Below are 144,179 nucleotides of genomic sequence, written 5' to 3' on the forward strand. Positions count from 1 at the left end.
TTCTCTATCCATTCAACTGTTGATGGACATTTAGGTTGTTTCCATATCTTGGCTTCTGTAAACAATGCTGTTATGAAAATCAATGTACTAAATATTTATTCAAGTCCCTGTTTCAATTTTATGGGGTATACACCTAGGCGTGGAATTGCTGGATCATATGGCAAATCTATGTTTAACTTTTTGAGGAACCACTTGCTGTTTTCACAGTGGCGGCGCTATCTACATTCCTACCAGTAATGCACAAAGGTTTCAATTTTTCCGTATCCATGCCAACACTTGTTATTTTCACTTCTGTTTTTATTTTTTTAAATTTTTTATAAACATATATTTTTATCCGCAGGGGTACAGGTCTGTGAATCGCCAGGTTTACACACTTCACAGCACTCACCATAGCACATACCCTCCCCAATGTCCATAACCCCACCCCCCTTCTCCCAACGCCTCTACCCCCAGCAACCCTTAGTTTGTTTTGTGAGATTAAGAGTCACTTATGGTTTGTCTCCCTCCCAATCCCATCTTGTTTCATTTATTGATGGCCATTCATATAAAAGTGAAGTGTCCTCATTGTGGTTTTGATTTGTATGACTCTAATGATTAGTGATGTTGAACATCTTTTGGGCCATTTGTATATCTTTTTTGGAGAAATGTCCATACAAGTCCTTTGCTCATTTTAAAATTTGTCATTGAATTGGACATGTTCTTTATATATTCTGGATACTATTCTTTTACCAGATATATGACTTGCAAATATTTTTGCCCATTCTGAGGGTTGCCTCTTCACTCTTGATAGTGTCTTTTCATACCTGAAAGTTTCAAATTTGATGAAGTCCAGTTTATGTTTTTTCCTTTGTTGCTTGTCTTCTGGGTGTCACATCCAAGAAATCATTGCCAAATCCAATGTCAGGAAGTTCTCCCTAAGTTTTCTTCTCAGAGTTTATAGTTTTAATTCTTGTGCTTAGGTCTTTGATTCATCTTGAGCTAATTTTTGTATATGCTGTAAGGTACGGGTCTAACTTCATTCTTTTGCATGTAGATATCCAGTCTTCCCAGCACCATTTACTAAAAAGAGGCACTCAACTATTGTTTGCTGAAACCCTTGATTTAATGAGGGAAGATATGGTATAAAAATTCATAGGATTGACAGGAAAGGACTCTCAGTTCATCTTCAGGTCTATCCTTTTGTCTTCTCATATATTTTTGGCTCCTTTTTATTAATGGGGAAAATTAAGCCAGGAATGTTTAACTGATCCCAGGTATTACAGCTGAATAGCATCTGGGTTTTAAAGTTGCTGTTGAGACGGTGGTGTTGCATTGTTCACTTTCACAGTTTTGCATTGCCTTGTTTCACTTTTCACAGGTTACATGGGGGAGGAGATGCTCCTCAAGAAGGGAAAGACTATTTGCAAAACCGTTTCCAATAAGAAAAAACAAATAATTCAGTCAGGAAATGGGCAGAAGACATGAACAGATACTTCCCCAAAGAAGACACACAAATACATGAAAAAATGTTCCACGTCACTTGCCATTAGGGAAATACAAATCAAAACCACAAACAGATACCACCTCACACCAGTTAAAATGGCTAGGATTAAATAGACAAGAAACAACAGATGTTGATGTGGATGTAGAGAAAGGGGAGCCCTCTTACACTGTTGGTGGGAATGCAAGTTGGTACAGTCACTCTGGAAAACAGCATGGAGTTTCCTGAAGAAGTTAAAAATAGAGCTACCCTGTGACCCAGCTACCCTTTGACCCAGTATACCACTACTGGGTATACATCAAAGATACAGAAGTAGTGAGAAGAAGGGGCACCTACACCCCTATGTTCATAGCAGCAATGTCCACAATAGCCAAACTGTGGAAGGAACTGAGATGTCCTTCAACAGGTGAATGGATAAAGAAGATGTGGTTCATATATACAATAGAATACTACTCAGTCATCAGAAAGGATAAATATCCAACATTTGCATCGACATGGTTGGAACTGGAGGGGATTATGCTGAGTGAAATAAGCCAGTCAGAGGAAGACAATTATCATATGGTTTCAGTCATATGTAGAATACAAGAAAAAGGGCAGAGGACAATAGGGGAAGGGAGGGAAAACTGAATGGGAAGAACTCAGAGCGGGAGATAAACCATGAGCAACCCTTGACTCCAGGAAACAAATTAAGGGTTGCAGAAAAGGAGTGTGGAAGGATGGGGTAACACAGTGATGGGCATTAAGGAGGGCATGTGATGTGATGAGCCCTGGCTGTTACACTCAACTGATGAATCATTGGACATTATATCAAAAACTAATGATGTACTATATTTTGGCTAACAGAATTTAAAGAAAAAAAAAAAGAGAGAAACTGTTTTCAGCATGAGTATTACTTTCACAGTACACAGGACAGAAGGCAGATCTCCTCTGTTTATGACTTGTGGGGCTGCACAGACGGAACCATTCCAGGCACTGTCTTAGTTCTGATGTGACTCCATTTCACCAGGCTCTCCAGGTATTTATGTGCCTTTCCCTGTTAGAATCATCATCTACTGTAGGTGAGGGACCGGGTAAAAAGACACTCCTGTACAGTTCAGATTTCCTCTTTATCAGGAACATTAGCAGGGATACTGTGGAGTTAACCAGACTGTTGTTGAATTTCCTAGGAGAGCTCAGGCAACGGAGATGGGCTGTGTAGAAACCCTCTAGGCCAGGAGCACAGTCGTCCCTAGTTCCCTAAATTATAGACTGAGTAGAATCCTCAGGGTTGGTATGAGGGTCCCAGAAGGTGCAGGTGTGAGCTAGTTCTGGAAGCCATGATGGGATGGTGGATAGGTTGGATGAAAGAACAAAGAACAAGAACAATTAAAATAACAGAATCAGTACATCTAAAATGAGCTAATGGCTGTGTTTCCTGCAAAAGGGCCATTTCAGTGTGCGATGAACAAGCGTGCCAACTCCCCTCCACATTGACAGCTCCAGGGAGTATCACTCCGGAAACACCATGGCCAATGTTTACTTAGAAAATATCTCGTTATTTTAATTTGTATTTCTTTCATTATTCATGAGGTTCAGAATGGTCTCATTTGTTTGAATCATTGGTATTTCTTTTGTAAATTTTTTATGTGCTTTCTCAATTGATTTGTAAGAGTAATTTGCATATTGGGGAAATCAGTCCTTTGTCTGTCATCAGCCTGTCGAATATTTTCCCAAGCTTGTCTTTTGGGTATGTTTATGGTGCTTTTAGCTTCCAAAAATGTTAAAATTTGATGTAGTTAGATTTATCCATTTTTTTTCTTTCCCTTTGTAGCTTTGAGGTTTCCTGTTGTGATTAGAAAGGCCTCTTTAAGATAATCACATTACTCACTCCTGTTTTCCCCTGGATTTGTAAAAATTTCATTTTTTTTTTCATGACTCGATTCTTGGAATCATCTGGAATTTCTTTGGCTTACATCACAGCCCAAGTTTACACGTCTCTGGGAGATCCTAGGGCAACGCCGCCATCTCCCATCTCTCACACCAACGTGAGCTTCCAGAAAGCAGCCACTGTACAATGCCAGCGCCTGTTACAGCGCCTCCACCTGGTGAGTGTTTTAGGAAACACTCCTTTCCGTAGTGCATGAGTGGAATTCTGGAAGGTAAAGAGTTGGCGCTGAATCTAGGAAGAGGAAAATCGTCATCTCCGGATTTTATACTTCCAAGGAAGTAAAAACGGAGCGGTTCACAGCCAGAAGATTAGAACCTAGTTGGTGAGGGAGCTAGAAACCGAGTTAGACCAGGAACCTGCATGCTTACTTTGGAGAAAACTCAGTGGGAAGCTCTTCCTTTGTCTAGTGTTGAGGAGATGGGCTAGGGTCAGTGTCAGGAGCTTTGGCTTCGAGAGTTTAAGGAGCTATTCTGGAGAGAGTGGATTGTGTTTGCAGGAGGTGAGCTCCTTTTCCCCTAGGGGTGCTCAAGCAGACACTTGCGGGATTTTGGGGGACTGTCATAGAAGATTCAAACACCAAGAGCTAAACAATTGAGTGCTGTGGACTGAAGACAGTTGGGGTGGGGACCTGTCATGTCAAAGGAGCAACCCCTTGTCAGCTCTAACCAAGTATTGCCATGTGTTGCAACAAGAGGTTTTTTTTTTTTTTCCAAGAAATTTGCAATCGAATAGTTGAAATGAGAAGCTCCTTGATTTTTAAAATCCTGTATGTAACAAACAAACTTATCTGTTGGCTGGATTTCTCTTGCACCCCACCAGTTTGCAACTCCTGTCTTGGAGGAAAGGGGGATTAGACAGATAGTAACAAAGCTCCTGCACTAGAAGACCTTTCAAAACTTTTCTAACCTTGGCTGACTTCCTGAGCTATAAAAATGTGAAGGATTATTAATAATGCCGCTATATCACTAGAACATGACTCAGCATCTGAGAAGAGCAGATAGGCTGGAGGAAGTATTAGGATTTGATGGAAAGAAGAGGGTCTCTGGAATTAGTCTGTTATGTACGACATCTCATCATTTCATGGCAATAAATATTAATTGCTGTTAATAAGAGAGGGTGAAGAAGTTACATAAGCAAGTCTGAAGGGGACTGAAAGAGCCAGAAATATTGGAAGTGGCAAGGCAGTGGAGAGAGAAAGAAAGGCAGAGACAGAGATGGAGAGACACACAGAGAGAGAGACAGGATGGAGAATGGAAAGCAGCTTGGGACGGAAACTCCTGTCTGCAGAAAGGGAAAGTAGGAGCTGAAGTCTCCATGCTCAGCCCAGTGGCCTGAACATCCTGCAGGCTGCATCAGTCACTAATAAGGTAGTGTTTGGCTTTGCAATATAAATCAATGCTATAGATTTTTTGGTTCTGTGATGAAGCTGAGAGAGTCTAAAAGGAACAGGAATGGTTACTACCTCCCCATCCAACATGATCACAATGCACCTTCTTATCCATTGTTGCGATATTGGCTGAAGGCATGGCTAAGGAGAGATGACACCGGTGCCTGAAAGGACTTCTCACTGGAGCTCCTGACCTTTCTTTCTGGAACCTGTGAAAAAGGAATTCTGGCAAGGAAGTCAGACCCTCCACCCAACCTTCATCTAGTGTGAAGTCTGACTCCATCTTGGTGTGGTGCTCGTCTCTGTCAGGACCCCTCTCATGCCCGCTCAGCCCTGATGACTGCAGCCACATGGGCCATGAGATTCTTAATGTAAACACTGGCCAGGGAGTTCAGGGCCTAGGAGCAGTCCTTAATCAGGGAGTGACAGGACTACTTGTAGGTGACCTCATCCCTGGGGTAGACCAACTGTGAGGTGTGCTCTGCGGATGTGGCCTGCTCTGGCTTCTTCCCCTTCCCTATCTCTCTTCCTCATGTCTCTACCTGCACTTCCTCAAATCACCTCCCACAGAAATCACTGGCTTGAGAACTCTCTATCTCAGGGTCTGATCTGGGGGAAGCACAATCTACCACAGGCAACAAGGAACTTGGTGTCTAGGTGAATCCAGTGGCATTATAATTCCTGTGTTAGTGGTTGAATTTTGTTTCTTGCCAAATTCCTATGCTGAAGTCCAAACCCCAAGGATCTCAGGGTGTGACTTTATTTGAAGACATGGCCCTTACAGAAGAAATCAAGTTAAAATGTTTGTTATATGCAACTTATGAATTGTTGAACACTACATCAAAAACTAATGGTATACTATATGTTGGCTAATGGAACATAATAAAACAAAAAACAACAACAAAAAAATGAGGTCATTAGAGGGAGCTCTAACTCAAAGGCTTGTGTCCTTATGGAAAGGGGAAATTTGGACAAAAAGACACATACAAAGGGAAGACTATGGGAAGAGAGAAAGGGAAAAGATGGCCATCCATAAGCCTGGGACAGAGACCTGGGATAACCCTTCCTCACAGCCCACAGAAGGAGCTAACCTGGCTGACCTCTTGATTTTGGATTACTGGCCTCCCTAACTGTAAGGCGATAACCTTTTGTTGATTAAGCTGTTCAGTGTGGGGTACTCGGTTACAGCTGTCTTAGCAATCTGCTACCTTTTGACTCCCGTCGAGACTTCCTATTGGCCCAAGCATTATTCGGAGTATTTTCCATACATCACCCATAGAATCTCCACCACAGCCCTTTGAGGTAAATACTGATGTTATTTCCCATTTACAGATGAAATGGTGGTGGCACAGGGAAGTTAAGAAAGTGACCCAAAGTCATGCAGATACCCAGGAGCCAAGCTAGAATTGAGCAGTGGCAGTCTGTCTTAAGATGCACACTTTTATTTGTTATGAGGCTCATGTCCCACTGCCCTGGATTCTTCTGTCAGCTGAGCGGTTATGTGCCTGCTTTAAATTACTTAGATGATGGTGATTTTCAGGTCTTGTATTAGTGAGGTTCTCCAAAGAAACACAAACAATAGAATCTCTATTTATCATCTATTTATCTATTCTATCTGTCTGTCTATTATCTGTCTGTCATCTAGCTAGATATCATCTATCTATCATCTATCTATCTATCTATGACCTATTTACCTCTCATCTCTATCTGTCTACCTATCCTCTATCTGATTCTTTTTTAAAGGGGATTGGGGAGGAGTGAGTGTAAAATCGCAAAGCAGGCCAGCAGACTGGAGACCCAGGGGAGAACTGATGATGTAGTCCTCAGTCTGAAGGCAGTGTGGAGGCAGAGCTCCTTCTCTTTGGGGAAACCTATTTTTTTTTCTCTTATGGCCGTCAACTGATTGGACGAAGCCCTCCCACATTATGGAGCCTCCTCTGCTTTACTCAGTCTACTGATTTAAGTGGTAATAACATCTAAAAAACACCTTCCCAGTGATATTTTGATTAAGCAGCTGGTGCCATAGCTTAGCCAGCTGACAGTTAAAATTGACCATCTCAGCTTCCTTGAAGATTGGTGTGACACAGCAGTGACTCCTAAGTCAGTGCTCACTCTCAGGGTCATGAAAGTGCAGAGTCAGTGCCTGAACCTGAGAATGAGTGCCTCTTTAAACTCTGGGTACCTCACTGGCTTCACCTTGCTCCTGGCCGGGCTGTATACTTAGGAGCCAAGATGGTGTCTCCGAGCTGGATCTTTTTGCAATAGGTTGGTCAGGGAGTCAGACAGACCCAGGTTTGAATCTTGCCTTCTTCATTCCCATCAGATCTCAGACAAGTGGCACAATCATTCTGAGCCCGTTTCCTCAGCTGTGGAATGGGAGCAGTAACATCCCTTGCTTTCCAGGGGTGTAATGAGGTAACGTGGTATCGACTCAGACATTAAGAGGAAGAAGAGTATGATTTGTTATGGCAAGCTCTTTTTATTATAACAGAGAAGTTAATTTTTAAGCGTTTGTTGTGAGTTGAGGATATGAAAGGGACAAGTTTTACCTTTACTTTTGCATTATTTCATGCCTAGTCTTGAGGGGCAAAACCAGAAACTCTCCCCTATTTGGCCTTTCCCCTTTCTGGCTATCTGTCAGCTCTAACTAACATTATCTTAGCTACAGGATCAACTTTAATTCCAATACAGACTCCTTAGTTTCTCTTCTCTCTGCCAGAATTTAGGAACAATTTTGCTTATAAACCTCCAGTCATACTGATTTTGTGTAGCTAAGAGACCCAGTATAAACGGAAGGCATAACTACACATAAATGGCTGAGAAATTAAAAATAATTGTAAGCACGTTGAAAAACTATTTTTACAATCCGTACGGTTGGAGGACAGTTGTACTATCTCCAAATATTTGTCCCATTTGCTATGTCGTGGTGCCTGGAATTCTCACAGTACTACTTAATCTTTTGAGTAAAGCTACAAGGACCTTGGCTGACATTCACTTGTTTTTAAGAGAGAATAAAACTCTGAGCCAATGATCTCTTTACAGGCAAGAGTAATTCCTTTACATAGTCCCTAAGGAGAACAGAAAGACTTTATTGAACCAAACAGAGGACAGGAAGGTTTTGGTAAAAGGTGGTGGCGGCAGCTGGGCAACATCAAGAATGACACAGATCTCTAGATGTTTCCAGGAGGGAAGACCAGTGATTGGGGAGGGTGGTGCAGTGGGCCATCGCTGGATACTTTGGGAGGGTCACATTCGGGTCTTCAGACTTGGGAGATGGGGAGATGACAGGAAGCTCCCAAGTCTATCTGCTGGGTCCCAAAGCAACCACACTCTCCATACCCTCTGGGGTCATGTCCAAGCTGGTCTGAGTTTGGGAATGTCATTTCTTTGGCTTTTCTGTTCAGTGAGCCTCCTTTATCAATGTCTCTTCCAATTGTCACTTGCAATAGGGAAGCTCTTCTGGCACATTCTCTCTCAGTCCATTATCCACCTCTGCCACTCCTTTTCTCCCAACTCAGGAAATTCCATTCAGTCTGCCCTGTGCCTGGGCTCCTTGCCCTTCCCTCCCTGACCCACCGCAGTCTGCACTGAAGCTCAGCAGGACCACTCACTTCCTCCTTTCTCTGTTCTCCATGGGTCTCCATTCATTCTACCATCTTGGCCCAGAGTATTTTTTTTTAATTAAATTTTTAATTTTTTTTAGAAACATAAAATGTATTTTTATCCCCAGGGGTATAGGTTCGTGCATCGCCAGGTTTATATACTTCACAGCACTCACCATAGCACATACCTTTCCCCATGTCCATAACCCCATCCCCCTCTCCTGACGGCCCAGAGTATTTTTTTAAAAAGTGCCTGTGTCCTTGGCCGGACTGATCCTGTATTTATTACTTGAATGCAGTTAACTTTGCTTTTTCTTACACTTCTGTAGGAACTTCCCCCAGGCTCTGCACCCTGGTGATCTCCTGGCCTCTTTCCTGAAGATATTATTTGATCAGTAGCTCATAACTCTTGTGATTCAATTGCATAAACATTTATTTATTTTTAAAGATTTATTTATTTATTTATTTATTTGAGGAGACGGCGGTGGAAGGACAGACAGACAGGGAGAGAGAGAACCTCCAGCCGACTTCTCCTCTGAGCACAGAGCCCAATGCAGGGCTGGAGCTCATAACCCTGAGATCATGACCTGAGCAGAAATCAAGAATCAGACACTCAATAGACGCAGCCACCCAAGTGCCTTGGAATAAACACAGCTCTACTAGGTGCGAGATGTTGTGGTGAGTTAGGAGTGAGGGTGGAAGCCTGTCTTTAGACATTTGGTGGTGGTTTCTTCTGGGAGAGGGTTTTGTTCTCAATATATAATGTGTTCTCAGCATATGATACTTGTCTGTAACCCCCAACATTCTTTTTTTTTTTTTTTAAGATTTTTATTTATTTATTTGACGAGATTGCAAGTAGACAGAGAGGCAGGCAGAGAGAGAAGAGGTAACAGGCTCCCTGCTCAGCAGAGAGCCGGATGTGGGGCTCGATCCCAGGACACTGGGATCATGACCTGAGCCAAAGGCAGAGGCTTTAAGCCACTGAGCCACACAGGCCCCCCCCCACTCCCAGCATTCTTCATTTAAAAAAGGTTTCTTGAGCCAAGATTCTGTTAACTTGATAATAGCCATGTGCCTTTATTTCATGAAAACAAACATATGCTTCTACAGATAAAGTTGTGCAATCAAGAACATAATGATGAAGTTTATTCAGGGGGAAATAGTTCTCTAAGAGGTCACTTTATTTAAGTTGCTTAATTTCAAGCCCAGCTAAGGTTGAGTTCTTTCAAATCCTCTGGATTATTAAAATTTTACAGTATTATGATTTCAACTGTAATTGTTGTTTTTTCCATATAGGTTAGGTCTGACTATGGGTATTGAATACAGCAATGAACTGAGTTTTATCCCCAGTTGTATGTAAAAGCCCTAATTCCCAGTGTGGTGGAATTTGGAGTAAGGAAGTAATGAAGATTTACTGAAATCACAAGGATGGGTTCCTAATCCAATAGGATCGGTGTCCTTATCAGAAGAGACACCAGAGAGGGCCCCTGGGTGGCTCAGTCGGTTAAACATTGGGCTCACGTCACGATCCCAGTATCCTGGGATCAAGCCCCTCATGGGGGGTTGCCCCTGCTCAGTGGGGAGTCAGCTTCTCCCTCTCCCTAAGCCCATCTCCCCCACTCATGTTTGCTCTCTCTCTTTCTCATTCAAAAATAAATAAATAAAATCTTTTAAAAAGAAGAGATAACGGAGCGCTTGCGTCTCCACCATATCAGGACACAGCAAGAAGGTGGCCATCTGTAAATCAGGAAGAGAGCCCTCATGAGAATCTGACCACGCTGACACTCTGGTCTTGGGCTTCCAGCCTCCAGAACAGTGAGAAAATAAATCCATATTGTTTTCGTCACCCAGTCTGCGGTATTTCGTTCTGGCAGCCCTAGTGGACTGATCTAGATACAGAGCTTGAGGCAAAGGGAACCTCTGAGTATTCACAAGCGATGGTTAACATTTGGCCTCTGTAAATAGAATGGGAATTCTTTACTGGAAAAACAGAAAGAATGATCTTAAAGTTAAATTTCATTTTGATGCCAGTGGCACTGCGGCATAAAGAGGAATTTCCAGCAAAGCGTGCTCAGGCTCGGCAAAGGGAGGTTCTACAGGAAGTAGACAAGGATGCCTGTTCCTTTAGACTGACTGTTTCAGAACGGTGTTACCTCTACTGCCAAGGAAAAGAATGGTATGGGTATTAGAGAGAGCTGCAAATTAACAGCTTCATCAGGAAGACAGATTTAAGAGAAGCCTTTGATTGGTTTTTAGCCTGATTAGTGCTTTCACTTGTTTTCCTTATAAGGATTGATGTGGTCATTGGAAAAGACTCCCATTTATTCTTTAAAAACCATTAATTATGATCCCCTTCTGTATTCATTACTGGGTAAATAGTCACATTATGGCCTCAAGTCCTGTGCAGAGGGGAGAAGACAGAAGCACTAAGGTAGCGTCTGGAGGTCCCATGGGGTCAGCTGTGACATCGTGTGAGGCCGTCTTACATTCATCCATTAAAGCATTCTTCAGAACTACCTTGTTAGCAATTAGGTCAAGTGTAAAGCTATAACTCACTCTTTTCTTTGATTCAGATTGGTCTTCTTGGTTGGTGGTTTCTTGTGATATCAACAAAAAAAATCCATCTAGTGTCTCTGCTATATTAAAGGTAGGTAAGTCATGGCCATGTATTAAACATGTGTTTTATTTTAAATAATAAATGGAGGGCTGAACAAATGGAATAATGTTGTAACAGAGGATATTTTGGAGGCAAGCAAAATTCTCTGAGATTTCCACTATGTCAGTCCATAAGTCCCTCTCTCTGCCTCTCTCTTTGTATGTCTATCTTTCTGTCTTCTTCTGTTTGTCTTTTCCTGTCTTGCTCTTACTAGCATCTAGTACATATCTACCTAGGTGTATATATAGACAGATACAAAGATATACACACATAGCACATATATAATACTTCTCTAGTACACATATATGTATCTGTATATATAAAGTGCATATACACATATTATGTATATTTGAAAATTTTTGGTTAATGTCCTGGATAACAGAGCCCTCTCTAATGTAGAGTCAATACCTTATTGTTCCAGGAATGGAATAGCCTATGAAACTATCAGCACATGAGAAATAGGGGAAGGCTCTGGATGAGGGAGAACAAGAAGGGTTGAATTCCCTACAGGATGGAGATACGTCCTTCCAATAACCCGAGAGTCAACCTGATGCTTTGAAATATATGGTTTCAGTTGCTCTTAAGGAGAAGACCAACCCCTGAACATGGCCTGTTCATAACCCTGCATGATCTGGGCTTCCCCAGCTCCTCTGTGCTCAAATGGACCTTGCTTCCCCCAGCTGAGCTGAAACCCACCCCTGTCCTTTTGGCCCTAGAGTCCCCACTGCTGGGAATGAGACAGTAAAGCCTCTGATAGCTTTATTATGAGCCTTGGCAGTATCTCCAATGAAGTGTGATGCAGCAAGAACCTGGATTCTTAACACAGCTGCATAATAGGCATGATTTTGAACCACTACCTCCAGACAGGATCGACTTCTCTTTCCTATGAAAACTATCAAAATCACAGCAGACCATGGCAGCCACATTCATATCATAGGACCCAAACCTTATCTGAGTGTACAGTGCACAACCAACCCAACAGTGTTTCTGGCCAATTGACCCATATTCTTTCTTTAGAGGATTTCTAACCAAGAAACACAGGTAATATGGTCAGGGAAATTTTTACAGGGAAATAAAAACTTGCACTGATTTATCACGTGTATTTGAGGGCTGGTGGCCATGTTGAGTCCTCACAAATAGCAGAAGTTGGTTAAAAGAAGGAAATAAGAAGAGTCTGACTGAAGTAGAGATAAATCAGACCATGCAACCCTGAGACAGGAGACATGGTTTTGGTTCCCAGTGGCTTCTGGAGCCCACTTCCCATGAGGTCTGACCACAGTTTGGCTCTCATGTCCATGAAATAGCCTATTTTGTTATTACAATAAGTTTCCCTGGAACAGGAGTGGCCACTTGACTCAAGTGGGACCATTTGGGGACCCTTCTGCAGGAATTTGAAATTGCAGCCATGAAAGCCTGGTTGTTCTAGGAAGCAGTATGTATGATTGGGAGTTGTGGTTGACTGTATGCTGTCATATGGACTGAGTTACAAAGGAAACCATTCTTCAAGGGGAGAGAAATAGGAAGTTGATGTGTAGAGAAGCAGAGATGAGAGATGAAGAACACTGTCCATTTAGTTATTGAAAAAACCATACATGGGTTTTTATCATCATCATCATTATTATCATTCCCATTTTACAGTTGAGTAAACTGAGGTTCCCAAAGGTTAAATAATCAGGCAGGGGGAGAAGGCAGACCACAGAGCAGATGTTGCCTTACTTCCTGTGGTTGCCTCTGGGTGGGGACAGAGTGGGGTGGAAAAGGTGGTTTTTACCTTTCTTTTTATGCCCAACCATATTCATCAATGCTCTTTTTGTTATTGTTTTGTTGTTTTTGTTTTGTTTTTACTACAAGCCTGTGTTCCTACTACAATTTAAAAAGGGTTGTGACTTGTTGAATCACTATGTGTACACCCAAACTAATATGTCATTGTGTGTCAACTGTACCTCGATAAAATTTGAAAGAGTTAAAAAAAATAAAGAAAGACATACTGCCTGAGTTCCTGGTGGCTCTTCAGAAGATGTCCTCCCTATTCAAATTAAAACCACATTGAGATACCACCTTACACCAGTTAGAATGGCCAACATTAACAAGACAGGAAACAACGTGTGTTGGAGAGGATGTGGAGAAAGGGGAACACTCTTACACTGTTGGTGGGAATGCAAGTTGGTGCAGCCACTTTGGAAAACAGTGTGAGATTCTTTAAGAAATTAAAAATAGAGCTTCCCTATGACCCTGCAATTGCACTACTGGGTATTTATCCCAAAGATACAGATGTAGTGAAAAGAAGGGCCATCTGTATTCCAAAGTTCATAGCAGCAATGGCCACAGTCGCCAGACTGTGGAAAGAACCAAGATGTCCTTCAACGGTTGAATGGATAAGGAAGATGTGGTCCATATACACTATGGAGTATTATGCCTCCATCAGAAAGGATGAATACCCAACTTTTGTAGCAACATGGACGGGACTCGAAGAGATTATGCTGAGTGAAATAAGTCAAGCGGAGAGAGTCAATTATCATATAGTTTTGCTTATTTGTGGAACATAAGGAATAACATGAAGACATGGGGAGATGGAGAAGAGAAGGGAGTTGGAGGAAATTGGAGGAGGAGACAGACCATGAGAGACTGTGGACACTAAAAAGCAATCTGAGGGTTTTGGAGGTGAGGGGGGTGGGAGGTTGGGTGAGCCTGGTGGTGGGTATTATGGAGGGCATGTATTGCATGGAGCACTGGGTGTGGTGCATAAACAGTGAATTCTAGAACACTGAAAAGAAATTAAAAAAATAAAAATTAAAACAAAAAACAAAAACCAAACAAACCCAAAAAAGTTGTCCTCCCTAAGTTCAGCTGTATGTGAGCCTGTGTGTTTTGTGAGAATCTCTTCAGTCTTTATAATAAGTCCTTTCTTAAGGATTTGGGGTGCCTGGGTGGCTCAATCAGTTAAACCTCTGCCTTCAGCTCAGGTCATGATCTCAGGGTCCTGGGATTAAACTCTCTTTTGGGTTACCTGCTCAGTGGGGAGTCTGCTTGTCCTTCTCCCTCTGCCCCCTCCTGCTTCCTGCCTATGCTTGTGCACACTCACTCTCTCTCTTTCAAATAAATAAATAAAATCTTTAAAAAATCTTCAATTCATTGGAGTTGGTTTCTGAGACTTGCCTCCAAATTTCTCAACTTGTACAAAAATCAGGAGTATCAGGAGTAACAGGTGCAAAACCAAACTTTGTGGTATCACAGGGGGACTTCCCCCTCCTAGAATGAGAAACTGACATTCACTGACAGTGAACTATCACCTGTTACTGCCTGGGACTCAGACTACAGGCCCCCAGAAGTGGAGATGTCAGGGGTCTTGTTGACCAAATTTCAGGATACTACAGTATTTGTTGTCCTTCATGCCCTTTTAGAGAGCAACAAAAGAAGCAAATTCTTGTCCACATGTCCCCCAGGAAAATATACAGAATCTGTATAACTGATATTCCGGAGTCCAGATCAAAAACTTAACCATAAGATTGGTGATTAGATTGGCTTGGAAGAATTGAAGAATCTTTTTTTTTTTTCAAAGATTTTATTTATTTATTTGACACAAAGAGAGAGATCACAAGTAGGCAGAGGAGCAGGCAGAAAAAGAGGGGAAGCAGGCTCCCTACTGAGCAGAGAGCCCAATGACAGGGCTTGATGCCAGGACCCTGAGACCATGACCAAAGCTGAAGGCAGAGGATTAACTCTCTAAGCCACCCAGGTGCCCCAGAATTGAAGAATCTTTAACAGATCTCACTGTCCCTACCTCTACCTGCAACAAATCTTATTGTACGTGGCAACCAGGAAGCAATTTGTGAAGAGCCTTGTGAACTTTGGGTTCCTACAGGCAACGCTTTGATTTAAATCCTGGAGACCCAAGAAAATGAAGAAGTCCTTCAGGAGAGCTCCTGATGGTTATTCTAACCCCCCTTTGTAACTGTAACACGCTAACATGCCGTCAGTGTGGTCAGCTACCAGTAATGAGAAGTCATCATCAGTAAACATGTCCCAACTTCTTGGAGAAAATAAATTTTTTCGTCATTTAGAAATATTATGTTGTGTTTAAATGGGATTTTCATAATGATACACAGAAAGAGTATCACTATAATAATAGGTTGTAAAACTCAGGCTCTGTAACTTACAACTGTACTCAGCATGTGAGTAGTGAATTCACATTCACAAGATTCTGCAGCAAGGAATAGGCAGGAAGCTTGTCTCAGCAAAACGATGCCACCCTCTGGTAGGTGGAGAGACACCTTCCTGGGTCCCCGTGATACAGGAGTGCTAAAGGGAAGGGTAATTATTTTCCGGCACGGTAAGGAGGGAGGAAAGGTGAAGGAGTCAGAAAAATATTCACAGTGTCAGCTGATAGTATTAAGGAAGTAGTTTAATACCCTTTTTTCCCTAAAAAATATGGAATAAGAAAAATGAAATCATAATTTCTGTAGTGTGAGGGCCCCTCAAATGCCAGGAGAGATTCTAAGGGCCCCTCTATAAGGTTGGAGGGTCTTAGGGACATGACCTTGAGCAACCCTCCATCCTCTTCCCCCACCCTCTGCCAATGTTACTGCTTACCCAGAATGGGGAGAGTCACATGACCTCAGTTCTTCTCAGAGCTCTTCTGAGGATAAAATGAATGGGACTTGGCTCGGAAAGGTCAAAGGTACTTTGCAAATGTAAGAGCTTATCAGGTTTTATGTCTTTGAATTTTTCTCTACTAGAAGGGGTATAGTGGAAAAAAAGTGAAGGAGTGGCCTTGGTCAGCATTTACATTTACAAGAAATATAATAACTAAATTACATGTTATTTTAGAAGGTGATAATTCCTGTAGAGAAAAATAAGGCAAGGCTAGAAGAATAGGGAGTTTGCAATTTTATGTCAAGTTTTAGCTCCAGTGCACTTCCTTAGAAATCATTTCTCTTGGATTTCTCTCCTGATTTGGAAATGATCGATTACATACATGATCTACCTCTCATGGCAGGTTTATATAATTCTTGAAGGCAGGAAATAGTGTGTATTGTAAATATTGATATAAAGAAACCTCACAGACGTTGACTCATAATGCCAGAAGGAGAGGCTGTTAGGAGGAGCCTTCCTACTCAGTGTTGGTTACAGGAAGGACCATCAATCTCAGACCCCTTAACTGAGGAATGGCCTCAGGAAAGGTTGATCAATTACAGATTCCAGCAGGGAGAGATGGACATTGCTTCTCTTATAAGAAATCAACTACCCCTGCTACTCAGCCAAGCAAAGGGTCATCGCCCTGAACTCTTGCCTCTCTCCAATGGACTTCTGTTCAAAACGACCCCTCCCAATGGCCTCCTTCTTCTCAAAATCATGTTTCTCTCTTTTGTTTGTTGGCCTCTCCTGTGCTTTTGTTGTAGCTTGTTCGTCCTGGATAGAAAATCTCTGCTATTCCCAAGTAAGCCCGTTGTTTGCTGGTAAAATACCTGGCAGTTCTATTTTTAAAGTTCACAGTATCTCTATTTGTGTCTCTGTGTGTGTATGTAAGTTTCCATCTCTAGAGCACCTTCCACAATGAAAAATGACTCCCTGACTGACTGTGAGGGTGGTCCCCCACCTGCCCCTCCCTGGTACTCCCTTTATCAAAGGAATGTCTCTCTGACCTTGTTCCTTTCCTTTTTCTTGCCTGGACATTTTGAGACTCATAAAAATGCTTGTGCATCAGATGCTAAGAATAATTGCCACAGTTTCCCAGTCGCTGAGAGCTGGCAAAGGTCATGCCAACCTGCAGACTGTGCCAATTGCTTCTCCGGGCAATGCACCTGCCCTACTTCTTTTTCCCCTAAGGTTTCTCTTGTGTTGAAGATTAAAGGGAGAAACTTGATGAAGTGCCTGACCTCAGGAGGGCAGACTGGTGGTTACAATGGGCCCTGTCTTTCCCTAGGTTCCCATTACCTCCAGGCAAGGTGTGGAGTGAACCTCGTGTTTACAAAATGGCCATCTCCCAGGTCACAGCTAGTGAAAGGGGAAGGGTGTATGATGCACATTATTCTGACAGAGGAAACTGGATTCTGGAAGACAGTTCTAGGTCTGACTCACAGGCAAGTTAGAACTACCACTGAGACTCCCTTAACCATTGTTGGTGATGGCCTAATAGGGCAAATGCTTTCAGCAATGGGGATGAAAGAGAATATGCAAGGAATCACAGTATCAGCAATGACCTCTCCTTGAGGACACAGGTCAGCCATTGATCAGCTACAACAGTGTCACTATCAGAGTGTCGTGGGGGGGGGGAACCTAAAGATGGAGGATGTCTCCCCACATACCTGTGCTTATGTGGGGGATGGGCATAAGAATTTATGGAAAGGGCAAGAGGAAAAAGAGATAATCATGAAATTACAATTGGTCCAGCTTCTTGTCTTCAGCTGGGGTATAAGAAAACAGTTGAGGAGGTGGAAACAGAGAGATGGACAGACTTACCCAGGATCACACAGCTAGTCCAGAGATGATGGTGGGGATGGGGATGGGGATGGGAATGAAGACCCAGGAGTCCCACTGCCCCACACAGAACTGTTTTTCATACCTCAGTCTGAGATTACAATCAGTGGAAGAGCAGGTCAGGAGCAAAGAAAGAACAGAGGTGGAAAAATACTGTTCAGGAGAAGGTGAAGTCGGTTTCGGGTGAGAATGATCAGGTTTAGCTAGTCCACACCCATCCCAGTGTTGCCAAATCAGGTTTTTTTCCACCTGTCATGTGAATTGTGGTTTGGTTCTGCTCAGGTTCTTCTAGCAATAGCAAGCATTCTCTCTGTTGCCCAACACCACATTTTTGCCATGGCCTCTTTTCATTAATTAGCAAAAATACCTGGCATCATTGCTTGTCATGATAATTATAAAATAATTCCTTTTTGTGTACTGTTTCTTCTGGTAGACTCTGAACTCCTTGTGGACCCTTGAATACACCAGTGGGGATCTCACCTCAGGACGTTTGCACTTGCTATCCCCCCCCATATTAGAATGCTTCCTCCAGATAGCGCTGTAACTTGCTCCCTTGATTTCTTTAAACCTTTGCTCAAATATCATCCAATGAGGCCTCCAATCACTCTATTTAAAATTGCAAACAACTTCCCTAATACCCCTCCCCTTTATTTTAGAGAGAGAGCGTGAGCATGTGAGCATGGGGGAGGGGCAGGAGGAGAGGGAGAGAATCTTAAGCAGGCTCCGTGCTCAGCAGCACAGAGCTTGACACAGGGCTCAATCTCATGACCCTGAGATCATGACCTGAGCCAAAATCAAGAGTGGACTGAGCCACCCAGGTAGCCCACTAACATCCTTTTCTGCTGTAATTTTCTGCATTGCCCTTATCCCATCTGACATACTGGTAGGAGTTAATTGGGCACTTAGATAGTCAGGGCTGGGGTCCCCAACAAGAAAGCAAAAAAGCCAGGACAGCTAAGACGAAACAGCACTAGCATCTTGTTTTACAGCTCAGATGAGACCACAGGAGCAACCTGTCTAGCAGTCTCTGCAGAAGTGACTTTTGCAAAACATCCTGAAACACAACAAATTAACCATAAATCATGGGTCACTATCACAAGTTGAGGCAGTTCATCTCTAGATGAACGCTAACCTGTCAGGTGGACAGGTGTATGATCAAAGCCCTGATTGGCACACCTTAGTAGCCAGTCCACAGGGGGCCCATATTCAGGATGCTTAAAATAGTTCCTTGAAAAAGCTTATAAACCTCCTAGATTCGAATGCCAAAACAGCAACCCTCTCACACCCCAACCCCCTTTCTAGGAGCTTTATATTCTTCCTCAATAAACTCTGCTTTGCTGCCCACCACTCTTCATCGGGTCTACCTCTTCATTCTTTGATGCAGTGTGACCAAGAGCCGCAGGAACTAAGGGGACGAAATTCCTATAACGATACGGTTTGTTTTCCTTTTGTATTTTATTTTGTCACCTCACAACTATGTGAGTTCATAAGGGCAGGGTTCTCTGCTGTGTCCTCAGGGGCTAAAACAGCCCTGGCATTTAGTAAGTACCCAGTAAATCTTTGTGGAATCAATGATGGGTAAAAGAATGCCTTCCTCCAGGTGGGACACATTTATCACAGTTCCTAGCACTTAACACAGGCTCTGTCTATGGAATAAAAGAAGACAAACTTTGTTTCTTCCAAGGGTTCCATTTAAAACTACCCTGGTCATTTGCTGTTACCACTTGTGCCTTCATGACTTCATAATTGCTTTTGTGAAGGGACTGTTTCACCAATGTTATCTCCCATGTTCAGGGCCCTCAAATAAGTTTTGCAACATTGTGGAGGTTCTCTCTGAATCCCCAAAGAGACTAAGTTTGCTGGCTGTTAGCTCCTATGGCATCCCCTCAGCTTCCTTTTGGAATACACAAAACACTTAATAATGTCTGTTTTTTCCCAACAGACCATGGGCAGGGTGCGTGTGAACCTTGCTTGCTGATGTTCCCAGCACTTCCAGTGCCCTGCCTGACAAAAAGTAGACAGTAGATGAGTATTTGTTGATTGAGGGGACAAGGCATTGTTAGCAGTGTCAGCAAGAGAGTCAATATGTTTCTTGACCTCAAGAACCCTTGTGAGTAATGCTTTAGGGAAATTGCCTCCCCTCACGTGTCTCACTGCACACATCTTTAGGGAAACCCTTTCATCTGAAGATTCAACATTTACAAAATTATGTATCTCCTGGGGTTCTAGGGTGGAACATGGGAATTCTGCTGTTTATTCAGTGCAGGAAAATTACAAAATACTACCAGACTTCTTATTTAAAGATTGCTTCTCTTAAGCCTTTCAACTTGCAGGAAAGAGGCAGAGAGGGTGGGTCACCAAAAAGCCTCCTTGAGCTAACCAAATAACAATAACAATGACAACAGCAGCAATAATAATAATAATAATAGTTACAAACTTCATTTATATTAATGTATGAGATCTGATTAAATGCTCTGAGTATACAGAGCCTAGGATACTCAAATATTTTTGTTAGTGTTTTATTGATTCCCATGATTTATGATTTTAGGTATTTGGTCTCTTCCTCTCTCTCACTCTCTAGTTTTAAATTCAGTCTCTTTCTTTATTTGGTTTCTTATTACAAAATTAATATATCTTTGTTGTAATAAAATTAAAGAATACAAAAATATATAAATTAAAATGAGTTCCTCTTTCTCCACATCCTCTCCGACACATGTTGTTTACTGTCTTGTTAATTTTCTCCATTCTTTTTTTTTTTTTTTAGATTTTATTTATTTATTTATTTGACAGAGAGAGATCACAAGTAGGCAGAGAGGCAGGCAGAGAGAGAGGAAGGGAAGCAGGCTCCCTGCTGAGCAGAGAGCCCGATGTGGAACTCGATCCCAGGACCCTGAGATCATGACCTGAGCCGAAGGCAGCGGTTTAACCCACTGAGCCACCCAGGCACCCCTAATTTTCTCCATTCTAACTGCTGTAAGGTGGTATCTTAATGTGGTTTTGATTTCAATCTCCCTGATGGCTAGTGCTGATGAACTTTTTTTCATGTGTCTATTTGCCATTTGTATGTCTTTATTGGAGAAGTGTCTGTTCACATCTTCTACCCATTTTTTGACATGATTATCTGTTTTGTGTGTGTTGAATTTGAGAAGTTCTTTATAGATCCTGGATATCAGCCCTTTGTCTGTATTGTCATTTGCGAATATCTTCTCCCATTCCGAGGGTTACCTCTTTGTTTTGTTGACTGTTTTCCTTTGCTGCGCAGAAGCTTTTGATCTTGATGAAGTCCCCAATATTAATTTTTGCTTTTGTTTCCTTTGCTTTTGGAAACATATCTTCTTTTTTTTTTTTTTAAAGATTTTATTTATTTATTTGACAGAGAGAAATCACAAGTAGATGGAGAGGCAGGCAGAGAGAGAGAGAGAGGGAAGCAGGCTCCCTGCTGAGCAGAGAGCCTGATGTGGGGCTCGATCCCAGGACCCTGAGATCATGACCTGAGCCGAAGGCAGTGGCTTAACCCACTGAGCCACCCAGGCGCCCCTGGAAACATATCTTGAAAGAAGTTGCTGTGGCCGATGTCGAAGAGGTTACTGCCTGTGTTCTCCTCTAGGTTTCTGATGGATTCCTGTCTCACGTTGAAGTCTTTTATCCATTTCGATTTTATCTTTGTGTACGGTGTAAGAGAATGGTCAAGTTTCATTCTTCTACACATAGCTGTCCAATTTTCCCAGCACCATTTATTGAAGAGACTGTCTTTTTTCCACTGTATATTTTTTCCTGCTTTGTTGAAGATTATTTGACCATAGAGTTGAGGGTCCATATCTGGGCTCTCTACTCTATTCCACTGTCCTATGTGTCTGTTTTTGTGCTAGTACCATGCTGTCTTGGTGATCACAGCTTTGTAGTAAAGCTTGAAATCAGGCAATGTGGTGCCCCCAGTTTTGTTTTTCTATTTCAACATTTCCTTAGCAATTTGAGGTTTCTTCTGACTCCATACAAATTTTAGGATTGTTTGTTTCAACTCTTTGAAAAATGCCAGTGGAATTTTTGGAATGGCATTGAACACTAGCCCTCAGGGAGATTAAAATTAAAACCACATTGAGATATCACCTTGCACCAGTTAGAATGGCCAAAATTAACAAGACAGGAAACAACATGTCTTGGAGGGAATGTGGAGAAAGGGGAACCCTCTTCCACTGTTGGTGGGAATGCAAGTTGGTGCGGCCTCTTTGGAGAACAGTGTGGAGATTCCTCAAGAAATTAAAAATAGAACTTCCCTATGACCCTACCATTGCACTCCTGGGTATTTACCCCAAAGATACAGATGTCGTGAAAAGAAGGGCCATCTGTACCCCAATGTTTATAGCAGCAATGGCCATGGTCGCCAAACTATGGAAAGAACCCAGATGCCCTTCAACAGACGAATGGATAAGGAAAATGTGGTCCATATACACTATGGAGTATTATGCCTCCATCAGAAAGGATGATTACCCAACTTTTGTAGCAACATGGACAGGACTGGAAGAGATTATGCTGAGTGAAATAAGTCAAGCAGAGAGAGTCAGTTATCATATGGTTTCACTTATTTGTGGAGCATAACAAAAAGCTTGGAAGACATGGGGAGTTAGAGAGGAGAAGGGAGTTGGGGTAAATTGGAAGGGGAGGTGAATCATGAGAGACTATGGACTCTGAAAAACAATCTGAGGGGTTTGAAGTGGCAGGGGGGTGGGAGGTTGGGGTACCAGGTGGTGGTTATTATAGAGGGCACGGATTGCATGGAGCACTGGGTGTGGTGAAAAAATAATGAATACTGTTATGCTGAAAATAAATAAATTAATTAAAAAATAACAACAATAAAAAATATATTACTGTCTTAAAATAATGTCATATATATAATAGAATCTGTATATATTATATGTAATAATATATAATACAATATAATATAATGATTAAAAAAAAAAAGAAAGTATAGATTGCTCCAGGTAGTATAGACATTTTAACAATGTTTATTCTTCCAATCCACGAGCATGCAATGGTCTTCCATCTTTTTGTGTCTTCTTCAATTTCTTTTTTTTTTTAAAGATTTTTATTTATTTATTTGATCGATAGAGAGAGATCACAAGTAGGCAGAAGGCAGGCAGAGAGAGAGGGGGAAGCAGGCTCCCTGCTGAGCAGAGAGCCCGATGTGGGGCTTGATCCCAGGACCCTGAGATCATGACCTGAGCTGAAGGTAGAGGCTTAAACCACTGAGCCACCCAGGCACCCCTTCTTCAATTTCTTTCATGAGTGTTCTGTAGTTCCTTGAGTAGAGTTCCTTTACTTCTTCGGTTAGGTTTATTCCCAGGTATCTTATGGTTCTTGGTGCTATAGTAAATGGAATCAATTCTCTAATTTCCCTTTCTGTATTTCATTGTTATTGTATAAGAAAGCAACTGATTTCTGTACGTTGACCTTATATCCTGTCACATTACTGAATTGCTGTATGAGTTCTAGTAGTTTTGGGGTGGAGTCTTTTGGAGTTTCCATATAAAGTGTCATGTCATCTGCAAAGAGAAAGAGTTTGACTTCTTCATTGCCAGTTTGAATATTTTTTATTTCTCTTTGTTGTCTGATTGCTGTTGCTAGGACTTCTAATACTATGTTGAACAAGAGTGGTGAGAGTGGGCATCCTTGTCGTGTTCCTGATCTCAACGGGAAGGCTGTCAGCTTTTTCTCATTGTGGTGAAAGGGGAACCCTCTTACACTGTTGGTGGGAAATACAAGTTGGTGCAGCCACTTTGGAAAATAGTGTGGAGATTCCTTAAGAAATTAAAAATAGAGGTTCCCTATGACCCTGCAATTGCACTATTGGGTATTTACCCTAAACATACAGATGTAGTGAAAAGAAGGGCCATCTGTACCACCAATGTAGCAGCAATGGCCACAGTCGCCAAACTGTGGAAAGAACCAAGATGCCCTTCAACGGACGAATGGATAAGGAAGATGTGGGCCATATACATTATGGAGTATTATGCCTCCATCAGAAAGGATGATTACCCAACTTTTGTAGCAACATGGATGGGACTGGAAGAGATTATGCTGAGTGAAATAAGTCAAGCAGAGAGAGTCAATTACAATATGGTTTCGCTTATTTGTGGAGCATAACAAATAACATGGAGGACATGGGGAGATGGAGAGAAGGGAGTTGAGGGAAATTGGAAGGGGAGATGAACCATGAGAGACTATGGACTCTGAGAAACAATCTGAGGGTTTTGAAGGGGCGGAGGGTGGGGGGTTGGCTGAACTTGGTGGTGGCTATTATGGAGGGCACATATTGCATGGAGCACTGGGTGTTGTGCACAAACCATGTATTCTAGAACACTGAAAAGAAATTAAAAAAATAAATGAAAATTAAAAAAAGAAAACTGAAATAATGTTATTATCTATGCTAATAACTAGGAAAACATTGATGTAATAATTGATTTTTCTGATGTAAAAATGATTCAAGAGGCAGAAAAAATAAAAAAAAAACAAATAATCTAAAAAAAAAATAAAGTAAAACGAGGAGGTAGCTCCCTTTCCCTCTGCTCTCAATCTCATCCCCCAGAGATAACCATGGTTATTTTTGTATCAATCTTTTGGTACTCATCAAATCCTTACTAACTTATTTTTAAACAAAAACTATATCCTTTTTTATCATTTTCTGCAATTTGTTATCTTTACATTGTGTATATCCTTATAACTCCTTAATTACAGGTATGTTTTCTTCTTATTAAAAGACCATCACGTTTCACTGTGTGGAAATATTCTTCTTTATCCCTTCATTTCCCCAATTCCTTCCAAGAACAAACAGCATTGCAACAAACACACATTTGAGCGAGTAGTTACGTACTTATGCTCAGCAGTATGATAGTTGTTTAGAAAGAGAATGGCTGGTGGATTTGTCCTGTGCCAGTTAGAGAAGGAGACCCTCATTCCCTTGTTTCACCTGGGGCCACAAGAGACATTTTGAATGAAGTGAATGAAGAGGAAGCCATATCCCTGTAAGCTCCGAAGACTGGTGCCAGGCACCATGGGTTTGGAGAGAGGGAGACAGTGACAGCTTACATATCTTGCTGCTTGCCTGCTGGTTCACCAGGTTGCCCTGGGACCCTGCTCCATCAACTCCTGCCAAGTCTTCTCCAGAGCTTCTCCAACACCAGGGAGAGGTGCAATGTTTTATTTCATGACAAAGGATGCCAGCTTCCCTTTTGTCCTTCTCTACCCCAAGTTTATAAAAATATTCTCTCCTATTTTTGTAAAAAGAAAATAAGTAATTTTGATTCTTAAATAATTTTTTTGATGCAATATGCTATTGTCTGGATATTATGTATTGGTTTCTTTATCCATTAATTCGATACTTCATTTTCATATATTCCATATGTTCTTGAGTTTGTTTTTAGGAATTACCACCCACTGCCTCCAGATATATTTTAACCCTATAGTAGTATTTAATTTAATTTCTTTAATTTTGAAGGTTTAGAATGTATTTTGCTATCTGTTATGGTAAGATAGCTCAGTCTTTTTCAGAATTTGTTTGCTTTTGTTATGCATCTAACATTCCAGATAAACTTTAAGATCAACTTGTCAATGCTTTATCAATGTTTCAGTTACCCTTTGTCATAATAACTCATTGGCTAGAGACAATAAGCTTGTCTTATTGCTTGTGAGTCTATGGGTTAGTTAGCTATTGTTTCTGATTTTAGCTGGGGAGCCTCATGTATCTGTGGTCAACTCTGGGTTGGGTCATAGCTTGGCTAGTGGTCCAACATGTTTGGGGTTTGGCTGGCTATAGGTAGGCCTTGGCTGGGACCACTGGGCTAACCTACAAATGATGCCTCATCCTCCAACAGGCTAGCACAAGCCTGTGCACACAGCAGTGGCAGAATCTAAGAGTCAGAGCAGACCTGTGCAGGGTCTGCTAAGGCTAAGCCTCAGCACTTAGAATGCCATCTCTTCAGCTGTGTCCTGCTGAATAAAGTCCTAAAACAGGCAAATATTCAAAGGGTGGGGAAATTGATGCACTTTCTCAAAGGGTGCAGCTTCAATCACACTGCAAAGGGCATGCAAAATAGTGGCCCTTGATTGGGGTCATCAATACAATCCTCATGAACAATCAAACATCATAAGAAGAAAGCTCATTGGATTGGACCTGCATTAAAATAATAGATTTAATTCTATGAGAACTGACATTCTTACATTATTGATAAGTCTTCCATTCTGACAGCATGGCAATCTTTTCTCACTTAATCATGTCTTCTGTTTTCTTTTTTTTCTTTGTTTTTTTTTTTTTTTTTTTTGTACAGATGCACCTACTTATTTGAAAGAGAGAGAGAGAACATGAGCAGGAGGGGCAGAGAAAGAGGAAAAGAGAATCCCATGCAGACTCTGTGCTGAACACAGAGCCCAATGTGGGTTTCATCTCATGACCTGAGTTGAAACCAAGATTTGGACACTCAACTGACCATACCACCCAGGAACCCCTTGCCTTCTGTTTTTATAATTTTATAAAATCCCGTCCTTCTATAGATTTTATAATTTTCTTTATATAGGGTGATACTTATCTTATTAAGTTGGTTTTTAAGTAGTAATCATAGTTTGTGTTATTGGTATGAATTAAATCTCTCATTCATTGTATTGTCTAATCCAATGTGGTTCAATAGAAATATAACATGAATCACAAATACAGTTAAAATTTTCTTGCAGTCACATTAAATATTAATAGATGAAATTAATTTTTCATAGCATATTTTATTTGACACAATGTATCTAAAATACTATCATTTCAACATATAGCTTATAAAAATTATTAGTAAGATATTTTAATTTATTTTTCCATATTAAATCCTTAAAATCCAGAGTTTATGTTAGAATACATACTAATTCTCATTAGCTTACAACCCAGACCTTAATAGTCACATATGGCTGCTGCTACCATAACAAACAGCTTGGCTTTAGTCAATTAGAGCTATTAATTTTTTTAAATTTTTTTCTTGAAGATAGATTCCACACAGAAATCTCTTACTAGATTGTAATGATTTTTCATTTTGTTTTCTGATTTTCTCCATTTAAAAAAAATTTAAAATTTTAAATGGCAATATATAATACATAAATTGTAACTCTTTCCACTTCCATTTGAATTTTTAACACTTTGTTTTATGTAAAAAAAAATCTGTTGCCTTGGTTGTAACTTCTAGAAACATGTTAGATAAACACATGAAGGACACCTGTTTTGCTCCAGACATTGTATCAATGGACATGATTTTAGTATGTCACCATTAAGTATGGTGTCCATTGCTGATTTTTGAAATACAACCTCCCTTAACAACACATAGAAGTCTATTCCTCATGTTCAAACTTGTTCTTTTTTGTTGTCTATATTTTGAAGTAAAGAATATGTGTTACATTTTATGAAATGTTTCTTTTGGGTATATATCACTATGGCCATATGAATTTTTCTTTTAGTATATAGTAAAAATAAATCACATTAACAGACATTCTAATGTTGGATTGTGCTCGCTTCCCTGGAAGAAATCCCAGGGGTTTTTGTTTGTTTGTTTGGTTGGTTTTTTTCACATCAATAGAACTGACTCACTTTGCTAACTTTTTATTCCAAAATTTTGCAATTGAATAAATGAGATTTTTGTTTGCTTTTATTTTGGTGTGTGTGTGTGTGTGTGTGTGTATATATATATATATATATATATATGCTCTCTGAGTCTGGTTTTGGTATCAGTGTTGTTGTATCTATTGTGTATTTGGTGATTAAATATGACAGGAACTATTTATTTTTGCAGGTTCCAAAGAATATCTGCATAAAAATCTATCCTATTCTGATGCCTTTGACGGAAGTGGGGTTTGATTGCTTTTCAACTTTTATGGTGCACTTAGCTTTATATTTCTTCTGTACTAATTTAGTAATTTATCTTTTCCTGAGAAATAAAGGATGATGGTTAGATTTTTAAATGTAAGATGGAGAGGAGAAGGGAGCTGGGGGAAATTGAAGGGGAAGATGATCTATGAGAGATTCTGAAAAACAATCTGAGGATTTTGGGGGTGGGGTGGGAGGTTGGGTTAGCCTAGTGGTGGGTATTATGGAGGGCACATATTACATGGAGCACTGGGTATGATGCATAAACAATGAATTCTGGAACACTGAAAAGAAATTAAAAAATAAATGAAAATTTAAAAAAAATATAGAGAGTATTCTATTATAATTTTTATTATGTAATATTCTAATCATCCAGAAAGACATAGAGAATATTCTGATGAACGTGTGGTTTGCTAGATATTAACATTTTACTATATTTGTCTAACATTAAAAAAAATAAAACTATAATGATATTCTTGAAAATTTTGTAAATCCATCTCTGATCTCATTTTTTATCCCTATTGATACACATGGCTCCAGGTCATACCAGTTTTTTTGTGGATCTGATATATACGACCTATTCTTTCTCATAATTTACAGTGACCTCCACAGGCTGAATTTTCTCATTCCTCAATCCTAATGGTATTCATTTGTTTTGTTGTCTGTCACTTGTACCCAATGGACTGACAATATGTTTCCTATTGTATGGATCATTTCAAAATACTAGCTCCTGGTTTAATTTATCAGGTCCACTAAAAAAATTCGTCTTATATATTGTTACTTTCTACTTTTTCTTCTCTCTTTCTCTTTTTTACTTCCTTCTGGCTTCTTTTGGTTGTGTGTGTTAGCTTTTACTTGCAACACACCAAATTTATTTGTTTCCATATCTTTTAATGAGTGCATTTACAAGTCTAGTTTTTCCCCTTTTTGATTGTCAGTACTGTTCACAGGTTTTAATATATACTAATCAGTGTCAGTTATTTCTGAAAAGCTTGACATTTCAGGCTGAGTTCCATTTTGTCTCCAGAGTAACTGAACAGGCTCTTTCCATATGTTAGCATAGTTGGTATTCTTCTTGGCTAGACCTTTGTTAATTTTTTTGTGCCTTTACATTGTGGCAGAGAATAGTTGGGAATTAAAGTTTAGATCAAAATCATTTACTGTGATCTTTATAGACATTTTCTTTCCTTTGACTTCAGGCATTTAGTATAGTAGGTTAAAATGTGATGATAGTCTATTTCTTGTTCCCTTATAGATCACTTATTTTTGTTTTTTTTTTTCATTTACAGAAACATATATTCATTGTATTCTTAAAACAAATTTTTTAAAATTTATTTTTTATTTATTTTCAGCATAACAGTATTCATTATTTTTGCACCACACCCAGTGCTCCATGCAATCTGTGCCCTCTATAATACCCACCACCTGGTACCCCGACCTCCCACCCCCTGCCCCTTCAAAACCCTCAGATGTTAAAAATAAGTACACACTGCCCCCAACGTGGGGCTTGAACTCATGGCCTTGAGATCAAGAGTGACATGCTCTACCAACTGAGTCAGTGGGGTGCCCCTGTTTGTCCTATTCTTGAGTCTAGAAGTAGGTCTTATCTTCAATATTGGCATCAGGATCTTCGTGAGCTCTTTGGATCTGAAGACATTAGTTTTTTAAGCTCAAGGGAACTGCCTTCAATTATTTTTTAAATTTTATTTTTCTCTTTGTATATTCTCCTTGTGCCTTTATTAAACAGAGAAGGATTTTTGGGGACTTTTAACTTTTTTTTCATGATTCTTGTCTCCTTTGCTGACATTTTGATCTATATCCTGGTAAGTGTAATAGTTATACAAATAATAGTCAATACAGGTGTGTAACAAAAATAACATATTAATTTTTATTTTAACTGAACTCAATCTTTTTTTTCCACTAATTTTTTTTTAAAGATTTTATTTATTTATTTGACAGACAGAGATCACAAGTAGGCAGAGAGGCAGGCAGAGAGAGAGGAGGAAACAGGCTCCCCGCAGAGCAGAGAGTCTGATGCGGGGCTTGATCCTGGGACCCTGGGACCATGACTTGAGCCGAAGGCAGAGGCTTTAATCCACTGAGCCACCCAGGCGCTCCCAGCCACTAATCTTTATTCCACTTTTTCCACTAAAAGAAAGAAAAAAAAGAATCCTTTTCAACCCAAAACAATTTAGTTTTACTTTTTGAAATTTGTTAACCTTCTTTTTAAAATTTGTTACTGTTTACTATTCCTTAAAAATTTTTTTTATCCCTTTTTGCAAAAGTAATCTTGACACTCAATGTGGGGCTTTGAACCCACAACCCCAAGTTCAAGAGCCAGATGCTCTACGGATTGCACCAGCCAGGTGCCCCAAGGGCATGCAGTTTTAAACATGGTCTGTTCAGAATTCCAAATCAGTTCAAAATTCTCTCTCTTCTTTATTCTCCTTTTCTCCAGGGAGTGATATAAATTCTCAGAGGGTTTATGTATCATCCTGGCATTGGGAGTAGGACATTTAGTACAACTAATTCCCTCTGTTCTCCCTATCTTCTGAAGAGGGAGCTAGTCGTTTCTGGTTCCTCTTGCCATATGCTCCTATGGGCTACTGTCCTCGCCATGGCTTCTCTCTTAAAATACACACTCTGTATTATTTTTTGTAGGGCCCTAAGTCTCCTTTGGCTTTCCAACCCTCTCATCAGGTTTTTATACTGAGGTGTCAGTGTTCTGTGAAAGTGTTTTTGGTCCCTCTGTCTAGACAACATCCATCAACCATTGTTGGTATGTTTCTTGGCTGCCATGTTGGATGCAGAGACTCACTAGTGGGCTTGCCACCACCCAAGAAGGTGAAGCACAGGTATCCTCACTTCCAGACTTCTACAAGATGAGATTGGGGCTTACATCACCTACTCACCACCTCTGGGTGCTGGGACACTGACGCTTTCTTAACGATATGTATAATCTATACAATTATAATCTAATCAGGATACCCTCTGATCTTCTCCTCTCCCGCCTGCTGATCACGTCTTCTCTTTCCCTTTTAAGTAAGAAAATGACTATCATCGCGTGAATTTTAACTTCATGATACCAACTCTCTGCTTCCTGTTTTCCAGGAATGCTCTTTAAATGAAAAGATCAATTTAGGGAATATCAAGGAAAATCTCATTTTCCAAAAACATCTCCTTTCCAATTAAAAGCTTTGGTGTCAAGCCTATGTTTAAAAATGCATTAAAAATCTATTTAGAGGGACGCCTGGGTGGCTCCGTTGGTTAAGCAGCTGCCTTCGGCTCAGGTATGATCCCAGTGTCTTGGGATCGAGTCCCACATCGGGCTCCTTGCTCGGCCGGGAGCCTGCTTCTCCCTCTGCCTCTGCTGCCACTCTGTCTGCCTGTACTCGCTTGCATGCGCTCTCTCTCTCTCCCTCTCTCTCTTTTTCTGGCAAATAAATAAATAAAATCTTAAAAAAAAATCTATTTAGAAATTTAATTGTTTCCTTTAGTCCAGGAAGCATCAGGCCTGCCCTTGAAGGGAAAGTTTGTGACAAGTAATGAGGGCTTCCTAAATCGTGGAGGTCACACAAGGATAAGGAGTAGAGGGTATTGGGTAATGCGAACTGATGGCAGTGGTGGAAAGCCAGTGCGTAAAATCTCAACTATTACTCCACTGAAGTTAACATATCCTCTTTGAAATACCAGTTCGATTTTCAATGTGTTTATGATTATTTTGTGGCCATTGTCACCCCTGCTTTATGCCACCATCATGACTCCCAAGATGGCTGGCAGAAGCTGCCAAAGTTTAGCTGCAAATTTGAGAGCTTTTGACAAATGTAGTCCTATCTACATGTATCACCTTCCTCTCTCTTTCTGCAGCCCTCATCAGTTGGTTCCATTTTCTGTGACCTCCCATCGCCTCTGGCACTGACCTGGGGGCAGAGAGCTGCTATATATGATTTCTTCTTGTGTGCTTTCTGCTGCTATATTTGTCTTGCTCTCTACAGTTCTGACCAGATGAGCTTGATCCTATTCATTTACCTTTTCATCAATCAGAATATCTAAACATCTGCAAATAACAATGCCAGCCAAAGCCCTGCTCTACCTTTGCCTCACATATTACTACAGTCGGGTTGATCTTCATGACTTGAGCTCTTACTGATGCTTTTATGCAATGATTTAGGCAAGTTCCTGGAAGGGGAAGAGACTGTGACCAGGTTCTACAGAGTAGTGAGCCTCAGGCTGAACTTTCTGCTTTTATAGCCTGAGGAACAGGGAAGTGAAGGAGGCCCTGAGGACAGTCTTAATAAAGCCAAGTTGTACTAATCATCTTCAGAGCTCTGTGAAATGCTCATCAAAAGCCTCTTCCATTGTATGAACTATCTGGGCTCTCATTATTGTTTGCAGGTGTTTGCAGCAAAGGAAGCTGGGAACCAGGCCTTCAGATGTAGAGAATCTTTCAGGAAGGAGTTTCCCATGAATCCTGCCTCCAGGGGAAGCGATGAAAGACAGGGGCAGAATATCAACAAAGAAATTCCAAATTTTAATGGACAGAAATATGAATAGATATTTAAAATTAAATTATGTGATGACATCAACAGGCATGTTGACATCAGAAGTAACATTAATATTGTGCTAGAGGAGAGCAAAATGGGACAAGGAGATGATGGGTTGGCAATTACATAAAGGATTTGTTAGAGCTATCATCCGAAAAAAGGGGGCCTTATCATCTATGAGAACATTTCCTTGTATGAGTAAGAATGTTACATTTTGCTAAAATGATTTAAAATTTTATTTTGGGGATGGGTGAATGTGAGCACTTGTGATGAGCACCGGGTGTTGTATGGAAGGGTTGAATCCCTATATTGTGTGCTTGAAACTAAAATTACTTTATGTCAACTCTGCAGAATTTAAATAAAAACTTAAAAAAACCCTCGATTTTTAAGTGAGAAGTTACATGGAAAGTTCTCAGGATGGTGCCCAGCACATAGTAGGCACTCAGTGGTGATTTTCATGATTATCACAAGTATTATTAATGGGTTCTATATTTATGAAAGCACAGAAAGTTTTATGGCTGTCATAAAGTAATGAGTTGGTGTGAACTCTACAAGATCATTGAATGAAAGGTGAAATTTGGGAAGTGGTCTGGGAAACAGCCTGCTGATGGTGAAGAGCAAGGTATCCTGCTGAAGAATGGTTTTCTGTTCTCTCAATCCATTCCTTTTTCATTTGATTTTTTCCCCCATAATTTTATGAGGTTGGCACTATAATTTCCACTTTACAGGAACTACAATGAGATTATGTATATTCCCCGAGGTCAAACAGCTAGAAAATAATGGAGTGAGGATTCAAATCCAGGCAGTCTGATACCAGAATCCATACTTTTGACCAAAACTGGTAATGTCTTCGTTCTTGTAAACCCTTGAATGGTTAGAGATTCCTAAGTGAAAGGAAAGGTAAAATAGAAATTATCTGCATTTAGCATTAAAGTGCTTTGGGATATGAAAAAGCTCTAAAGTTCATGAGGATACTCATCCCCTATCAGGTAGCAGATTTGCAGCCCCAGGAGTCATATTTCCTACTTCAGAGTGAGGAAATATGGTGATCTCTGCCTATTAGGATTTCAGAATTACTATGGGCCAGTAACAGCCATATGCCTGACACTCTTCCCTTTTCTAATGGGTGTGTTTACTGTTGTTGTCTTGCCTGGCTCACCAAAGGAGGTTGGGTGTTTGTGGGGCAGGCAGAAAACTTGTTTTTTTTTTTCTTTTAAATTCATAGTTCTCTAGACCAAGGGGAGCTGCATCTGGACCTGGTAGGGATCACAAGACCCAAACTCTAATCCAAATCATGGAGTTTTTTGAAGTTTGTGGAGGAGGTGGGGAATCTACTTGGCATATGATTGATGGGGTAGAATAGGAATGTTTATGGACAATAGAGAAGACTGGATTACTGTTGAGAAAATATTCACTCTATTCCTTTTCCACTGTGAAGAGAATTTATTCCCTTGCTCTAGGATGCTGAGCTTGAACATGTGACTTTCTTTTGGCTGATGAACTTTAACCTTTCGAGGTTCCTCAAAAAGTTAAAAATAGAACTACCCTATGACCCAGCAATTACACTACTAGATATTTACCCAAAGGATAAAAAATACTAATCCGAGGAGACACATGCACCCTTGATGTAAGCAAAAACTTGAAATGTGCTTTGGTAACAGGGCTTTGACCCCTTGCATTTCTGCCATTGTTAGAAGAAGAACATGTCCTGGGTAGCTTGCTGGCCCATGAATGATGAGAAACTCATGAAACAAATCAGGAACTGAGTTCCAGCTTGGCCAAGCTAGGAAAGTCCAGCCTGGATAAGCCAAATCCTGGCTGACCCATAGACTAGTGAGTGTGAGAATAAATGCTTATTGTCATGTGGCTCTGAATTTGTGGGTGTTTGTCACACCACAGTAGCTAAATAAAAATTCCATGGTCAAATACTTTTGAGATTTGTTGCATAATACATGCTTCATTTTAGAGACTTATAAAGTGTATTATCATACTGAGGTCTTAGTATGGTACTAAAGATCTTATCCTTTAGTAAAGACAATTGTTTGGCTTCATATAACCCAGTTTTCCAGACATCTTTGAGCACTGAATCCTTTTTTGGTGTGTTAAAAGTAAAAAAAAAGAAATGTTAGTTAGGGCTTGATGTAATTTTCTTTTCTTTCTTTCTTTATTTGACAGACATAGATCACAGTTAGGCAGAGAAGCAGGCAGAGAGAGAGGGACACAGGCTCCCTGCTAAGCAGAGAGCCCAATGTGGGACTCGATCCCAGGACCATCACCTGAGCTGAAGACAAGAGACTTCACCCTCTGAGCTACCCAGGTGCCCCTAATTTTCTTTTCTTAAAAAGAGAAATTCCCCTGTATTGAAGAAAACCCCTAAAAGAGCATTTTGATTATGAAATTTAAGAATCTCTAATGTATGGTGGAAATGGAAGTATTTATAAATCAAAATCACAGTGAGATACCATCTCACACCCATCAGAATGGCTAAAATTAACAAGTCAGAAAACAACAGATGTTGGTGAGAATGCAGAGAAAAGGCAACCCTCTTACTGTTGGTAGGAATGCAAACTGGTGCAGCCACTCTGGAGGTTCCTCTAAAAGTTAAAATTAGAGCTACCCTAGGGCCCAGAAATTACAATACTAGGTATTTACCCAAAGGATACAAACATAGTGATTCGAGGAGACACATGCACTCCAATGCTTATATGCATTATCAAAAATAGCCAAATTATGGAAAGAGCTCAAATGTCCATCAACTGATGAATGGACAAAGAAGAGATAGTACACACACACACACACACACATACACACACACACACACACACACACACACAGGAATACTACTCAGGCATAAAAAAGAATGAAATCTTGCCTTTTGCAAAATGTGGATGGAGCTAGAGTGTATTATGCTATGTGAAAAAAGTCAGAGAAAGACAGTCATCATAGGATTTCACTTGTATGTAGAATTTAGGAAACAAAACAGATGAACATAGTGGGAAAAGAAAGAGAGGCAAACCACAAAACAGACTCTTAACTGTAGAGAACATACTGAGGGTTACTGGAGGGGATAGGTGGGGATAGGCTAAATGAGTGATGGGTAATACAGAAGGCACTTCTTATCTATTATTTATTTTTAATTTAATTTAATTTAATTTATTTTTCCAATTTATTTATTTTCAGAAAAACATTATTCATTATTTTTTCACCACACCCAGTGCTCCATGCAATCCGTGCCCTCTATAATACCCACCACCTGGTACCTCAACCTCCCACCCCCCCGCCACTTCAAACCCCTCAGACTGTTTTTCAGAGTCCATAGTCTCTCATGGTTCACCTCCCCTTCCAATTTACCCAAATTCCCTACTCCTCTCTAAGCCCCTTGTCCTCCATGCTATTTGTTATGCTCCACAAATAAGTGAAACCATATGATAATTGACTCTCTCTGCTTGACTTATTTCACTCAGCATAATCTCTTCAAGTCCCGTCCATGTTGCTACAAAAGTTGGGTATTCATCCTTTCTGGTGGAGGCATAATACTCCATAGTGTATATGGACCACATCTTCCTTATCCATTCATCCGTTGAAGGGCATCTTGGTTCTTTCCATAGTTTGGCGACTGTGGCCATTGCTGCTATAAACATTGGGGTACAGATGGCCCTTCTTTTCACGACATCTGTGTCTTTGGGGTAAATACCCAGGAGTGCAATTGCAGGGTCATAGGGAAGCTCTATTTTTAATTTCTTGAGGAATCTCCACACTGTTCTCCAAAGAGGCTGCACCAACTTGCATTCCCACCAACAGTGGAAGAGGGTTCCCCTTTCTCCACATCCTCTCCAACACATATTGTTTCCTGTTTTGTTAATTTTGGCCATTCTAACTGGTGTAAGGTGATATCTCAATGTGGTTTTAATTTGAATCTCCCTGAGGGCTAATGATGATGAGCATTTTTTCATGTGTCTGATAGCCATTTGTATGTCTTGATTGGAGAAGTGTCTGTTCATATCTTCTGCCCATTTTTTGATGTGTTTGTCTGTTTCGTGTGGGTTGAGTTTGAGGAGTTCATTACAGATCCTGGATATCAACCTTTTGTCTGTACTGTCATTTGCAAATATCTTCTCCCATTCCGTGGGTTGCCTCTTTGTTTTTTTGACTGTTTCCTTTGCTGTGCAGAAGCTTTTGATTTTGATGAAGTCCCAGAAGTTTATTTTCGCTTTTGTTTCCTTTGCCTTTGGAGACGTATCTTGAAAGAAGTTGCTGTGGCTGATATCAAAGAGATTACTGCCTATGTTCTCCTCTAAGATTCTGATGGATTCCTGTCTCACGTTGAGGTCTTTTATCCATTTTGAGTTTATCTTTGTGTATGGTGTAAGAGAATGGTCGAGTTTCATTCTTCTACATATAGCTGTCCAGTTTTCCCAGCACCATTTATTGAAGAGACTGTCTTTTTTCCACTGTATATTTTTTCCTGTTTTGTCAAAGATTAATTGACCATAGAGTTGAGGGTCCATATCTGGGCTCTCTACTCTGTTCCACTGGTCTATGTGTCTGTTTTTATGCCAGTACCATGCTGTCTTGGTGATCACAGCTTTGTAATAAAGCTTGAAATCAGGTAAGATGATGCCGCCAGCTTTATTTTTGTTTTTCAACATTTCCTTAGCGATTCGGGGTCTCTTCAGATTCCATACAAATTTTAGGATTATTTGCTCCAGCTCTTTGAAGAATGCCGGTGGAATTTTGATCGGAATGGCAGAAGGAAAACTTCCAGACTCTTTCTATGAAGCCAGCATTATCCTGATCCCCAAACCAGGCAAGGACCCTACCAAAAAGGAGAATTTCAGACCAATATCACTGATGAATATGGATGCTAAGATTCTCAACAAGATCCTAGCCAACAGGATCCAACAGCACATTAAAAAGATTATCCACCATGATCAGGTGGGATTCATCCCTGGGCTACAAGGATGGTTCAACATTTGCAAATCAATCAATGTGATACAACAAATTAATATGAGAAGAGAGAAGAACCACATGGTCCTCTCAATTGATGCAGAAAAAGCATTTGACAAAATCCAGCATCCGTTCCTGATTAAAACGCTTCAAAGTATAGGGATAGAGGGAACATTCCTGAACCTCATCAAATCTATCTATGAAAGACCCACAGCAAATATCATCCTCAATGGGAAAAAGCTTGCAGCCTTCCCATTGAGATCAGGAACAAGACAAGGATGCCCACTTTCACCACTCTTGTTCAACACAGTATTAGAAGTCCTAGCAACAGCAATCAGACAACAGAGAGAAATAAAAGGTATCCAAATTGGTAATGAAGAAGTCAAACTCTCTCTCTTCGCAGACGACATGATTCTTTATATGGAAAACCCAAAAGACTCCACCCCCAAACTACTAGAACTCATACAGCAATTCAGCAACCTGGCAGGATACAAAGTCAATGTGCAGAAATCAGTGGCTTTCTTATACACTAACAATGAAAATACAGAAAGGGAAATTAGAGAATCGATTCCATTTACTATAGCACCAAGAACCATAAGATACCGGGGAATAAACCTAACTAAAGAGGTAAAGGATCTGTACTTGAGGAACTACAGAACACTCATGAAAGAAATTGAAGAAGACAGAAATAGATGGAAGATCATTCCATGCCCTTGAATCAGAAGAATAAACATTGTTAAAATATCTATACTGCCTAGAGCAATCTATACTTTTAATTTAATTTTTTTTAGTGGACCAAAATTCATTGTTTAAGTACCACATCCAGTGCTCCGTGCAATATGTGACCTCCATAATACCCACCACCAGGCTTACCCAACCCCCCACCCCCACCCCTCAAAAACTCCCATATTGTTTTTCAGAGTCCACAGTCTCTCATGGTTCATCTCCCCCTTCAATTTCTCCAAACTCACTTCTCCTCTCCATCTCCCAATATCTTCCGTGTGTTTCCTTATGCTCCACAACTAAGTGAAACTGTATAATTGACATTCTCTGCTTGACTTACTTCACTCTTCCAGTCCCATCCATATTGATACAAAAGTTGGGCATTCATCCTTCCTGATGGAGGCATAATACTCCGTTGTATATATGGACCATATCTTCTTTATCCATTCGTCTGTTGAAGGGTATCTTGGCTCTTTCCACAGTTTGGCAACTGTGACCATTGCTGCTATGAAAAGTGGGGCACAGATGGCCCTTCTTTTCACTACGTCTGTATCTTTGGGGTAAATACCCAGGGGTGCAATTGCAGGGTCATAGGGTAGCTCTATTTTTAAATTTGTTGTTTTTCAGAGTGGCTGCACCAACTTGCATTCCCACCAACAGTGTAAGAGGGTTCTCCTTTCTCCACATTCTCTCTAACACTTGTTGTTTATTGTCTTGTTAATTTTGGCCATTCTAACTGGTGTAAGGTGGTATCTCAATGTGGTTTTGATTTGAATCTCCCTGATGGCTAATAATGATGAACATTTTTTTCATGTGTCTGTTAGCCATTTGCATGTCTTCTTTGGAGAAGTGTCTGTTCATATCTTCTGCCCATTTTTTGAGGTGATTATCTGTTTTGTGTGTGTTGAGTTTGAAGACTTCTTCATAGATTTAAAAAAAAATTAAAAAGATCTTATTCATCCCTGGGTTACAAAGATGGTTCAACATTCACAAATCAATCAATGTGATAGAACAAATCAATAAGAGAAGAGAGAAGAACCACATGGTCTTCTCAATTGATGCAGAAAAAGCATTTGACAAAATCCAGCATCTGCTCCTAACTAAAACGCTTCAAAGTATAGGGATAGAGGGAACATTCCTGAACCTCATAAAATTTATCTATGAAAGACCCACAGCAAATATCATCCTCAATGGGAAAAAGCTTGCAGCCTTCCCGTCGAGATCAGGAACATGACAAGGATGCCCACTTTCACCACTCTTGTTCAACATAGTATTAGAAGTCCTAGCAACAGCAATCAGACAACAAAGAGAAATAAAAGGTATCCAAATTGGCAATGAGGAAGTCAAACTCTCTCTCTTTGCAGATGACATGATTCTTTATATGGAAAACCCAAAAGACTCCACCCCCAAACTACTAGAACTCATACAGCAATTCAGTAATGTGGCAGGATACAAAGTCAATGTACAGAAATCAGTTGCTTTCTTAGACACTAACAATGAAAATACAGAAAGGGAAATTAGAGAATCGATTCCATTTACTATAGCACCAAGAACCATAAGATACCTGGGAATAAACCTAACCAAAGAGGTAAAGGATCTGTACTCGAGGAACTGCAGAACACTCATGAAGGAAATTGAAGAAGACAAAAAAAGATGGAAGACCATTCCATGCTCTTGGATTGAAAGAATAAACATTGTTAAAATGTCTATACTACCTAGAGCAATCTATACTTTTAATGCCACTCCGATCAAAATTCCACTGGTATTTATTTATTTAAGATAGAGAGAGCACAAGCGGGGAAAGGGGCAGAGGGAGAGGGAGAAAGAGACTCTCCACTGAGCAGAGAGCGCAATGCAGGGCTTGATCCCATGACCCTGAGATCATGGTCTGAGTTGAAGGCAAACGTTTAACGGACTGAGTCACCCAGGCACCCGCAGAGGGCACTTGTGATGAGCTCTTGGTGTTGTATGTGAGTGATGAATCACTACATTGTACACCCAAAACTAATATTACACTATATATTGACCAACTGGAATTTAAATAAGGACTCAGAGCTATAAAACAAATAAAATAAATGGAAGATATTGCGATATTAAAAATTTGATTATGGTGTATAACAATACATAAAGAATTTTGAGTCTTCTCAAAACCACCTGTTTCAAATATCATAGCTATAAGATGGGGGACAACTACCCAATCCATGCTGGATTTTCTGTGGGCAAAAAAAAAATGTACTGTGTAAAGTCAACTGTGATTTTAAGGTAGTCTGTTAATACAGCATAGCCCAGAGGACTCACCTCTTCACCCAATGAGCCTTGGTGGATAAGTACATGAGTGGAGGGTCATAAAAAAAAAAAATGTCCTCCGGCAGTCAGGGCTTTGGTCTGGGCAGAGCCCCTTAGCAACCAGTATGCACAGGACAGACAAAATTTCTAGTCCACTCACCAATTAACTAATGACCTTGGGATCTTCTTGCCCTTTTTCCTCATTGGTAAAAATGAGGAATTATCTCTCAATCCACAGGCTCTAGTGAGAAGAAATGAAGAGAGGGCTTTGAAATAGTTAAGGAGCCTCTCGGCAAGCATTAAATCTTATTAAGTTGACCTTCCTTCATGGTCTTTTCCTAAGTGGAGGGCAGATAGGAAAGAAATGGAATATGCCCAGATGAATGACAGCGTGTGGACTCTGAGAAACAAACTGAGGAGGGGAGGGGAGAGTGGTAGGGAGTTGGGTGTGCCTGGTAATAGGTATTAAGGAGGGCACGTATTGCATGGAGCACTGGGTGTGGTGCAGAAACAATGAATCTTGGAACACAGAAAAAATAAAATAAAATAAAATAAAAAAGGCACTTGTTGAACCTGTCCCTGGAAGCCCTTGTTCTTGTCCTTCCTTTTCAAGTGTATCCCCCAGTCCCACTGCTGTGCTAAACCATTAGAGATAGAGGCAAAAGAATGATCAACGATACTGATATCTTTGTTTGAAAACTTGATGTTTTGTTCCCCATAGATTTTTTGCATTGATTTTGACTTTTTAATAATATTACATTAATGTATGCCTTGTTTACTGTTTTTGGCAATACCTTAAATTTTGCACCTGAGGCGAGTTCCTCATTCACCTTACTTGAGTCCTGGACCTTCCTAGTATCTTCTGTGCTGCTGCTAAAGTTTGAAGCATTGTCCCAGGCTGTCCTGCCACTATAGGTTTGCTCCCATTGGTTCACCGTCCTGAAGAGTTTTGCCTATCATCCCTGTCCCCTACCTCTGTCCAAGCTGTCACTTCCTCTAGGAAGTCCTCCCTGATCTGTTCTACCTATAAATAATCCTAACCTACACTGAATCCCCATGGCACCTTGTGTACACCACCTTGATTAAGAGTTAGTGCCCGTTACCTGTCAGATGGATAGTTATCTTACCTACCACATTGCACATTCCTGTGGACAGGCATGTTTTCTCTTTTGGAGAGGTTTGTTTCATTTTGTATCTCTCGCTCTTTGTTTAGAATTCTTAGCACAGTATTGGATTAATGAACTGTGTGGTGTCATTTTCTTTTGGCTCTCCTAATTGTCAAAGAGAGCAATTATTTTGTTCCCTCCCACTTTTCTTATTTCCTTTTCTGAACTGAGACATGTTGGCATTCAGTGACTTAACAAAATGCTTATGAATTTGGGGTTTCAAAAATGTTATAGTGTCAAAGAAGCAGATTGCTGGCAAAGGTCATGACAACAAGAACTTGCCAATTTCTCCTCTGGGCACAGTACTAGGCTGTTGTTTTCCCTATAGTTTTACTTGTTTTTGAGAGAGAGTGAGAAGGAGAGACTGACACTTAATTAAACATTCGACCTCTAGGGAGGGCAAATTTAGAAGACACAATGTGTCTTGTTGAGGTCTTCCCCCCTTTGTCTTCCCAGATTTTGCAGATCAAAGACTTCTGTTTATAAAGCATCCTGTTTCCAGGATCTGGCCACTGTGATGGGGTGGCAATGGGTACAATTTCTGACTGTAGAAGTTAAAGCAAAGACATCTCTCTCTCCTCAGGGCACTGTGCAGAACCAGGATTCAGGACTTTTATCCCAATCTCAGTGGGTGTGTCACAGGGCTTTGGGAGCTGGGACTGGAACCAGGTGCCTTGTTAAAAATCCACGTGAGCAGTAATTGCCTTTCCTTAGAGACCACTCTAGTCATCGATTGGAGACTTCAGAGCTTTTATATCAACTATTAGTGTCTCTCCCTAAAGGAGTTTGCATTGGCGCCAGAAGCCCATAAGAACAGACTGCTCTCCAGCCTCTGCTATCCCAGCCTGCAACTGAACAAAAACCAGGGTGAGGTGTGCATTTTAACCAGAGTTTCCAGATGGAGTAACCGGAGAGGTTGAGGGCAGAGAGAGGAGAGGGCTGGACAGACCAGAACTTGCAAGGTGGATGAAGATGATACGGTGCAGGCACTGATGTTCAGGCAACGGTCACATTATTATTCCCTTGTTGAGTCACTGTTTTAGTGTCTGTGAGGGAAGTGTAGGGGCAGAGAGAAGGACACTGCGGCCCTAAGAGATTAAGTCACTTGCTCATCATCATAGCTGAGCAGATATGGGAGGACAAGAACCACCCAGACAGACTCCTGCTGCCCAGAGCAGTAGTCTTTCCCCTATACCCTTACGATGTTCCAAGCCATGGAAGACAAATGACCTTTTAGGAACACAGTGGGAAAAGGTGTGGCCAGTAAAGATGGAGTGGGATTCAGGGGAGAAAAGTGGTTCTCTTGGCTCATGCTCCATTCAGATCCCCGGATCCAATTTCTTTTATTTATAATTTCCCCCACTATATCAGCCCAACTAGCTGCCAAGATCTAATGCTTTAGAGATGATCAAATATCTTCTTTATCCCACTGCCCTGCAACTCTGCCAAAGGACTGTCTGTCCATTAGCACAAAAGTCCCCATCAGCCTTCAGCTAGAAGTGAACTGCAGTTTGGATATCTGGACGCGTCCTTTTGGGCTGTAGGAGTAGACGTGTGATGCACGTGAAATCTGGTAATGAGATACGTAGCACTTTTGTGCGCAGCATTGTTCCTAATGACGGTTCCTTTTACTGGCTGTGCGGTCTGGAGCATGTGACGTCAGCTCCTTCTGTCTGTTTCCTCATCTGTAAGATGAGGATAATCAAAGTTTCTACCTTGTAGAAAGGTTGTGGGGATTAGATGAGTTAATACAGAAATCACTTAGAATACTTTTTTTTTTTTAGAGATGTATTTATTTATTTTAGAGAGAAAAAGAGCAGGGGGAGGGGCCGAGAGAGAGGGAGAGAGAGAGACAGTCCCAGGAGGACTCCCCACTAAGCATAAGCCCAGCCCAGGCTCCATCCCACTGCCTTCAGATCATGATCCGAGCCAAAATCAAGAGTCGGATGCTTAACTGAAGGAGTCACCCAAGTGCCCCCACTTAGAACAGTTTCTGTCTGTGTGCTTCTATTGTTAAGGATAATAGCAGCTCTTACGAAATCTGTTTTTGGTAAACTAAAAGGCTCTAATGAAGATAGCAGCTTCCTATTAAGGAAGCACCTTGTTAGGCTGGGAATGGAAAGGGAAAGCCTAAGCACGTGGCTTATAATGTTTGTGAATGTTGGTTGGTTTTAATGATGTTTTTTGCTTTTAAACATTTTCAGAAAATAAAAATAATCACTTGAAGATTTGTGTAGTGCCTTTCCCTTTGCAAGGTGCTTCACATCTTATTTGATAAGTTTATTTATTCTGTGAAGACATCTTAAACCCTTACAATGTGCTGAGCTCCAAGGGCACGCACACTCACCAGGGAAGACAGACTCGAGAGAGACTTTTTTCGAGAGCAGTACGATCTGACCCTGGGGATGGGAAAGTAGGTATTTTGTCAGAAGGGGTGGCCTGTGGAAAGCACAGAGATGACAGAAAGCATGGGCATTACAGAAGCTGCAAATAATCCAGTGTAGCTGGAGAGACGTGTGAGAGGGTGGGGTGTGGCCACAGGTGTGAAGAGTGAGAAGTAAGCAAGGGGCATGGGGAAGTAGTCAGGGAGTCCTCCCTACAAGAGTCCTCCCCATGGAGGACATTCCCAACATGCCAAGGAGCCCACTGACTATCCTAACCTATACATGATGGGGTACTATGGCTGGATTTTAACAGGGGAGTAAGACATGATCAAATTAAAGTCTTAAAAATATTATCCTGGCCACAGTGAAGAAGAATTGGCAAGAAGTGTGTCTGAAGGTAAGGAGAGCTGTTAGGTACACTGCTGTGGTTTTTGATCCACGCAAGAGATGGTGAGTGTTTGAAACGAGGAAGGAGTTTGAAACGAGGAGAAAAAGGGATAGAGTCCTGAGATGGACATTCCCATGGTAGACAGGACCCCATGTTTCAATCCTTGTTGGAGTGACAGGGGAATATTGGTTAAGAATGGTTATTTGGCTCACAGAGGCTCCCCCAGCTAACTAGCAATAAAAGTAGGACAATAGGCAATTCTATTAAGAATAGAATTTCAGCTTTCTTGACATATATGATGACTCTATTTCTCAGAGCTCCCTTGAAGGTAGGAGCTAAGACCAGTCATCTCTGAGGTCCCACACAGCAGGTGACATATTTCATCCAGAGTACTGATCCAGTAAACGTCCGCTGGAAATACAGGTCCGTCCTATTTATAGCTTCCGACCTGGCTTCTCATCCTAGTGCTGTGAGGCACCTCATGGCAGAGAAGAACATCACCTGGGTGAGCGAATTCCTCCTTATTGCATTCACTGACAGGCCTGCGTGGGCCCTTCCTCTCTTCCTCCTGTTTCTGCTCATCTATCTCCTGACCTTGTTGGGGAACCTGGGCATGATGAGCCTAATCCGTGCAGATGGCCGGCTGCACACCCCAATGTACTTCTTCCTTGGCCACCTCTCGTTCGTGGACGTGTGCTACTCATCGGCCATCGTGCCGCAGATGCTGGCCGTGCTGCTGGAACACGGGGCCACACTGTCCTACTCCCGCTGTGCCACGCAGTTCTTCCTCTTCACCTTCTTTGGCTCCATCGACTGCTACCTGCTGGCCATCATGGCCTATGACCGCTACGTGGCCGTGTGCCGGCCCCTGCTCTATGTCACCGTCATGACTGAGAAGGCCCTCTGGGGCTTAGTGACCGGGGCTTATGGCGCTGGTCTCTCCAGCGCCTTTGTTCGCACGGTCACCGCCTTCACCCTCTCCTTCTGTGGGAACAACGAGATTGACTTTATCTTCTGTGACCTCCCTCCTCTGCTAAAGCTGACCTGTGGGGACAGCTACACCCAGGAGGTAGTCATCATTGTGTTTGCCATCTTCGTCATCCCTGCCTGCATGGTGGTGATCCTGGTGTCCTACCTGTTTATCATCGTGGCCATCGTGAGGATCCCCTCAGCAGGAGGCCGGGCCAAGACGTTCTCCACCTGTGCCTCCCACCTCGTGGTTGTGTCCCTCTTCTTCGGCACCCTCATCTTCATGTACCTCAGAGATAACTCTGGTCACTCTTCACAGGAAGATCGGGTAGTGTCTGTGTTCTACACAACAGTGATCCCCATGTTGAACCCCCTCATCTATAGCCTGAGGAACAAGGAGGTGAAGGAGGCGTTGAGGAAAGTTCTCAAAAGAGCCCAGTTGTCCTGATCATTTACTTCCAACTTGGAGAATCCTGACAATCGTCTCTTCTGAGGACCAGCCTCAGATACTCATAATGATACTCATTATTCAAGGCATGCTCCATGTTTGAAGGATTGTGTCATGGCACAAAGTATAAAAAGGAACCAGAACCTTTAGTTCCAGAGAGAGAAAAGAAGAAAAGGAAGAGGCTACCTGCAGAGATTGGGGGAAGAGCTCTAAGTCCCAGGACAAACGACAGAAGGAGGTGCGGTTAAATCCTATGAAATCCCCATGTATCACACATCACAGGTTTGTGGCTGTAAAACAAGATGACTGTTATTGCAAACTTTTCCAAAGATCGTTACCATATAGAAACATTGAAAATAGTGTATAGTGAACTCCCTAGACCCCAAACTTAGATTCTGCTACTGCTAATATTTTATTATTATTTGTTTTATCGCATATTTATAATCTATTCATTTACCCATCCATCAATTCGCCCTTCAATCTGCCTTATTTTTTGATGCTTTTCAAAGTGAGTTTCTGACATCTCTATTAGTGCTCTTCACTCCTAGACAGTTCAGAATTATGTCATCAATTAGGATTCAAAATTTAGATTACATTTATGTTTAAAGGTTGAGGTAGTAGTTCGAGGGTCCTGTTAATTAAACTGAACCTGCTCAAAGTATTCTTGACTCTTCACGGGGGTGTCTGACGGAGTCACTGAAAAATGCCCAGGATAACATGCCTGTCAATTCCCTATCACCACTGGAAATATACCCTGGTCTTCCTTCTTCCCCACCTGTCCCAGCCCCCACGTGACATGCTGTTTACCAAGAATCCACTCTGTGAACTTATACCATTCCCACTGCCTGTGAGAATTTTGGCAGTGTCTGTATCATTGATGCCGACATTACATTCTTGGAGTTTTTGACCTGAGGGAGGCCAAGCATTGTGCATTCCACACACATTAGGCAGGAAGATTCTCCTGTACTGGGTCCCTGGGTCTATAATAGTCCAGCCTGTGTCTGAAAACTTCCAGAGTCCATTAGTTTTTGATCTTTATTTCTCTGACTTGTAGTTCTTCAATCAAATGTAAGACACTAGAAGGGAACAGGCCACCCACATATGATTTTCTGTTTTTATGTTGATCCTTGTTCCTGGAAATAAGCTCTTTTTCTCCCTGTCCCTTGGATTACCAAAAAACTAGATCCCTGGTATATGAATGATGTAAACCATCATGGGAGAGAAAAGGGAGGTGACAGTATCTTGCAAACGGGGGATGATTCCACATTTAGTCAGCCAAAAATGCTGTGTCATACTTGGAATTCTAGTAGAGCTTTGCCCTGCCATCTGAAAGTAGAGCCTTCTTATGAAAATGTTTTTAAGTCCAAGTGGCATAAAGCAAAGAAGCAATTACCATCATTTATATGGAAATTTCTTTGAGCATTCCCAGATTCCCAAAATAACTTCTCTTAGGCTCTTCTGACACCTTAGGACACAAGTTGCTAATGGATGCACAAAATAAATCGAGATAAAGCACGGATGCTTGTAGACACAGTTCAGAGGTGTGGTGGCTTGATGTTCAACAGCTGAGTGTAGTTTTGGGGAAGGGAGCTAAGTGGGGCCCTTCTTGCTGTTTGGGGTACATGCTGAACGTTATTTTCACCTTTTGTCATTTTTAGTAAAAGTGAAAATCCTCTTTGGATTTCTTTCAGTTAGCCAAAACCGGTCTTAATGTAGGTCTTTCATAAAAGCAAAGTGGGGCTACTTGAAGTTTCGAAAAGCAGAGGAGACGAATAACAGATTTTAAATTGGAAGAAGCAGCTAAATGAAAGGTTGAAGATTCAGGGTGAACATGTACAAAGGATATGCAATTTAAGATCACCTGCAGTAAAATAAAATACATTACAATCTTCAAAGACATTACAATAGAGGAAAAGATGTTTAAAATATAAATATAAATATAAAAAATATATGTTATAATCATCATAAGAAATATATGATCCATTTAATGGTGGCGTGTCTGGTTATGAAAGCCCAGGTTGAAAATCCATAGCTCTACAAGAGGGATGTTATTAGATAGCTCCCATGTCAACCATGTTACAGGTGGTGGCAAAAGTTAAGGAAGGAGTTAGAAAGCTCAGATTGGTTATGTGAAGTTCCCTTCTGAATGAAGAGACATCAGGTCAGCTCTCTTGGAATCTTCTGGAAGGCAGGTAGCATACCATGAAGTGAGAGAAACTGCAAAAAGAATGAGCTGCCAGGTTTAAAGAGATGACTGAATGCTCCTTCTGATGGAATTCTGAGTAGGCAGTGAAAGGAACTTGTTCAAGAAGGGGCCAACTGAACTGTCTGTAGACACTAGTGGCCACAAATCCTGTGTCGTATATGGGATGCCATATATTTTTTACTCTGTAGAGAGAACTCAGGGAAGATTAAGAAAAACGTCCCGAGGTATCCACTTATGTATTGAAGGGCAGACAGGATTAGATTAGGTATTTTTTTTCATTCATTCATTCATTCATTCATCCATTTATTCATTTATTCATTCATTAAAGTAGGCTCTCCTCCCAAGGTGGAGCCCAACGTGGGGCTTGAACTCACGACCCTGAAATCAACACTTGAGCTGAGATTGACAGAGTTAGATGCTTAACCAACTGAGTCACCCAGGTGCACCTGAATTAGGTATTTTTTAAAAAAATATTTTATTTATTTATGTATTTATTTGACGAGAGAGAGAGAGAGATCACAAGTAGGCAGAAAAGCAGGCAGAGGGGGAGGGGGAAGCAGGCTCCCTGCTGAGCAGAGAGCTAGATGCGGGGCTCAATCCCAGGACCCTGAGATCATGACCTGAGCTGAAGGCAGAGGCTTAACCCACTGAGCCACCCAGTGGCATCTGCCAGGAAGATGCCAGGAAGGTTACCTGGTTGTGAATAGGTGTTAATATTTCTATACATCTTCCTATTTCTTGTATTGAAATCACTCAAATAAAGCAAATTACTATTCTTTTTGTTGAGTTTTTTTTCCAATTTATTTATTTTCAGAAAAACAGTATTCATTATTTTTTCACCACACCCAGTGCTCCATGCAAGCCGTGCCCTCTATAATACCCACCACCTGGTACGTCAACCTCCCACCCCCCCACCACTTCAAACCCCTCAGACTGTTTTTCAGAGTCCTTAGTCTCTCATGGTTCACCTCCCCTTCCAATTTACCCAAATTCCCTACTCCTCTCTAACGCCCCTTGTCCTCCATGCTATTTGTTATGCTCCACAAATAAGTGAAACCATATGATAATTGACTCTCTTTGAGTTATTTTAATTTTAAAGGTCCTGTTTTAACAGAAAACTTATACTTGATGATTAATCATTCAAAAATATGCATAGGTCATACTAGACTATTCAGATCAGAAAACGCCTTCTGTGGGAAAGTTCTGTATATGGTGGCGATACCTGAAAATGGAATAAAAGAAGTTTTCCGGAGAGATGACCTTGGCTCTCCAGCTCAGTAAGGGAATAGTGAGTATAACACCCTGCCCACATACTCCTGGTTTCCTGCTGCAGCTCAGCTGGATGCCTCCCTTCACCCTTCTCAAGGGCCTGCTGGAACATTGTTTCCTCCAAGGAGAACTCTACTACTATAAGCCAGGTCCTCCAGGAGCTGTCAAAGAAGGGCTTACTGGTATCATGGCCTCTCTGGTGGCTTCAGGAGACTCTCCCAGCCTTTTCTGCCCCAGACCTGAAAGAGGGGTCCTGGGGACCACACTACTTGTTCCAGGAGGTGGAGAAAGAAAAGCCATAGCTCTTCCAGCAGTAGCTCAAGTTAGCAGATATCACTGTACATTGATTGCAGTAGACATGAGCAATAAGCCATGATTTGCAAGGTGTCAAGAATGAGCCTGATTCCCTCTTAATCCTCTTGCTTTGCTTTCAGTTCCTTTGCTTGAAATTAGCTCATGTGGCTTTCTTTCCTGGGGACCGTAGACAGATAGAAAGAATGCTGGGTGGTGCCTGCCACTCACCAGGTCTGGGTCCTTCCATGTGGGAATTCCCAATTCTGTACTTTGATTTCTCCACCCCCAAAATTGGGGAGAGGCTGGAATATGAGAATTCTAAGAGTCCCTTTGTGGTCTGACATTCTATATATCTGGGCTTTAACTCTTAAAATATAAATTATTTGAGAAGAGGACACACAGGATTCATCACCAGCCACTCTATTCAGAAGGGAGCCCTCTCCGAGCATGGGTTATAATGAGGGAGCCCCCGAGCCTAGCTAATGGAGAAGTATGGGAATGGGCAATCAAGCCAAGGAAGATGGGGTGGCCAGAGATGAACTTCACACACTTTGCATGGTCCTTAAGTGGTCAGGCATAAAGCTGAAGGACATCACAACAATTGTCTTTCCAATGACCTGTTACTGGCAGTTAGGTCTGTCAGCAGGATGTAAACGTGAACTGTTTAAACACCAGTGACACATCTGCTTCTGGCTATGCCACCTCTTGCTTCTCAGAGTTGCTGCTTAGCCACCTCCTCTGTGGGTTCCTTGAAGCACAGGTTCAGCAGGAATTTCTTGGATTCTCCATAACGTAGTGTGGTAAAAATCTGTTCTTTTGTATGTCCACACCAGCATCCCCTCCCACCTGGAAATCTGACCATGAGTTCCCATGAGCACTTCCCTTCCCTGTAGAACCCATCTTTCTGGGCTCCACTGACTGACCTTGAGGTAGGCGCCTGACCAATGTTAAGCCAATCTTAGTACCTTGTCCCTTGGCCATGTGACATCTGAGGTCTTCCTTGGAATTTTTTTTTTCAATTTATTTATTTTTAGAAAAACATTATTCATTATTTTTTCACCACACCCAGTGCTCCATGCAATCCGTGCCCTCTATAATACCCACCACCTGGTACCCCCAACCTCCCACCCCCCCACCACTTCAAACCCCTCAGATTGTTTTTCAGAGTCCATAGTCTCTCGTGGTTCACCTCCCTATCCAATTTACCCCAACTCCCTTCTCCTCTCTAACACCCCTTGTCCTCCATGCTATTTGTTATGCTCCACAAATAAGTGAAACCATATGATAATTGGCTCTCTCTGCTTGACTTATTTCACAAGCATAATCTCTTCCAGTCCCATCCATGTTGCTACAAAAGTTGGGTATTCATCCTTTCTGATGGAGGCATAATACTCCATAGTGTATATGGACCACATCTTCCTTATCCATTCATCCGTTGAAGGGCATCTTGGTTCTTTCCATAGTTTGGTGACCGTGGCCATTGCTGCCATAAACATTGGGGTACAGATGGCCCTTCTTTTCACGACATCTGTATCTTTGGGGTAAATACCCAGGAGTGCAATTGCAGGGTCATAGGGAAGCTCTATTTTTAATTTCTTGAGGAATCTCCACACAGTTCTCCAAAGAGGCTGCACCAACTTGCATTCCCACCAACAGTGTAAGAGGGTTCCCCTTTCTCCACATCCTCTCCAACAAAAGACTCTCCCCAGTCATTTGAATTCTCATGCCCCCTGTAGTTCTAGCATTTTATGGGATCCTCTAAAAATCCATCAGTTCCACAATACATAAAGTGAAGGCAGGGCACCGATGATGAACTGTAACATCAGGAAAAGTGCTGCCAAAGCAAATTTGTGGGCTCTAGGCAGTCCTTAACCTTGAATAATTGGCATGAGATCCACCCAAGTATGGATGGGGTAAGACAGTAGAGATGGATCCCAGGATGAGAGCTGAGGATATGTCCTGCTTACACCCAAACCTGCCCTCTTTCCTAATGCCTCCAGCAGGCTGTGAAGTGTGACTCCTTGGCTACAAGGAACAGATACTCACTTAAAGCAGTTCAAGAAAAGAGTCTTTTAGAAGAAGAAAGGATTACCCCTGGCGATCAACTCAAGTTGAGTTTTCTCCTCATCCAATCATCTGCCCTTAGACAGGTGGGGCCTGAGGGGCAGAGGATGATGCTGATTCCATCCTTTCTCCATGATTGGGAGTAATACTTCTTAGAAGGAGTAACTGCCTGGCCAAGTACCCCAAGAGTTTTCTACCACCATCTGCTCACTCAGCAATGTATGTCCCATGTCTAAGTCCAGTCCCGTCTTCCTAAAAGGTTACAAAGGATCTAGAGATGTAGAAGGAAGAACACTCCAACTATTTCCAAATATGAGGTCACAGACATCCTCATGAGGGTTTGCAATAGGGTATGGGAGTTACGAGTGTGCATTCTGGAGCCAGACTGTTTGGGTTCAAGCACTTGTTCTGTCCCTCACTTCGGCACAATTGGTGATCCACTTCAACTGTCTGTCCTACATGTTCTCATTTCCTTAAAATTGGGATAATAACAGTACCTAACTCATAGGGTTGTTGCATGGATTCAATCAGCTAATACATCTATCTGTGTATCTATCTATCATCAATCATCTACATACCTATTTATCACCATCATCATCATCATCATCATCACTGTTGCCTTCTATCATTTTAGAAGAGCTGATTGGTGTACTGTAAGCAGCTTATGTGGTCTTTGCTATTATCATTCTATTGACTTTCCCTTTCACATTTTGGCTCAACGACCACCAAGCCCTGAATCTCTAAACCAGGAGACAGAAGTCCGTCATATCTTTAGTTCTTAGCAACAGACCTCTAAACTTCCTATTATATAGGCCCCAATGTTCACAAATGTGAGATTTTGGTCTATATTCTTTGAGTATACTGCTTTCTTTCTGGGGACGGTTTCATGACGACCAAACTGTTTTACTAATTATCTGATGGTGGTTTAAAATTCTACCAGAGCTTCCCAAAAGTAAGGTTCTGATGGTCTTAGCATCCTATTTCTTCTGGGGAAAGAGTGAGGCAGAGTCACTATTATTTCTGATGCAGAACTGTAGGAGCTCATCCCTGGACCCTCCTCAGAGCTGAAGGAGGAGTCTTTTCAAAAAGCTCCTGAGGGATGAATCTGGAAGAAGGCTATTGCCCACCCGAACTCCTTCCAATATCTTTCACAGTGGGAACCATTGCTCTTGGGACAGCCGGTCTGCAGAGACTTGAAGGAGCCAGATTTAAAGATGATGAGTCATCAGAAGATGGCTTTTCTTGGAATCATTATGGCTTTGCTGTTTGGCATTGGGTCAACAGCTGAGCTTTTTCAGAGCTGTAATGCCTAGGGCGCATCTACCCCTGGGAACTTGAGTTCTGCAGGATGCTAATCTGCTCTCAGTGAGAAAGAGGTTCTGTGGTCAAATATTTTTGGGAAATGGTGGGTTAGGAACCTTGGCAAGATTTCTTTTTTAAAGATTTATATATTCATTTCAGAGAGAAAAAGAGTGCATGTGCATGCCCAGGGGGAGGGGCCAGGGGAGAAGGACAAGTACAGATCCCAGTGCTGCACCAATCCCATGACCCACAAGATCGTGACTTGAGCCCAAACCAGAAGTCTGACGCTTAACTGAATGAGCCAACCAAGCACCCCTCGTTGGCAAGGCCTCTCAATGATAGGACCTCGTGGATCATTTAATATGCTGCTTTGCAATATGATTTTCCACATGGAAGGTACAGTATGTAATGATTTTCAAACTTGTGAGGACAGTAAGCCTATTTTCCTCCCTGGAACCACCTGGGATGACTGTCAACAAGGTAGATGTCTGTGCCCCATGGCAGAGACTCTGTCTCGGGTTTTCTGGAGGTGAGATGATGGTATTCATGTTTTAAATAAATTCCCTGGGCAATTCTTATGCATCTGGAGAACCAGTTTGGGAACCAGTTCTCTGGAGGAGAGATGGATCACCATAAAGAATTTACTCAGTTTGCCTGGTAGAAGTCTGTTCATCTCTCACGCACACTTGCCTCCCCGACAATTTGTCTCATGACTTCACACTTGCACGATTCTGTTTCTGCCAAAGGGTGAATTTTTGGAGTCACCAATTCCAGTGAATCTTGGCGATGGGGATCAAAAGTCCGTGCTTACAAAACAGTCTACTTTTGGGATCAGATTAGAGCTGGCTAGAGTGTCAGTGGGCAAAACATTTGACAATATTCCCAATTGAGATACAGGAAATCTTCAAAAAAAGCACCATCCTTCTGGAACAAGGCAGGAATGAGGCAAGGCCAGGAACCAACCCCATTGGCTGCTGCTGAGTGAAAGCAGGACGTGAGATGGGGCTTTTGGAGCTGGAAATTAGAGAGAAATGCTCAAAGATATTAGACACCTCGTTAGAAGTCACATAACATAAATTGTCTCTCCCTGGAGACTCCCCTCTGGGACCAATTCAGGCATGATGCTGGGGCAGTGAATATAGGAAGCATCTCCAGCAAGGTTTAGTGCTGGATCCGAAGCTCAGGCTGGTCCCTTAACCCTGCTGTACTGTTTGAGTCTGACAAAGTCCCAGGAACCCCCAGTGTCAGGGATTTATTATTTTGTCAAAGGTGAAAGGAAAGGGAGGGACTCTGTGAAGTGATGACAGACATAGAGGTCTGGAAGCCACCTCATCTCACCAAGGTTGCTGTGATTATGGACTCATGCTGTGTTGTTGATTATTGAAGGGAATAAAGACAAGGTTAATTGAAGTCCAGAGAGGAAAGGTGACTTGCACCTTGCATGAGTGACCTAGAACACAGGACTCCTCTGATTGGCAGGTTGCTGGCAGAGGAAACACTACACAGAAGAGGAAGGCATCAGCAAGAGAGATTCAGGTGAGGACAGTCCGGTGCCCAGCTCATGGCTTCCAGATCTAACGTCTTTTCTTTGTTATTTTCCCTAATGGGTCCACTCTGTACTGACCTGGCTGCTGCTGCATCAGGTCATCAAATGGAACCAAAGTCCTCCTTTACATCCCTGTTCTACAACCCTACAAGGATTCCAAAGCCATTAGCCGAGATTCCTCCAACAGCCTTTAAGACACCAGGCTGAAGAAATATTGCTGCTTTCAAATTTGGATGCTGTCTGTTATTAAACTACTGCTATCTTCCAGGACAGTGAGAAGAACCAAACAATGCTTATTGAGTTTTGTTAGGTGTTGAAAAGAGTGGATGGTTGTTGTTTTGATTCCAGGGTTATTGCTAGCACTTACAAAAAACAACAAATGCAAAGCCCTTAATAAGCCAACTCTAATTAGGATAATAGCTATTTGTTAAACATGCCTGTTTTTAGACTGAATAAAAATATTCCTACAAGCAGAGCTTATTGCTGATTCCTAATGGGCATTTTTTTTTTTTTTTGGTTCATGGTCCTTTGTTCATAGAATATAAATTTTCCTTCCTTAAGAAACATTCATTTTAAATTTTAAATAGCCACCATATATACATGGAGTGTTTTTAGCTTTCCAAAGCACTTTTGCATTTATTTTAATCTATGCATTAACCTTATCTCCTAAGTAGGGCAGATATTATGATCCCCCTCTAGCAGAAGAGGAAATTGAGGTTCAGAGAGGTTAAGTGTCTTGTGTAAGATCAAACAGCTAATTGGGGACAGAGATGCAAATACAAGAGCCGACTTGTAAGTCAGAGAATCACTTGCTGTCCATTTTTTAGAGGCATTCATCACTTTTTATCTTTTTTGTTTGTTTGTTTTTGTTTTCAGGAGGGAGAGAAGTGGGAGAGGGGCAGAGGGATCTAGAGAATCTAGAGCAGACTCCATCCCTGGTGCAGAAAGGATGCGGGGCTCATCTTCCAGCAGCTGAGATCTTAACCTGAGTGGAAGTCAAGAGCTGGATGCCTAAGGGTGGGAGCTACCCCGGTGCCCCACCTTTTGTCTGACCTTACAGCGAGGTCTGCATTTGTCCATTTCCACTTAGACTGCGAAGTTTGTTCAAGTCCAGTGCCTCCCCTCAGACACCCTAGTTGAAGCTTTCTTACTTGAAATGACTTGCGTTTGTCTTCAGGGCCCCTGCACCTGGCTCCCGTCTGTCCTCGCCGAGGCCCGCTGGACGCATGGCCGGGAGGAATGGCACCGTAGTGACCGAGTTCTTCCTCACTGCGTTCAGCGAGCATCCCGAGTGGGGGCTTCCTCTCTTTTTGGTGTTTTTGAGCTTCTATCTACTCACTCTGCTGGGGAACGTGGGAATGGTCCTCCTGATCCGCGTGGATGGCCGCCTGCACACCCCGATGTACTTCTTCCTCGGCCACCTCTCGTTCGTGGACGTGTGCTACTCGTCGGCCATCGTGCCGCAGATGCTGGCCGTGCTGCTGGAACACGGGGCCACACTGTCCTACTCCCGCTGCGCCGCACAGTTCTTCTCCTTCACCTTCTTTGCTTCTATCGACTGCTACCTGCTGGCCATCATGGCCTATGACCGCTACGTGGCCGTGTGCCGGCCCCTGCTCTATGTCACCATCATGACCGAGAAGGCCCTCTGGGGCTTAGTGGCCGGGGCTTACGGCGCTGGTCTCTCCAGCGCCTTTGTTCGCACGGTCACCGCCTTCACCCTCTCCTTCTGTGGGAACAACGAGATTGACTTTATCTTCTGTGACCTCCCTCCTCTGCTAAAGCTGACCTGTGGGGACAGCTACACCCAGGAGGTGGTCATCATTGTGTTTGCCATCTTCGTCATGCCTCTCTGCGTCGTGGTGATCCTGGTGTCCTACCTGTTTATCATCAGGGCTATCCTGCAGATCCGCTCTGCAGGGGGCCGGGCCAAGACCTTCTCCACCTGTGCCTCCCACCTCACGGCTGTGTCCCTCTTCTTCGGCACCCTCATCTTCATGTACCTCAGAGATAACTCTGGCCAGTCCTCGGAGGAAGACCGAGTGGTGTCCGTGCTCTACACGGTGGTGACCCCCATGTTGAATCCCTTCATCTATAGCCTGAGGAACAAGGAGGTAAAGCAGGCATTTAGGAAAGCCCTGTGCAGGACAAAGGCTTCTGGAAAGCCCTAGATGGACTCTTGCCAAATATGTCATTCCTTAGTGTCTCTGCCTTCTCTATCTTCAGATGTCACCCACTTGGGGAGGCTTTCCCAGGTGACCTAACTTAAAATTGTACCCGAACTTACTACCTTCACTTTCTAATTTATTGTTCTGTGTAATACTTGTCACCCTCTGATGTACCATGTGCTGCATATTCGATATTGTCTAAATCTCACAGCTAAGGATGTAGGTTGAGCATCCGCCTTCGGCTGGGGTCATGATCCCCGGTTCTTGGGATCGAGTCCCACATCGGACTCTGCTCAGCAGGAAGCCTACTTCTGCCTGCTTCTCCCTCTGCCTGTCAATTGCCCTACTTGTGTCCCATTTATTTTATAAGCCCTGATGTGCTAGTATTGTGTAATATGACAGCAGGTGTGTGTGTGTGTGTGCACACGTGTAATTGTGTGTGAGCAAATGAGGTGTGCAGGTTAAATAAATGGCAGCTTCTGAGCTTTAGGAATTTTCATTGTAAGGACTTATAGGATACAACTTAGAAAAGAGTTGCGTGGGCTTGTTTAGGAGAAGATATAGGGGGAAAAATTCCCCTGGGAGCCAAGAGATTTGAGTTTACACTTCAGTTTTTGTTCGTGTTTTTGCGCAAATCTCTCCGAAGTTGCAGAATGCGGTAAAGCAACTCCACAGAGTGCATCTTGCGGGCTGTTTTTCAGATGTTAGTGGCCGTGCTCTGACACATGAGCGTCTGTGGCAAGGGGCAGAGGCATTCGTGCTGCAGCAGAGCTCCGGGTCTGGCACCCAAGTGTCCAGGCTCTTACTTCTTAGTTCTATGGCTTCGGATTAGTGAGAGCCTGTCAGTCTGCTTTCTCAACTGTGAAATAAAACTTATTGAGCATTTACTCAGGGCCGGGTTTTATGTGTATCACATTTATTCTCACCACAACTCAGTATGTGAGGCAGTGGGAAGGTGCTGGTGAAGTTCTAGAAACATTAATTAGTGTGATTACGGGGATTATCCCAGGGTTCACAGCCCACTGGGCATCTGTGAGCCCCGTCATTTCAGAGCTGTCTGGAACAGTCTCTCCTGGGCTGAGACTGGGCTTGGGTCCAGACACCTCCAGAAGTGGAGTTCTCTAAAAATTTTTTTTTACTTGCCTCTTAAAGTCACATACACTTAAATACCCACTTAAATTCATACTAGGCACTATGCTTAAAGCTTTACGTGAATGATTTACTTTAGTCCTAACACGTTGAATGGAAAGTCAGTTTGATTGACTTCATAGCAAAAGAAAGATATAAAACCCCAAAAAGGTGATATACCTTGCTCAAATTCAGCAGCAAGAAAGTGGCCGAACAGGGAGTATCTGATCCCAAGTCTCTCTCACTCCAAAGGGTATACCCGCAAATCCTATCCCCCTTGGGTTTCTTCCCTTCTGTCCCTCCCAGGCTCAATTCCCAGACGCAAATCATTGCAGAAGCGTCTGAATTTCTGTTGCTTCCTCCAGTAAGTAGTTCGTCAGCACCGTGCTTCCAAGCAGGGACCAACCTGGCCTGCTTGTCTTCTTTTTTAATCTTCAGTGATTGCCTAAGGATTCAAGATTCCTTTCTAAACATCGATTGTTGTTATTCCTACCATTTAATAACATTATATATATGTACTTAATTATTTTGTTCTATTATCTACATATGTATCTCTCCACCTACCTACCTACCTACCTGTCATCTATTAAGTCTGATCTCTGCTTCTGTGAGTTTGGCTTTTTTCAGATTCCACGTAATAGTGAGATCATACAGTATTTGTCTGTCTTTGTCTGCCTTACTTCCTTTCCAGTACAATGTTGAATAGAAGTAATGAGACTGTACATTCCTGTCCTGTCTTTTTTTTTTTTAAGATCATTTATTTATTTTTGAGAGAGAGTGAGAGAGCAAGAGCGAGCGAGCGAGAGAGAGAGAGCACACTTGAGCAGGGGGAGCAGCAGACGGAGGGAGAATCAGATTCCCTGCTGAGCCGGGAGCCCTGTGGGGACTCAGTCCCAAGATCATGACCTGAGCCAAAGGCAGACTCTTTTTTTTTTAAATTTATTTATTTTCAGAAAAACATTATTCATTATTTTTTCACCACACCCAGTGCTCCATGCAAGCCGTGCCCTCTATAATACCCACCACCTGGTACCCCAACCTCCCACCCCCCCACCACTTCAAACCCCTCAGATTGTTTTTCAGAGTCCATAGTCTCTCGTGGTTCACCTCCCCTTCCAATTTACCCAAATTCCCTACTCCTCTCTAACGCCCCTTGTCCTCCTTGCTATTTGTTATGCTCCACAAATAAGTGAAACCATATGATAATTGACTCTCTCTGCTTGACTTATTTCACAAGCATAATCTCTTCCAGTCCCGTCCATGTTGCTACAAAAGTTGGGTATTCATCCTTTCTGATGGAGGCATAATACTCCATAGTGTATATGGACCACATATGAAGGCAGACTCTTAAGCGACTGAGCCACCCAGGCGCCCTCCTGTTCTTGATCATGGGGGAAACTTGTCAGTCTTTTACCAATCACTATGTAGGTTTTTCATAGATGCCTTTATCAGTTTAAGGGAGTTCCCTTTGATTCCTAGTTTGTTGAGAAGTTTTCTTTTTCTTTCTTTCTTTCTTTTTTTTTTTTTAATCAGGAATGGATTTGGGGTTTTGGATTTTGTCAGAAGAGTTTTCTGTCTCCACTAGGATGATCATATAGTTTTATTTTGTGCTTATTAATAGGGTAGATTACGTTGATTGCTTTTGGAGTGTTAGACAACTCTTGTATTTTTAGGATAAACCGTACCTGGTTACAGTATAGTATTGCTTTTATTATCAGAAAAAAATGTAGAAGATGTTACTGCACAGTCTTGGTTGGTTAAAAGATCACAGATGGTATTGCCTAAAGCCATATGCCAGTTTGAAAAGGAGACTGTACTTCTGAGTCATCTAAATTCCACTATTAAAAGGAGAATAGAGAGTCATGAGCATTGGAAGGAAAATGAGAGCAAAGAAGAAATCTGAGATGTTTTCATTTTCCAGAGAACGTGTTCTGCGGGAGGCAGTTTTCATGTGGATTGGATGCTGAGGATGCAGGACTGGTGGACAGGCTGCTGGGGATGACGGCTGCCCGGGGTGATGAGAGCAGATCACAAAGGATGATTGAAGGGCTGATGGTTTGGCTCCCGTGGTATTTGAAACAGCTGATCCCGCTTTTTTCTTGGAAGAATTTTCGCTTCCTGACACCACTATATTGTGGTTTCCTAGCCCCTGGCTCCTGCTCCTCTGACTTCTGTGCTGGGTCCTCACTTCTAAGTGTTAGAATCACGCAGGGCTTGGTCATAGGTCTCTCTCTCTGTAGTCACCTCTTGGCATTTTCCCCCAGTTCCATAGATCAAATACTGAGAGTATTAAATAAAATTCAGAGTCTTTGTCGTGGTCTGAAAGATTCAGCCAGGTAGGTTGGGTCCCGAGCTAGCACCAGGACTATATGTACATCCCCTGTTCTTCCTAGGCTCCCCCAGCTCGCTGTTCCACGAGGGCACCCTGCTGCTCCCACGGTGGCATCTTTTGCCTGCCCTTCCCTTTTCCTGGACTGTGTTTAGCCAGAGCTTCTCATGGCTCACTCTCTTATTCAGTTCTATGCTCAAATATCCAAGAAAGACCTTCCGTGACTCCTGCGCCTCTCCACCTCAAATAGCTAGTCCATGCCGGGTCACCATAGCCTCTGACATTGCTCCATGTCTTATCACAGGCCTTCTTAAGAAATCAGATTATGGCCATTTTTAATTTATTCATACATTCCTTGTTTGTCTCCTTCTCTGTGAAGGAAAAACCAGGAAAGCAAGGGCGCTGTCCTATTTTCTTTTTGACTCTCACTAGATACTAAAAAAAAAAAAATTTGTTTTGTAAATAAATTAATACATATTTGAAGACAATTTATGCAATAGGTTTTACAAGCCAAGCCTACCCAATGTGTAGATTTTTTTTTCCAGTTTATTTTTCTAGGTGTTTCTCTTGCATTTGTGTTAGATAGCTGGGGTTTCTGTTAATTTATTCTTAAGGCTACAGGTTGGTTCTTCTCAGGCATGGTTAACACAAAGTTCAAGAAGAACATGAAGTTCAGTTGACTGTTTTGCAGAAAATCTTTTTGTATTCTAAAGCTAATGACATTAATTATTGTCTAAATATTGTCTTTGCTTATCCAGTCTTACAAATCACTTAAAATAGTTTTTGTGTTTGTGAGTGCACTGAAGGCATGGACTGGGAATTATCCATCTTTTTATTCCCAGGGCCAGAGTCAGAGCCCAGTAAATAGAAGGTTTACCATAGACATTTGTTGAGATGGCAAATACAAGTATCCTTCAGGGGAATTCAAGCATCCAGGTCCAGATGTACAACTCTCCTCTGTGAAGACTTATCAAGGCTCTCATAAAAGTTTGTGGTTCTCTATTTTCTTAATCGATTGTCTTTTGTGTCTTCAACTTAACCCTAATTCACTTCCTCAAGTAAACTCCCACCTTGTATACAAGTCCATCCGTAACTAAGTCAGCTTCCCCATTTTTCACTGAGAATACAGATGTATCTTAGAATGGATATGGTCTCCTTTGGAACCTAAGAGCTGGAAGTGATGGAGGACCCACTCACAAGGATAAAGTCAATTCAAATGACCTGGGTCTAAACCTACTGGTTCTTATTCTGTTCTACTAGATATTCTATTAGATATTCTATTCTATCACACATGGGCTGGATGAAACCAGAATAAAGAGAGAAAAATTACAGACCTGCCCGATGGATGCTTACATAACTGAGAAGGTTCTGGAACCATGTTAAGCATGATGGTGCAATAGGCAAGATAGTTTATCTTCCTTAAAATAATAAAAAAAATTTCTTCCTAAAGTGACAGTTAATGTAAAATGTTAAAGCAATAACAGAGCATTACATAAATCCCTTAATTTTATGAAACAGAACCCATTATTTTGGTTACATTGTGTTGTAGAACAAACAGGCCTAAAATGCAGGGACTGAAAAAGATCCCAGGGATTTTTAGTGTTACCTCTCACAGTTCCATGAGTTGGCAGGACTCAGCCAGGCAGTTTTCACTGGGGACTCTAGGGCTGACAGCCCGAAATGACACTGGGTCAGCTGAATGTTCTCTCACTCCCATGGTGGAAACTGATGGGAGTGACCCAAAGACTCAAAGGCTGGAAAGTTAGAGCTCCTCAGGTGTCTCTCTCTGACTCTCTGTGGCCTTTCTAGGTCTCTCTAGCATGGTGGCTTCAGAGGAGGGACATTTTACAGGTGAACTCAGGGCTCCAGAGATTCATGTCCCAAGAAGGTGCTAGGTGGCCGTTCTTCTGGCTTTTCTAAGAGTCTTGGAAATCATCAGCACCTCTTGTGGGGACTCTCTTAGCCAAAGCATCCCCACAGCCACCCAGGTTCAAGGAGACGGACACAGATTCCATCTCTTGATGAAGAAATGGCAAAGTTCTTCAAGAGCATGTGGGATGGAGATATTTTTGTGACTGTTTTTGGAAAATATGATCTGAAACAAACACTGCTAATATTCTGTTGACTCTCTTCCTGCATATGCCATTTTACATAAATGGGTTCTCATGATAATGCTGTTGTAAAACCTTCTTTGTTCATATTAGACCAATTGTTGTATTACAGAAAAATACAACTGGGGTTGGTAACATGGCTTGTCCCACAGTGAGTCAGCTGTAGACTCCAAATCTTTTGATTACAAACCTGGGACTCTCTACCGCTCCCTGTGGACTAGTAAAAGCAAGGTTCATGTTGGAGCTGTGGGTGGAACTGGGTGGATTTTGAGATATTTGAGGAAGGAGGACTAGGAGGCTCAGAGAAAGCAAGTGGATTTTAAATTTATAATGAAGACTCAAATGAAGCATAAAAGCTTAAGCAATACCAGAGAGAAAGGCGGGTGGCTGATGGCATATTTCTTCTTAAAGAGGTTGAATTTTTATAAGTTTAGAGAGGAAAAGAAGTCTTATTAAATTGGAAACAAATAAATGTAGTTTGGTAGGGCAGATAGATTGGGGTTGGGAGCCAGGGGACAGTCATCAAAAAAGGAAGGCTACCCCGCCCCTCACGAGTGTCTGTGATATACTAAGAACTATGGTGGTTGCCTGACTCACATGCCCATTTAGCCACAAACAGCTACGTAAATTAAATAATTTTCCTTGGATCATACAGGTGGGTCACAACATCCTGAAAAGCCAAGACTTAGAACCAAATCTCCTTACACTATAGTGCAATTGTTAGAGGGTCACATTAAATAACTAGTAATAGTTTGCTCCAGAGGTGAAAATATTTTGAAAAAGGCTTTGGACAGAGAAAAAGAACATGCTCTTTTGGGGAGCTCTAGGGTATATTTAAGATGGAGATCCAACAGACATCTTCAGCAGACATCTCCATCAACCAGTTGGCATACAGATTAACGGAAATCCCAGAGCTGGAGTAGAACTCAGAGTTCATGTGGTTCAGTAATTCTTTAGGTCACCTGAAGGATGTTTCTAAAATACAAGAGCCTGATTCCTTCACTGGAGTTGCAGGTTGGGGTTTGGAAAGAAAGCGTAAAACCTGGCATAGAGCCTTTCTCAGCCTCAAGGAAGCCTGAGATTTGACCCTTGATCGAATCCCCCTAGCAATGAGTTCTGGAACTGTCTAGGTGTATGCTGGATCCAAGATGCAGGACAGCCCTGCTGAAATGGCTTTGAAGCTGCTTGACCACTTTTATCTGTTCTTTAAAATTGGTTATAGAGGAGTCTGTAGTAGAGCAATTTACATTTGTTGAGAGGTAGAAAAGGGGTACTACCAGAAAAGGGATGCCCTAGGAACCCCCGAGCTGAAGTTTTCCTTAGTTGAGGTGGTCCACACCCACTGAGTGCTCTCTCTCATGATCATGCACATTCCAAGTATGGAATGACTGGGATAATTAGAGGGTGTGCCTGGGAACCATGAGACCTCTACCGTGATATTGTGTATAATGTGTGGCTGTCCTGTACCCTTACTTAAAGCTTTCTTAAAGCTTGATGCTTGGTGTATCTTGTGAATTTAATTGCCAAGATGAGCCCAAGTCCACTGCAGCTGGTCGAGCAGAACACCACAAGATCTGAGATAGTGCATTTTAAACAAGTTCTTCTAGATAATTCTGATGTATACCCTCATTTAGAAACAACTGGCCAAAAATAACAAAATAGTAAACAAGTTGGAGAGGATGTGTGGGAAAGTGGAACCCTCTTACACTGATGGTGGGAATGCAAGTTAGTGCAGCCACTTTGGAAAACAGTATGGAGATTCCTTAAGAAACTAAAAATAGAGCTACCCTTTGACCCTGCAATTACACTACTGGGTATTTACCCCCAAAGATATAGATGTAGTAAAGAGAAGGGCCATCTGTACCCCAATGTTCATAGCAGCAGTGGCCATGGTCGCCAAACTGTGGAAAGAGCCAAGATGCCCTTCAAGGGACGAATGGATAAAGAAGATATGGCCATATATACGATGGAGTATTATGCCTCCATCACAAAGGCTGAATACCCAACTTTTCTATCAAAATGGATAGGACTGGAAGAGATTATGCTGAGTGAAATAAGTCAAGCGGAGATAGTCAATTACCATATGGTTTCACTTACTTGTGGAGCATAAGGAATAACATAGAGGACATTAGGAGAAGGAAGGGAAGGTGAATTGGGGGAAACGAGTGTGAGATGAACTATGAGAGACTGCTGACTCTGAGAAACAAACTGAGGGTTTTGGAGGGAAAGGGGGTGGGGGATGGGTGAGCCTGGTGGTGGGTATTAAGGAGGGCATGTATTGCATGGAGCACTGGGTGTGGTGCATGAACAATTAATCTTGCAACACTGAAAAAATAAAATAAGATTTTTGAAAAAGTTGACAAAAATAAGAAACAACTGGAAACAAAGATCTTATTTTAAAGATAAGAAAATAGGCTGAAAAAAGTGAGTTGACCTGCCTTAAGTCTCATAACTACTCAGGGAAGAGTCAAAACAAGAACTCCTGTCTTTTTATATATGCTTCCTGATTTTTCATTGAATGCATGTCCACAAATGTGTTCTGCACACTAGTCTCATGAACTATTTTGTGATGAATTAGGTTATATGTGATTGACTAAGTTGAGTTTTGAGAATTGAGTTTTGAGTGTATACCTTACAACCCTCCTGGAGATTTATACTATACCAAAGGCTCTGAGAAGTTGTCTAGTGAAGACGTTTTGCTTCAGTGAGCTCAGACTTGTCCCAAATTATTTGGACGTGGCACCCTCCTATGAACACCTCACTGAATAGCAGTTTTGGCAAAACAAACTTTGAGCAGAGCTGATCTAGAGTAATCTAGATTGAATAAAGGAATCAGTAATAACTCTCTTCAGAGCTGTAAAAGCTAGACTGTAGGTACTGTCTGCACTTGTTATCATCTAAGGTACAAACAATTTGTAATCTATGTAGTAACATAGATTAGAATCAAGATATGTGTTATGCTTGTGATTTACAAAGGGTTAGGGCCTCGTCTCCAAGACCAGAGCGACATGGAGAAGCCCCAACCCTTCAGAGGTTGGAATAGGAGGCAGACCTAAAGCTGAATCATCACATCTATGCCATGAACTCCAGGTAGAATCATCCATCTGGTTTTGGAGATAAAAGGAAGTCAGATGTCCAGCACATCAAAGGAAGGAACCGTTTCTTACAGATGAGCTTTCTTAGGGCACCTTTCATGTCCTTGTTCCTTAGGCTATAGATGAAGGGGTTCATCATGGGTGTCACCACAGTGAATAGCACGGCACCAATCTTATCTCCATCTTCTGGGTGAGTGGATGAGGGGAAGAAGTAAACCCCTATAATGGTCCCGTAAAAGAGTAATACAACTGTCAAGTGAGAGCCGCAGGTGGAGAAGACTTTCCACTTTCCCTCCGTGGATGAGATTCTTAGGACAGCCCTGACAATGCAGATGTAGGAGAAGAGGATGAGGGCAAAGGGGACAGTGACAACTGATGCGCCCACGATAAACATTACAAGTTCATTGATCGTTGTGTCTGAGCAGGACAGTTTGAGCAGAGGAGCCAAGTCACAGAAGAAGTGTGGGAGAGTGTTGCTGTCACAGAAGAGCAAAGGGAGGAGCAGAAGGGTGTGTGTTAGGGCAACAGTGTTACTCAGGGCCCATGGAATAACCGTGAGCAAAATGCAGAGCCTGGGTTGCATGATGGTCACATAGTTGAGAGGGTGGCAGATAGCCACAAAACGGTCATAGGCCATGACTCCCAATAGGAAATTGTCAATAACAACGAAGACGATAGAAAAGTACATCTGTGTGATGCAGCTCTCATAGGAGATGGATTGAGTCTTGCTCTGAATATTCATCAGCATCTTGGGGACTGAGGTGGATATGGAGGAAATATCAGCAAAGGACAGATTGGCAAGGAAGAGATACATGGGGGTGTGAAGGTAAGAATCCAAGCTGATGGCCAGGATGATGAGCCCATTCCCAACCACAGTGACCAGGTACATACTCAGGAAAAACATAAAGAGGAGCTTCTGCTGCTCAGCCTGGTTGGAGAGTCCCAGAAGGAGGAACCCAGAGATGGTGGTCTGATTTCCTTGATGCATATCTCTGCTGATCTGGAGAAAGGAACACAAGGTCTTCACGCCTTCAAAGAAAAGCCAGTGCAGTACCATTTGGCTAGAGCCATTGCAAGAAGGTAGAGAAAAATTACTCAATATGTCAGCAGGGCAGAGACTCAGGAAACGCCCTAGGAGGGAAAGACAGAGACGCCATGATAGACACTTGTCAGTGAACATGTTTTAAACTTGGATATGACTCTGAAAGTGATGTTTATAGTTGGTTCCAAACATAATTAAATGCCTTAAACCGAAGACGACAAGCGAGGTGTACTCCATCTTCTAAAGATGCTAGATACCCCTGAAAGGAACTATTTAAAGTGAATAAAATGGCTCTACACCCTTTCCCAGTATTCACCTTCATTTTGAAATCTAAGAAGACAGAAATGGGCAGAGTCACTGAGTGAAGTGTTTGGGAAGGAGACATGAGCAGGAGTTAGGAGCACTTACTGAAATACACTGCCATGTGGGTGCTCCTGCCCACTCCTGTTAGGGGGAGGACACCAGAAGAGCTGCTCTTGGACAACGTGTATAGGAAGGGAAACCAGACTTTTGCTTCACTGGTGGCAAGATATTAGATGAATGGAGTAAGTTTAGGGGGCTTTTAAGAACTTAAAAGATTTGGGTTTGTGTCCCACTTTTAAAGGTGGTGGGGGCTCATTAGATTAGCCCCCTGTGGCAGGGGTGGGGGCAATTCTGTACCCTCATCATGACATGACATGGATGCTGTTAGGCTCAGGTGACCTTGTTGGGATTCCAACAACAGCAACAACAACAAAAGTAGCCTGTGGGGGTAGAGGAGGCTATAGCAGGGAGGGCATGCATGGCTTTCTCACAAAAAATGGATCATTAAAATATCAGGGAGAAAATTCATCGTCCTGGAGCAGTAGTCCCAGAAATGAGGCCTTTGAAGAACCCCAAATAGTTTTGTGACAGGCATGGCTGCCACACAGTACTCACCTTCTGCCAGGATTCTATGGCACTAGACTTGAAGACTTTGTCTCTGTACCGATTCCCATTCTTCCTTCCCACTGCACATCCCCAGGCCACCTAAGCTCAGAGCGGAGGGCAGTTGCTTTGAAGCATGTGATATTTAAGTTTTAAATTGGACCAAGTTTTTGAATACCTGGAAGTGAGTCTTCCATACCGAAGTAGAAGTTATTTTTAAAACTAAAAGTGACCAGGAAGCTAGAGTGACCTCCCAAGGGTAGCCCAGAGTCAGGGAAGGAAGACTGGGCCAAGTCTGCTTTTCCCTGTGGCTGACTGGAAAAAACAGTGGCCTGAGAGCCGAGGTATTGAGTTCCTTCCGGTCTTTCCATTCTCCTTGTATGGCCTCCTCTCACTCTCTCTCTTCAGTTTCTAAAAGGTTAGAGATTGCCATATACCAATAACTTTTCTTTCCATGAAGACACCAAAACCCAGGAATCCTCCTTCTCTGGTATTCTGGAAAACCGAGGGGCAGTGGAGACCAAGCAATAGACCTGAGTAGTCTCTTTGCTCCTGAGAAGCTTAGCTTACGAATCTAAGAGGGGGAAACCTACCTACAGTAGGTAGAGACTCCCACTCAAAGCTACATTGTGATAAGGAACTGGCAGGCATCTATATTTAAACCCCAGGACAAAACACAGACCTGCCTGAGAGGGTCCTGTGATCACTGAGCCCTGGGTTGGTTTGGGCTTGACTAGGACAGTGACAGGCGATGTGTGTGGTTTTGAGTGACAGTTTCTAATTTCACCTTCCTGTGCTACCACCTTTCCCACCCACCAGGAGTCCCACACTAATTGTTTTGAGTCCCTGAGGCAATAGTCTAGCTGGTTAAGAGCCGCAGTTATGTCTAAAAGGGCTCACCTCTGAAGGATGGCAAGATCTCAGGTAGTTTCTGGAATCTAGACCGAGCAGCTTTTAACAGAGTGTTGACAGGGTAGCAGGGAGGAGCCTGAGAGCAGCCCTTATGTATTTTTCAGAACCAGACTCTTTCCCAAGTACAAGTCATGCTTCTGGGCTCTCATGGGGCCCTGAGCTCTTTCGATGTCATTTGGGATCATATCCCTGAAGTCTTTTCCTCAAACAGACCTTTGTTTTCACATTCCAGCCTCAGTGAGGTAAATGGGGAACAGACGGGCATCTCTGCTTTTTTTGTTTCTGTTTTCAGGTGACTTTTCCCACCTGTGCTTTTCTCAGTAACTTAGTTTTTGCTGTTCTTCATAATAAGTGAAGTGTTTGCTGTGTGTCTTAGATTTTCATGAGATGGTAAATATATTGAGTTCCTTCTGTTTCCTCTCCAATGCCTAGTAGAGGGAGAGCGCTCAGTGAATACCTCAAGAACTGAATGAAATTCCTGCACTAGGCTTTGTGATTCCAAAGAGATGCCATCTGCAACAGAAGGGGAGAGCCCATGGCCTCTGAACCCCTTGAATGGATGTCCGTGTTGGAAGGGAATCTCAGGACCCAGGGATTCAGCATTCACTGCTTTTAGCTGTAAATGAATGAAATAAACTCTGGGTTTTAATATTGAGATGTGTCCATATTAATATTTAATATGTGTCCAAATACAGAGGACATGATTTGGGGTGGTTCACAGATATACTGGGAAGGTAGGAAAAAGAGGCCCTGGAATGGCAGGAGGAAGGGATGCTATATATATATATAGAGAGAGAGAGAGAGAACGCGAGCCAGCCTCAATAGATACATTCCTTCTAATGCTAACATGGGCCTCATAATATAGTGCAGGTATTTCTTACCCAAACCAGGAAAATGCAGCTCTCCTCAATAGGAAACAATTTAACTGATAAACTAAATGTATAGTTACTCACGACCAATATTTAAAATAGCTGCTCAATGGAGAAGAAAGAGAAGGCAAGGCATTCTATTATCTATCTATCTATCTATCTATCTGGTCATAGATAGACAGGAAATGTGGGTGGAATCATAATCCTTGTTTCTGTACCTTGTCCATGAGGCATATTTATGAATTTCTTCTTCTACTACTGCTCTCTGAACATTTGTGTTCCCCTCAGATTCGTATGTTCAGACCTGCCCCCCAGGATGGTGGTATTAGGAGGTGAGGGGGTCTTTGGGAGGTGATTAGGTCATGAGGGAGTCCTCATGAATGAGATTAATGCTTTCAGAACAGAAACCCCAGAGAGCCCCCTCTTCCCTTCTGCCATGCGAGGACACAGGGAGAAGACAGCCATTGATGAGCTAAGAAGTGGGCTCTCACCAGACAGTGAATTTGCCTACACCTTCATCTTGGGGGATGGGGGGACTTCCAGCCTCTAGAAGTGTGAGAAATAAAGCTCTGTTGTCTATACGCCTCCCAGTTTATGAAATTTTGTTAAAGCAGCCTGAAATGACTAAGAAAACTACTAGCTCAGCATGTGTCTTCTAGAAAGCAGATCCAGGAGCAAGAATTTTCTCTTTCTCTGAGGGGTATGGATATTTAGTTGTCCTGACCTTTCAGGCTCTGGTTGTCATGATTGCTTCTCTAGAGTTCAGAATTACCCCGGTTCAAGGTTTTGGGAAATGGAAGCCCCATTCCTCTACCATGCTGGGGAGGTAGAAACCGAGGGTTAGCCCTATTGAAAAAGAAGGACTTGGGAAAATCGCCCAAGCTTCTGACTACTTTTTATCTCTTCAGAGTTTATTAACAAAACATTACTTGGGCTTGACTCCATATCCTGTTCCTGTTCTGGCCTAAGTATTATGGGGAAGTCATGAGGGCTAACACTCAGGTTCTACTGTCCACAGTTCACAGTTGACTTGCGGATATAAGAGGTGAACAAGAAGCAAGAGGTTCAAGTTACCAATGGCAGATGGAGACAAGTACAGTGGTTGCTGTCGGATATCAAGCATGCTTGGGAAAATGCTGCAGGTATTCAGGGGAGAGAGAGTTACCTATAAACTGGGGTATTAAGTAAATATTTCATGGCAGGTGTAAACTAGAGGCATTCTTTTAACATGGGTAGTGTTACATAGGTGGGGAGATATGGAAAGAGGGATTCTGAAGCAGGGGGAGGGTATGAGCAGAGGCCACGTGGCGGGACCATGCATGGCATGTTCTGAGTTCAGTAAAGAAACCAGTGTTGCTGAGATGGAAGCTCTGAAAAAGAAATAAATAAAGTTGAAAAGTTGTAACTTGGGAAATGTGCTGCTTTTGCATTTACCATTTCCTTGCCTGTCATTTCTCGTCACTCATAAATTATATGGTGTGGAGTTGTTCCATGAACACAGTCATGGAATCTAGCACTGGAGGGCACCACAAAGGTCAACTAAAACATCACTCATTGTACAAATGAATAAATTGAGGGACGGGTGACTTGTTAGCATCATTGGATTAGTTTTGGCTCAGAACCAAACGTAGTGTCACACGAACTGGTTTCCAGTCCAGTTATGCTCTTGGAGGCTGATGTGGTAGAAACAGCAGGGACTTTGAAGTGAGACAGACCTACCTGGCTTGGAAGTCCATCTCCACCACCCAGTGGATATTGACCTTGGGCATGTCACTTAAGCTGTAAGAGCCCCTATTTGCATACCAAAAAAACTGGCAATCATCCCTAGAACACATTTAACAGCTCAACAGAATTTTCTTTTATTTACTCGGGAGGTGTCAGCCACCTTGGAAATATAATTTAAGAACTCCACACTCCCAGCCTCTCTTTGAGGTTTGAGATTGTTGGGTCCCCCCAAATTGGGTATCCCAATAATGGGTCCGTGATTAAAGCAGCGAGACTGATACAAAGCGAAGATCAAGCAAACGCTTTATTTTGCTCCAAGCATCAGGAATCATACCGACCGTCAAACAGACCGGTCAGGGCCGCCCCTCCAGAGAGGACGACCCCTCCCTGCCTTCCAGACTAACTTTTATAGAGCAAAGTCCATGTGGTTGGGCCTGGCGACACACAGGCGGCCAATGAGATTGTAACACACACACAGGAAACTCCACAGTGATGCTAGGTGACGAATTACAATTTACCCTAGTAGACATTTGAACCAGCCTATCACACCTTGGTAAGGATTGGCGCCAAAAGGCTCCCAAAGGGCAGGTGCCCCTACTCCTTGGTAGCTAGGAGACAGTATGTACCACCACTGATTGAATACCTCCACCTGGCCTGACCCACCCTTGTACTTTGTTACCTGGGACTGGTTTCCCAGACTTGCTTTTAAGTAAGTTAAAAGCCTTTCCCTGGCGGGGGGTGAGGTGGGGTAGGGGTGGGGGGGGGGGGGGGGGGGGGGCAAGGTCAATTTAAGCTTTATGGCAAAATGGCAGTTCAACCGGGGTGGGGCTGTTCTGGCTGAATAGGCCCTTACAAGATAAACACTGATAAAATCACCAAGGGCTCAGATAACAAAATGTCTCCAGTATGGTCAGGTTGAGACACGTGTGTTAGCCTCTGCCCAGTGGGGCATGGGGTGCTGAAGAATTGGAATATGGGGTGAGAGAACCCTTCTAATGAAGTGCCCTTTCATGTGTCCAGCATAAGAGACCCAGAAACAGGAGTACAGAGAAGACATTAGAATCAAATTCATAATGGATAGAGAAATTGGATTAACAATACTTATACAATTAAATATGATTCATGTATTAAAAAGAACAAATTGCTAAAATACATGACCACCTGTGTGAATCTCAAAAACATTATATTAAGTGACAGAAGCCAGACACAAAAGAAAACATAGTATGTGAGTTCCGTTCATATGAAAATTCCTGTATGGGCACAGCTAATCCATGGGAATAGAAGTCAGAGCAGTGGTTGATTGGGCAGGGAGGGGAGTTGATTGGAAAGGGGAACAAGAGAAATTTCTGGGGTGATGAAAATATTTTATTATTGAATACAATTGCCCAGTGCTCGCTTCGGCAGCACATATACTGAATACAATTGCCCAAAGACATCAAACTGAACCATTCTTGTATATTACTTACATTTTGATTAAAATATATAAAAACAAAGTAAACTCACCACATTTTCCTTTTTTGCTTTAAGTGTTATTTGAATTATGATCACATCAGAGTTAATGGAAAAATCATTTCTTGCCTTGTCTTTTCTTCCAGATAAGCAGACGGTGAGATGTTAAATCTTTGCTGGGATCTGGAAGCAGTAGCTGGGAGGCAGAGTGAAGCCAAGGATGCTTCTACATATGGTAACATCCAGAGGGAAGCCGTCATCCTCCAAGATGATCTAATAGATAGTCCACAGAGTTGAGAGACCAGATATGTGGCAGTTTCTCAGAAAGAGGATGACCCAGGATAGAACAAGCCAGTGGGCACTTATGTATAGCCACAGAGATCTTCTGGAGGTTTATGTCGTCATCTGTGCAGGTGGGATGGAGTCTTAGACGTTTTGGAACCAGAGTTTCTAAAAGCTCCTTGGTAATAGAAAAAAATATAACCCCCTCTTTGAGAATACACACAAGAAATTACCAAAACTTACATTGAGGAGAACAAGGGCATATGGTACACAATGGTCTTCTTGCATATTATTCTCCTCTACAACACTCCTCTGGAATTTCTATATTCTAGAAAAAAAAAGATTGACTTATAATTGTGTGTTTCTGTTGTGTTAGATTCCTTGAAAGCAGGTGTCCTGTGTTTTGTATATGAATTTAAGCATATAGCCCAGTGTCCGGTACAAAATATGGTCCCTTCCTCATCCCCAAGTCATCATCCCTCTACAGTCTCTTTATCCCAAATCCCTGCCCCCCTCACCACCTTCCTCCTTATTTCCATAGCATTTGCCTATTTTGTCTCTTTCTCCCTCATGAACATTAGATCCATGGAGTCAGAGACTTTCGCAAATAATAGATTCTTTCTAAATATTTGTTTAAAAATGAGTAAATGAATGTTCATGATAAATACTTATTGAAGGAATTGTTGTATGATGACATCAGGGTGCCTTTCTAAAATAGTTTCCTGAAGATCACCAAGTATGTATTTTGTGGTCTCTGGGGATGGCTACACAACATTGTACGCCTTCTCTGTTGAGGAGCTTCTTTTTTCCAACGCTATAAGCCCCATGTCTTTTCCTTCTTATGAGAGCTGGATTGAAAACCAAAAGAAGCAACTAGGACAATCTCATACTGGAGTTGTGGGCAAAGAGAGGCTCAAGCAATAATCACCATCACATTTCAAGCTACTACTTATTTTCACTAGAATTCAAAATTTTATAATGTGGTTTTCAAAGTAACTACTGGGAGCGGAAGAAACAGAGAGAGAAAGGAGAGAAAGAGACAGAGGAAAGGGAATATGGACATCATCATGAAAATGTCTGTTGCGATGCTTGACGTGTGATACGGCAGGTTATTTCTGACCCATCCAATATCCACAAAGCAAACTACCTGCCCAGGGTGTGTTGTTGCATCATCTCTCTCGTTCCATCCTCTTACTGCCATCTCTCCACCTACATTCATTAGTTGTGTGTAACTGGACAATACACACATGCATAAACACATACTCCTTATATGGTTTCCTTGGTCTTCAACATATGGGAAGGAGAAATTGGAACTCCTGTGAATTTTTGGGAATGCACAAAATTAAGCCATGTAAAGAGTATTCTCACTATTCTTTATCTTCTTTATTCTTACTATAGGCATCTAAAATTTAATAATTATAAATATTAGATGTATTAATATCTACCAAGTACTGTAGGCTTCAACAAATACCCAAACACTGGAAAATGCCTGTGCACATTACTGGGTGGTTTCTGAATAAAGAAACATTCGGATTTCCTATTAACACTAACAGCACTGTGCAGAATCACATGTCAAAACCACCAATCTAAGGACTTATTTGCTTCCAAAATGTGTTATTTCTTGGAGCATCACTCATAGGATTTGTATAAAGTTTCCTAGACATATACACTTATGAATATTTATTTTATTTGCAAGGATGACTCTCTGTTAGCAGCAGACAGGGCCATGAACTCACACATGGAAAGAGTCACCACCAAGACGGACTGATCCGGTCATGATCCTTTCTTGCCCGGTGCTTCCTGTCCTCATTCCTGAAATGTAAACTTAACCTCTGACTCTGCGTGCCGTATTTCCTGCTCTTGCTTTCCACTTGACCTGAGTGGATTCCTCTAAACCAGTAGCCTCTCTGCGTTGCTTATCATGCTTTAGTTCTTGGAGGAGCGTTATGATACCTTTTTCTAATTTTCCTAATTTCTAATGTATCTTTTCTCAGAATTGGGGTTTAAAAATAAATAATTGCTTTTGAGAAACGCTGGGAAGGAATTCCTCCATGGAAACACAACTCTCACCACTGTGGCTAACCTTTCCTTTCACGCACCGGTGGAGCCATAAGAAAGGGGTTGGAGAAATCCAGTGTGACAACATAGCAGTGATAAAGAGTTTAAGAAGACATAATGATGTTTTTAGCGAAGTTACTTGCAAGCAGTGTCATTTCAGGGAATGGGAGTGATTCCCATTTTGTATTGTATGTAGTGCAGTGTTTTTTTTTTTTTTTAAGATTTTATTTACTTATTTGACACAGAGAGAGAGATCTCAAGTAGGCAGAAAGGCAGGCAGAGAAAGGGGGAAGCAGGCTCCCTGCTGAGCAGAGAGCCCAATGCAGGGCTCAATCCCAGGACCCTGAGATCATGACCTGAGCTGAAGGCAGAGGCTTTAACCCACTGAGCCATCCAGGAACCCTGTAGCACGTGTTTAATTAAAAAAAACAAAACAAAACAAAACAACAACAACAAAAACTTCCATTCAGCTAAAATCTGTCCAGGAAGGTAACCGGGGGAGCCCAGAAATTCAGTGGACAGGACTCATCACCACTCTAGAGCCTTCTTCCTGATAGAGTAACAGTTCACCTTCTTTTTGGATTCTAGGTTAATTTCTCTATGATTTGTGACATCAAATAAAAATGAAAGGTCGGGAAACAGTTGGAAACTTTCCTCGTGTTTGCATTCTGGACAATGCCTTGCACAGTGTGTACATTTAATTGATTCATTCTGTACTGATGTGGCTTTGACTGCATAGGTTGATAAGCAACCTGCCAACCAGAGAGTTTTGCTCCCTTCCTCCAGCATTCAGTTAGAAGCAAAGGCATTTCTAATACATTGTTAAACCCATGACCGTTTCCAGGATAATGAACACTTTGTAGGCCTTCTCGTTATCCCCACGTGAAATCAGTGTAAAAAGTTAAAAGCATCAGGGCACCTGGGTGGCTCAGTCCATTAAGTGACTGACTTCAGCTCAGGTCATGATCTCGGGGTCCTGGGATCCACCCCCACACTGGGCTCAGTACTCAGTGGGGAGTCTGCTTCTCCCTCTCCCATCACCCCTCTCCCTGCGTGTGCTCTGTCTCTCCAATAAATAAATAAAGCCTTAAAAAAGTTGAAAGCAACAAAAGCAGTAGTTTTGAAAAGAAGAAGTAATGAAAACATAAAGTGCATACCTAGGAAAAATGTGAAGGTTGGAGGATTGTGTTGTGATGGGAATTTGCAGGCCAAATAAATTTATATGAGCCTCAGATTCCTTTCAGAAATTATCATTTTTCGGCTTATGAGGGTAACACAGCCTCATTTTACAAAACATGGAAAAATGAATAGATTAATAAAGAAGAAACAATTATCCATAGTTCTACAGATCATGGATGAGAACCATGAACTTTCTGGTGTACTACTATTCATTATTCCGCACATGTATTTTTACAGCAGTGGGCTCCTGTTGTAAGTGGAGGTTTATACCTAGCTCTTATCACTTACTGTTAAAATCACTTGTCACTTACTGTTAAACTGTTAAACGTAGCCCCTTCTTATTAAATATTAATTTAAATACAATTTTAAGTACGGTTGTATTCATGTGTCAACATTGGAAGTGAGATTTTAATACCTTTTCATTTTATAAATACAAGGAGCAGCCTTAAAGTTCCAGTTTCGTTAGACTTAATTTTTTGAGGTTACTATTTTTAGAACAAGAATTATTGAATCCATGAAAAGAGACGCTTTTAGGCTTTTGGTATACTTAGCCTTATGGCATTTTGAAAAGTTATACCGGGTCCTTGATCAGTTTTATATCCACTGGCGACACGCTCACTCTTCTGAGGTTGCTAACTAAAGTCAGCTTCAGGGGCTGGATCCAGATCCTTGCCAGGCGGGTTATGTCCTCCCCCAGTTGTTCTGGTAACAGGTAATTTCTGGTTAAGCCCTGTCCTCGTAGCCCTCTTCACCGCACTGTTCCTCAAGGTGTAAGTGAGAAGGTTGGGCAGCGTGATGTCAGCTGTGCAAAGCGCATTGGTTCTACAGAGTATTGGCCTGCGGGGCGGGCGCAGGTGCAGGAGGATGGAAGCACCACCTGCCAGCGGGACCTGCTGCGGTGGCAGGACCAGTGGCGCCACCTGCTGAGCGGGTCTGCGAACAGCAGGCGTCCAGAAGGCGCGGGGAGAGGTGAGGCAGGAGAGCAAAGCTGCTTGCAAGCCCACAGTCTGGATGGTTTCTACAGATGCAGCTTCCATCCCTCAGCATGGCTGGCGCACTGTGCTCAGTCAATCAGTGCCAAGTCCTGACCGTTTTCTGGCACCGCAGAGTGAAAGGCAGTGAAGGCACCCCGCTGGGAGGTTTGGAATGAAGGAAATTGATGCATTAAATAAGCTCCCGTTTGCCATGCACTCGTGTCTAAATCAACAATAAAATACATTGCTCTTAGATCTACGCCTCTGTGAAGGGATCTTAGTGTCATTGCCCCGCCAGGACGCAGGGCGTCTGCAGGTATGAGGCCGAGGGAGCAATTGCCATGACTGGGCTGTGAACCTTAAAAGCACGGCCAGCAGACTCGAGCGCCCGCCTTGCCCGCTTTGTCTGAATTTTCCAATCTTACTCAAAGCACTTCAAGGAAATGAGCGCTGAGTGGGGACACAGGGACAAACATGGAAAAGAACGGCCAACTGCAAAGTGTGGGAAAGTAAGTATTGTAATTCCGTGTTCGTTGTTCGGAGTTCATGGTCATGGCAACGTACAGACACCCACCCCAGACCCCTTAAGCCTCAGCTGGCCTCAGAGGCTGCTTTACCGAGGACCGCATTCCTCAGGGCACCTTTGACATCCTTGTTCCTAAGGGTGTAAATCAGCGGGTTGAGGAGGGGGGTGACGAAGGTGTAGACCAGGGCGATGTGGCGGTCCTCGTCCTCGGAGGTGCTGGAGCGGGGGCGCAGGTAGACAAGGCTGCAACAACCGTACTGCAGCAGGACCACGGTGAGGTGCGAGGAGCAGGTGGAGAAGGCCCGGCGGCGGCCCTCGGCGGAGCGGATGCGCAGGATGGCCGAGGCGATGAACACGTAGGAGACACAGATAAGCAGGAAAGGGACGGTCAGCACCAGGATGCCCACCACGTAGAGGACGGCCTGGTGCACGCGGATGTCAGCGCAGGCCAGACGCAGGACTGGGGGCACGTCGCAGAGGAAGTGGTTGATTTCCCGGCGGTGTCCGCAGAAGGGCAGCGTGAAGATTAAGGCTGTGAGCTGCAGGGAGAGGAGGAGGGCCAGGCCCACCGCGCACGCCACCATCTGGACGCACAGCCTCTGGGTCATGATGAGGGTGTAGTGCAGTGGGTGGCAGATGGCCACATAGCGATCGTATGCCATGACCGCCAAGAGAAAACAGTCAGTGCTGCCAAGGGTGACGAAAAAGAACATTTGCGCCCCACAGCCAGCCAGTGGAATGGGCTTCCGGGCCCCCCAAATGTTGGAAAGCATCAGAGGCACCACCACCGATGTGTAGCAGATTTCTAGGCAAGACAGGTTGCACAAGAAGAAGTACATCGGGGTGCGGAGCGAGCTGTGTGTGCACACCACCCAGATGATGGCTGTGTTGCCGCAGAGGATCAGCAAGTAGAGGAGGAGGAAGAGGAGGAAGAGGAGGACCTGGAATTCAGGGACGGTGGTGAACACGCGGAACACGAACTCAGTGGGGCCGGACTGGTTGAGGACGGGGCTCCTAGCAAACATTGTCACCTGCAAAGGACGAGCAGAAACTGCGAATCTTCCTTTGCCTTTATTGTGGGAAGAAAAGCAAACATTTTAAATTCGATCTTTGATTTAGCATTTATTTAGCCTCCACTTTCTGATTTCCGTGCTTGGGGTGAATTCACACACTAGAGGCTATGGTATATTTTTCCATGGAGATCTTCATAAATGGGATAGATACTCATCTGCAGAAGGTTCTGGTGCCCAACACATGCAGATATTCTTGGTGAAGTGTCTTTTTTTACTCTCGTATTTTACATCCAATGGACAAGGGCTAATTCTTTGCTTCTATTTAATCAAAGAGTTGTGTAGTTGTAGATATTTTCACAGACGAATGGATGTCTTGTTCACTTTTTGGGTAAGCATTCTTGTGGAACTGTAATATACAGAGAAGTTCACAAATCCTGAGGCTACCACTTGATTTTTTTTTTTAACACAGTAAATACACTGGTATAACCACGATCAAGATGAACAAATTGAAAAATTTCAGTAACCCTACTAGCATCTCTCCTGTTTCCTGTCTTTCTACCTCATAAAGGCAAAACTACTCTTTTGACTCTTGTCATGGCAGATTAGTTTATGTTTCAATCCATACGTGTAACTGGCTTCAACATTGTGTCTGCAAAGTTTATTCTTGCTGTTCGATGTACAAAGGCTTTATTCTTTCTGTTGTTTTATAGTATTCCAGTTTATGGCTGAGCTACAATTTATTCATGAGTTCACTTCTCATCCAGTTATTTTGGGTCATATAAAACTGGGCAAGTACCTTTTATTCCAATCCTCCTGATATATACTTTTTATATATTTCCTTTCCTTTGCATATTTTTTCCTAAATTTGCAGTCATCGACCTAAACTTTTGGATTTGGACAGGTTCACATAGAAAGGGACTATATGGAGTAAGGAAAAATTAAGGTGGAGCTGCCCGAGATAAGAAAAGACAATAAGGGGACAAAAAATGCAAAAACAAAATTGAAATAAATATTAGAACCCCAAGTGAATAAGAAAAGAGCCTTAAAAGCATCTGGGAGGGGAAAAGCATCTATAAATTAAGCTCCTTCAGCTTACTACAACTTTTCAACATAAAACTCAAGAGATGATAAAATAATGTCTATAGTTTTAAGAAAAACAAATTGGTGTGAAAGAATTCTGTACCCAGGTTTTAGTGATTTATGTTCAAAAGCAACAGACAGACTTTCTCAGACTTACAAGGTATTAGGAAGTATGTCATTCTCAATATAGTGAAAACAGTTCCTCAACAAAGACTCCTGGTTGCTGGGCAATTAATCAGCATACATAATCCAGGACTGGGGAAGTCATAATGTAAAAACTTGATTTGAGAATTCAGGGTAAAATACCTATTTAACACTAAAGGATTAATGCAAATATTGTTAAAAGCCAAAAAAATTCCAAAGATAATTCTTGATAACTTACATAATATAAAATGCAAGAAGTAAAATAATCCTGCACATTTAAAACAACAAATTATATTATCAGGAAATTGATAGGGAAGGATGGGAGAAATAATATAATCATGAAATAATTCCTTCAACCTGTATCAGGAAGGATTCAAGAGCTATTTCCTTTAGCTATGACTGATCAGAGAAATACCTATTCAAACATATATTTCTGAGTGACGATCACCAGTAGAATAACACTACGCATATCCATTCCAAATCCTCTGGTTTAAAAAGTTAAATCTCATACAGAGAACAAAAGGCTCAAACGAAGGAAACTCTGAACAAGCATTTAAGATAAAATAGCTTAAATAAGAAAAGTAAATATTTAATTCCTGAAAACAAGTTTAAATGAAGTTTAGGTTCTATTAAAGACAGAGTCTCATATTTACATAATAAATCTATCAAGAGCACGTACAGTGACACAGGAAAGCTAGCATTACTTTAGTGTCGTATTGTGTGTTTTGTGATCTAGCCAATGCAAGGAGACGGAAGTTAGACAGGAGTTAGATTTGATCATAACTGAAAACACAATAGAAACGATTGAAAAACTTGGATCAATAAGATATTCATGGGAGTGGCTAGTTCCAAATAACATGTAGCAGAGGGTCTCTTAACTAATAACCTTCAATGTACTGCTGTGTCAGATTAACCAAGCTCCTCATTCCCTCTGTTCAATGTACTAAATGATGCCCATGATGTACTGAACATAAGGGACTGGTGGCTCTTTGTACCAAGTCTGAGCATTCCTACACCTACGTGCTGAGTTGTATGTCTACATATTGGTGTGGTTTCTCTCAAATGAACTTATATTACTTGTATTCATGTTGTGATTATGTAATTTTATTAAGTATTTAAAAAATCTAATAAGTTGTTATAGAAATATAAATGATGAAAATTAACAATTGAATGCTTGATAATTGCAAGCTGCTAAAAATTTTTGTGGAATAACGTGTGAGTGGGACCACAAAGGAAGACGGGGAGGGAAATTGGCAATAATTTAATATTCGCATTTGACATGGGTCTAACTGTTCACTCTGTCGTTACAAAAGCTAAAGCTGGCATTAATACGTGATATTTGAGAAGAAAGGCTTTGATTTCAGGTGATACACACTCAAAGCCCTTGGCTTTATATCACAAGGTTGATGAATAAACACCCACTGGAAGATTTTAAGTTAAAGTAAAATGATTAAGGTAAGTATGTAGTTCATGGTTTGGATGTTAGGGCTCTCTGTTTCTATCAATGTTGGTTACAAAGTACCCTACCCTTAAAAAGCCACCAAAATGAATGGGTGGATAATAAACAATACAGCAGTGAATATACCTAGGAAGTAACAAACAGGAACTTCTTGAAGAAAACTGCGAAGGTTGGCACCAATATGCCTCGATGGAAAGCGCCAACATTTCAGTGTTAATTGGCTTTGAAGTACGAAGTGATTTCTGTGTAATTCCCATCAAAATCCCTGGAGGAATAAACAAGAGAACGTTAACAAAATAAAGAGTGCTGCAATAGAACAAAATTTACATCATGAGTCATTAAAATATATCACCAATGATTCTATGTTATAAAATATATCCTATGTTCTATCATAAATAAAAATGGTATTCATAGAACAGTAGAACTGCAGCATACTGGAACACAAGGAACCATTAATACTAGCCAAGTATAACACTCATTGGGTCCAGCATTAATTTATGCACTTTACATTTTTGAAAAATTTAATTTAATATTTTTATGTGCGTTCCAAAATTCATTGTTTATGCACCACACCCAGTGCTCCATGCAATACGTGCCCTCCTTAATACCCACCACCAGGCTTACCCAACTCCCCACCTCCCTCCCCTCCCAAACCCTCAGTTGCACTTTATATTTCTTAATTCATTTCATAATGGGCCTCTAAAAAAGGACTCTTATATCTGCTTTATGGATGAGAAAATTGAGGCACAGAGAGGGTAAGTAACTTGCCCAAAGTCACACCGCTAGCAGCTGCTGGAATAAGAATTTAAACATGATCTGGCTCCAGAGTCTCTCGTCTTAATCACGGTTACACTACTTCTGTCTATTATGTGCATCAGTTTTATCATCTGTAAAATGGATCTGAAAATACACGTACTTACTTCTCAGGTTGTTGTGAGACTCAGATGAATTATTCTGTAAAAGTACTTAGAACAGTCCAGGCACAGAGGACACATTCAATGTATATTCACTGTTGTCATTATTCAAATCAATTAGAGAAGATCAATTTCCTAATATAGACTATGGCAATGGGCAAATCATTTAAAAAATGAACTTCCTAATGCATTACACATCAGAATTTATTTCTGATGGACTTGAGGGCCAAATAATTTAAAAACAGGAAGAAAACTACAAATGAGTTACAAGCAAATGAACAGAATCCATAAAAATATTATGGATATTTTGACAGAATAAAAAAATAAAAGACCCATGGGTCAAAACCACAATAAGCAAACTGAATAGGAGATGAAATTTTATATAATCTGCCAAAAATAAACTCCTCCTAAGAAAAACACAAATAGAGGATCTGAACAGGCAATTCAAAAAAGCAATATGCTAATAATGAAAAACATGCAAATTCAACTTAATTAATATTCAAATAAATATACAATGAAACAAAATCAGATAGTATTTTCTACTTACAAACCGACAGTGGTGGGAAAAAAACTGCAGTTGTTAAAGTTGTAAGGAGAGACACATCCCCAAATATTGCTAGTGGACGTGTAAGGTGCTGGAAGAATTGGTGAAGTGCAATCTGGCAATATGTAAGAAAAGACTTAATAGATGCATGCACTTTGCTTCAGCATTATAATTTCAAGGAATTTATTCTTATAAACTAGCCATGAATCCATGCATAAAATTATGACAGTTTCCTGTATCATAGTGATACATGGTGATATTTGGTATCAACCAAAATATCAGTAAGAGGAAAACGCTTAAATTAATTGTGGCATATCCATGTGATGGGACAAGCAATCATTTAAAAACGATGTTGCAGAAAGATAATAAGATCAGGAAGGCTTATGAAAACACAGATCAAAAAAAATTACATCATGATTCCATTGAAAAATAATGAAATCTGTTCATAAAAATATAAAAGAACATTTTTGAAAGTATTAATAGCAAATATTGCAGAGTGAAAGGGATTGCGAATCTTTCTGTGTATGACTTATGCTTTTCTGTGTTTACAAATTTTGCACTGAGCATGTGCAATTTGGCAATCATATAGTAAATTAACATGTTTCCTTTATTCATCGGTGTTTCAACGTGGTGTTGGGAAGGAAAGCTGGTGGTGTCAATCACATGGAGTTTTGTAGTCAGTTAGATCTGGGTTTTTTTTTTTTTTATCTTTAGAAGCATGACTGTTTTTTTTTTTTTTTCAATTTATTTATTTTCAGAAAAACAGTATTCATTATTTTTTCACCACACCCAGTGCTCCATGCAAGCTGTGCCCTCTATAATACCCACCACCTGGTACCCCAACCTCCCACCCCCCCGCCACTGCAAACCCCTCAGATTGTTTTTCAGAGTCCATAGTCTCTCATGGTTCATCTCCCAATCCAGTCCCCTTGTTTGGTAATTTAATTTTATGTTAATTATGTAAGCTTTGGTTCTCTGATGTGTGCTTGGGGATGTGACTATGGAGGCTTACATGGAATTTATGAACATTAAATGCTTCAAATGTATAATGTGTTTGGGACATAACAAGCATCCAATGACTGTAACTGCCCTCCCCTCTTTTCCCACAATGGTCAGTTTCCCTTGAATATTTACCCTTTGGTTCTTATCTCTTCTGGAGCTGATAGTGAGGTTCCTCTAGAGCTGAGTCTTTTCAGGCCTTGCAGTTGCTGTGCTAAACCTTGAATAACAAAAAGAGTAATAAAGAAAATAGAGAAAAATAAAACAAAATGAAAAAGAGATTTCAGTAAAATATGTTTTTTTTTAAGATTTTATTTTTCTGTTTGTCAGAGAGAGAGAGAGAGAGACCACAAGCAGGGGGAGCAGCAGGTAGAGAGAGAGGGAGAAACAGGCTCCCCGCTAAGCAAAGAGCCTGATATGGGACTCGATCCCAGGACCCGGCGATCATGACGTGAGCCAAAGGCAGACTCTTAACTGACTGAGCCACCCTGGCATCTGTCAGTAAACTAGCTTTAGTTACATATCGTGAAAACCACAGAAGGTAGATCTGGATTCAGGAGAACATTTAAAGATGGTTCTATCTTATTAAGACATGAACATCGAATGAACAGCACTGTACTTAATAGGAACATCGACGATTTGGTGCAAAACATAATTTGGAGATAAAGCAAGACATGCGGTATGGAGAGTGATGTGTGCCAGGGCAAGTCACTATAGGGTTATTTCCAGGGAGAACTCACACACATACCCAAGGTGGGACTATAGCCTATTGAAAAACCAAACACATCAGAGTTTGTATTTACACATTAGGGATTGCCTCTCCAGTGTTCACTCTCAAAGGTTTTCCACTCTACTGTTCTCAGAGAACCTCTCAACCCTGTTATGAACACTACTTGTGAATTCACTTGATTTCGGGTGCTTGTATTTTTTCCTTGGGGAGCTGATACTTAAAGCACTCCACTCTGGGCAGCACCGGTGTGATAAACATTCCAGTCAGGGCCATATTTCTGCTCCACAAGGGCAAGAATGTCTGTTTTGTTCACCAGTATATCCCTATCACAACTGATCTGACTTGAACAAAATTGAATTATTTTGTAGTTAAATCTCATGCTCTTTATTTTTATTTATTTATTTATTTTAAAAATATTTTATTTATCTATTTGACAGAGAGAGAGAGAGAAAGAGAGAGGGAACACAAGCAGGGGGAGTGGGAGAGGGAGAAGCAGGTTTCCTGCTGAGCAGAGAGCCCATGGTGGGGCTCCATCCCAGGACCTGGATCATGACCCGAGCTGAAGGCAGATGCTTAACAATTGAGCCCCCCAGCCACCCCTGATGAACTAATTCATAACTGTGTTCCTTGGAACATGAGCCCTTCTGATGCTTCAGAAATGAGCTTATATGAGCAAATTGAAAACATTCACACTTCCTATCAAGATTTACAATGCATATTAGCACAACAAAGTTCTGGGATGTCCTATTGTAAAGCAAATAGCTTCAATTTACCTGAAATTTCCAACTATTTTTACCATGGAATACTGCCCCCCACCCCACATAGCACCATTAAATTGTTTATGACTTATTATTTAAAAATGCTGCTTGAAAAAAGTGAATTTCATGCTATACTCTTTAAGATAGCCCCTTGGAAGAAATAGTGGAAAAAAAAAAAGGAAAAGGCTCATTTCATTATGGGTTTACACTTATTAGGTATATGAAACTGAGCAGTTCCATCATTCATCAGAGTTACCTTCCTACATCTGTACAACTGGATGGTAACACCCACGCTGATAACCCATTTTTTCCTGCAATTTAATATTGATATATATGAATGTTCTTCCCCAATAGTAAAATGTTATAGGATTTTTTGTCTCTTACTATTATTTTTAAAAATTTTTTAAAATTATTATTTTTAACTATTATTATAAAAATATTATATAAAATTTATTATTTTATAAATTTTAAATTTTCTATTATTTTAATTTTTTTAAATTTTAAAATTTTTATTATTTATTATAAAAATATTATTATAAAAATTATTATTGTTTTTAAAAATAAAATAAGCCAAAAGAATTAAGTCTCTCGAGATGCTCCCTTACCACTTTGAAATTTGCTCCGTTCCATCAGCCACTTCAGGAAATTCACTAAAGAGAAGGTTAACTTTCTTGCTGAGACATTGAGTTTCTGCGGTAGAAGGTAAATGAGCTCTCCCAGAAAGCTCACTGACTCTTACAGGGTAAAATGGAATGAAGACCCATGAACTTCGAGTTGCAGTATTTCCTGGAGAAGACTGTGGTGTATGATACCTCCATAATGTCCAGATAAAAACAGAGAAGTGTCTTACAAGCTAACATTCAGGAGAAGAGACACCACTTAGAAATTTACGATCAAGATGGAGCAGGATGTGAGAGAGATATCCTTTGGAAGGATGATACTATGGAATAATCCTAATTCAAGTTCTGAATTAGAATCCTGTCTCTTCCTTAATGATAGAAAATGGATTCTGTTACAGCCACTCCGAGTCCAGTCTTGCCTGATTGAGTCAGATTGGTTAGTGTCCTTTATGAAATGTCTATAAAATTAATGGGTCCCCAAAGAGGAGGAATTTCCCCAGTGGTTTCCCCTTAAACTGAACCCAACTGGAGAAAGAAGTTGAGGAAAATTTCCCGAGTTGATCAACTAAGCAAGATTACTGGGCAAGTCTTCTATGTGGTCACTGTGGACAATGACACTCTGGGAATTCCATAAGGGGATCCTCGTTCCTGTCCTGTACTCACCGGGGAAATTTCCGATATTGTGTTCTGGACAGCGTCCCAGTGAGCATTGTTGAATGCACACGTTCTTTTCAGCCTGAGCTCAAGGTGCGTGTGCGATGCACAAATTCAGCACTAGCCTAGGCATCTGGGGATCTGGTGTTGAGTTCTGGCTCTGCCATGTGGTAGCTTGACCTTGGGCAAGTACTGAAGCTCTTATGTGGGCTCCTCATCTGGGGTGTCAAGTATGGTATTCAGGGTACATCAAGGATCCTTCTAGCTCTGAAATTCTATGAATGGTTGGTACCTTTTTCTTGAGAAGCAAAAAATTTATGAAGGATTTTTCCATAACCATTCCTTCTGACCTGTGGTTTCATTTTCTCTGATCTTACTTGTTTTTGTTTTATGATCAAGTTTTTTCCTCTGCTGACGCTTTTCTAGACATTAAAAAGTGGATTTTTTTGTTCTTGTTGCTTTTAATATAGTTCTGTTTCCAACTCTGCCTTATCATGTTTTTCTTCTTTGTTTCTCCCTTTCTACCTCCCTCCAGACTTCATGGACTTAAAATCCCATACCTTCTCATCATTGCTGCCATTACTTTTTAGCCATGTTCAGCCTCCTTGTTTTATGTCTATTAGCAATAGCAATTTTTTATTCCATATGTTAGAATATTTATTGAATTTTTGCTGTCAGCCAAGCCCTACTTTCAATGCTTGGGATACTTCAGGGTACAAAGCAGACAACAATTTTGTTCTCATAGAGATTGTGTTCTCAGAGGGAGGAAGACAGATCATATGCAATAAATAAGAACAAGCACATTTAATAATGTTGGAGGGGTGGGTGCTCTAGAAAGGAAGCAGAACTGGGAAAGGACAATGGGAGAGAGAGTGGAAGAGAGCAATGTCATAGACAAGTCGTATGGAGGGGCTACTTACTTGGTGTTCTGGGAAGGCCTGCAACTCATCTATACCTCATCAGCTCATCTATGAAATGAGGCACCAGCCAGGGAAAGAGAAGGGAAATCTTAGAGCAGAGGCAATTTCACATGAAAAGGTCTTTCCTGAAGCCAAAATAAGCAAATCAAATTCATCCACAATGGTCCAAAATATTTAGAGCCCATGTGAGTGAAGACAATTTGCCTTTTATATTCAGGGCAATGGACAATTAATTCTTGCAACTGAATGTGTAGGTAAGTGCTCATGGAGGCTGTCTTCAGATGTGTTTTCCTTTTTTCTCCCACACAGATACATTTATTTGTTCAGATGAGCTCATTCCCATGAACATATTTTTACACTCTTGCAACAGTTCTATGTAATACGTTATTAATGTCCCTCCTACTTTCCTTCCTTCCTTCCTTTCCTTTATTTCCTTATTTTCCCTCTCTTTCCCTTTCTTCCTTTCCTTCCCTCTCCTCTTCTACCCTCCCTTCCTTTTCTTTCTAAAAAGATTTATTCATTTATTTTAAAGAAAGAGAGTGAGTGCGCACACGAGCGTGTGCCTGAAAGGAGGGCAGAGGGAGAGGGAGAGAGACAATCCTCAAGCAGACTCCTCGCTGAGTGTGGAGCCTGACCTGGCTTTGATCCTAGGACCCTGAGTTCATGACCTGAGTTGAAATCAGGAGCCACCCAGATGTCCCTAAATGTCTTCCTTTTTAAATGCCATGTTCGCTCTTATACTTTTTGTGACTACTCAGTAGTATTGATGTTCCATAATTTATTAAACTCTTCTTTAATACTGGACATTTAATATATTTTTATTTTTTACTACTTTAGATAAATGTATTATTAATTCAGGTGATCTCATTCCTTTAGTCATCCTATACACGTTCTTATTGTTTCTATCCTCAATTTATACAGATATTTTCATATGATTTAGAAGGTAATTATGATGTATAAAACACTTCACATTTCTTTTTTTTATATCTTTTTTAAAAATTTATTTTTTATTTATTTTCAGCATAACAGTATTCATTATTTTTGCACCACACCCAGTGCTCCATGCAATCCATGCCCTCTATAATATCCACCACCTGGTACCCCGACCTCCCACCCCCCGCCCCTTCAAAACCCTCAGATTGTTTTTCAGAGTTCATAGTCTCTTATAGTTCACCTCCCCTTCCAATTTCCCCCAACTCCCTTCTCCTCTCTAACTCCCCTTGTCCTCCATGCTATTTGTTATGCTCCACAAATAAGTGAAACCATATGATAATTGACTCTCTCTGCTTGACTTTTTTCACTCACCATAATCTCTTCCATTTCCTTCCAAGTGGATACAAAAGTTGGGTATTCATCCTTTCTGATGGAGGCATAATACTCCATAGTGTATATGGACTACATCTTCCTTCTCCATTCGTCCATTGAAGGGCACCTTGGTTCTTTCCACAGTTTGGCGACTGTGGCCATTGGCTGCTATAAACATTGGGGTACAGATGGCCCTTCTTTTCACTACATCTGTATCTTTGGGGTAAATACCCCGGAGTGCAATTGCAGAGTCATAGGGAAGCTCTATTTTTAATTTCTTGAGGAATCTCCACACTGTTCTCCAAAAAGGCTGCACCAACTTGCATTCCCACCAACAGTGTAAGAGGGTTCCCCTTTCTCCACATCCTCTCCAACACATGTTGTTTCCTGTCTTGCTAATTTTGGCCATTCTAACTGGTGTAAAGTGGTATCTCGATGTGGTTTTAATTTGAATCTCCTTGATGGCTAGTGATGATGAACATTTTTTCATGTGTCTGATAGCCATTTGTATGTCTTCCTTGGAGAAGTGTCTGTTCATATCTTCTGCCCATTTTTTTAATATGATTGTCTTTTTTGCGTGTGTTGAGTTTGAGGAACACTTCACATTTCTTAAGAGGATAAATTTCATGTTGTGTTCTTACCATAATAAATTTTTTTAAGAACCACAATAAATATTTTTGAAGTACAGCAAGAGTCTTTTTAAAATAATCAGGAAAAGTTCTATAGAAATCAGCTATGAAAAGTTCATGCATCATATTTGCCACCAATTAGATGGTAAGCTAAGTAACTCAAATATGATAAATGTAATATCAATGATTTTAAAGACTTACTTTGCCTTTCCTTGATAAAGTCCCAGTTCCTGGAGTTCTGTAGAATCAGCCACGATGAGTTCATTACTACATGATCAAGCACACTCCACAGTAACTGCACTGACAAACTGGTCCAAGCTTAGTATCGTGAAATCTGCTGTGGTCTATGGCTACAGTGTAGGGGTAAGAGCTAATAACACTGCTAATAATTTCTGCATGATTAACCTGTGCCAGGCAATTATAGTCATTTTATGTATATAAAATTTTCAAATAAGTTAAAACCATGGTATCAAGTGATATTACTTTAAGACTGAGCCTTGGTGGGCACCTGGGTGGCTCAGTGGGTTAAAGCCTCTGCCTTCAGCTCAGGTCCTGATCCCAGGGTCCTGGGATTGAGCCCCGCATCGGGCTCTCTGCTCAGCGGGGAGTCTGCTTCCCCCTCTCTCTATGCCTGCCTCTCTGCCTACTTGTTATCTCTGTCTATCAAATAAATAAATAAATAAAATCTTAAAAAAAAAAGACTGTTTTTCAGAGTCCACAGTCTGAGGGGTTTGAAGTGGCGGGGGGGTGGGAGGTTGGGGTACCAGGTGGTGGGTATTATAGAGGGCACGGCTTGCATGGAGCACTGGGTGTGGTGAAAAAATAATGAATACTGTTTTTCTGAAAATAAATAAATTGGAAAAAAAAAGACTGATTTTTGGGGGGCACCGGCATTTGGGTGTCAGGACAATAAAGAGAATCCAGCCAAGGAAAGTGAGCAGGATGGAAATAAGGACAGGGAAGTTTAATGAAGTATCTCTCACATGTTGATCATTGCGAATTTATGATGGTACCAACCACCTGATGTCTGATCTAGATATCCAAAATATATTTCAGATGCAACATAGCCAAAACGCAATTCTTGATTTTCTACATGAAATTTTATTTTCCCTTGGGATTTTCAATTTTAGTAAGTGACACCTTGTTATTCCACTTTTATAGGTCAAACAAATTTGGAGTCATCCTTCACTCCCCTCTTCCACTCACACCCCATGTAAAGTCTGTATAAAATTATACTGGTTTTACCTTCAAAAGACATCCAAAATATGATTACTTGCCTACATTGTTATAATAGATGCCTAACAAGATTCTGATCCTCTCCTCTTCCCTCTAAAATAGCAGATTTTCTACTCTGCACGCAGAGGGATTCACTTAAAATATAAGCCTCATAATGCCCTACCATGCTCAGATCTCTTTGGGGGCCTTGCATCTTACTGAGGGTAAAATTGAAGTTCTTATTATGGTCTATAAATTGACTTTCTGTAATTTCTTATCTTATCTTGTGCCATATTTTATCTTATCTCCTACCATACCACCCTCCGTTGCTCTCTGTTTCACACCATATCTCAAGTAACACAGCCTCCTTGCTATTTGTTTTACTGGGCTCTGGGCACTGAGCACTTACTGTTCTGGGGAGAGCACTAGATCATCTTTTTTTTAAAATTTTTTATTTTTTATAAACATATATTATTATCCCCAGGGGTACAGGTCTGTGAATCGCCAGGTTTACACACTTCACAGCACTCACCAAAGCACATACCCTCCTCCCCAATGTCCATAACCCCACCCCCCTCCTCCCAACCCCCCTCCCCCTAGATCATCTTTGATTAAATGTGTCCTCAGAAGCTGTATTGCCTGGTTTTGATCCTGGGCTATGCTTCATATCATTGCTTTCTTTCTTTATTTTTTCTTTTCTCTTCTTGAAACCTCAAATAGTAATATAAACTTTCTGTGCATTAGTTTCCTTATCTGTGAATTGGGGATAATAATGGTATTCCTCTCCTAAGGTTTTGGAAAGGATAAATGAATCAAACCATGTAAGTGATCATGTAGGGTTCAGCTATCCTCCTCCTCATCATCACCATCCTCCTCTTCCTTCATGATAAAATGAAACAAAAATGAAGATCTAAGACTTGCTAGCATAGCTGCAAGACATCGGTAGCTTCCACTTTATTAACTTTATTATTTTATTTTTTAAAAGATTTTATTTAATAGAAAGAGAGAGAGCGCGCACACGCACACGCACAGAAGAGAGGGAGAAGCAGACCCCTTCCCTGAGAAGGGAGCCCAATGCAGGGCTTGACCCCAGGATCCGGGGATCATGAACTTAGCCAAAGGGAGATGCTTACAAGACAGGGCCACCCAGGCACCCTGTAGCTTCTACTTTCAATCTCTGGATCCACACACTGTGTGAAGAAGCTGGTGCAGGACTCCTGAATGGTGAAACACCATGTGGAAAGAGAGTAAGGGGCAACCAACACCCAAAAAATCAACGATGTGAATGAAGTCATCTTAGATAATTCAGCCCCAGGCAAATTCCTAGCTGAATGCAACTATTTGTGACCCTAGCAAACATAGAACATGAGAACCATTCTGTTGAGCCCAGGGAAACCATAACACATAATCATAAAAACTAATAAGTAGTTATTGTTTCAAACAACTAGATTTTGGAGCAGTTTGCTTTATATCAATAATTAACTGATACTTTAGGTCAGTGGCATGAAAATCCAGTTTGCCTGTAGGTCTCACAGCTTCAGTCTTTACTAACAATTGTAAGTTTTGTCTGCCTGGTGTTTACAGGAAACTTAAGTTAGCTTTTTTCTTTATTTTAAGAGCGAGTTACTTTATTTATTTATTTATTTATGAGAGAGAACACATGGGCAAGCAGAGGGAAGGGCAGAGGGGGAGATATATATATATATATATATATATATATATCTCAAGCCAGTTCCCTGCTGAGTGTGGAGGCTGATGTGTGTCTTGATCTCAGAACCCTGAGATCATGACCTGAGCCAAAAACGAGAGCTGGATGCTATTGTTTAAGCACCCGGTCACAGTCTACAGTGTTCTGTTATAGTGGTCCAAAGGGACTACAATAAATGTATTCTGTTAATCATTTCTATAGGTTTAGGTAGAATGGGAAAGGTTTCCTTTAAAACCATTACACTCATTACTACTACAAAAATTACAAATTAAAATACAATTCCCCAATCTCAAAGTATCTTAAATGGCTTAAATTTTTGGTAAATCTCAAAAAGAAGGAATTCTCTGAGGTAAATTTACCTTTCATTGTTATGCTAATCCCCCTCAAGTCTGAAAGTGGTATAGAACTAAAATGAACTCTACTTGAAGAGCTCAGCTGAACATTTCAAGGAAGTGTAGAGAAGATACTGGGGGAACCACTTATAACATTACCTGTGAAAATATTCTTTCCAATTCTTTTCCTTTATTTTACCTCTGTATATCCCAAATAATGGCAGTAATAATAGCGGCAATAGTAAGACAATAATAATTGATATCATGTTTATAGGGCTTATTCTAAAACCTGTATTAATTCATTTGATCCTTAAATGATAGGTTTTTTTGTAATGTCCATCTGATTGAAAATAAAGTCAAGGCACAGAAGGTTTAAGTGATTTTTTTTTCTTTGTCACACAGGTAGAAAGAGGCAATCTGGGGCCTGTGCTGTTCCATAAACCTTTTTCATTGCCTGTCTGTAAACTTGCCTGATAACCAGTGCTTTAATTACATAACTAATTAGGGATTATTGACTGTACAATATCACTGATAAATGAATTTGTTACTGAGATGTCAGTTACTACTTAAAATGCTAGATGACACAGAGAATATTGAAAAAACCCCTACAGCTGAGAAGATAACAAAATATTACTAGAAAAACAGGAATTCATAAGACAAATGAGCATGGAAGCTACTTTTACTCTTTCTGGAAAATAAAGCTTGGTTGGAGGACATGCACTGGGGGCAGGGGGTATGAACAATCTTCTTTCATACATTAGTTGTTTAGCCCATACTTTATTATGCAGAAATTGGATTGTTAACATATCTTCATTTCTACACAAAATACTATATAAGAAACAATTTTGGAGTGTCTGGGTGTCTCAGTCGTTCAAGTAGCTGCCTTTGGCTCAGGTCATGATCCCAGGTTCCTGAGATTGAGCACCACAACGGGCCCCCTGTTCAGCAGGGAGCCTCGTTCTCCCTCTCCCTCTGTCTGCTATTCCTCCTGCTTGTGCTCCCTCTACCTCTGTCAAATAAATAAATAAAATATTTTTAAAAAGAAAGAAAGAAACAATCTTTTTCTGGTTATGCTTTGTTTGCCCCTAACTCTCAAGATCCTTTTCTTGCTTGTCTTCTCCAAAAGGTTAATTTCTGGGAACTGAAACATTCAGTCTACTCTTCCCTTTTGCTTTCAGTTGGGTTTGGCCCATGGGAGATGGGCAAGGGTTGGGAGGGTACGAGCAGAGAGCGTTTGGGTTATTTATCTCCCTGGTCTCTCCTTGCATGGCTGTATTTCTCTCAACTGTTGCTTCTTCCCCCTAAAGCTACAGTTCCTACCAAGTGTTTTCTCTCAGTAAACTTCGCTCCTACAGGTCTTTGATCATACTATACCCTTATGTGCGGTCTAGGGTTGATCATGGCTTCCTGCTGCTGCTCAAATGAAAGTATGTTGCCACACATACCGGTTTCTTTACTTATACTTCTATATACAATCTTTGTATATTTTTTTTCAGTCAAAATTTATTGAATGAGCATCCCTTTCCAGCTGATACCTGAGATGCAGTGTTATACTTGTTACTTTCTATTGTTATGCTCATTTGTTCATTTCCTTCCTAGAAGAGAATTACTAAGTGAAATAGTAGAAACATTTTTTAAAAGATTTTTTAAAAATTTATTTATTTGACAGAAGGTGATCAGAATTAGGCAGAGAGGCAGGCAGAGAGAGAGAGAGAGAGAGAGAGGAGGAGGGAGTAGGCTCCCTGCTGAGCAGAGAGCCTGATGTGGGGCTTGATCCCAGGATACTGGGATCATGACCTGAGCTGAAGGCAGAGACTTTAATCCACTGAACCACCCAGGTACCCCTAGTAGAAGCATTTTCAAGGTCTCTGGCACACATAGCTAAATATTATCCAGAGAAATCCCAGTTGCATGGAGATTTGCATGAGCTGGAATCAAACTCTTGCCTGAAGGTTGTAGACTCCCCTAGTTGTTATGGGAGAGGCAATTCCTGGTAAGAATTTTTCCCAGGGTCCCCTTCATTTCACTGTTCCTCAGGGTGTAGATAAGTGGGTTGAGCAGTGGGGTTCCCAATGTGTACACCAGTGAGATGAACTGATCTTGCTTGGGGTAGTAGCTGGAGCTGGGGCGCAGGTACACAAAGGCACAACAGCCATACTGCAGCAGGACCACAGAGAGGTGGGAGGAGCAGGTGGAGAAGGCCCGGTGACGTCCAGCTGCTGAGTGGATCTTGAGCACGGCAGCCACAATGAAGACATAGGAGGTAGCAATGAAGAAGAAAGGCACGGCAATGGCCAGTGTGGCTGCCACCAGCACTGACAGCTCATGGATGTGGCTGTTGGCACAAACAAGACGCATCACTGGTGGAATATCACAAATGAAGTGCTCGATACTCCGAGCCCGGCAGAATGGCAGAGAGAAGATGAAGGCCACCAGTTGTGCAGACAGGAACAAGCCGATACCCACAGAGGACACAACCAAGCGGACACAGAGAGTTAAAGTCATGGTGAGAGGGTACTGCAAGGGGTGGCAGATGGCAACATACCTGTCATAGGCCATGGTGGCCAAGAGGAAGCAATCAGCACTGCCAAGCCCAATGAGGAAGATCATCTGAATGGCACAGCCCAGGAGGGTGATGGTCTTCTCTGACTGTAGGATGTTGGCCAGGATGTGGGGCACCACCACCGCAGTGTAACATAATTCTACTCCTGAGAGGCTACCCAAGAAATAGTACATGGGTGTGTGTAGGCGGGCTTCTGTTCGGGTGGCCACTATAATTAGGACATTCCCAGTGATGATCAAGGTATAAATGAGGCTGACTCCAAGGAAGGACAAGACACAGAGTTCTGGTTGGGAGGGATAGGCCAGGAACACAAATTCCATCAACAGTGAATGATTTCCCCAGATCATTGAGCTAACAAGAGTGTCTCTGCTGAGAATACAAAGACAGAAGGAAAAATTGGACCAACAACATATTAGTTCACACTCTGAGCCATGATCTAATCTAATCAGGTCTGGAGTTAGAACCTTAGGATTATTAGACCCAAGTCTCTCTTTTCCTCCTCTTAATCAAGTTCCTTCACACAAGTATCTACAACTTAATTTCTAAGTGCAGAGAGTTGGTTTAAATTGTGTAAGTATTTTTTGAGAAAATGAGACAGAGTATAGCTTTCAAAATGATTTTTAGAGGAAGTGGAATGAAAATTAATTCTTTCATAAGAAAGTGTCAAGGAATTCTTGAAAGCAAGGGCCATTGAGGAGAGAGCAGGAAGTATTCCTTCATTCACTCATTCATTCATACATTTATTTACACACAATCCCTCCGGAGGTATTGACTCACATATATATCGATTAACACTGAAAAGTTAGCCATATGGTGGAAAATGAAGAAAGAAAACAATGCCCATGGACAAAGAGCTCACATAAGTCTTTGAGCAACAGTATCAGGGATGAATTTCAGAAAACAAAGCCCTCTCTCTCCTGGTTCTTCTGTCCATATCTATTCAGGAGAAGGCCAGGACTTGAAGGAAACAGAGGGTTTTTATCGTGGAGCTCCTGGCTTGTGGTGGTATGGGGAAATATGTGATCATAAGCTGTTGAAGATCTAAGTATCCTTCCCCGAGTTTGGGGATGAATAGGAAAGAAATCTAATCTCCAAATATTTTTCTTCTCTCCTAAGGAACTAAAGGGAAGTCCAGCTTCCTGAATTTCTTGCTTCCTTGAAAACCTTGGGATGAGCAGACAATAACTCTCAAAGGGCATCCATCCACTGTTTTCCCAAGATAACTCATATTCAAGAAAGAAAAGAGGGGCTATGTGATCTTGTTTCAGTTTTCCCAATTTCAACATTATTTATGAAAAACTTTAAAGAAAAATCTTAATCCAGAAGCACCACTCCAGGACAAATCATCCACATAGACCCACTCTGTGCCACAAACCTTCAGAGGACCTAGGGAATGAATGCCTCTTCATTCTCTTTTCCTCATCTGAACTTCAGTCATGCTCCAAATGATTTCTAATGTCATCTGTCATATTCAACATTTTATTATAACATGAAGAGTAGAGGCAGTGCATCAGTGTGTGAGATCAGTTTTGAAATTAAATGATAGGGTTTGCATAATCCCAAATCCTGGCTCTGTGATGCTAGGCAAGATATAATTTCTCAGAGTCTTGGGTTCTTTATTTGAGAAATGGGGATAATAATTATACTTAGTTCTGAGGACTGTTTTTAGTTTAAAAAAGACCATTATGTAAAGTGTCTACTGCAATGCATAGGCCATAGCAAGAGCAGCTTAATAACAGATCATCATTATTTTTTCAAAATTTAAATTCAATTAGCCAGCATATAGTACATCATTGGTTTCTGATGTAGTGTTCAGTGATTCATCAGTTACGTATAACACCAGTGCTCATCACATCACACCCCCTCTTTAATGCCCATCACCCAGTTACCCCATCCTCCCACCCACCTTCCCTTCTACAACCCTCAGTTTGTTTCCCAGAGTCAAGTGTCTCTCATGTTTTGTGTCTCTCTCTGATTTCCTCCTATTCATTTTTCCCTCCCTTCCCCTGTGGTCATTATTATTCATAAATTTAAGGAAAGCCATCTTCCCTTAGTTCCATTTTCATCCCCCATATCACCAAGCCTAATGTATGCATTGTAGACATTCAATAAATATATGCTGCGTGGATAAATATACTATGAAAAGCATGTCATTACACTTTTGTCATTTTCTCTTTCACTTTTAAGATGATTTCATGATCCAATCACCTATTTAAGAACCCTCATGGAAAACTTGGTAACCAACATTAGAGCTGCATTGAGGAAAACATCCTGCCACTCAGGAACATAACACATAGAAGGCTACAACAAACACATTTAGAACTAGTTTTCTACTTCTATCTGATAGAGGGTTTTGGAATCTGCGTGCAAATGACAACTTTGGAGAATTTTATGATAGCCGTACTTCCATCATTTTAATGGTGCTCTCCAGGTTCTATAATAATAGATATATTATTATTTATTAATATAATAGATATAATACTAATATCTAATATTAATATTAGACTAATTTTATATTTGTATTAATAGATATAATAAATTTATAATAGAGGTATCCATAGGTCATGAATTCTTAGTGCTGGAGAGGACCTCAGAAATTGACTAGTTCAGTCTTCTGTCAGATACTCGAATCTTCCATACAATATCTGAACATCAGGTCACCTTCAAAGCCTAGAGAATGCTATTTTCCTGAATTGCTTGCTTCATTGTTGGATGGTCTCGTTCCCTAAAAGATTTTTCTGATGGTGACTGAAACCTGCCTCTGTAACTTCTACATTTCATTCTGTTCTATCCCAGTGGGCCATTTCTCCATGAAACACTTCAGGAAGTAAGAGCTCTTATCATGAAGCCCTAAACTGTCTTCTCATTTTCCTTTTGGTATTCCTAGAACGACTTGTTTTTTGATATGTCTCACAATTTTAACCCTGGAAATGCTCTCATTTTAAATAACTTAATTAAAAGTTTACTACATGGGACAGATCACAGAGAGGGCTGCGTTTAAAAAGATCTGGGTATCTCTTATCAGTCCATTGGCTGTCTAATTCTTCAGTCTAACCAAAATTGGATTAATGCACTTGTTGTTTGTATTTGTTTGTTTTGATAGTCTCCTTAGCTTGAATGTGAAAACTCTTAACTAAATTTTTTTAGTAGAGAAGAACATGATCAGCATTGTTTTTTTAAAATTTAGATTCAATTAGCCAACATATAGTAGATCATTAGTTGCAGATGCAGTCAGAGTTCAATAATTTATCATCCATGTATACATCATCATTCCTTTAACATTGGTTCCTTGCTCTAGTCTGTTAAGGTTGCCATTTTTAAAAATCTTCAATTTGTGGCTTTACATTTTAACTATCCTTTCTGAAATACCTCACCTTTATATTTTATGGGTTAAGCCCCACATACAATGCCCCAAAATGGCAGAGTTGTGCCAAGCAGTTGTATATCCTAAAGAGAGACAGATAAAGAATCTCTTGTATTATAAATGCATATATGAATTATAATATACTATATATTTTTTATATGTATGCCATTATATTTATGTGAATAAACTGTGATTAAGTGCAAAAGGAGAAGTGTGTTATAAGATTGTGCACCATGTGGCTCTGGCATAGTTGGTAATTGGGGATTCTGAAATGGCTTCCTAGAGAAAGTCATCTTTAAGCTTAGATCTGAAACATAGGCATTAGCTAGGAGAAGAGAGGTAAGCAGAGTAATGGGGTCGACATTCTGGAGAAATGAAATTGTGGATTTTATGGTTGGAAGCGAGTGAAACTTACTATATCCACATACTATCACCTTGTTATTCCAAGTTGTTACTAAACATGGGCATAGAACAGAGGCATGGTAAGAGCCCTTTAGTGTCATCCCCAGAAATCTGCCCAGGCTGGCATCTGTTCATGAATCCACACTTGCCTCTGTGTCTACAAGTCACATCCCAAATCATCTCTGCATCTTCCTTCCTATCTCTCCAGTCAGGTCAGCCCCACGTGGCCAAAATGTCATGGGAAACCTTGTCTGTGTGCATTCTGGAAATACAAGGAGTCTATACCAGAGTGACTCTCAAATTGTTGAGTTAGAGGATTGTATCAAATAAGGAGGTTAGCAGATTTGGCAATACCAGACAGAGATAGAATATCAATCAATTATTAATAGCAATGTCACTGGGGCAGATTAACTCACATTAATATCTCTTTCCACATATTTAGAAGATGTAAATAATAATATTCACCTGTGATGAAATTAACTGGCATAAAGTATTTAGAACACTTGGTTAGATGTGTGAAACCGACTAGGTTGCATAATAAATATTAATTCTTCTCTCCTTTCTTTGACTCTCTTAAAGGGATGATATTAATAATACCTCCTTCGTAGCAGAGGATTAAATGAAGCATCTTACAGGAAAAGGGTTTTTATGAGTCCTAAAACCTTATCCAAATTTAGATTAGCCATCCCTTCAATATTATTTAGTCTAAGATTAGTTATTATTTTTTTAATCAGAAGAACAAGCCCTCCAAGGGAATTCAGAGAAACACTGAATGCTGTGGATTGAATGAACTCTAAAATCCTAGAGTCTCTACTTGTAAAGCCATTACTTGCTTTTCTAGCCTGGTGTCAGTGAGTGCCTGGTATGTTGTGATTCTAGAAGAAGGGAGCAAAAGACTTCCTCTTACCTTTACCAGGAGAAGGGAGAGGGGTGTGTGGAGCCAGTCTCCTCTGTTACATTCATTAGGGATAGAAGCCAGCAGAGGAGGTTTGACTGCTCTGCTGGAGAGGGAGAGAAGGACCATGAGCCTGGAGAGGATGCCTCCTGGGACAGAGGCTTTAGTAACCTTCTTCACAAAGGCCATGGCAAGCATAAATTGCTTTTCTATCTTACCCATAAGTTCCATCTCCCAGGAGGGTAGTTGGATAGTTGTTGGATCTCCCCTGTTACCAGGTAATGAGTCCAAACTAAACCAATCCTTGCACATGGAATCTCTTGTCAATGGGAGATCTGAGGTATTCTTGTCAAAGTGAAGACCAGTATTAAACCGTTAATCAACATTCTCAGCATCCAATGTAATTTCCTAAGAAATAGCAGGCTCCCTAATGAAGGTCACTTATCCCTCCTGCTTCAAGGATTTGAGTCTCACCAGACTGTCATAGCTGAGCCAGCCCAAGTCCCAAATTATTATTGTCCTGGGGAACCAAGACTGTATTTTATATTTCATATAAAAAAGGGGGCCTTGGTAACCTTGGTTCTACATAAAAGGATGAATTGAGGGGGACACTGGGGAGACATTTAACTTTCTGGTTACTTTTTAAATAATTCCCTTTGGGTGATCGTCCAGGATTTGAAGAAACCATATGTTTTCACTCAATGTACTATACAGACTTCATAGGTTTGATTATATCCCTGCTTGGATATACTTTGCCATCTTAAATTTGCAAAATTTTAATATCTTTACCCTTGTTGCACTTCTCTTTCCCTTGTCTCCATTAGTCTGTTAGAAATTTCACAATAGAACATACACTGGATATATTCTTTTTGGTAGCTGACAATTACAGACCTAGGGTTCACCCATTTAGAGTTTGGTTCATCACTGATTGATTGATTAAACTAGTATTTATTGAACAGGATGTGCTCATCGTGTCTAAGTCTGGCACAAAGAAGGATAAGACAAACAAGATTCCTGCATTCATGGAGTTTCCATTGTTGCCAGTGAAACAGACAGTAAACACAGTAAATAAGTCAGTTGGATATTATGAGAGAGTGATGAGTCCTATGAAGAAAATGGAACAAGTTAAAGGGATAGTTAGTGATTAGAGGAGGAAGGTCATCAAAAGCCTCTTCTTTGAGGAGGTGACACTTGACCTGAAATGTAAATGAGGAGAATAAGTTAGCCATGAAATTTGGGAGAAAAGCAATTCCAACAGAGGGAAATGCAATGGAAGTAATGAGCCCAAGCTGGGGGAAAAAAGAACAATTGAGCATGCCTAAAATAAAAAATGCTGAAATTTAAGCATATCCAAGCATGAGGATATTGGAAATCTTATGATCCAGAGGCCTTCATTAAGAATATGAGATGAGAGAAGTGACCAGATTTGCATAGCATCCAACAAGTCAGTGGCAAAAATAGGACTAAGGTGGTTCTTTGGATTTCCTCTAATAATGTCCAATGACTATTGATCTTGAAAACCCAGTGGCTCTTCAGGATCCCACGGGAACTGAGTACAGAATATGGATCTATTTTTTAAAAGAATGTCACATTGCTTTCAATGACTCCTTAGACCAAGGATTTAATTTTTTCTAAAGATTAAAACTAATCAGATAGTATTTTTTGAAATTCAATATATTTCTAAGACCTAGATAACTGTATTAATTTGAAGTAATACTTTATGAGTTTCTAGTGAATGAAATGTTGTTAAAAGGATTTCCTCACAGTTTTCTAATACAGAAACATAAATAATACCGGTGAGATTTGAAGTTATATTCAACCTTTTTTTTTTTTTTTTTTTTGGTCATTTCCTGGGCCTTAGTAGTCAATTTTATGTCATAACTTGGCTAGGCCACAGTCCTAAGTATTTGGGCAAACACCACTTCTGGATGTTACTTGGGAATGTTTTTTTTTTTTTTTTTTTTTAGGTGAGATTAACAATTAAATCAGGAAGGTTTGAGTAAAGCAGACTACCAACCATTATGTGGGTGGGTCTCATTTAATTAGTTGAAAACCTTAGGAAAAAAAAGACTGAGGTTCTTGGAAGAAGAGGGAATTCTGCCTCTAGACTGACTTCCCATTCAAACTATAGTATCAATTCTTCCCTGGGTCTTCAGCCTTTTGGCCTATGTGCAGATTTTGTGCAGACCCACAATTGCATGAGCCAATTCCATAAAATAAATCTTTCTTTTTGTCCCTCTCCCTCTCTTCATACAACCTATTGATTCTGCTTCTTGGAGAACCCTGATTAATACAGATTTGATTCCAAGAGTAACAGAATATTAAGGATGAATTTTCTGAATTGGTTTTGAGATTTGTGGAATTAGTTCTCCAATCTGATTAGGTTTATTTATTTATTTTTTAATTGGATTTATTTATTAATTTATTTTACTGTAATAAAAGTTTTTTTTGTTTTTTTTTTTTAAATATAGTGTTCCAGGCACCCGGGTGGCTCAGTATGTTGGGCCTCTGTCTTCGGCTCAGGTCATGGTCTCAGGCTCCTGGGATCAAGTCCCACATCGGGCCCTCTGCTCAGTGGGGAGCCTGCTTCCCTTCTATCTCTGCCTGTCTCTCTGCGTACTTTTGATCTCCTCTCTGCCAAATAAATAAATAAAATCTTTGAAAAAAAATGCAGTGTTCTATGATTCATTGTTTCCATGTAATACTCAGTACTCCACATCATATGTGCCCTCCTTAATACCCATCATCGGGCTACTGCATCCACTCACCCCCCATCACCTCTAAAACTCTCAGTTTGTTTCCTGGAGTTCATAGTCTCTCATGGTTCATCTCCCCTTCTGATTTAAGCACCCCTTCATTTTTCTCTTCTTTCTCTGAATATCCTTCATGCTATTCCTTCTGTTCCACAAATAAGTGGAACCATATGACAATTGTCTTTTTCTGCTTGACTTATTTCACTCAGCATAATCCCTTCCAATTCTATCTCTGTTAATGCAAATGTTGGGTGTTCATGCTTCCTGATGGCTGAGTAATATTTCATTGTATATATGGACCACATCTTCTTTATCCATTCATCTGTGAAGAATATCTCTGCTTCTTCCACCATTTGGCTATTGTGGACATTCCTGCTATGAGCAGTGGTATACATATGGCCCTTCTTTCACTACATCTATATCATTGGGGGTAGATAGCCAGAAGTGTAATTTTTGGGTTATCAGGTAGCTCTAATTATAATTTTTTGAGGAACCTCCACACTGTTTTCCAAAGTAGCTGTACCAACTTGCATTTCCATAAATAGTGTAAGTGGGTTCCCCTTTCTCCACAGCCTCTCCAACATTTGTTGTTTTTGCTTTGTCAATTGTTGCCATTTTAACTTGTTTGAGGTGTTATCTCAATGTGGTTTTGATTTGAATTTTCCTAACGGCTAAATATTTTGAATATTTTTTTAATGTGTCTGTTAGCTGTCTAAGTCTTTTTTGGAGAAGTGTCTGTTCATGTCATCTGCCCATTTTTTTTTATTAAATTTATTTTTTATTCATTTTCAGCATATCAGTATTCATTATTTTTGCACCACACCCATTGCTCCATGCAATCTGTGCCCTCTCTAATAACCACTGCCTGATTCCCCCAACCTCCTACCCCCCACCACTTCATTTTTTTTAAATTTATTTTTTATTTTCAGCATAACAGTATTCATTATTTTTTCACCACACCCAGTGCTCCATGCAAGCCGTGCCCTCTGTAATACCCACCACCTGGTACCCCGACCTCCCACCCCCCACTCCCCACCCATTCAAAACCCTCAGATTGTTTTTCAGAGTCCATAGTCTCTCATGGTTCACCTCCCCTTCCAATTTCCCCCAACTCCCTTCTCCTCTCTATCTCCCCATGTCCTCCATGCTATTTGTTATGCTCCACAAATAAGTGAAACCATAGGATAATTGACTCTCTCTGCTTGACTTATTTCACTCAGCATAATCTCTTCCAGTCCCAGCCATGTTGCTACAAAAGTTGAGTATTCGTCCTTTCCGATGGAGGCATAATACTCCATAGTGTATATGGACCACATCTTCCTTCTCCATTCGTCTGTTGAAGGGCATCTTGGTTCTTTCCACAGGTTGGTGACCGTGGCCATTGCTGCTATAAACATTGGGGTACAGATGGCCCTTCTTTTCACGACATCTGTATCTTTGGGGTAAATACCCAGTAGTGCAATGGCAGGGTCATAGGGAAGTTCTATTTTTAATTTCTTGAGGAATCTCCACACTGTTCTCCAAAGAGGCTGCACTAACTTATATTCACACCAACAGTGTAAGAGGGTTCCCCTTTTTCCACATCCCCTCCAACACATATTGTTTCCTGTTTTGCTAATTTTGGCCATTCTAAGTGGTGTAAGGTGGTATCTCAATGTGGTTTTAATTTGAATCTCCCTGATGGCTAGTGATGATGAACATTTTTTCATGTGTCTGATAGCCATTTGTATGTCTTCATTGGAGAGGTGTCTGTTCATATCTTCTGCCCATTTTTTGATATGATTATCTGTTTTTTGGATGTTGAGTTTGAGGAGTTCTTTACAGATCTTGGATATCAGCCCTTTATCTGTAGTGTCATTTGCAGATATCTTCTCCCATTCCATGGGTTTTCTCTTTGTTTTGTTGACTGTATCCTTTGTTGTGCAGATGCTTTTGATCCTGATGAAGTCCAAAAGTTCATTTTTGCTTTTGTTTCCCTTGCTTTTGCAGATGTATTTTGAAAGAAGTTGCTGTGGCCAATGTTGAAAAGGTTACTGCCTATTTAAGGGTACTAATGACTCCACTCCTATTGTAAAGAGAACACTGAGTGTCTGTGGTGTGATGCAGCAATAGAAATGCAAAATATCACCACAGGATACAACTAAATCAGTATTTATAGTGGCCAGGTTTTGGGTGACCATGCTTATGATATCTTCAAATATTTTTGTCAAAGTGGTAAATAGAGTAAGACTGGCTGGTTGCCTCTTTTTTAAAGATTATATTTATTTATTTGACACAGAAAGAGAGACAGCACAAGCAACAGGAGTGGCAGGCAGAGGGAGAGGGAGAAGCAGGCTCCCTGCTGAGCAGAAGGCCCCATGTGGGGCTCAATCCTCTGGGACCATGATCTGAGCTGAAGGCGTACACTTTACTGACTGAGCCATCCAGGCACCCAGTTTTTTCCAGGACACTTGATGCCCCACTCATGTTTTCCCAAAACTGGGGGTCTTAGGTTGGAAATCTGGCAGTTTACTCTCAACATATGTTAATTCTCAGAGCAAATTGATTCTGCTCCACCTTTCCTGATCTACTTCTACATTCCTGGATTGAAATGTGGGAACATAGACTAGACCCACCCCCTGGGATCTTGGAACATGTGAAAGAGGCTTAATGAATGAAACAGGCGCATTGACCAGGCAGTTACTTGTCACACTTTAAGAGAAAAACAAGAATAAGGCCTATGAGGTGAAAAGTCCTTATGAACATTCTTCGAGGACTCAGTTAATACCATTGATTCTCAAGAGGAGGCTTCGAGGATAATGATGTTGCTTCACAGGAAATGTAGACTTTTAATCTGTGGCTAAGTGAACAGTAGCCTACGTTATCCCTGTCCAGTTTTCATTTCAAAGAACTTTTAAAAAATGAAAATGAACTGTAGCAAAAACGATGTGTTATGAACAGAATTCATGAAACTCCAAACTTTGGAGAAATCAATGAAATCTGGCATTTGTAGATAAGAGTTTCACTGTTGTCATGTGCTCAGGGACCTCTTTCAGTTCCCCCTAAAACTTTAAAGAGCTTCAGCTGTCCCTTTGCTACTGATGGCCTTTTTCAGGGCACCTTTGACATCCTTGTTCCTAAGGGTGTGAATCAGTGGGATGAGTAGTGGGGTGATGAAGGTGTAGACCAGGGCAAACTGGCAGTCCTTGTACTAGGAGGTGCTGAGCCAGGACACAGGTAGACAAGGCTGCAAAGGCTGTACTGCAGCAGGACCACAGTGAGGTGCGAGGAGCAGGTGGAGAAGTCCCGACGGCAGCCCTGGGCAGAGCAGATGCGCAGGATGGCGGAGGCGATAAACACGTAGGAAGTACAGAGAAGCAGGAAAAGGAATGTAAGGGACCTGTAGCTCTTCTACTATGTCTGAGCATTACTACACCTCCTTGTTGAGTTGTAAGTCTACATATTGATGTGGTTTCTCTCAAATGAACTTATATTATTTGTATTCATGTTGCGATTATGTAATTTTATTAAGTATTTAAAAAATCTAATAAGTTGTTATAGAAATATAAATGATGAAAATTAACAATTGAATGCTTGATAATTGCAAGCTGCTAAAAAATTTTGTGGAATAACGTGTGAGTGGGACCACAAAGGAAGACAGGGAGGGAAATTTGGAATAATTTAATATTTGCATTTGACATGGGTCTAACTGTTCACTCTGTCATTACAAAAGCTAAAGCTGGCATTAATATGTGATATTTGAGAAGAAAGGCTTTGATTTCAGGTGATATACACTCAAAGCCCTTGGCTTTACATCAAAGGGTTGATGAATAAACACCCACTGGAAGATTTTAAGTTAAAGAAAAATGATTAAGGTAAGTATGTAGTTCATGGTTTGGATGTTAGGGCTCTCTGTTTCTATCAATGTTGGTTACAAGGTACCCTTCCCTCAAAAAACCACCAAAATGAATGGGTGGATAATAAATAATACAGCAGTGAATATACCTAAGAAGTAACAGTCAGGAACTTGAAGAAAACTGCGAAGGTTGGCACCAATATGCCTCGATGGAAAGCGCCAACATTTCAGTGTTAATTGGCTTGAAGTACGAAGTGATTTCTGTGTAATTCCTATGAAAATCCCTGGAGGAATAAATAAGGGAATGTTAACAAAATAAAGAGTGCTGCAATAGAACAAAATTTGCATCATGAGACATTAAAATAGATAAAATATATCCTATGTCCTATCATAAATAAAAATAGTATTCATAGAGCAGTAGAACTGCAGCATACTGGAACACAAGGAACCATTAATAGTAGCCAAGTAACACTTATTGGGTCCAACATTAATTTATGTACTTTACATTTTTTAAAATTAAATTAAATTAAATTTCTGTGTGTGTGTTCTAAAATTCATTGTTTATACACCACACCCAGTGCTCCATGCAATATGTGCCTGCCTTAACACCCACCACCAGGCTCACCCAACTCCCTACTCTCCTCCCCTCCCAAACCCTCAGTTGCCCTTTACATTTCTTAATTCATTTCCTAATGGGCCTCTAAAAAAGGACTCTTATATCTGCTTTATGGATGAGAAAATTGAGGCACAGAGAAGGTAAGTAACTTGCCCAAAGTCACACCGCTAGCAGCTGCTGGAATGAAAATTTGCATGTGGTCTGGCTCCAGAGTCTCTTGTCTTAATCACTGTGTTATACTACCTCTGTCTATTATGTGCATCAGTTTTATCATCTGTAAAATGGATCTGAAAATACACGTACTTACTTCTCAGGTTGTTGTGAGACTCAAATGAATTATTTTGTAAAAGTATTTTGTACAGTCCAGGCACAGAGGATACATTCAATGTATATTCACTATTGTGAATTGAATCATTATTCAAATTAATTAGAGAGGATCGATTTCCTAATATGGACTTATGGCAATGGGCAAATCACTTAAGAAATGAAATTTATTTCTGATGGACTTGAGGGTCAAATATTTTAAAAACAGGAAGAAACTTACAAGGTAGTGTGGGTGGACATTTTTCAGACTTCTAAGTACAAATGATTTAGAAGCATATGAACAGAATCCATAAAAATATTATGGATATTTTGACAGAATAAAAATGTAAAAGATCTGTGGGTCAAAAATACAACAAGCAAACTGAATAGGAGATGGAATTTTATATAATCTGCCAAAAATAAACTCCTCATTAGAAAAACAAATAGAGGGTCTGAACAAGGCAATTCAAAAAAGCAATATGCTAATAATGAAAAAAGCATGCAAATTCAACTTAATTAATATTCAAATAAATATACAATGAAACAAAATCAAATAGTATTTTCTACTTACAAACTGACAGTGATGGGAAAAAAGATAATCCCTGCAGTTGTTAAAGTTGTAAGGAGAGACACATCCCCACATATTGCTAGTGGACATGTAAGGTGCTGGAAGAATTGGTGAAGTGCACTCTGGCAATATGTAAGAAAAGACTTAATAGATGCGTGCACTTTGCTTCAGCAGTATAATTTCAAGGAATTTATTCTTATAAACTAGCCACGAGTCCATGCATAAAGTTATGACAGTTTTCTGTATCATGGTGATACATGGTGATATTTGGTATCAACCAAAATATCAGTAAGAGGAAAATGCTTAAATTAATTGTGGCATATCCATGTGATGGGACAAGCAATCATTTGAAAACGATGAAAACAATGTTGCAGAAAGAATTTAATAACATCGGGAAGGCTCATGAAAAAAGCAGATCGGAAAAAAGGCATTACTGAGGTGCCTGTATGACTCAGGGGGTTAAGCCTCTGCCTTCTGCTCAGGTCATGGTCTCAGAGTTCTGGGATCAAGCCTGGCATCTGGTCTCAGCTCAATGGGGAGCCTGCTTCCCCCTCTCTCTCTGCCTGCCTCTCTGCCTATTTGTGATCTCTGTCGGTCAAATAAATAAATAAAATCTTTTTTAAAAAGGCATTACATCTGTACCCCAATGTTTATAGCAGCAATGGCCACAGTCGCCAAACTATGGAAAGAACCAAGGTGCCCTTCAACGGATGAATGGATAAGGAAGATGTGGTCCATACACACTATGGAGTATTATGCCTCCATCAGAAAGGATGAATACCCAACTTTTGTATCCACTTGGAAGGAAATGGAAGAGATTATGGTGAGTGAAAAAAGTCAAGCAGAGAGAGTCAATTATCATATGGTTTCACTTATTTGTGGAGCATAACAAATAGCATGGAGGACAAGGGGCATTAGAGAGGAGTAGGGAATTTGGGTAAATTGGAAGGGGAGGTGAACCACGAGAGACTATGGACTCTGAAAAACAGTCTGAGGGGTTTGAAGTGGCGGGGGGGTGAGAGGTGGGGGTACCAGGTGGTGGGTATTATAGAGGGCACGGCTTGCATGGAGCACTGGGTGTGGTGAAAAAATAATGAATACTGTTATGCTGAAAATAAATAAATTGGAAAAAAAAAGGCATTACATCATGATTCCATTAAAGAATAATGAAATCTGTTCATAAAAATATAAAAGAACATTTTTGAAAGTATTAATAATAAATATGGCAGAGTGAAAGGGATTGAGAATCTTTCTGTGTATGACTTATGCTTTTCTGTATTTACAAATTTTGCACTGAGCATGTGCAATTTGGCAATCATATAGTAAATTAACATGTTTCCTTTATTCATTGGTGTTTCAACGTGGTGTTGGGAAGAAAAGCTGGTGGTGTCAATCACATGGAGTTTTGTAGTCAGTTAGAACTGGTTTTGAAATCTAGTCCCCTTGTTTGGTAATTTAATTTTATATTAATTATGTAAGCTTTGATTCTTTAATGTGTGCTTGGGGATGTGACTATGGAGGCTTACATGGAATTTATGAACATTAAATGCTTCAAATGTATAATGTGTTTGGGACATAACAAGCATCCAATGACTGTAACTGCCCTCCCCTCTTTTCCCAAATGGTCAGTTTCCCTTGGATATTTACCCTTTGGTTCTTATCTCTTCTGGAGCTGATAGTGAGGTTCCTCTAGAGCTGAGTCTTTTCAGGCCTTGCAGTTGCTGTGCTAAACCTTGAATAACAAAAGAGTAACAGAGAAAATAGGGAAAAATGAAACAAAATGAAAAAGATTTCAATAAAATATGCTTTTTAAAAAAAGATTTTATTTATCTCTTTGTCAGAGAGAGAGAGAGAGAGACCACAAGCAGGGGGAGCAGCAGGTAGAGAGAGAGGGAGAGGCAGGCTCCCCGCTAAGCAAGGAGCCTGACATGGGACTCTGTCCCATCACCCTGAGATCATGACCTGAGCTGAAGGTAGCTGCTTAACAATTGAGCCACCTAGGCACCCCGATGAATTAATTCTTAAAATGTGTTCCTTAGAACTTGAGCTCTTCTGATGCTTCAGAAATGAGTTTTTGTGAGCAAATTAAAAACATTCACACTTCCGCTCAAGATTTACAATGCATATTAGCACAACAAAGTTCTGGGATGTCCTATTGTAGAGCAAATAGCTTCAATTTACCTGAAAATTTTCCAACTATTTTTACCATGGAATACTACTCCCCCCGCCCCGCCCCCATCCTCACATAGCACCACTAAATTGTTTATGACTTACTTTTTAACAGTGCTACTGAAAAAAGTGAGTTTCATGCTATACTCTTAAAGATAGCCCCTTGGAAGAAATAGTGGAAAAAAAAAAAGGAAAAGGCTCAATTCATTATGGGTTTACACTTATTAGGTATATGATACTGAGCAATTCAATCATTTATCAGAGTTACCTTCCTACATCTGTACAACTGGATAGTAACACCCACTCTGATAACCCATTTTTTCTACAATTTAATATTGATATATATGAATGTTCTTCCCCAAGAGTAACACATTATAGGAATTTTTGTCTCTTACTATTATTTTTAAAAATAAAATCAACCAAAGAAATTAAGTCTCTTGAGATTCTCCCTTACCACTTTGAAATTTGCTCCGTTCCATCAGCCACTTCAGGAAATTCACTAAAGAGAAGGTTAACTTTCTTGCTGAGTCATTGAGTTCCTGCCATAGAAGGTAAATGAGCTCTCCCAGAGAGCTCACTGACTCTTACAGGGTAAAATGGAATGAAGACCCATGAACTTCGTGTTGCAGTATTTCCTGGAGAAGACTGTGGTGTATGATACCTCCATAATGTCCAGATAAAAACCGAGAAGTGTCTTACATGCTAACATTCAGGAGAAGAGACACCACTTAGAGGAGAGGAGTAGGGAATCTGGGTAAATGGGAAGGGGAGGTGAACCATGAGAGACTATGGACTCTGAAAAACAGTCTGAGGGGTTTGAAGTGGCGGGGGGGTGGGAGGTTGGGGTACCAGGTGGTGGGTATTATAGAGGGCACGGCTTGCATGGAGCACTGGGTGTGGTGAAAAAATAATGAATACTGTTTTTCTGAAAATAAATAAATTGGGGAAAAAAAAAGATGGAGCAAGATGTGAGAGAGATATCCTTTGGAAGGATGATACTATGGAATAATCCTAATTCAAGTTCTGAATTAGAATCCTGTCTCTTCCTTAATGATAGAAAATGGATTCTGTTACAGCCACTCCGAGTCCAGTCTTGCCTGACTGAGTCAGATTAGTTAGTGTCCTTTATGAAATGTCTTTAAAATTAATGGGTCCCCAAAGAGGAGGAATTTCCCCAGTGGTTTCCCCTTAAACTGAACCCAACTGGAGAAAGAAGTTGAGGAAAATTTCCCGAGTTGATCAACTAAGCAAGATTACTGGGCAAGTCTTCTATGTGGTCACTGTGGACAATGACACTCTGGGAATTCCATAAGGGGATCCTCGTTCCTGTCCTGTACTCATCGGGGAAATTTCCAATATTGTGTTCTGGACAACGTCCCAGTGAGCATTGTTGAATGCACACGTTCTTTTCAGCCTGAGCTCAAGGTGCATGTGCAATGCACAAATTCAGCACTAGCCTAGGCATCTGGAGATTTGGAGTTGAGTTCTGGCTCTGCCATGTGGTAGCTTGACCTTGGGCAATTACTGAAGCTCTTATGTGGGCTCCTCATCTGGGGTGTCAAGTATGGTATTCAGGGGACATCAAGGATCCTTCTAGCTCTGAAATTCTATGAATGGTGGGTACCTTTTTCTTGAGTAGCAAAAAATTTATGAAGGATTTTTCCATAACCATTCCTTCTGACCTGTGGTTTCATTTTCTCTGATCTTACTTGTTTTTGTTTCTTGATCAAGGTTTTTCTCTGCTGATGCTTTCTAGTCATTAAAAAGTGTTTTTTTGTTGTTGTTGCCTATAATATGGTTCTATTTCCAACTCTGCTGTACCATGCTTTTCTTCTTTGTTTCTCCCTTTCCACTTCCTTCCAGACTTCATGGACTTAAAATCTCATACCTTCTCATCATTGCTGCCATTAATTTTTAGCCATGTTCAGCCTTCTTCTTTATGTCCATTAGCAATAGGAATTTTTTATTCCATATGTTAGAATATTTATTGAATTCTTGCTGTCAGCCAAGCCCCACTTTTTAAAATTTTTAAAATTTATTTCTTTAATTTCTTTTCAGTGTACCAGAATTCATTGTTTAGGTACCACACCCAGTGTTCCATGCATATGTGCCCTCCATACTACCCACCACCAGGCTCACCCAAACTCCCACCCCCGTCCCTCAAAAACCCTCAGATTGTTTTTCAGAGTCCACAGTCTCTCATGGTTTGTCTCCCCCTCCAATTTTTCCCAACTCCCTTCTTCTCTCCATCTCCCCATGTCCTCCATGTTATTTCTTACGCTCCATGAATAAGTGAAACTGTATGATAATTGACTCTCTCTGCTTGACTTATTTCACTCAGCATAATCTCTTCCATTTCCTTCCATGTTGATACATAATTTGGATATTCATCCTTTCTGATGGAGGCGTAATATTCCATAGTGTATATGGACCACATCTTCCTTATCCATTCATCCGTTGAAGGGCATCTTGGTTCTTTCCACAGTTTGGCGTCTGTGGCCATTGCTGCTATGAACATCGAAGTAAATATGACCCTTCTCTTCACTACATTTGTATCTTTGGGGTAAATACCCAGTAGTGCAATTGCAGGGTCATGGGGAAACTCTATTTTTAATTTCTTAAGGAATCTCCACTGTGTCTTCTAACGTGGCTGCACCAACTTGCATTCCCACCAACAGTGTAAGAGGGTTCCCCTTTCTCCACATCCTCTCCAATATATGTTGTTTACTGTCTTGTTAATTTTCTCCATTCTAACTGGTGTAAGGTGGTATCTCAATGTGGCTTTTGATTTCAATCTCCCTGACAGCTAGTGATGATGAACATTTTTCCATGTGTCTGTTAGCCATTTGTAGGTCTTCATTGGAGAAGTGTCTGTTCATGTCTTCTGCCCATTTTTTGACGTGATTATCTGTTTTTTGTGTGTGGAGTTTGAGGAGTTCTTTATAGATCCTGGGTATCAGCCTTTTGTCTGTACTGCGTTTTGCGAATATCTTCTCTCATTCTGTAGGTTGTCTCTTTGTTTCGTTGATTGTTTCCTTTACTGTGCAGAAGCTTTTGATCTTGATGACATTCCCAAAATTCATTTTCGCCAAGCCCCACTTTCAATGTTTGAGATACTTCAGGGTGCAAAGCAGACAACAATTTTTTCAAAAAATTTATTTATTTATTTATTTAAATTTAAAAAATTTATTTTTAGCGTAACAGTACTCATTGTTTTTGCACCACACCCAGTGCTCCATGCAATCCATGCCCTCTCTAATACCCACCACCTGGTTCCCCCAACTTCCCACCGCCGGCTCTTCAAACTCCTCAGATTTTTTTTCAGAGTCCATAGTCTAGCCATCAGGGAGATTCAGATTAAAACCACATTGAGATACCACCTTATACCAGTTAGAATGGCCAAAATTAGCCAGACAGGAAACAACATGTGTTGGAGGGTATGTGGAGAGAGGGGAACACTCTTACACTGTTGGTGGGAATGCAAGTTGGTGCAGCCACTTTGGAGGACAGTGTGGAGATTCCTTGAGAAATTAAAAATAGAGCTTCCCTATGACCCTGCAATTGTACTACTGGGTATTTACCCCAAGGATACAGATGTCGTGAAAAGAAGGGCCATCTGTACCCCCAATGTTTATAGCAGCAATGGCCACGGTTGCTAAACTGTGGAAAGAACCAAGATGTCCTTCAACGGCTGAATGGTTAAGGAAGATGTGGTCCATATACACTATGGAGTATTATGCCTCCATCAGAAAGGATGAATACCCAACTTTTGTAGCAAGAATTTTTTTCTCATAGAGATTGTGTTCTCAGAGGGAGGAAGACAGATCATATGCAATAAATAAGAAAAAGCATATTTAATAATGTGTTGGAGGGGTGGGTGCTCTAGAAAAGAAGCATATCTGGGAAAGGACAATGGAAGAAAGAGTGGAGGAGAGTAATGTTATAGACAAGTCGTGTGCAGGGGCTACTTACTCGGTGTTCTGGGAAGGCCTGCAACTCATCTATGACTCGTCAACTCATCTAAGAAATGAGGCACCAGCCAGGGGAAGAGAAGGGAAAGCTTAGAGCAGAGGCAAGTTCACATGAAAAGATCTTTCCTGAAGCCAAAATAAACAAATCAAATTCATCCACAATGGTCCAAAATACCTAGGGCCTATGTGAGTGAAGACAATTTGGCTTTTATATTCAGGGCACTGGACAATTAATTCTCACAACTGAATGGTTGGGTAAGTGCTCATGGAGGCTGTCTTCAGACATGTTTTCCATTTTTCTCCCATACAGATACATTTATTTGTTCAGTGCATTCATTCCCATGAACATATTTTACACTATTGCAACAGTTCTATGTAACAGGTTCTAAATGTCCCTTCCTTTCTTCCTTCCCTTCCCTTCTTTTCCCTTCCCTTCCTTTCCTTTTCCTTCTAAAAAGATTTATTCATTTATTTTAAAGAGAGAGACATAGAGAGAGAGAGAGAGAGAGAGCACGAAAGGATGGCGGGTGTGGAGCCTAACCTGGCCTTGATCCTAGGACCTTGAGTTCATGACCTGAGCTGAAATCAGGAGCCACCCAGGTGTCCCTAAATGTCTTCCTTTTTAAATGCCATGTTCACTCTTATACTTTTTTGACTACTCAGTAGTACTGATGTTTTACAATTTATTGAAATCTTCCCTAATATTGGAAATTTAATGTTTTTATTTTTATTTTTACTACTTTAGATAAATATGTCATTAATTCAGATGATCTCATTCCTTTAGTCATCCTATACACATTCTTACTGTCCCTATGCTCAATTTATACAGATATTTTCATATGATTTAGAAGATAATTATGATATATAATACACTTCACATTTCTTAAGAAGGTAAATTTCATGTTGTGTTCTTACCATAATAATTTTTTTAGAACCACAATAAATATTTTTGAAGTGCAGCAAGAGTCTTTTAAAAATAATCAGGAAAAGTTCAATAGAAATCAGCTATGAAAAGTTCATGCATCCTGTTTGCCACCAATTAGATGGTAAGCTAAGTAACTCAAATATGATTAATGTAATATCAGTGATTTTACAGACTTACTTTGCCTTTCCTTGATAAAGTCCCAGTTCCTGGAGTTCCATAGAATCAGCCATGATGAGTTCATTACTACATGATCAAGCACACTCCACAGTAACTGCACTGACAAACTGGTCCAAGCTTAGTATCATGAAATCTGCTGTGGTCTATGGCTCCAGTGTAGGGGTAAGAGCTAATAGCATTGCTAATAATCTCTGAATGATTAACCTGTGCCAGGCAATCACAGTCATTTTATGTATATAAAATTTTCAAATATGTTAAAACCATGGTATCAAGTGAGATTACTTTAAGGTTGAGCCTTGGGGGGCACTAATATTTGGGTGTCAGGACAATAAAGGGAATCCAGCCAAGGAAAATGAGGAGGATGGAAATAAGGACAGGGAGGTTTAATGACGTGTCATCCGCGTGTTGATCATTGTGAATTTATGATGGTACCAACCACCTGATATCTGATCTAGATATCCAAGATATATTTCAGATGCAACATAGTCAAATCACAATTCTTGATTTTCTACATGGAATTTTATTTTCCCTTAGGATTTTCAATTTTGGTAAGTGGCACCTCATTATTCCACTTTTATAGGTCAAACAAATTTGGAGTCATCCTTCACTCCCCTCTTCCACTCACACCCCACGTCCAGTCTGTGTGAAATTCTATTGGTTTTACCTTCAAAAGACATCCAAAATATGATTACTTGCCTACATTGTTACAATAGATGCCTAACAAGATTCTGATCCTCTCTTCTTCCCTCTAAAATAGCAGATTTTCTACTCTGCACGCAGAGGGATTCACTTAAAATATAAGCCTGATAATGCCCTACAGTGCTCAGATCACTCTCGGGGCCTTGCACCTTATGTAGGGTGAAATGGAAGCTCTTACTATGGTCTATAAATTGACTTTCTGTAATTTCTTATCTTACCTTGTGCCATATTTGATCTTATCTCCTACCATACCACCCTCTGTTGCTTTCTGTTTCACCCCATATCTCAGGTAACACAGCCTCTTTGGTATTTGTTTCACTGGGCTCTGGGCACTGGGCACTTACTGTTCTGGGGAGAGCACTGGATCATCTTTGATTAAATGTGTGGCCTCAGAAACTGTATTGGCTGGGTTTGATCCTGGGCTATGCCTCTTGCCATTGCTTGCTTTCTTTTCTTTTCTTTTTTTTTTTTTTTCCTTCTTGAAATCTTGGATAGCAATTTAAAATTTCTGTGCATTAGTTTCCTTATCTGTGAATTGGGGATAATAATGGCATTCCTCTCCTAAGGTTTTGGAAAGGATAAATAAACCAAACCATGTAAGTGATCATGTAGGGTTCATCACCATCATCACCATCATCATCATCATCACTATCGTCCTCCTCCTTCATGATAAAATGAAGCAAAAATGAAGAACTAAGACTTGCTAGCATAGCTGCAAGACATCGGTAGCTTCCACTTTATTTATTATTTTAAAGATTTTACTTACTTGAGAGAGAGCACACAGAGGGAGAGGGAGAAGCAGACTCCTTCCCTAAGAAGGGAGCCCAATGCAGGGCTTGACCCCAGGACCCGGGGATCATGAACTGAGCCAAAGGGAGATGCTTACAAGACAGGGCCACCCAGGCACCCTGTAGCTTCTACTTTCAATCTCTGGATCCACACACTGTATGAAGAAGCTGGTGTGGGACTCCTGAATGGTGAAACACCATGTGGGAAGAGAGTAAGGGGCAACCAACACCCAAAACATCAATGATGTGAATGAAGTCATCTTCGATAATTCAGCTCCAGGCAAATTCCCAGCTGAATGCAACTATTTGTGACCCTAGCAAACACAGAACATGAGAACCATTCTGTTGAGCCCAGGGAAACCATACCATATAATCATGAAAACTAATAAGTAGTTATTGTTTCAAACAACTAGATTTTGGAGCAGTTTGCCTTATAACAGTAATTAACTGATTCTTTAGGTCAGTGGCATGAAAATCCAGTTTGCCTGTAGGTCTCACAGCTTCAGTCTTTACTAACAACTATAAGTTTTGTCTGCTTCGTTTTTACAGGAAACTTAAGTTAGCTTTTTCTTTATTTTAAGAATGAGTTTGTTTATTTATTTATTTATGAGAGAGAACACATGGGCAAGCAGAGGGAAGGGCAGAAGGAGAGAGAGAGAGAGAGAGAGAGAGAGATCTCAAGGCAATTCTCTGCTGAGTGTGGAGGTCAATGTGGGTCTTGATCTAACAACCCTGAGATCATGACATGAGTCAAAACCGAAAGCCAGATGCCACTGTTCAAGCACCCCTCTCCTCCCACCCCCCCCAACCGTGGTCTATAGTGTTCTGTTATAGTGGTCCAAACAGACTACAATATATGTATTCTGTTAATCATTTCTATAGGTTTAGGTAGAATGGGAAAGGTTTCCTTTAAAATCATTACACTCATTATTACTATAAAAATTACAAATTAAAATGCAATTCCCCAATCTCAAAGTATCTTAAATGGCTTAAATTTCGGTAAATCTCAAAAAGAAGGGATTCTCTGAGGTAAATTTACCCTTCATTGTTATGCTAATCCCCCTCAAGCCTGAAAGTGGTATAGAACTAAAATGAGCTCTATTTGAGGAGCTCAGCTGAACATTTCAAGGGAGTGTAGAGAAGATGCTGGAGGAAACACTCATAACTTCACCTATGAATCTCCAATTTTTTTCCTTTATTTTATCTCTGTATACCCCAAATAATGACAGTACTAATATTGGCAATAGTCAGACAATAATAATTGATATCATGTTTATAGGGCTTATTCTAAAACCTGTATTAATTCATTTGATCCTTAAATGATAGTTTTTTTTATAATCTCTGTTTGATTGAAAATAATGTCAAGGCACAGAAGGTTTAAGTGAGTTTTTTTTCCTTGTCACACAAGTAGAAAGAGGCAATCTAGGGCCTGTACTGTTCCATAAACCTTTTTCATTGCCTCTCTGTAAACTTGCCTGATAACCAGTGCTTTAATTATATAACTAATTAGGGATTATTGACTGTACAATATCACTGATAAATGAATTTGTTACTGAGATGTTAGTTATTACCTAAAAAGCTAGATGACAAAGAGAATATTGAAAAACCCCCTACAGCTGAGAAGATAACAAAATATTACTAGAAAAACAGGAATTCATAAGGCAAATACACATGGAAGCTACTTTTAACTCTTTCCGAAAAATAGAACTTGGTTGGAGGACATGCATTGGGGGCAGGGGGTATGAACAATCTTCTTTCGTACATTAGTTGTTTAGCCCGTACTTTCTTATGTAGAAATTGGATTGTTAACATATCTTCATTTCTACACAAAATACTATATAAGAAACAGTTTTGGGGTGCCTGGGTGTCTCAGTCATTTAAGCAGCTGCCTTTGGCTCAGGTCATGATCCCAGGTTCCTGAGATTGAGCCCCACATTGGGTCCCCTGTTCAGCGTGGAGCCTGCTTCTCCCTCTCCCTCTGTCTGCTTTTCCTCCTGCTTGTGCTCTCTCTCTCTCTGTGTCAAATAAAAAAATAAAATCTTTAAAGAAATGAAAGAAAGAAAAAATCTTTTTCTGCTTATGCTTTGTAGCCCCTAACTCTCAAGATCCTTTTCTTGCCTATCTTCTCCAAAAGGTTAATTTCTGGGAACTGAAACATTCAGTCTACTCTTCACTCTTGCTTTCAGTTGGGTTTGGCCCATGGGAGATGGGCAAAGGTTTGGGGGGTCAAGCAGAGAGCGTTTGGGTTATTTATCTCCCTGGTCTCTCCTTGCATGGCCATATTTCTGTCAACTGTTGCTTTTTCTCCCTAAAGCCACAGTTCCTACCAAGTGTCTTCTTTCAATAAATTTGGTTCTTGCAGGTTTCTGCTCATACTCTACCCTTATGTCTGTGAGGTCTAGGGATCATCATGGCTTTCGGCTGCAGCTCGAATGAAAGTAAAAAAAAAAAAAAAAAAGAAAGAAAAAATGAAAGTAGACCAAAAAAAATTAAAATACAGATGAAAAGTGAAAAAAAAAAAAGAAAGTATGTTTCTGCACATACTGGTTTCTTTACTCGTACTTCTATATACAATCTTTGTATTTTTTTTTTCAGTCAAAATGTATTGAATGAGCCATCTCTTTCCAGCTGGTAATCTGAGATGCAGTGTTATACTTGTTACTTTCTATTGTTATGCCCATTTGTTCATTCCTTTCTAGAAGAGAATTACTGAGTGAAATAGTAGAAGCCTTTTAAAGGTCTCAGGCACACATAGCTAAATGGTATCCAGATAATTTATACCAGTTTAAAAAGCTTATTTTTAACATTGTCTGGGAGAAATCGCAGTTGCATGGAGATTTGCATGAGCTGGAATCAAACTCTTGCCTGAAGGTTGTAGACTCCCCTGGTTGTTATGGGAGAGGCAATTCCTGGTAAGAATTTTCCCCAGGGTCCCCTTCATTTCACTGTTCCTCAGGGTGTAAATAAGTGGGTTGAGCAGTGGGGTTCCCAATGTGTACACCAGTGAGATGAACTGATCTTGCTTGGGGTAGTAGCTGGAGCTGGGGCGCATGTACACAAAGGCACAACAGCCATACTGCAGCAGGACCACAGAGAGGTGGGAGGAGCAGGTGGAGAAGGCCCGGTGACGTCCAGCTGCTGAGTGGATCTTGAGCACGGCAGCCACAATGAAGACATAGGAGGTAGCAATGAAGAAGAAAGGCACGGCAATGGCCAGTGTGGCTGCCACCAGCACTGACTGCTCATGGATGTGGCTGTTGGCACAAACAAGAAGCATCACTGGTGGAATATCACAAAAGAAATGTTGGATACTTCGAGCCCGGCAGAATGGCAGAGAGAAGATGAAGGCCACCAGTTGTGCAGACAGGAACAAGCCGATACCCACAGAGGACACAACCAAGCGGACACAGAGAGTTAAAGTCATGGTGAGAGGGTACTGCAAGGGGTGGCAGATGGCAACATACCTGTCATAGGCCATGGTGGCCAAGAGGAAGCAATCAGCACTGCCAAGCCCAATGAAGAAGATCATCTGAGTGGCACAGCCCAGGAGGGTGATGGTCTTCTCTGACTGTAGGATGTTGGCCAGGATGTGGGGCACCACCACCGCAGTGTAACATAATTCTACTCCTGAGAGGCTGCCCAAAAAATAGTACATGGGTGTATGTAGGCGAGCTTCTGTCTGGATGGCCACTATAATTAGGACATTCCCAGTGATGATCAAGGTATAAATGAGGCTGACTCCAAGGAAGGACAAGACACAGAACTCTGGTTGGGAGGGATAGGCCAGGAACACAAATTCCATCAAAAGTGAACGATTTCCCCAGATCATTGAGCTAACAGAGAGTCTCTGCCGAGAAATACAAAGACAGAAGGAAAATTGGACCAACAGCATATTGTTAGTTAACACTCTGAGCCATGATGTAATCTAATTAGTTCTGGAGTTAGAAACTTAGAATTATTAGACCCAAGTCTCTCTTTTCCTCCTCTTTAATCAAGTCTCTTCACATAAGTATTTACAAGGTAATTTCTAAGTGCCAAGAGTTGGTCTAAATTGTGTAAATTTTTTTTGAGAAAACGAGGCAGAGTATAGCTTTCAGAATAATTTTTAGGGAAAGTTGAATGAAAATTAATTCTTTCATAAGAAAGTGTCAGAGGATTCTGTTTTTAAAATTTTTTATTTTTCTAAATTTCTTTTCAGTGTTCCAGAATTCATTATTTATGCACCACACCCAGTGATCCATGCAATATGTGGCCTCAATTATACCCATCCAACTTCCCACCCCACTATCCTTCAAAACCCTCAGTTTGTCTCTCAGAGTCCACAGTCTCTCATGCTTTGTGTCCTCATACAATTTACCCTACTTTCTTCTCTCCATCTCCCTGTGTCCTCCATGTTAATCCTTATGCTCCACAAATAAGCGAAACCATATGATAACTGACTCTCTCTGCTTGACTTAGTTCACTCAGCACAATCTCTTCCAGTCCCATCCATGTTGATAACAATAGTTGGGTATTCATTCTTTCTGATGGAGACATAATACTCCATAGTTCATATGGACCACATGAAGATCAAAAGCTTCTACACAACAAAGGAAACAGTCAACAAAACAAAGAGGCAACCCATAGAATGAGGGAAGATATTCACAAATGACACTACAGACAAAGGGGTGATCTCTAAGATCTATAAAGAACTTCTCAAATTCAACACACACAATATAGATAATCATGTCAAAAAATGGGCGGGAGACATGAACAGACACTTCTCTCTAATGAAGACATACAAATGGCTAACAGACACAGAAAAAAATGTTCATCATCACTAGCCATCAAGGAGATTGAAATCAAAACCACATTGAGATACCACCTTACACCAGTAGAATGCCCCAAATTAACAAGATAGTAAACAATATATATTGGAGAGGATGTGGAGAAAGGGGATCCCTCTTACACTGTTGGTGGGAATGCAAGTTGGTACAGCCACTTTGGAAAAATGAAGAAATTAAAATAAAAATAAAAATTAAGAAATTAAAAATGGAGCTTCCCTATGACTCTGCAATTGCACTACTGGGTATTTACCCCAAAGATACAGACATAGTGAAAAGAAGGGCCATCTGTACCTCAATGTTCATAGCAGCAATGGCCACAGTCACCAAACTGTGTAAAGAACCAAGATGCCCTTCAAAGGATGAATGGATAAAGAAGTGTCAAAGAATTCTTGAAAGTAGGGCTCATTAACGTGAGAGCAGAAAGCTATTCTTTCAGTCACTCATTTATTCATACATTTATTCACATTCCTGAGGTATTGACTCACATATATATGGATGTAACACTGAAAAGTTAGTCATATGAGGGAAAACGAAGAAAGAAAACAATGCTCATGGACAATGAGCTCACAGAGGTCTTTGATCAATAGTATCAGGGATGAGCCTCAGAAAACAAAGCCCTCTCTCTCCTGGTTCCTCTATCCATATCCATTCAGGAGAAGGGCAGGACTTGAAGGAAACAAAGGGTTTTATCATAGGTCTCCCCCTGGCTTGTGGTGGTATGGGGAAATATGTGATCATAAGCTGTTGGAGATCTAAGAATGGATCTCCATTGGGGATGAATAGGAGATAGCCAGTCTACATCTGTATTTCTTCTCTTCTAAGGAACTAAAAGGAAATCCATCTTCCTGGATTTCTTGCTTCCTTGAAAACCTTGGGATGAGCAGACATAACTCTCAAAGGGCATCCATTCCACTGTTTCCCAAGCTCAACTCATATTCAAGAAAAAAAAGAGGGGCTATGTGATCTTGTTTCAGTTTTCCCAATTTCAACATTATTTATGGTGTTTATGATTTATTAAGATTATAAAGAAAAATCTTAATCCAGAAGCACCACTCCAGGACAAATCACCCACGTAGACCCAACTCTGTGTCACAAACATAGGAAGAAATATATTTAGACTATCACAAACCTTCAGAGGACCCAGGGCATGAATGCCTCTTCATTCTCTTTTCCTCATCTGAACTTCAGTCATGCCTCAAATGATTTCTAATATCATATGTCATATTTAACATTTTATTAAAACATGAGGAGCAGGGGAAGTGCATCAGTGTGTGAGATCAGTTTTGAAATTAAATGATAGGGTTTGCATAATCCCAAATCCTGGCTCTGTGATGCTAGGCAAGATATAATTTCCCAGAGTCTTGGGTTCTTTATTTGAGAAATGGGGATAATAATTATACTTGGTTCTGAGGGTTGTTGTTTGGTTTAAAAGAGACCATTATGTAAAGTGTCTACTGCAATGCATAGGCCATAGCAAGAGCAGCTTAGTAACAGATCATCATTATTTTTTCAAAATTTAAATTCAATTAGCCAACATATAGTACATCATTGGTTTCTGATGTAGTGTTCAGTGATTCACCACTTATGTATAACACCAGTGCTCATTACATCACACTCCCTCTTTAATGCCCATCACCCAGTTACCCCATCCTCCCACCCACCTTCCCTTCTACAACCCTCAGTTTGTTTCCCAGAGTCACGAGTATCTCATGTTTTGTCTCTCTCTCTGATTTCCTTCTGTTCATTTTTCCCTCTCTTCCCCTATGGTCGTTATTTTTCACAAGTTCATGGAAAGCCATCTTCCCTTAATTCCATTTTCATCCCCCATATCACCAAGCCTAATGTATGCATTGTAGACTTTCATTAAATATATGCTGCGTGGATAAATATACTATGAAAAGCACGTCATTACACTTTTGTCATTTTCTCTTTCACTTTTAAGATGATTTCATGATCCAATCACCTATTTAAGAACCCTCATGGAAAACTTGGTAACCAACATTAGAGCTGCATTGAGGAAAACATCCTGCCACTCAGGAACATAACACGTAGAAGGCCACAACAAACACATTTAGAACTAGTTTTCTACTTCTATCTGATAGAGGGTTTTGGAATCTGCGTGCAAATGACAACTTTGGAGAATTTTATGATAGCTGTACTTCCGTCATTTTAATGGTGCTCTCCAGGCTCTATAATAATAGATATATTATTATTTATTAATATAATAGTTATAATACTAATATCTAATATTAGACTAATTTTATATTTCTATTAATAGATATAATAAATTTATAATAGAGGTATCCATAGGTCATGAATTCTTAGTGCTGGAGAGGACCTCAGAAATTGCCTAGTTCAGTCTTCTGTCAGATACTCGAATCTTCCATACAATATCTGAACATCAGGTCACCTTCAAAGCCTAGAGAATGCTATTTTCCTGAATTGCTTGCTTCATTGTTGGATGGTCTCGTTCCCTAAAAGATTTTTCTGATGGTGACTGAAACCTGCCTCTGTAACTTCTACATTTCATTCTGTTCTATCCCAGTGGGCCATTTCTCCATGAAACACTTCAGGAAGTAAGAGCTCTGATCATGTAGCCCTAAACTATGTACTCAGTTTCCTTTTGGTATTCCTAGAATGACATGTTTTTGATATGTCTCACAATTTTAACCCTGGAAATTCTCTCATTTTAAATAATTTAATTAGAAATGTAATACTGCATGCGATAGATCACAAGGATGTCTGAGTTTAAAAAGATCTGGATATCACCTATATGTCCATTGGCTGTCTAATTCTTCAGTCTAACCAAAATTAGATTAATGTACTTGTTGTGTTTGTTTGTTTTGATAGTCTCCTTAGCTTGAATGTGAAAACTCTAACTATTTTTTAATTTTTAGAGAAGAACATGATCAGCATTGTTTTTTTAAAATTTAGATTCAATTAGCCAACATATAGTAGATCATTAGTTGCAGATGCAGTGTTCAATAATTTATCAGTCGTGTATGCATCATCATTCCTTTAACATTGGTTCCTTGCTCTAGTCTGTTAAGGTTGCCATTTTTAAAAAATCTTCAATTTGTGACTTTACATTTTAACTATCCTTTCTGAAATACCTCCCTTTATATTGTATGGGTTAAGCCCCACATACAATGGTGATCAAAATGGCAGAGTTGTACCAAGCAGTTGTATATCCTAAAGAGAGACAGATAAAGAATGTGTTGTATATTTGTATATATGATTTGTAATATACTATATATACTTTATATCCCATTATATTTATGTGAATAAACTGTGGTTAAGTGTGAAAGGAGAAATGTGTTCTAAGATTGTACAACATGTGGCTCTGGCATAGTTGGTAATTAGGGATTCTGAAATGGCTTCCTAGAGGAAGTCGCCTTTAAGCTTAGATCTGAAACACAGGCATTAGCTAGGGGAAGAGAGGTAGGCGGAGTAATGAGGTCCACATTCTGGAGAGATGAAATAGTGGATTTTATGATTGGAACGAGTGAAACTTATTATATCCACATATTATCACCTTATTATTCCAAGTTATTACTAAACATGGGCATAGAACAGAGGCAAGGTAAGAGGACTTCAGTGTCATCCCCAGAAATCTGCCCAGGCTGGCATCTGTTCATGAATCCACACCTGCCTCAGTGTCTCCAAGTCACATCTCACATCATGTCTGCATCTTCCTTCCTATCTCTCCAGCCGGGCCAGCCCCACGTGGCCAAAGAGTCATGGGAAACCATGTCCGTGTGCATTCTGGAAGTACAAGGAGTCTATACCAGAGTGGCTCTCAAATTGTTGAGTTAGAGGATTGTATAAAATAAGGAGGTTAGCAGATTTGGCAATACCAGACTGAGGTAGAATATCAATCTATTATTAATAGCAATGTCACTGGGGCAGATTAACTCACATTAATATCTCTTTCCACATATTTAGAAGATGTAAATAATAATATTCACCTAGTGGAGCTGTGATGAAATTAACTGGCATAGAGTATTTAGAACACTTGGTTTGATGTGTGAAACCGACTAGGTTGCATAATAAGTCTTAATTCTTCTCTCCTATCTTTGAATCTATTAAAGGGTTGATATTAATAATACCTCCTTCGTAGTAGAGGATTAAATGAAGCACCTTATAAGAAAAGGGATTTCATTAATCCTTAAACCTTATCCAAATTTACATTACCAATCCTTTCAATATTATTTAGGCTAAGATTAGTTATTATTGTTTCAATCAGAAGAACAAGCCCTCCAAGGGAATTCAGAGAGACACTGAATGCTGTGGGTTGAATGAGCTCTAAAATCCTAGAGTCTCTACTTGTAAAGCCATTACTTGCTTTTCTAGCCTGGTGTCAGTGAGTGCCTGGTATGTTGTGATTCTAGAAGAAGGGAGCAAAAGCCTTCCTCTTACCTTTACCATGAGAAGGGAAAGGGGTGTATGGAGCCGGTCTCCTCTGCTATGTTCATTAGGGATAGAAACCAGCAGATGAGGTCTGACTGCTCTGCTGGAGAGGGAGAGAAGGACCATGAGCTTGGAGAGGATGCCTCCTGGGATAGAGGCTTTAGTAACCTTCCCCACAAAGGCCAAGGCAAGCGTAAATTGCTCTGCTATCTAGGGTCTTACCCATAAGTTCCATTTCCCAGGAGGGTAGTTGGATAGTTGTTGGATCTCCCTTGTTACCAGGTAATGAGTCCAAACTAAACCTGTCCTTGCACTTGGGATCTCTTGTCAATGGGAGATCTGAGGTATTGCTGCCAAAGTGAAGATCAGTATTAAACCCTTAATCAACATTCTCAGCATCCAGTGTGATTTCCTAGGAAATAGCAGGCTCACTAATGAAGGTCATTTATCCCTCCTGCTTCAAGGATTTGAGTCTCACCAGACTGTCATAGCTGGGCCAGCCCAAGTCCCAAATTATTATTGTCCTGGGGAACCAAGACTGTATTTTATATTTCATATAAAAAAGGGGGCCTTGGTAACCTTGGTTCTACATAAAAGGATGAATTGAGGGGGACACTGGGGAGACATTTAACTTTCTGGTTACTTTTTAAATAATTCCCTTAGGGTGATCGTCCAGGATTTGAAGAAACCATATGTTTTCACTCAATGTACTATACAGACTTCATAGGTTTGATTATATCCCTGCTTGGATATACTTTGCCATCTTAAATTTGCAAAATTTTAATATCTTTACCCTTGTTGCACTTCTCTTTCCCTTGTCTCCATTAGTCTGTTAGAAATTTCACAATAGAACATACACTGGATATATTCTTTTTGGTAGCTGACAATTACAGACCTAGGGTTCACCCATTTAGAGTTTGGTTCATCACTGATTGATTGATTAAACTAGTATTTATTGAACAGGATGTGCTCATCGTGTCTAAGTCTGGCACAAAGAAGGATAAGACAAACAAGATTCCTGCATTCATGGAGTTTCCATTGTTGCCGGTGAAACAGACAATAAACACAGTAAATAAGTCAGTTGGATATTATGAGAGAGTGATGAGTCCTATGAAGAAAATGGAACAAGTTAAAGGGATAGTTAGTGATTAGAGGAGGAAGGTCATCAAAAGCCTCTTCTTTGAGGAGGTGACACTTGACCTGAAACGTAAATGAGGAGAATAAGTTAGCCATGAAATTTGGGAGAAAAGCAATTCCAACAGAGGGAAATGCAATGGAGGTAATGAACCCCAAGCTGGGGGGGAAAAAGAACAATTGAGCATGACTAAAATAAAAAATGGTGAAATTTAGGCATATCCAAGCATGAGGATATTGGAAATCTTATGATCCAGAGGCCTTCATTAAGAATATGAGATGAGAGAAGTGACCAGATTTGCATAGCGTCCAACAAGTCAGTGGCAAAAATAGGACTAAGTTGGTTCTTTGGATTTCCTCTATTAATGTCCACTGACTATTGAGCTTGAAAACCCAGTGGCTCTTCAGGATCCCAAGGGAACTGAGTACAGAATAAGGATCTATTTTTTTTTCATTTATTTATTTTCAGCATAACAGTATCATTATTTTTTAAGAGAAGATCCCACTGCTTTCAATGACTCCTTAGGCCAAGGATTTAATTTTTTCTAAAGATTAAAACTAATCAGACTGAGAATTTTTTGAAACTCAGTATATTTCTAAGACCTAGATAACTGTATTATTTTGAAGTAATATTTTATGAGTTTCTTGTGAATGAAATGCTGTTAAAAGGATTTCCTCACAGTTGTCTAATACTGAAACATAAATAATACCGGTGATATTTGAAGTTATATTCAACCCTTTTTTTGGTCATTTCCTGGGCCTTAGTAGTCAATTTTATGTCTTAACTTGGCTAGGCCACAGTACCTAAGTATTTGGGCAAACACCACTTCTGGATGTTACTTGGGAAGGTTTTTTTTTTTAGTTGAGATTAACAATTAAATCAGGAAGGTTTGAGTAAAGCAGTCTACCAACCATTATGTGGGTGGGTCTCATTTAATTAGTTGAAAGCCTTAGGAGAAAAATGACTGAGGTTCTCAGAGGAAGAGAGAATTCTGCCTCTAGACTGACTTCCCATTCAAACTACAGTATCAATTCTTCCCTGGGTCTTCAGCCTCCTGGCCTATGTGCAGATTTTGGACTTACCAGACCTAAATTGAGTGAGCCAATTCCATAAAACAAATTTTTCTTTTTGTCTCTGTGTGTGTGTGTGTGTATCTCTCTCTCCATGCAACCTATTGGTTCTGCTTCTTGGAGAACATTGATAATACAGTTTTTCATACCAAGAGGAACAGAATATTAAGGATGAGTTTTCTGAATTGGTTCTGGGATTTGTGGAATTGTTTCTCCAATCTGATTAGATTTATTTTTTTTTCATTTGATTTATTTGTTAATTTATTTTACTGTAATAAAGGTTTTTCTTTTAATATAGTGTTCCATGATTTATTGTTTCTATGTAATACCCAGTATTCCATGTAATATGTACCCTCCTTAATACCTGTCATCTACCTATCCCATCTACTCACCCCTCTCACCTCTAAAACTCTCAATTTGTTTCCTGGAGTCCATAGTCTCTCATGGTTCATCTCCCTCTCTGATTCCAACCCCCCGCTTCATTTTTCTCTTCTTTCTCTGAATGTCCTCCATGCTATTCCTTCTGTTCCACAAATAAGTGAAACCATATGATAATTGTCTTTCTGTGCTTGACTTATTTCATCAGCACAATCCCTTCTAGTTATATTCATGTTGGGTATTCATCCTTTCTGATGGCTCTGTAGCATTCTATTGTATATATGGACCACACATTCTTTATCCATTCATCTGTGAAGGGCATCTCTGATCCTTCCACCATTTGGCTGTTGTGGACATTGCTGCTATGAACATTAGGGTACCTATGGCCCTTCTTTCACTACATCTGTATCGTTGGGGGTAAATAGCCTGTAGTGAACCTTCTGGGTCATAGGGTATCTCTAATTTTAAATTTTTGAGGAATCTCCACACTGTTTTCCAAAGTGGATGTACCGACTTGAATTCCCACCAAGAGTATAAGAAGGTTCTCCTTTCTCCACAGCCTCTCCAATGTTTGTTGTTTCTTGCCTTGTCAATTTTTGTCATTCTAAAGGTGTTATCTCAATGTGGTTTTGAAATGTATCTTCCTAATGGCTAATGATGTTGAACATTTCTTCATGTGTCTGTTAGCCATTTATAAGTCTTTTTTAGAGGAGTGTCTGTTCATGCTTTTTGCCCATTTTTTTAACTTGATTACCTGGTTTTTTTGGGTTTTGTGTTTGAGAAGATCCTTATAGATCTTGGATATCAGCCCTTTATCTGTAGTGTCATTTGCAAATATCTTCTCCCATTCCATGGGTTGTCTCTTTGTTTTATTGACTGTTTCCTTTGTTGTGCAGATGTTTTTGATCCTGATGAAGTCCTAAAAGTTCATTTTCGCCTTTGTTTCCCTTGCTTTTGCAGATGTATTTTGAAAGAAGTTGCTGTGGCCAATGTTGAAAAGGTTACTGCCTATATAAAGGTACTAATGACTCCACTTCTATTGTAAAGAGAACACTGAGAATCTGTGGTGTGATGCAGCAATAGAGATATGCAAAATATCACCATGGGATACATTTAAATCAGTATTTATAGTGGCCAGGTTTTGGGTGACCATGCATATAACTTCAAATATTTTTGTCAAAGTGATAAATATAGTAAGACTGGCTGGTTGTTTCTTTTTTTTTTAAGATTATATTTATTTATTTGTCACAGAAAGAGAGACAGTGCAAGCAGCAGGAGTGGCAGGTAGAGGGAGAGGGAGAAGCAGGCTCCATGCTGAGCAGGAGGTCCCATGCAGGGCTCAATCCCAGGACTCTGGGACAATGATCTGAGCTGAAGGCATACGCTTTACTGACTGAGCCATCCAGGCACCCAGTTTTTTCCATGACACTTGATGCCCCACTCTTGTTTTCCCAAACCTACGGGTCTTAGGTTGGAAATCAGGCAGTTTACTCTCAACATATGTTAATTATCAGAACAAATTGATTCTGCTCCACCTTTCCTGATCTACTCCTACATTCCTGGATTGAAATGTGGGAACATAGACTAGACCCACCCCCTGGGGCCTTGGAACATGTGAAAGAGGCTTAATGAAGGAAACAGGCACATTGACCAGGCAGTTACTTGTTCACACTTTAAGAGAAACATAAGAATAAGGCCTATGAGGTGAAAAGTCCTTATGAACATTCTTCGAGGACACAGTTAACACCATTGATTCTCAAGAGGAGGCTTCAAGGATAATGACGTTGCTTCAGAGGATATGTTGACTTTTAATCTGTGGCTAAGTGAGCACTAGCCTATGTTATCCCTGTCCAGTTTTCAGTTCAAAGAACTTTAAAAAAATGAAAATGAACTGTAGCAAAAATGATGTGTTATGAACAGAATTCATGAAACTCCAAACTTTGGAGAAATCAATGAAATCTGGCATTTGTAGATAAGAGTTTCACTGTTGTCACATTCTCAGGGACCTCTTTCAGTCCTCCTAAAACTTTAAAGAGCTTCAGCTGTCCCTTTGGTACTGATGGCCTTTTTCAGGGCACCTTTGACATCCTTGTTCCTAAGGGTGTAAATTAGTGGGTTGAGTAGTGGGGTGATGAAGGTGTAGACCAGGGCAAACTTGCGGTCCTTGTCCTAGGAGGTGCTGCAGCCAGGACATAGGTAGACAAGGGGGCAACAGCTGTACTGCAGCAGGACCACAGTGAGGTGCGAGGAGCAGGTAGAGAAGGCCCGGTGGTGGCCAATGGCAGAGCAGATGGGCAGGATGGCTGAGGCGATGAACACGTCGGAGACACAGAGAAACAGGAAAGGGAATGTAAGGGACCTGTAGCTCTTCTACCATGTCTGAGCATTCCTACACCTACGTACTGAGTTGTATGTCTACATATTGGTGTGGTTTCTCTCAAATGAACTTTTTTTTTTTCAGAAAAACAGTATTCATTATTTTTTCACCACACCCAGTGCTCCATGCAAGCCATGCCCTCTATAATACCCACCACCTGGTACCCCAACCTCCCACCCCCCCGCCACTTCAAACCCCTCAGATTGTTTTTCAGAGTCCATAGTCTCTCATGGTTCACCTCCACTTCCAATTGAACTTTTATTATTTGTATTCATGTTGTGATTATGTAATTCTGTTAAGTATTTAAAAAATCTAATAAGTTGTTATAGAAATATAAATGATGAAAATTAACAAGTGAATGCTTGATAATTGCAAGTTGCTAAACATTTTTGTGGAATAATGTGTGAGTGGGACCACAAAGGAAGACGGGGAGAGAAATTTGGAATAATTTAATATTTGCATTTGACATGGGTCTAACTGTTCACTCTGTCATTACAAAAGCTAAAGCTGGCATTAATATGTGATATTTGAGAAGAAAGGCTTTGATTTCAGGTGATATACACTCAAATCCCTTGGCTTTATATCAAAAGGTTGATGAATAAACACCCACTGGAAGATTTTAAGTTAAAGAAAAATGATTAAGATAAGTATGTAGTTCATGGTTTGGATGTTAGGGCTCTCTCTTTCTATCAATGTTGGTTACAAAGTACTCTTCCCTCAAAAAACCACCAAAATGAATGGGTGGATTCCACAGTTTGGCGTCTGTGGCCATTGCTGCTATGAATATTGAAGTTCATATGACCCTTCTCTTCACTACATCTGTTTTTTTGGGGTAAATACCCAGTAGTGCAATTGCAGGGTCATGGGGAAACTCTATTTTTAATTTCTTAAGGAATCTCCACTGTGTCTTCTAACGTGGCGGCACCAACTTGCATTCCCACCAACAGCATAAGAAGGATCCCCTTTCTCCACATCCTCTCCAATATATGTTGTTTACTGTCTTGTTAATTTTCTCCATTCTAACTGGTGTAAGGTGGTATCTCAATGTGGTTTTGATTTCAATCTCCCTGATGGCTAGTGATGATGAACATTTTTCCATGTGTCTGTTAGCCATTTGTATGTCTTCATTGGAGAAGTGTCTGTTCATGTCTTCTGCCCATTTTTTGATGTGATTATCTGTTTTTTTGTGTGTGGAGTTTGAGGAGTTCTTTATAGATCCTGGATATCAGCCTTTTGTCTGTACTGTCATTTGCGAATATCTTCTCCCATTCTGTGGGTTGTCTCCTTGTTTTGTTGATTGTTTCCTTTACTGTGCAGAAGCTTTTGATCTTGATGACATCCCCAAAATTCATTTTTGCCAAGCCCCACTTTCAATGCTTGGGATACTTCAGGGTACAGAGCAGACAACAATTTTTTTCTCATAGAGATTGTGTTCTCAGAGGGAGGGAGACAGATCATATGCACTAAATAGAAACAAGCACATTTAATAATGTGTTCATAGGGTGGGTGCTGTAGAAAAGCAGATCTGGGAAAGGACAATGGGAGAAAGAGTAGAGGAGAGCAATGTTGTAGACAAGTCGTGTGCAGGGGCTACTTAGTCAGTGTTCTGGGAAGGCCTGCAACTCATATGACTCATCAACTCATCTATGAAATGAGGCACCAGCCAGGGGAAGAGAAGGGAAAGCTTAGGGCAGAAGCAACTTTACATGAAAAGGTCTTTCCTGAAGCCAAAATAAACAAATAAAATTCATCCACAATGGTCCAAAATACCTAGGGCCCATGTGAGTGAAGACAATTTGGCTTTTATATTCAGGGCACTGGACAATTAAGTCTCACAACTGAGTGGTTGGGTAAGTGCTCATGGAGGCTGTCTTCAGACATATTTTCCATTTTTCTCCCACACAGATACATTTATTTGTTCAGATGAGTTCAATCCCATGAACATATTTTACACTCTTGCAACAGATCTATGTAACAGGATATAAATGTCCCTTCCTTCCTCCCTTCCATTCCCTTCCCTCCCCTTCCCTTCCTTTCCTTTCTTTTCTTTCTAGAAAGATTTATTCATTTATTTTAAAGAGAGAGATAAATAGAGAGAGAGAGAGCATGTGCACAATAGGAGGGCAGAAGGAGGGGGAGAGAGAAAATCCTCAAGCAGACTCCTCACTGAGTGTGGAGCCCAACATGGCCTTGATCCTAGGACCTTAAGTTTATGACCTGAGCTGAAATCAGGAGCCACCCAGGTGTCCCTAAATGTCTTCCTTTTTAAATGCCATGTTCACTCTTATACTTTTTTGACTACTCAGTAGTACTGATGTTTTACAATTTATTGAAATCTTCCCTAATATTGGAGATTTAATGTTTTTATTTTTATTTTTACTACTTTAGATAAATATGTCATTAATTCAGATGATCTCATTCCTTTAGTCATCCTATACACATTCTTACTGTCCCTATGCTCAATTTATACAGATATTTTCATATGATTTAGAAGATAATTATGATATATAATACACTTCACATTTCTTAAGAGGATAAATTTCATGTTGTGTTCTTACCATAATAATTATTTTAGAACCACAATAAATATTTTTGAAGTGCAGCAAGAGTCTTTTAAAAATAATCAGGTAAAGTTCAATAGAAATCAGCTATGAAAAGTTCATGCATCCTATTTGCCACCAATTAGATGGTAAGCTAAGTAACTCAAATATGATTAATGTAATATCAGTGATTTTACAGACTTACTTTGCCTTTCCTTGATAAAGTCCCAGTTCCTGGAGTTCCATAGAATCAGCCATGATGAGTTCATTACTACATGATCAAGCACACTCCACAGTAACTGCACTGACAAACTGGTCCAAGCTTAGTATCATGAAATCTGCTGTGGTCTATGGCTCCAGTGTAGGGGTAAGAGCTAATAGCATTGCTAATAATCTCTGAATGATTAACCTGTGCCAGGCAATCGCAGTCATTTTATGTATATAAAATTTTCAAATATGTTAAAACCATGGTATCAAGTGAGATTACTTTAAGGTTGAGCCTTGGGGGGCACTAATATTTGGGTGTCAGGACAATAAAGGGAATCCAGCCAAGGAAAATGAGGAGGATGGAAATAAGGACAGGGAGGTTTAATGACGTGTCATCCGCGTGTTGATCATTGTGAATTTATGATGGTACCAACCACCTGATATCTGATCTAGATATCCAAGATATATTTCAGATGCAACATAGTCAAATCACAATTCTTGATTTTCTACATGGAATTTTATTTTCCCTTAGGATTTTCAATTTTGGTAAGTGGCACCTCATTATTCCACTTTTATAGGTCAAACAAATTTGGAGTCATCCTTCACTCCCCTCTTCCACTCACACCCCACGTCCAGTCTGTGTGAAATTCTATTGGTTTTACCTTCAAAAGACATCCAAAATATGATTACTTGCCTACATTGTTACAATAGATGCCTAACAAGATTCTGATCCTCTCTTCTTCCCTCTAAAATAGCAGATTTTCTACTCTGCACGCAGAGGGATTCACTTAAAATATAAGCCTGATAATGCCCTACCGTGCTCAGATCACTTTCAGGGCCTTGCACCTTATGTAGGGTAAAATGGAAGCTCTTACTATGGTCTATAAATTGACTTTCTGTAATTTCTTATCTTATCTTGTACCATATTTGATCTTATCTCCTACCATACCACCCTCTGTTACTTTCTGTTTCACCCCATATCTCAGGTTAACACAACCTCCTTGTTATTTGTTTCACTGGGCTCTGGGCACTGGGCACTTACTGTTCTAGGGAGAGCACTGGATCATCTTTGATTAAATGTGTGGCCTCAGAAGCTGTATTGCCTGGGTTTGATCCTGGGCTATGCCTCTTACCATTGCTTTCTTTCTTTTCTTTTCTTTTTTTTTCCTTCTTGAAACCTTGGATAGTAATTTAAACTTTCTGTGCATTAGTTTCCTTATCTATGAATTGGGGATAATAAAGGTATTCCTCTCCTAAGGTTTTGGAAAGGATAAATAAACCAAACCATGTAAGTGATCATGTAGGGTTCATCACCATCATCACCATCATCATCATCATCACTATTGTCCTCCTCCTCCATGATAAAATGAAGCAAAAATGAAGAACTAAGACTTGCTAGCATAGCTGCAAGACATCAGTAGCTTCCACTTTATTTATCTTATTATTTTAAATATTTTATTTAGCTAGCTAGCGAGAGAGAGAGAGAGAGAGAGAGAGAGAACACACAGAGGGAGAGGGAGAAGCCGACCCCTTCTGTGAGTAGGAAGCCCAATGCAGAGCTTGACCCCAGGAATCAGGGATCATGAACTGAGCCAAAGGGAGATGCATAACAGACAAGGCCACCCAGGCACCCTGTAGCTTCTACTTTCAATCTCTGGATCCACACACTGTATGAAGAAGCTGGTGCAGGACTCCTGAATGGTGAAACACCATGTGGAAAGAGAGTAAGGGGCAACCAACACCCAAAAAATCAACGATGTGAATGAAGTCATCTTAGATAATTCAGCCCCAGGCAAATTCCCAGCTGAATGCAACTATTTGTGACCCTAGCAAACACAGAACATGAGAACCATTCTGTTGAGCCCAGGGAAACCATACCACATAATTGTGAAAATTAATAAGTAGTTATTGTTTCAAACAGCTAGATTTTGGAGTAGTTCAATTTATATCAGTAATTAACTGATACTTTAAGTCAGTGACATGAAAATCCCAGTTTGCCTGTAGGTCTCACAGCTTCAGTCTTTACTAACAATTATAAGTTTTGTCTGCTTCATGTGTACAGGAAACTTAACAAAGATTTTTTCTTTATTTTAAGAGTTTATTTATTTGTTTATTTATGAGAGAGAACACATGGGCAAGCAGGGGGAAGGGGAGAGGGAGAGAGAGAGAGAGAGAGAGAGAGAGAGATAAATCTCAAGCCAATTCCCTGCTGAGTGTGGAGGCTGATGTGTGTCTTGATCTCAGAACGCTGAGATCATGACCTGAGCCAAAAACAAGAGCTGGATGCTACTGTTTAAGCACCAACCCCACCCTGAGTCTACAGTTTTCTGTTATAGCGGTCCAAATGGACTACAGTATGTATTCTGTTAATCATTTCTATAGGTTTAGGTAGAATGGGAAAGGTTTTCTTTAAAATCATTACACTCATTACTACTATAAAATTTACAAATTAAAATACAGTAGTCCAATTTCAAAGTATCTAAAATGGCTTAAATTTTGGTAAGTCTCAAAAAGAAGGACTTCTCTGAGGTAAATTTACCTTTCATTGTTATGCTAATCCCCCTCAAACCTCAAAATGGTGTAGAACTAAAATGAACTCTACTTGAGGAACTCGGCTGAACATTCCTAGGGAGTGTAGAGAAGATGCTGGAGGAAACACTTGTAGCATCACCTATGAAAATATTCTCTCCAATTCTTTTCCTTTATTTTACCTCACTATACCCTAAATAATGGCAGTAATGATAGCGGCAATAGTAAGACAATAATAATTGATATCATGTTTATAGGACTTATTGTAAAACCTGTATTTATTCATTTGATCCTTAAATGATAGGTTTTTTTGTAATGTCCATCTGATTGAAAATAAAGTCAAGGCACAGAAGGTTTAAGTGAGTTTTTTTCCTTGTCACACAGGTAGAAAGAGGCAATCTAGGGCCTGTGCTGTTCCATAAACCTTTTTCATTGCCTATCTGTAAACTTGCCTGATAACCAGTGCTTTAATTACATAACTAATTAGGGATTATTGACTGTACAATATCACTGATAAATGAACTTGTTACTGAGAAGCCAATTACTACCTAAAATGCTAGATGACATATAGAATATTGAAAAATCCTAAACAGCTGACAAGATAACAAAATATTACTAGAAAAACGGGAATCCGGTAAGGCAAATGAGGGTGGAAGCTACTTTTAACTCTTTCTGGAAAACAGATCTTGGTTGGAGGACATGCATTGGGAGAGGGGGTATGAACAATCTTCTTTCATACATTAGTTGTTTAGTCCATACTTATTATATGGATTATATGAAATTGGATTGTTAACATAGTGTCATTTCTACACAAAATACTATATAAGAAATAATTTTGGGGTGCCTGGGTGTCTCAGTCGTTTAAGCAGCTGCCTTTGGCTCAGGTCATGATCCCAGGTTCCTGAGATTGAGCCCCACATTGGACTTCCTGTTCAGTGGGGAGCCTGGTTCTCTCTCTCCCTCTGTCTGCTATTCCTCCTGCTTGTGCTCTCTCTCTCTCTCTCTCTGTCAAATAAAAATATAAAATCTTAAAAAAAGAAAGAAACAATCTTTTTCTGGTTATGCTTTGTTTGCCCCTAACTCTCAACATCCTTTTCTTGCCTGTCTTCTCCAAAAGGTTAATTTCTGGGAACTGAAACGTTCAGTCTACTCTTTCCTCTTGCTTTCAGTTGGGTTTGGCCCATGGGGGACAGGCAAGGGTTTGGGGGGGTACGAGCAGAGAGTGTTTGGGGTCTCCTGGTCTCTCTTTGCATTGCTGTATTTCTGTCAACTGTCGCTTCTTCCTCCTAAAGCCACAGTTCCTACCAAGTGTTTTCTCTCAGTACACTTGGCTTCTACAGGTCTCTGGTCATACTCTGCCCTATGTCTGTGAGGTCTAGGGTTGATCATGGCTTCCTGTTACTGCTCCAATGAAAGTATGTTGCTGCACATAGTGGCTTCGTATACAATCTTCGAATATTTTTTTCTTTCAGTCAAAATTTATTGAATGAACCATCTCTTTCCAGCTGATACCTGAGATGCAGTGTTATACTTGTTACTTTCTATCGTTATGCTCATTTGTTCATTTCCTTTCTAGAAGAGAATTACTGAATGAAGTAGTAGAAGCCTTTTAAAGGTCTCTGGCACACATAGCTAAATGGTATCCAGATAATTTATGCCATTTTAAAAGCTTATTTTTAACATTATTTAGGAGAAATGCAGTTGCATTGAGATTTGCATGAGCTGGAATCAAACTCTTGCCTGAAGGTTGTAGACTCCTCTAGTTGTTATGGGAGAGGCAATTCCTGGTAAGAATTCTCCCCAGGGTCCCTTTCATTTCACTGTTCCTCAGGGTGTAGATAAGTGGGTTGAGCAGTGGGGTTCCCAATGTGTACACCAGTGAGATGAACTGATCTTGCTTGGGGTAGTAGCTGGAGCTGGGGCGCATGTACACAAAGGCACAACAGCCATACTGCAGCAGGACCACAGAGAGGTGGGAGGAGCAGGTGGAGAAGGCCCGGTGACGTCCAGCTGCTGAGTGGATCTTGAGCACGGCAGCCACAATGAAGACATAGGAGGTAGCAATGAAGAAGAAAGGCACGGCAATGGCCAGTGTGGCTGCCACCGGCACTAACTGCTCATGGATGTGGCTGTTGGCACAAACAAGAGGCATCACTGGTGGAATATCACAAAAGAAGTGTTGGATACTTCGAGCCCGGCAGAATGGCAGAGAGAAGATGAAGGCCACCAGTTGTGCAGACAGGAACAAGCCGATACCCACAGAGGACACAACCAAGCGGACACAGAGAGTTAAAGTCATGGTGAGAGGGTACTGCAAGGGGTGGCAGATGGCAACATACCTATCATAAGCCATGGTGGCCAAGAGCAAGCAATCAGCACTGCCAAGCCCAATGAAGAAGATCATCTGAGTGGCACAGCCCAGGAGGGTGATGGTCTTCTCTGACTGTAGGATGTTGGCCAGGATGTGGGGCACCACCACCGCTGTGTAACATATTTCTACTGCTGAGAGGCTGCCCAAAAAATAGTACATGGGTGTATGTAGGCGAGCTTCTGTCTGGATGGCCACTATAATTAGGACATTCCCAGTGATGATCAAGGTATAAACAAGGCTGACTCCAAGGAAGGACAAGACACAGAACTCTGGTTGGGAGGGATAGGCCAGGAACACAAATTCCATCAAAAGTGAACGATTTCCCCAGATCATTGAGCTAACAGAGTGTCTCTGCAGAGAAATACAAGACAGAAGGAAAAATTGGACCAACAACATATTAGTTCACACTCTGAGCCATGATCTAATCTAATCAGGTCTAGAGTTAAAATCTGAGAATTATTAGACCCAAGTCTCTCTTTTCCTCCTTTTTAATCAAATCTTTTTCACATAAGTATCTACAACTTAATTTCTAAGTGCCAGGAGTTGGCCTAAATTGTGTAAAAATTTTTTGAGAAAACGAGGCAGAGTATATCTTTCAAAATGATTTTTAGAGGAAGTTGAATGAAAATTACTTCTTTTTTTTCCAATTTATTTATTTTCAGAAAAACAGTATTCATTATTTTTTCACCACACCCAGTGCTCCTTCTTTCACAAGAAATTGTCAAAGGATTTTGACAATATTTAAAAAATAAAATTTTTTATTTTTTTAAATTTCCTTTAAGTGCTCCAGAATTCATTGTTTATGCAGCACACCCAGTGCTTCATGCTATATGTGCCCTCCATTATACCCACCACCAGACTCACCCAATTCCCTGCCCTACTCCCCTTCAAAACCTTCAGTTTGTCTCTCAGAGTCCACAGTCTCTCATGCTTTGTGTCCTCATACAATTTACCCCAACTCTCTTCTCCTTTCCATCTCCCCATGTCCTCTGTGTTAATCCTTATGCTCCACAAATAAGTGAAACTAAATGATAACTGAATCTCTCTGCTTGACATAGTTCACTCAGCATAATCTCTTCCAGTCCCGTCCATGTTGATACAAAAGTTGGGTATTCATCCTTTCTGATGGAGGCATAATACTCCATAGTTCGTACAGACCACATGAAGATCAAAAGTTTCTACACAACAAAGGAAACAGTCAACAAAATAAAGAGCAACCCATAGAATGGGAGAAGATATTCACAAATGACACTACAGACAAAGGGGTGATCTCTAAGATCTATAAAGAGCTTCTCAAATTCAACACACACAATACAGATAATCATGTCAAAAAATGGGTGGGAGACATGAACAGACACTTCTCTCTAAAGAAGACATACAAATGGCTAACAGACACAGAAAAAAATGTTCATCATCACTAGCCATCAAGGAGATTGAAATCAAAACCACACTGAGATACCACCTTACACCAGTTAGAATGCCCCAAATTAACAATATAGTAAGCAATGTGGAGGATGTGGGGAAAGGGGATCCCTCTTACACTGTTGGTGGGAATGCAAGTTGGTACAGCCTCTTTGGAAGACAGTGTGGAGATTCCTTAAGAAATTAAAAATAGAGCTTCCCTATGACCCCGCAATTGCACTACTGGGTATTTACCCCAAATATACAGATGTAGTGAAAAGAAGGGCCATCTGTACTTCAATGTTCATAGCAGCTATGGCCACAGTCACCAAACTGTGGAAAGAACCAAGATGCCTTCAAAGGACGAATGGATAAATAAGTGTCAAAGAATTCTTGAAAGTAGGGCTCATTAATGTGAGAGCAGGAAGCTATTCTTTCATTCACTCATTCATTCATGCATTTGTTCACACACAGTGACTCCTAAGGTATTGACTCACATATATATGGATGTAACACTGAAAAGTTAGTCATTTGAGGGAAAACGAAGAAAGAAAACAATGCCCATGGACAATGAGCTCACAGAGGTCTTTGATCAACAGCATCAGGGATGAGCCTCAGAAAACAAAGCCCTCCCTCTCCTGGTTCTCTACGCATATGCATTCAGGAGAAAGGCAGGACTTGAAGGAAACGGTTTTATCATAGGGCTCCTCCTGGCCTATGGAAGTATGGGGAAATATGTGATCATAAGCTGTTGGAGATCCAAGAATCCTTTCCCTGAGTTTGGGGATGAATAGGAGATAGCCAGTCTACATCTGTATTTCTTCTCTTCTAAGGAACTAAAGGGAAATCCAGCTTCCTGGATTTCTTGCTTCCTTGAAAACCTTGGGATGAGCAGACATAACTCTCAAAGGGCATCCATTCCACTGTTTCCCAAGCTCAACTCATATTCAAGAAAAAAACGAGGGGCTATGTGATCTTGTTTCAGTTTTCCCAATCTCAACATTATTTATGGTGTTTATGATTTATTAAGATTATAAAGAAAAATTTTTTTTTTTTTGGTCTTGGTTCTTATTTATTAATTTATTTTTTTCCAATTTATTTATTTTCAGAAAAACAGTATTCATTATTTTTTCACCACACCCAGTGCTCCATGCAAGCCGTGCCCTCTATAATACCCACCACCTGGTACCCCAACCTCCCACCCCCCTGCCACTTCAAACCCCTCAGATTGTTTTTCAGAGTCCATAGTCTCTCATGGTTCACCTCCCCTTCCAATTTACCCAAAGCACATACCCTCCCCAATGTCCATAACCCTACCCCCCTTCTCCCAACCCCCTCCCCCCAGCGACCCACAGTTTGTTTCGTGAGATTAAGAGTCACTTATGGTTTGTCTCCCTCCCTATCCCATCTTGTTTCATGGATTCTTCTCTTACCCACTTAAGCCCCTATGTTGCATCACCACTTCCTCATATCAGGGAGATCATATGACAGTTGTCTTTCTCCACTCGACTTATTTCGCTAAGCATGATATGCTCTAGTTCCATCCATGTTGTCACAAATGGCAAGATTTCGTTTCTTTTGATGGCTGCATAGTATTCCATTGTGTATATATACCACATCTTCTTTATCCATTCATCTGTTGATGGACATCTAGGTTCTTTCCATAGTTTGGCTATTGTGGACATTGCTGCTATAAACATTCGGGTGCACGTGCCCCTTTGGATCACTACGTTTGTATCTTTAGGGTAAATACCCAGTAGTGCAATTGCTGGGTCATAGGGCAGTTCTATTTTCAACATTTTGAGGAACCTCCATGCTGTTTTCCAGAGTGGTTGCACCAGCTTGCATTCCCACCAACAGTGTAGGAGGGTTCCCCTTTCTCCGCATCCTCGCCAGCATCTGTCATTTCCTGACTTGTTGATTTTAGCCATTCTGACTGGTGTGAGGTGATATCTCATTGTGGTTTTGATTTGTATTTCCCTGATGACAAGTGATATGGAGCACTTTTTCATGTGTCTGTTGGCCATCTGTATTTTCTTTGCAGAAACGTCTGTTCATGTCCTCTGCCCATTTCTTGATTGGATTATTTGTTCTTTGGGTGTTGAGTTTGTTAAGTTCTTTATAGATTTTGGACACTAGTCCTTTATCTGATATGTCATTTGCAAATATCTTCTCCCATTCTGTCAGTTGTCTTTTGATTTTGTTAACTGTTTCCTTTGCTATGCAAAAGCTTTTGATCTTGATGAAATCCCAATAGTTCATTTTTGCCTTTGCTTCCCTTGCCTTTGGTGATGTTCCTAAGAAGATGTTGCTGCGGCTGAGGTCGAAGAGGTTGCTGCCTGTGTTCTCCTCAAGGATTTTGATGGATTCCTTTCTCACATTGAGTTCCTTAATCCATTTTGAGTCTATTTTTGTGTGTGGTGTAAGGAAATGGTCCAATTTCATTTTTTCTGCACGTGGCTGTCCAATTTTCCCAACACCATTTATTAAAGAGGCTTTTTTCCATTGGACATTCTTTCCTGCTTTGTCAAAGATTAGTTAACCATAGAGTTGAGGGTCTATTTCTGGGCTTTCTATTCTGTTCCACTGATCTATGTGTCTGTTTTTATGCCAGTACCATGCTGTCTTGATGATGACAGCTTTGTAATAGAGCTTGAAGTCCGGAATTGTGATGCCACCAACTTTGGCTTTCTTTTTCAATATCCCTTTGGCAATTTGAGGTCTTTTCTGGTTCCATACAAATTTTAAAATTATTTGTTCCATTTCTTTGAAAAAGATGGATGGTACTTTGATAGGAATTGCATTAAATGTGTAGATTGCTTTAGGTAGCATAGACATTTTCACAATATTTATTCTTCCAATCCAGGAGCATGGAACATTTTTCCATTTCTTTGTGTCTTCCTCAATTTCTTTCATGAGTACTTTATAGTTTTCTGAGTATAGATTCTTAGCCTCTTTGGTTAGGTTTATTCCTAGGTTTCTTATGGTTTGGGGTGCAATTGTAAATGGGATTGACTCCTTAATTTCTCTTTCTTCTGTCTTGTTGATGGAGTAGAGAAATGCAACTGATTTCTGTGCATTGATCTTATATTATAAAGAAAAATCTTAATCCAGAAGCACCACTCCAGGACAAATTACCCACGTAGACCCAACTCTGTGTCACAAACATAGGAAGAAATATATTTAGACTATCACAAACCTTCAGAGGACCCAGGGCATGAATGCCTCTTCATTCTCTTTTCCTCATCTGAACTTCAGTCATGCCTCAAATGATTTCTAATATCATATTTAACATTTATTTAATATTAATATTAACATTAATATCATATTTATTAACATTAATATCATATTTAACATTTTATTAAAACATGAGGAGCAGGGGAAGTGCATCAGTGTGTGAGATCAGTTTTGAAATTAAATGATAGGGTTTGCATAATCCCAAATCCTGGCTCTGTGATGCTAGGCAAGATATAATTTCCCAGAGTCTTGGGTTCTTTATTTGAGAAATGGGGATAATAATTATACTTGGTTCTGAGGGTTGTTGTTTGGTTTAAAAGAGACCATTATGTAAAGTGTCTACTGCAATGCATAGGCCATAGCAAGAGCAGCTTAATAACAGATCATCATTATTTTTTCAAAATTTAAATTCAATTAGCCAACATCATTGGTTTCTGATGTAGTGTTCAGTGATTCACCACTTATGTATAACACCAGTGCTCATTACATCACACTCCCTCTTTAATGCCCATCACCCAGTTACCCCATCCTCCCACCCACCTTCCCTTCTACAACCCTCAGTTTGTTTCCCAGAGTCACGAGTATCTCATGATTTGTCTCTCTCTCTGATTTCCTTCTGTTCATTTTTCCCTCCCTTCCCCTATGGTCGTTATTTTTCACAAGTTCATGGAAAGCCATCTTCCCTTAATTCCATTTTCATCCCCCATATCACCAAGCCTAATGTATGCATTGCAGACATTCATTAAATATATGCTGCGTGGATAAATATACTATGAAAAGCACGTCATTACACTTTTGTCATTTTCTCTTTCACCTTTGAGATGATTTCATGATCAAATCACCTATTTAAGAACCCTCATGGAAAACTTGGTAATCCTGACACTCAGGAACATAACACGTAGAACCTACAACAAACAGGTTGAGGGCTAGTTTTCTACTTCTACCTGATAGATGGCTTTGGAATCTGTGTGCAAATGACGACTTTGGAGAATTTTATGACAGCCATACTTCTGTCATTTTAATGGTGCTCTCCAGGATCTATAATAATAGCTATTATCTAGTGATATAATAGATATAATACTAATATATAATATTAGTATTAGACTAATTTTATATTTCTATTAATAGATATAATACATTTATAATAGAATTATCTATAGGTCATGAATTCTTAGTGTTGGAGAGGACCTCAGAAATTGCCTAGTTCAGTCTTCTGTTAGATACTCGAATCTTCCATACAATATCTGAACATCAGGTCACCTTCAAAGCCTAGAGAATGCCATTACCTCCTGAATTGCTTGCTTCATTGTTGGATGGTCTCATTACCTAAAAGATTTTTCTGATGGTGACTGAAACCTGCCTCTGTAACTTCTACATTTCATTCTGTTCTTTTTTTTTAAATTTTTTATTTCTTTTCAGCATAACAGTATCCATTGTTTTTTTTTTAATTAAATTAATTTATTTTCAGCATAACAGTATTCATTATTTTTTCACCACACCCAGTGCTCCATGAAATCTGTGCCCTCTATAATACCCACCACCCGGTACACCAACCTCCCACCCCCCTGCCACTTCAAGAACTAAGATGCCCTTCAACAGACGAATGGATAAGGAAAATGTGGTCCATATACACTATGGAGTATTATGCCTCCATCAGAAAGGATGAATACCCAACTTTTGTAGCAACACGGACGGGACTGGAAGAGATTATGCTGAGTGAAATAAGTCAAGCAGAGAGAGTCAATTATCCTATGGTTTCACTTATTTGTGGAGCATAACAAATAGCATGGAGGACAAGGGGCGTTAGAGAGGAGAAGGGAATTGGGGTAAATTGGAAGGGGAGGTGAATCATGAGACACTACGGACTCTGAAAAACAATTTTTGCACCACACCCAGTGCTCCATGCAATCTGTGCCCTCTCTAATACCCACCACCTGGTTCC

At 40.6% G+C, this 144,179-nt stretch overlaps 7 protein-coding genes across 7 annotated transcripts; 2 read left to right on the forward strand and 5 right to left on the reverse strand.

Moving 5' to 3' along the window:
• The first annotated feature begins 44,334 nt into the window (after nt 1-44,334).
• LOC122914487 (olfactory receptor 9Q2-like) lies at nt 44,335-45,270 on the forward strand. The gene has a single exon (XM_044261103.1). It carries the CDS (start codon nt 44,335-44,337, stop codon nt 45,268-45,270), a length of 936 nt encoding a protein of 311 aa, XP_044117038.1.
• Nucleotides 45,271-55,177: 9,907 nt separating this feature from the next.
• LOC122914488 (olfactory receptor 9Q2-like) lies at nt 55,178-56,122 on the forward strand. Its single transcript, XM_044261104.1, has one exon. It carries the CDS (start codon nt 55,178-55,180, stop codon nt 56,120-56,122), a length of 945 nt encoding a protein of 314 aa, XP_044117039.1.
• An 8,661-nt stretch (nt 56,123-64,783) lies between these two features.
• On the reverse strand, nt 64,784-65,803 carry LOC122913670 (olfactory receptor 1S1-like). The gene has a single exon (XM_044260319.1). It carries the CDS (start codon nt 65,768-65,770, stop codon nt 64,784-64,786), a length of 987 nt encoding a protein of 328 aa, XP_044116254.1. The 5' UTR covers nt 65,771-65,803.
• Nucleotides 65,804-76,769: 10,966 nt separating this feature from the next.
• LOC122913671 (olfactory receptor 10Q1) lies at nt 76,770-77,729 on the reverse strand. Its single transcript, XM_044260320.1, has one exon. The coding sequence runs from the start codon at nt 77,727-77,729 to the stop codon at nt 76,770-76,772; it is 960 nt and encodes a 319-aa protein (XP_044116255.1).
• Nucleotides 77,730-93,693: 15,964 nt separating this feature from the next.
• LOC122914489 (olfactory receptor 10W1-like) lies at nt 93,694-94,638 on the reverse strand. The gene has a single exon (XM_044261105.1). It carries the CDS (start codon nt 94,636-94,638, stop codon nt 93,694-93,696), a length of 945 nt encoding a protein of 314 aa, XP_044117040.1.
• A 23,918-nt stretch (nt 94,639-118,556) lies between these two features.
• LOC122913672 (olfactory receptor 10W1-like) lies at nt 118,557-119,585 on the reverse strand. Its single transcript, XM_044260321.1, has one exon. The coding sequence runs from the start codon at nt 119,583-119,585 to the stop codon at nt 118,557-118,559; it is 1,029 nt and encodes a 342-aa protein (XP_044116256.1).
• Nucleotides 119,586-136,987: 17,402 nt separating this feature from the next.
• On the reverse strand, nt 136,988-137,932 carry LOC122914490 (olfactory receptor 10W1-like). Its single transcript, XM_044261106.1, has one exon. The coding sequence runs from the start codon at nt 137,930-137,932 to the stop codon at nt 136,988-136,990; it is 945 nt and encodes a 314-aa protein (XP_044117041.1).
• Nucleotides 137,933-144,179: the final 6,247 nt, after the last annotated feature.

The sequence above is a fragment of the Neovison vison genome, chromosome 7 (genome assembly GCF_020171115.1).
Source record: "Neovison vison isolate M4711 chromosome 7, ASM_NN_V1, whole genome shotgun sequence".
NCBI lineage: Eukaryota > Metazoa > Chordata > Mammalia > Carnivora > Mustelidae > Neogale > Neogale vison.

What these genes read in the sequence shown, in the direction of transcription:
- LOC122913671 (XM_044260320.1), bottom strand. Translation starts at nt 77,729, where the DNA reads ATGTTTGCTAGGAGCCCCGTCCTCAACCAGTCCGGCCCCACTGAGTTC.
- LOC122914489 (XM_044261105.1), bottom strand. Translation starts at nt 94,638, where the DNA reads ATGATCTGGGGAAATCATTCACTGTTGATGGAATTTGTGTTCCTGGCC.
- LOC122913672 (XM_044260321.1), bottom strand. Translation starts at nt 119,585, where the DNA reads ATGATCTGGGGAAATCGTTCACTTTTGATGGAATTTGTGTTCCTGGCC.
- LOC122913670 (XM_044260319.1), bottom strand. Translation starts at nt 65,770, where the DNA reads ATGCATCAAGGAAATCAGACCACCATCTCTGGGTTCCTCCTTCTGGGA.
- LOC122914487 (XM_044261103.1), top strand. Translation starts at nt 44,335, where the DNA reads ATGGCAGAGAAGAACATCACCTGGGTGAGCGAATTCCTCCTTATTGCA.
- LOC122914488 (XM_044261104.1), top strand. Translation starts at nt 55,178, where the DNA reads ATGGCCGGGAGGAATGGCACCGTAGTGACCGAGTTCTTCCTCACTGCG.
- LOC122914490 (XM_044261106.1), bottom strand. Translation starts at nt 137,932, where the DNA reads ATGATCTGGGGAAATCGTTCACTTTTGATGGAATTTGTGTTCCTGGCC.